Raw genomic sequence first — 144179 nt, 5'->3', positions numbered from 1 at the left:
ACCTATTTATTCGAATCCTAGGTTTAACAGTTACAGTTAGCGTTTAACGTTCGATAACGCTAGAAAAACATATGTTCGACTATGTTCGGCTATGTTCGACTTCGAAATGCAATATACTTGGGAAAAAGGCCGCAAGGTTTCCTACGTTGCAGAAAAAAGTAGAATTTTCGAAGCACGAACTCGTATTTTATTCCCCGGTGTACGAAGTGTAGCGACTTCCCATATTTAAGTAGATAAAATGGAAAATCCTCAAGAGTCTTGGACGCGAAGAGTCTCGAGGTGATGGGTACTTCTTCAAGTTAAGCCTAGTTTGTTTGGATACCGAAGAAGCGAAGCGTTTTAAAGTTCGTGGCAGAAGACTTCAGTGGTTTAGGTGAATATTAAAAGCGCAAAATTGGGCAGACCAGCATTTTTCAACTTTAGAAATGTTCGAAAATCATTCGGCATGTTGAAATGGAATTTTCAGTGCGAAATACTTGCAAGCTCGAAATTGTGAAGTTCAGAGCATCTGACTATTGTATTAAATCGCACAAGTTGTTGTGGCAAAATAAATTTCACGCGATCGTTTTCCAATTTCGGCAAACAATTGGATCCCCGATATTTCCCATGGTCTAGGTTTCGCCAGCCGACAGGGACAGAAATTGTCGAGTTCTCAGGAACGCAGCTTTCCTGTCATCTTTCTTTCGGGCGGCCGCTATAACGTTCACTTGCCTTCTGCCATAAAGGAATTGATGGGGAGGTAGCTTGACCTGGCGACTCGTCAAATATCCAATTCTCTCAGTTTACTCGATTAGAAACTAGTGGTTCCCGTGTTTCTCTGCCCTTTCTGCTGTTCGCAGCCCGCTAGTAAAGCGGCGTTCTTTTTGATATTTCCAGCAATGACGGATAAATGTCCAAAACGAAACTACGTTTTCGACGTAGCTGAGGAAATAGCGTTGTCAGTCGTAGCGCGAGAAGAGAATTAGAACGTTCTTGTTGAGAGACGATTCGAAAGATATTTCACGGTGATATTTAGAAAAAACAATTTGAGGAAATTTTTTATGTCTATGCTAGAGAAACGATGGCGAACGAAATAGATAGAAGAGTTAGGCTATTGTTCTTTTCGAATCGATGAATACTTATCAATGTTTCGTCATGCAGATAGCAGGAACTATATCGATCGATCTCTGGAACGTTTCTTCGGTTAATATACCGATATTTCGTTCGCACTAAAAGATATTGCAAGCTCCACACGGATGAAAGGCTTTGCGCCCCTTTAAACCGTTTTACAGGCGGAACCAAAAGCGCGTATTTACTGTTTCCGACCATCTACAAGCCAGCCACTATTTTTTTTTTTTTTTATTCTCTTTTAAAGGATTTGCATACGCTCTAGTGACGAATGTTCTACCAGTCTTTTGCGCCCGTTCTTCGAAAACACTCTTACGTTTAAGCGATTAGAAACGATTAGAAACGATCGGGAGATCTTGACAGATCTTATAAGAGGGACCGAATAATAACGAATAGAAAATAGCGTCTTGGTCCTCACGATCTCCTGATCTAAACACCAAAACGTAGAATGATTCGACGTAAAAATGTAGAATTGGATGCAGAGAATTTCACATTCCTAAAGTGTTTCGATAATTCTGAACAGGACTGTACATCTCGATGATTCTCGTATATCTTGGACATTAAAAGAGAGGGATTCAGACCGTGGAAATCACGAATACAAATTACCATTCTGCTCGCGATCATATCGGCGACCATTTACGTCGCGTTTATTACGCGGTTTAAACAGCATAATGTAGATTACAGGTTTCGTATAAACAGAGGAGTTGCGGCCAATTTTTGAAAAATACGCTCCACCAGCGTATCCATAAAATACCGGCGCGTATCTCGGACGGCCGTAATATGGCCGCACTCCAACATTATTATTTGAGCCCGAAACGGCGCCGCTGCAGCCACGTAACAAACGTCGAAACGTTCTATAAAGTAGCTCATAAATATTCACGGGAAGCGGCACAGCCGGCTCAATTGTCATTGCTATTCCGCGTAACACATATGCGGTGGCTACTTAAACTCGCGAGGAATCCGAAAAGTTATCGTGTTCGCCAATAATGGCGGGGAAACGTACAAACCGTGGGAGCTTTTCCAGCATCTGCTAGTCCACTTTTCCCCGGGAAAATCCCAGATCAGCTGTAATAGAGACTGGTGGCCGTGGAACGAGAGAGAAAGAACAGCGTGAGGCAGAGTTGCCGCCGCCACAGGCGAAGGCAGCGGAGGCGGCGCTCTCTGGCTGCCTTGATGCAATATCTCGCAACTAGATTTTCTCCCGATACGCCGCCAGCGTATCGGTGAAATTTGTATTACTTCGATGGAGGAGGAAGTACGGATAAAATGGGAGCAGGAAAACCGAATGCATCCGATGGATGTGTTTTACGGTATCTACGAGGATTCGGTACAGCAGGAAGAAGGAAGTTAGTCGAATCGATGTATTTTTAAGATAGAGACGTGAACTGAAAGCAGATCTGTAATTTTTTTGAATAAAAACCATCGTATCTATTATTTTCCTTGCTCTTATTTCCCGCAGCTTGCAACTGAAGATAAACTTGTCGAAATTCGGCGACATTACTGGACCGAAATAAAAGCCAAATTTTATGTCCCAACGCTACCAGATTGTACATTAGAGCGAGTGCAAAGTGTACGAACAATTTGGATGATTCATAAGCTCGATTAAAAATTCAATTGAATCCTACAATTGCGGAAATGATATATAGCAAGCGTAAATGAAAACGATTAACTGACTACTTTTCTTCCACGCGGTGGTTGTAGCTCGGTTCTGCGTGCTTCTAATTAATGCATAAATATTACCGAAGGGAAACGGGAACGTGTTGATACAGAGGATTTGATTAACGAATTATTGATCGAGTTTTACTTAGCAATTCGAAGAGGATCGGTTGTTTTGTTGATTTGAAGAAAATAAATAGAAGCTTCCGATGGTATAATTGCCCGTAAATACACGGTTGCATCGGTAACATCCACATCCACATCGGTTTTCCGCTAATCGATCACAGGATAAATGAAATGGGATGCTATTACGTCAAAAATACCCGTAAATCTCTTTATTCGGAATTTTGCAAACTGATTTGTAGTACGATGACGATCTTCGTTACAAAGTTCTTGGCGAGGAAGTTTCACTTACCTCTCGTCGATCTTTTGTCCAAATAATATTGTAAAAGTTTCGAGGAAGTTCCCGGATATTTTCGAGAAAATGTAACGAGTAACTGTGCCAGAGCTACCGTAGCGTTTTGAACAGCGTCGTATTCAAAGTTTCGATAAAAGGGTCCGCGTCATTGGCAGAGTGTCGACGTGTCAGGATTTCCTGGCTACTGGTCCACGATCTTTCTCTCTTTTCGCTGACGGCCGCGTGGAAAATACAAAATAAACAAACTCACGCGTATGCTACGCTGCATCAATTCAGGATCAAAGGAAGCCACGTATTCGTTGGTTGAAAATGTTTTTCGAATGCGTCGCACCGTATCGATTGGTCGGTACGCGCTCGCCACCGCACTATTGTGCTCATTATCGATGTATCGACACGGGTCACGATTTACATGTGTTAACGCCGACCCCAAAATCGATCAGAGCGCGAGGAACAATCGTCCCATCGCAATTAATCGACGATTGAACGTTCGAATTTCACCATGTCATTTCCACGAGAAGTGACTCATACCGTAACAATTTCTCATTCTGCAAAAACCAACGGTATTGGCGTCCACTTATCTCTATCTTAATACCTAGACATTATTGTACAGATAGTCGTAACAATAAAAAATCTATGAGTCTTTTAGGAACCCTTCTTAAAGAACGTTTATCATCCCACTTTGATACACTAAGAGTTAAATCAACACAGTGGATTTCATCTGTGGCTCACGATGTTAATTAAATTTATATTAGCTCCGGCTGGGAATCACAGGTATTTCGAACCTAGTACTTCGGCCTAAGGAAGGCGACTCGTGGAAACGAGCGATCCATCTCGGCAGACAAGGGGAAGATGGAACACCATTCTCAGTAACGTGGTCGTTAAGTTGATTCGTTTAATTCGCCGTCGTTAATTCTCGGTTAAAATTCGCGAGTACCGGTTTCATGGTTGCATTAAAATTCGCTTGCCGAGGATCGGCCGGGTTGCTCGCCTGAATCAACCTTCTCGTGTTAAGATTATCACGACGACGCGGCGCGACGGTTTGTTTTCATCCGATGGAGCCGTCAAGTTTTCCACGATGTCGTGTCGCCTTCGGTTTAATTAGAGTTTCGCGACTTCGTTCTAGGCAACATCGAGACGTAAACAGTTGACTATGCCGTGCTCGTTAAGGACACGACTATCTGATCTGTCGGATACTCCTGAGCGTTGCAAATTAGGCAAAGTTACATTACTGTGCGACGACTATTGAGTTGACTGATCATTGAACATGTTGTGAACGATCATATCTATATTCTTTCGCTCAAGTGGAGAATTATTAACTCGATGACACACATTTTTGGCGATGAACGGTAATTTTTATGGATGCAGTGGATTTTTATGGATTAATTTCAATTAACTAAGTTTCGATATCATAAAATTCAATCTTCAACTTTGCACAGAATAATCAAACCTGTTGTATGTTAGGAGACATCATTAATTTTTCATGTCATAACGAAAGAACGAGAAATAATAATCTCCTAAATAATCCTGGCCTACCCTGTCACGTCGCATTGCATCGCTGTTTACATGTATATTGGCTTCAATGTAGCTTATTGAAACTGTATTTTGATTTCTACATGCGGCAGTAAATACGTGGTTAATTGCATAAAATATGAGCAGTTCGAGACAATGAAGTGCACTCATAACGCGGTATCCTCTGTTAATTTGCAAAGTCAATAATATGAACTTTGAACTAGGTCGAACGTAGCCCAGGTCGGGCGAAGATGGACTCTAACAGAGTTATCAATTCCAGTAAATTCAGCCGGAGGGCGAATTGCTCAAATCATATTCCGTTGAATGATTTAATTCCCGTAAGGACATTAATATAAATCGGGATTCATAAACAAACTAAAACAACGATTTCTCTATCGTCCATTCGTCTGCCTAATATACATGTGTTCAATCAGAAATTCATTAATCGACCAAGCGTATTCCATTCGGATTCGACGAATTCTATTTCCCTTTCCTTCCAGACGCTTCAGAATAATTGCGGACCAACTTTCATCATTCGCTTTATCTACCGCTCATTTTCTCCACGAACAAGAGGTAATTTTAATTCACGAACAATCATTAAGGAACACTTCATATCTCTGGAGAGAGTTCAAGGAAGCGACGTCGATCGTCGGAAGTTGAATCGATTGGGACTGCGATTAATTAATCAAGGAAATCCGTACGAGATCGTTCAAGAAACGATCAAACTTCCGGATGCTTGTTGTTCGAGAGTGGAAGTGTCTTCGCGTAGCCTGAGTAAATTACGATTTGTCGGCGCGCGGACGCGAACAAGCTGTAATTAAGACGAACGGCCATCTTGCGCCGTAAGAAGATTTCCTCGACGAATTGTTCAAAAAATAACAACAACAACTTACGTAATCCTTCGACGCGCCAAGCTTACCAAAACCTTGATAGATGATTTGCGGTCGAGCCGAAGATTCTTTAAATAAATTCTGGAAAGATGTGAGCCTACTGCGCGGTAACTGGAAGATGGCGTTTCCTCGGTATTTACTTTGAGAACAGCTTGTGCAATCAGCGGTAAATGTAAGTCTTCTATACGCCATTCCAAAGCAACGTAGAATTCAACGACGATAAGAATAGGTTGCAGCTGCCCTTATCGTTCACGGACACTGCTATGAACCGCACATGTATTTGTGTATGCGTTCGTGGTTGTATACGTTCGCAGGCAAAGCGAGCTTTTGTTAAGAATTTGCGGTTTGGGCGTAAGACTCCGCGGGACGTGTGAACGGTCTTCTCCAGAAGAAAACTCTTTTTCCGCGATTCGGTGTGTACGTAGGTAGCGAAATCAAGATTTCTTTTGTGAGAGGGAAAACTCTTTCGAAGTGTCAGCCATGGGGATAGAAATGTAGGTCCCTGCCAGAAGAAACACGCGAACGTATCAAAGAACGTTGACGCCTTGCTTATCTATTCCACTCGCCTCGAGTCGAGCGAATCTATTCCACACGGCTCGACGAGAAAGAATCTTCCGAAAAATGTGTCGTGAAGTTTCACGTAGATGGAAACAAAAATAAAATGGGAGCAACGTATGAGAAGTTCTTGTTCAAGCTGGTCAATTAGGGAACATCGATTCATCTTTCTTGACAGTAGGTTACAAAAGAGTTACTATTAGCTCGGTCTCGGGGAAAAAAGCTGCAGCTACTATTAGCCGTAGAAGGGGATCATACCTCATCCATTTCTGAAATTGATTTTCTCGTTCACCGTGTTTGGTCTCGGTGTTTCGCCCCTTTTTCTCTGGCCCACCCTTCCTCCTTTTATCGTTGGCAAACCCTATCAGCCGCAGCTGATGAGAACTGGCTCGCCTCGCACCATTCGCTTCGTTTCGGGCGAGGGAATGGTCGCACGATGCGATACCACAGTCGATACTTGCTGCGAATACTGTCTCTTTAAAGGGCTTCCTCGTGCTCTTGTTTTCTTCGTGGACTGCCGAAAGTAATCTAGATCGAACGGTTCTGATAAATTTCTAACAAATTGAATATCGAAAAAGTTATCGAAGAATTGCCAAACAACCGAGTTGTTTGGCTTCTGAATTTTCAGCTTCAAACATTTCCTTTTCATCTTTTTCCGATCCCTGTAATTTTCGAATAATTTGACAAGTTGTCTCGTCCCGTAAACTTGTCGTGCGTGGATATTAGTCGCCTGGAAAATGCGGTGGCATTCGATGGGCGAACTGTTTTGTATTCAGTCCACCTGATCAACCAGCCTCTTGTTCGGCGAATTCTGTAACGAAAAGCAGCCGCTATTTACCCGACGCTTCGTTTCCTCGTTTCTCTGCTTTCTCCGAGGTGTGTCCACGCCAGCCGGCGTAAAAATAAAATAAAAAAGCTGACAGCCAACGAGCGCTATTGGCCAGGAAGGAGTCCGCTACAACGAAATTGCTCTTTTTCCAATGCTCCTGCCAAGAGGAAACCAACAGAGAACGAGAGAAAGAGAGAGAGAGAGAGGAAGAAATAGCAAAATAGGGGAATGGAAGAGCAAGTAGAGAAAAAAGGGAGAGAGAGAGAGTACAGAGAAAAACGAGAGAATCAACGATTATAGGACAGTCGGTGCGGATGCGGTAAGACCCGTAGCCGCGGCAACACCGATCGACCAGCTTTTTCCGGTTGATAAACTTTAACCAATTAACGCCCATGGATAACTTAGTTGCCTACTATAAACCGATAGACATCGAGAAACTCGATGTTCGCGTGTGGTCGGATCGGTTCCAATATCGCAAATTGTTTCGAATTTATTGGATTTGATGCGGTGACAAAGGAAAAGGAAAGGTCGCCGTTAAAAATAGCGATCGTTTTTACTCTATTAGCGATGCACATTCAATTTTAACGGATTCTTTTTTATCTGGCAATAAATGGCACGTACTTTCGAGATCTTTTATCGGTGGATTAAAGGATGCTTTTAGAAGAAATTGGTACACCGGTCAGTCAGGATTCCGTGGTCGCTACTGGCCACGATACAACAGACGTTTAGAAATTTGCACGGTGAACGACCTCGCGTGTACGTAGCCATCTATCTCCGTATACTAGAAGGGAAAAGGAAGTTAAGAAGCGGAACGTTTCGCCTGCCATGTCCCGAATTCCCTGACGTTGCCGCGAAATTTGGTGCTGTCACATTTCCAGTCGGACGACCACACGTTCGATTCGCGATTCGATTTACAAAATTCTTGGGAGAAAAGTCGGTTATCGTCGGCCCGGTGACCAACACAATACCCTGACCGACCTAGATTCTCTCGAATTCCTACGGCCACTTCCCGTTTCGGCCGTGTTCACGCGCCCCGGACTCCGGAAACGGGATGCTGTCGAACGTCCAGTCCGAGGAAATTGCTTGCCGCGGCACGAAAATATTTATTCCAGGAATTTTCCTTGAAATAACGCCGTCTTTCATCTTGTCCGCTCGTTTCCCCTTCCGCGCCCGGATACTGCAACAATAAACTTGGCGACAATAAACCGCCAGCTACTCGTTTTACGCCGTTACTCGCGTAATTTGCGAACTAATACTTTATTATCTTTTATTTACGAGCGTTTTCGAGGAGATTTGGATGTTGGCGGACATCTACCAAGAAAAGATTGTGTAAGGTAGCTAACCAAATTTCCATGGTCGGCCAATTTGCCCAGCTAGTCTCCTTGCCTCGTCTCGAAGATCCACAGGTCTCAACGACTTTCCAACGAAGCTGCCTCGCTATGCACTGAGGTTAATCCGGCACGAGCGAAAACAGCGAGGCGGAATGGCGTGGTGTATTGTTCGGAGGATGGAAGAAACATCCCATCGGGATAAGCTACTGTGCTGGAGGGATGAAGCTGCGATACGCAAACCCGTTCGAAGTCTAACTCAATCTTACGTTCGGCGAGCCGAGGGACTCGCATCTCCTTCTCTCTTTTCGCCCGGTAGTTTCAACGCGGTGTTGCCGTTAAGCCTCGTAGTAATTTCGTCGAGCGTATCCTAGATTGGAGCCGGTATTAAGGTAATGAGAGTTCTCGTAGCTGCTCGCGCTTTCGATAGCTGCGGCCGCGAATTAAAGTGTAATTTTCCATCGCGGGCCAATGATTCGAGCCGCGAAATTGCCCAATGGAAAATCTTCATAGCGTTTCACGTGCCGTTTCTTCTCTCTATCTTTCTCTTTCTCCTTCTCTCTCTCTCTCCCTCCCTCTCTTTCTTTCTCTCTCTTTCTCTATTTTCATATCCACCTTCTTTTTCCGTTTTGCACTTCGTTTCGTTCTTTTTACGAGGGCCAGGTGAATATCAATTAGAAAGTTTCCGTGGCACGGTTCCGCTGTTTCAATTCCTCGGTCCCGAGTTTAATCTCCGTGCGATGCAACGCCAGAACTTGCCGTGGAACGATAAAAAGTCGAACTTTCGACGACTTCTTGGTAACGCGGATTGTGTTTCGCTCTTAACGGGGGCCGCCGCCCTGCCCCTCGGTCTCGAGTGCACTCCTGATTGAAAGTTGCCCTTATTTGATCAAGGGGTTTATGAGCCTCTTCGTTGTGCCGGAACTTGTTTTCTACTTTGGCGTGCTAGCCACGCGAGGTTTGCATTGCCTGATTTCTTCTTAACAGGTGAAATTAGGCGATGTGTATGAAAATGCTGGCAGTGAAAATAGAGTTGATCTTAGTACTTTTTCCCCTTTAACACGCAATACCTTGAAATATCTTCTAATTATATATATTATACTACATAGTGATGCGAAGATCTTTATATTTAAAAGAAAGTGTTAAGAATGATAGAACAATACCAAAACGTGTGATGTAAACGCTGTACGTGTTTCTTCAGAAAATTTGTTGCGATTTACAAATTTCTGATCTCGTTCAGCAGTTATGACACCTGTAGAATAAGCAAGCACGATCCATGATTATTAATTGACTTATCCAGGCGAAATTGAACTTTTATACGTCGAGACTTATAAAGGAAGACTCGTAAATAGACTTGAAGAACAACCAAAAGTAGTAGATACGTATTTTTTTATGGCGACCCTTTCTTGTTAGTGGGATCCATAAATAGCGAGTCAAGCGTCAGGCACTGTTCGAAAAGGGTAAGGATCGAGGAAGGGAGAAATTAACGCGATCAATTCACGCGCGTCGTGGCAAAATAAGGGTAAACGAAGCGAATTACATGGAGGTGTGGCTCATTTGATCGCGCGGATGAACGCGACGCGCATAAATTCGTGGCGCTCTATCTTCGCAATCTGGCTGGAAGTGTGTTACCGTCGCGTAATTTTGATGAACGCGTATGTAAATTACAAGCGACGGCGTTAACATAAACGTTTCCCACTACGTTACTTTCCTCCATGCGATTTGTGTATGGAAATTTTCAATCAGCTCCATGGGAAATCATTCCCCGGTCATCGATCAACCTCCTCCGTAAAAACGCGATCATTATTGAAAAGTCTTGCATTAAATCACATTAGCACCAACCACGAGACTGTCCATAAAAACAATCGCTTTCTAATTTAAACTTTTACAAATAGTTGCCGTTTCTACTTTACTTGTTTTCGAATGTTTGGAAATAATACTTCACTAATATACAAGTATTGGAACACTGTTCGCACTTCCACGATCAAAGAGTTAACAAGTCTCAAAGGAATAGACATAACAGTTCGAAAATTTAGAATTCACGACGATCACGAATCGGTGGCTCTTGAATCGCGACCTAACGACTCCAGGAATTCACGTAACTGTTTCGAAGAAAACTATGTTTTCGTTGGACTGCGAAAAACGAGTCAGGCCCCACCTGGATGAAGAGGTCGAACATCGAAAAAGGTGCAAGCCGTGGATACTATGAAAAAATATTCAACGTGTAGATACTTCTGTTCATCGGCGCCACAAAAACAGGAAATCAGAGAGAAATATTTCCCGGGAAAAAATTAAACGGCAGTTACGATCGAGGAACGAGACAGACACGTGTCGTTTTACGTAATCTCACAGCCACCGGGACTCTCTTTGTACCCATGTACAAAGCCGCCACCTCCATTTCATGGAATGCTCGACTTTGCATGTGCCGTCTGCTCTCTCGAATGCGTCGTTACGGAACCGGAAATGTTTGTTCGAGGCTCATTGAATTTCCTGCACCGGCAAAGGTCTATCGTTCAGTACGACGGGACACGGGTATTCCCATTCGTATCGTTCGATTCTGCGTAAATATTCTTTCGATTCCGGTTTCATTTTGAACTGCATCTGTCGCTTGTTTTTTCATAGAATTAATTTTAGAGCTAAGTTACGATACAAATACTGTATAATCTGACTGGCATGGAACGATAGTGCAAGGAAAGTATAGAAAGAGAGGATTTTCTGCATAGATCAATTCGTATTTAGATATTGAAATTTTCGAATTACATATATTGAAATATACAAAAATTTGAATGAGATTTGACAAAATTCATGTACGGCATTTGAAAGTTGTAAAAGCTCACATACGAGAATTATAAAAAGATTTAAATTCAAGTTTAAATGCAAATTCAAATTAAAATTCGAGTTCAAATTCGCGCGTACACGAACTTCAAATTTGCCGCGCAGCCATTGCGCGCGAAAAGGGTATCAGGCCCGTCGCCATGTTGGAAATTTGCGCGGATAGACGTTTGCGCATGGCGTCACTTCCGTAGTGAGCATCGTAGCGTCAGGTTGTAATATTCTGCTTAAGGTATGTAACAAATTAGCTGCGTAATATTTCAGTTGATATTCTATAATCGTTTCTATATCGCATTAAGCTCGTTTAGTTAACATGCTTTTATATAATAATTTGTTAAACATTGTTATATAAAAGTATATTAATTGATTCTATGTTCAAAGGTTATTGTTACCGGTATCTTTCACTCTCAGGTTTTGAAACACCATCTAATTTCGATTATTGTTTCATTTCAGTACAGTTTGCGTTGGTTATGCATATTTGTTTTAGATTTTTGGTTTTCTTTTGTACAGATTAATGGTTGATTACTAGGATGACATGGCAGGAGCAAGCGTTGAAAATGTGAACGCTGCGATGATTAATGGTCCATTCGCTGATTTTTCAAGATATGGTGACGTATAATTTATTGTAACTAAGGTAGGCATATAAATGCTTTTTATAAGATTACTAGTAATGTAGCATACAATTGATATATGAGTATTTCATAATACGTGATTAATATTCAGAGTATTGAGATGGAAGTATAAAAGATTAAAGAAATCACTATAAAGTATCTAAAATTATTTCTTTGTCATAAATAAATTGGGAATAATTGAAAATCGATTCGTCAAAATTCGTTGATTCATTTAGGTTTAAATAAGAAACTGAAATAAATTTCATATTTTGTTATATTTTGATCGTGAATTTCCTGTACCAGTGTTATGATTTTTTTATGTTGGAGCATGTTCAGACACGTTTCGGCGCAAGGATACGCGCGGTTTTTGTGTATGCAGTGTTGCCATGCTCTCATGTTTACTTGCTGTGTTTTGATTTGATGCAAGCATTCTCGAATATTTATGAGACGCGACGTAGTTTATTCCTGAATTCCTGCATCTTTAAATTTGATAATGAATATCCTCAAACGATATTTTGCATTCATATTCTACTTAATATTAATTATAAAGTTTCTATTAATGAAAAATAGATAATAATCATTTGATAACTTTACAAAGACTACAATATTGTTAGAAACAAGCGCTCGATAGGAAAAAGAAGAAAAATACGAACAAAGTATTCTTTTTACTTTTTCCCTACACTCCTCTTCCTCCTTCTCTCTCCCTTACCTCCACTCAACTGATAAAACTTTATTTCCAGGGAACTTTTGTGACCACGCGCAATATGGTCGGTAGAGTCAGTGTTTGCTGCGTAATAATATTTTTAATATTCTTCAGAGCACAATAGCTTCTATTAACTCCAAATATAATGAAAGATTTAATTAAAGAAGTAGAATTTCATTCAGCATTGTTTATTTATTATTATATTTCTTATTTAGTAAAAAAGTTTAATTTATGCAAAAAATTTATACGCGAAACTAGAGTCTGTGTTTGTTAATCAAACGGGTGCTTTAATAGTTCTTTATTTTTATATTTTTTAGGCTACTCTTTGTAAATATTCGTTTTCGGTATTAGAGTCAGTGCGCAAGAGGATTCAGCCTCTTCAGGAATCAAGAATTGTAAGTATCCATGTATGTTACATTTTAATTTATTTTATTTTTATACTTTGCTCGGAATATTATTAATAAAAAAGTAGTGTCTACGCTTTTATTGAAGCAAACTCTTAAAGTTTTAATATTCAGTTATAAAATAAAAATCTCTAACGTGCTTCATAAATTAATAGATTTTTTTTATTTGTAGATTTCAAACTTTTATATTAGAGTCTCAATTTCGCTAATGTTATCGAAGTTGTAAAATTAGTAGAGTTTCATCTTTCGTTCTCTTTATCTCAATTGATTTAAATAATCAATGTTATAATATTTCATGTCTTTTTTAGATGTTTCACGATCTCTATTTGCTGTTGCCCAGGAGGGATCTAGTGGTGTCCCAAAATACAACCATGTAAGTACTATTGCGTATTATGCTTACTTCAATTAATTTTATTGTTTATATCTTGCTGTGATATTTACATCTCTTAACTTTTATATTAGCATCTTAATCTTTATTACTATTAGAATTTTAATTTCTACTATTATTACAATTTTAGTTGAGTAAAGAACCATTATTTATAATCTCAGACTTTTCAAGCAATCCAGAGTGTATTCCTAAGAACAAATTATAATTTTTCATATTTTGTTACAGATTTTACATAACCCCTCTACTTCTGTTGTTTTCTTGGAAGGACTTTAACAATGCTCCAAAAGATAAGAGTATAAGTATCATTGCATATTGTGATATTAACCAACAAATTTTATTTTGCTTTAATTATTATGATTATGTTTCTAAAAATAAAATTTTAATATCTCATGATTTTTTATAGACTTTTTATGGATCCCATTCCCTTCATGGGGTTTGATGGCTTCTGCTTGATGACAGCCATTTGATGACTTCCTCTGGGTCGCAACGGCGTCAATTACAACGTCAACCGCATCTAATCGTGAGTCGCATGCATTTCTGTTCCTCCGATCACTCAATCATGTCGTAGGATGAAAGGTCCGAATCGACACGAGTGATTGGTTGTATTACGTAGAATTTGTTGCGAGCATAGTGACCGCGGGATATTTGTTATACTCGTGAGTAGTAACATTTCTTTGTTGTGTGTTATTTATTAGTTTAGATAGGTCTTCTTGCACATCGCGTTTCTTTATAACATTAATTATTATGATATAATTGGCATAGTAGGATTATAATATTAATAATTAATATATAATTATATATATTATATATATTATACAATATTAATAATAATTTCAATATAGTTATCTATAAAATTAGAATATATTCAATATTTTCGAAGATATGAATAAAGATATGAATAAATAAAGCATGAATTTCATAAAGCATAATTTCACAGTTCAGAAGTTGAATTCCCTCCGACTTCGTTGCTATGAAAAAATAATGCATACTTCTCAGTTCTATTTGTTGTTTGTTCCATCATGTAATATTAAAACTTTCAAAATATTTTCTTTTATGTTACAAATTTTAGTGTTATTTGAAATGCAAAGATATTAAAATGTTATTTTGTGAAAAATGTGCTATATTAAATATCGTATGAAAATGTATGAAACATCACGTGCAAGAAGAAATCTCGCGTATATTTTGGAATCAAAGTAACAAATTTTGAACGCTTTTCGTGTTTTCTAAAGTGTGCTTTGTTGAAGAGGTTGCCTGCGGTTATTTCAATGAATATTTAACTTTCAATTAGAGTCAATTACTCCATCACATTAAATATTAGCCTTCTTTTATTTAAATAAATATATTTCTTGTTCTTCGCCAATTACTTTTTTTGAATATTAGAATTTCAATAATGAAATTGAGTAAATAATTGAGTAAATAAATTAGAGTTATAATTTAAAGTCAAATAAAAAGATGCAAAATCAAATTATAATCATTTTAGATTATTCAATACAAGATATATATACTAATTATCTTTTAGCTCAGGATTTTCAGATTTAACCCCTTCCGTGTTTATCGCCAGGATCTCACTCACGTGCCTAGGTGCTACTTGGGTGAGAGAAAGGCAATGAGTACGATGACCATTGATTTTATAATGATTTGTAAGCGACTGACGATGAATTAGCGTACCGTGCACGACGTAGTTTCCACATAGTGTGTGTGGTTAGGCTGTGGAATTGCGTCGTTCAGTATTTATTCTATTTGCTATAAATCTAAATAATAAAAAATAAATTTATACAAATATCATTTCAATCACAACCTGTAAAAACAAAGATTCGTTATCGAATACAGGGAATCAGAGATATTAGTATCATTAATTTTATTGTTAAATTGTAATAAATGGTACCATATTTGGTACCATCTATAATTTCTTTGAGAAATAGATACATTCCCTGAATTAGGAATATTTCTAATTAAAATTGAGATTTACTTTTATCACGATGTACGCAATGGTCGCTAGCCTTCGTCAGTCGATTTCAGGAAGATGGTACGTAACATTAGAGTGTGCATGTTGTATGTCAAACTCGGGTGTCGGAGGCGTTCCGGGACGTCTCTCTAGTGTAGGCGTTTGCGCCCGGGTTATGTGTGAGAATCGTGGAGTGAATGTGTTGGTGTGCATGTTTGGCTATTTTTTTAATTTTTAATATAGGTTTCCGGGTAGGATAGGTAGCATATTTTCTGGTATGAGTGTTAACTATAAGTAGGTAGGGCCGGGCAGGTTGGCACAGTCTCTCGTCGGGTAGGCGCGTTTTCGCGTGTCCAATCTGTTTCAGGAAATTTCATTCGAAAAATCGACGGTGAAGCTGGCACGAATGGAACATGCTATCGTCTTTGGCTTTGCCCATCGATTTTTTGAATTCCGCGGTCGTGGTCGTGAATAGGGTTCGACACGAACGTTTATTGCTCGAGCATGTACATGCGAACGGACAGCGATCGCTATGATCGTTGTTCATCCATGTGCGCTTGGTTCAGCTTCCACGATTTACATTTTTATTTCACCTTTTTAAGTTATTTTTTAGTTTGCGATTTAGAAAGTCTCGAGCCTAAATGTAAGTTTCAGCGGGCATTGCGCCCGAAGAAAGAAGAGGCTACGAACCGAAGAGGCCCGGCAAACTGCCACTCAAGAGGGCAACTACTAATGGCTTTTCACCCTCTGTATCATTCGGGTCCAAAGTGTAGAAAGTCATTTTCGTTACTACTTTGTCACTGTACTCGCTTTTAGTATTTGTAGACGTAGTTGTAGTCATTTTTTTGGCCGATATACATATCGGTCTACCATCATATTGGGCAAATCGGGAATTTTTTATTAGTGTTGCGTATGATTAATATCGGTTTGAATTCGAGTATACGTAATCGGAATTTCGCGTTTTCAATTAGAGTTTTGATTCTTTCAAAGTAGTAGAGTTTTGATTCTAGAGTCGTTCTTTCTGAACTATAGTTGCGATAATTTGATTATTTCAGTTTGAATTAGAGTTGCAATAAAATGATTTAGCGTCTGCTTTAGTGTTGCGAATTATAAAATATTGCGGTTATTCTTGTGAGTTTTTATTATAAATTGCTATAATTTCTGAAAGAACAATATTAGAATTTGTCGTATACTCTTTTATTTGGAAGTAAATTATAAAATCATTAATTTTTAATTAATTCCATAGTGTTGCGATTAATTATTATCGAATATCTGAAGTAGCTTTTTATTCAATTTATTTAAAATATTAATGTTATTTTCTCTTACCACGGTTGTTCTAATTGATTTTCCAGTTAGTGTTGCGTTCTGGAATGATCGCGTTTTTTAAAGTAGTGTTGCGAATATAAAATGCCCAGAATTATTCCACATGCATTGTGGAAGTGTTCCTGACCCATCTGCTGCAGCTATATACGCTGCACAGAGATGCTCACACATTAGCAACCTCCATCATGGTTGCACTATATCTTTTCGATTATTAGTGTCGCGTATAATTAAATATGAGTGCATTGATTATTATTAGTGTTGCGAAAATAATTGAAATGTCCTATTATGATTAGTTTCGGTAATTTCCTATCATTTTTTTTTGTTTTCTTTATCAATGATAAATTTATTAATATTGCACATAAGATGCAGCACTCCTCGCGATTTATTTTAAGAATATTGAACTTATAAATGAATTTCACGTATTAACGTAGCGGAATATTGTAGAAAGAATACTTCACTCACGGTTTGTTTGGTTTTACCTATATCGAGTGGATGATTATTATTTTCTGTGGCCGTTCTGGTTATCCTCATTTATTTTTCAGCACCCTTTATTACCAGAGCGTTTGTTACTGAAGATATTGAAATATTTATTACGAAAAAATTTATTTATTCTTCGTTGATGAATATTTTTTAGTCCTTGCGATATTGTTTTGAATTATTATTTGTAATATTTTACATAACTTTATTAATTGACTTTATGCATATTGTGCTTAAAAATATTAACATGGAAGTTTTTAATAGTGGATATCAATTATTTTTTTATTCTATTTTACTATTTTTTAATAGTGGATATTAATTAAATATTTGAGTGTTTGCTATGCATAAATTAAAATTCATTCGCGTTACAGAAAAGTCAACAAGATCGTGAGTCGAAATTTTAAATTATCCGAAAATTCCAGCTACTTGTTTATAAAATCAAGTTACAGTGATTTGCAATAAAGAAAAATAAAATAAATCAAGTGATTTCAATTGGTTCTTTTATCAACAATATTTTAAAGATTTGATTTTTTTAATTATAAATCTGTTAAATGAGTCTGTTATAGATTTACTTGCATGTAGGAGATATTAATTATATGTTTGTAAATTTAATATTTAACATGGAATAATATAACTTAAAAGAAAAGATTAATAGAAGAGAGATAAATTTTACGTAATGGTATTACTTACCATTATTTAACTTACCGTTACTTAAAATAAATTACATCTTTCAATTTTAATTTTATGTGTGGAAATCATTCTTCTATTTGAATTTGTTTCAGAAAACATGAAACTAACGGAAGAAGAGACTCGCTTCTTTTTCTTTATTGTATTTAGATTCTCATATATGTAAAGTCTATAATTAAATCATGTGTTATGTAGGTTCTATACATAAATCTTTAAGTTTTTATGTAGATAGGCCCAATGGACCAATTTTTAGGTTTTTATGTAGGGTTTATAAAGAACCATAAAATTCTCGGAATACGTATGGCCTACAACGAAATTACATAATATTTATGTTAGTAGGAACTATACAGAATTTTAAGATTTCATTAAATTGTTTTGAGTCGTTGTTTCAAAAATCTTTATAGTACAAAGAGAGAGGGGAGAGATACATGATATATCAGGAAGTATACGTTGTAAGTACCTTGAAGTATACACTTCATACAAAATCCCCTACTTTCTCGTTTATCATATTTAAATATTTATGTAGGCAGGGCTCTTAAGAGTCTCCAGATTCTTAATAGACAGGTTAAACTAGATTAAAAGTTGGGTAGAATAGTTAAGTTAGATTGATGGTTATGTAGGCTATTTTCAAGATTTTATTCTAGAAATAAGTAGGTATAACAGAAGCACTAATTAACACTAAAAGGTAGTGTTAATCTTTGTCTTTTTGCATAAGTTACATTAGCAGAAAGATGTGGTTATTTATAAAATTAGATTAAAATTTAAATTTCATTTTCAACTTTAGTTCTTTGCACCGAGTTTTCTTATAATTCTTTATGTTGTTTCATCTACACAACGAACATAGGATTAGACTGTGTTGTGCAAAAACTCTCCAAAAGGAGAATTTATTTAAGAATAAGTAAATTCTTGCATAAAAAGAGAGTGGATGGGAAATTGAAACACTGATAGTAAGAATTGAAACAAAATTTCCAATGATCTACCAGAATCCTGAATTTATATATTAGAATTCCTGCATGTTTGCTCATGGTTTACTGTGTCTTTCTCCATTCCTTGAACGGAGCAAGTGTGTTTCTTTTAATTTACCCGTGGAAACGTGATGAAAAGCACAGTCAGAGACCGTCTTTGGCGTAGACCAGGAGTGGCTTAAATTGTCTTTGCCGTGCTGCCTCAGAAGGCAGACTGTTTGCTTTGCGTCTCTTATTTGCCGTCTATTTTCTCGTCGGATTCTGAATTTATCCGCTACCGGTCTTTACTCGGTCTAATCTCTGCAACATACATAGGTACATATGTATGTCTACCTTCTGTCATACTCGATCCCTTTCTTAATGAAATCAGCCCTGTTAGTCGCATAGTCAAACTTTGCAAACAAATTTTCCTAAAATTCATCGAAATGCTTTCGCTCACAATTGGAATAATTGATTACTCTTTTATGATATATCATGGATATTTTATATAGAATTTGCTGTTGATAGATATAAAGTTAGTCGATGGAAAATTAATTTTTGTAAAATGTATTGTGAAATCCGGAACTTGTGATAATTTATAGTAACTTGTTATATTTCTACGTACCATTTTACGCATTTTATTTGTAACATAACTATCGGCGGTTGCAAATACATCTCCACGAAGCGTATAGAGATATCTTTAAGGTGCTAATTTGTCAAATATTACCAGAGGTTCCAAGAAACTGGAAAACTGGGAGATAATCCGAGGGGGCGAGAAGCTGTCTCCTTCCCAGCGAAATTTGTAATATCAGAATATCGCGGGAAAGCGTGTAACATTATCCCGAGAGACCTACCCGGTTCGCAGTTATTCCACGTGTTTACGTTCAATAACATAAACGCCGCGTCTCGGGGAATTCTTTATTCAATCGTAAAGTTGGGAGCTTGGCGCGAGATGAAACGGAACGCGAGTGACCATCGTTTTGCATAGACGAACCGAATGTATTTAAAATGTAAACGGAGCTTAACGTACGTGTTTTAACGGACGAGAAAAAAGAAAACGAGAGAAAGAAGTTGGAAACGTTCGGATCGCGATATTCGGCCGCGGAATTTAGAAAAGCTGCGGAATTCTTAAGATTGATAGGGTGAAAGAAACGAATCCATTAATCGTTTATCACGCGATTCGAGGTTTGTCCTATTCTCTTGTCACGCGAATCGATTCCCATTTACCGCGGAATAGTTTAGAAAATGGTCGAAGCGTTCGAGATTCTGCAAGTCTTACAATCGTATTTCGAGATCTCCGTGAGATTCGTCGGTTAAATTTTACGTTACCGAACGGACACGCCTAGAATCTTAAAGTACCGCGTTTTTGGTGGGGCTCCATGTCCCGAGCTCTTCGTCTATAAGTCTGTAAACTCTTATGTAATAGAAATGAAATTTAATTTATAGAGAATAACAATTGTATTAATCGCGCGGAGTACATGACCTATTAAGTAATATATTTGCCCGAATTGGAAAGCAATTAATTCGAACACCATTAGCCGCAGACTAATCAAATTATAGCAGTGTTACCATGTAATATCGGGATCCGAATGCCATGTTAATCCTGTTAGAGCGTGAGTGACTATTAACCCTTTCGACGTGGACAGTAATTGATGAAAAGTGCTATGGGTGGTTCGGAGTATGGACAGTCTCGCAGAATAGCGAAAATTCCTCACATATTGTCCATTATTTTGCGCAGTAATCAAAGATATTCCTCTCGAATAGATCCCGGTATGTATCCCTATTAATATTTCAAACTTTGCTTTGACTTTCCCTGTTTAAAGTAATTTGAGGAAAAATTGGAAGAAGAATGCATAAAACACGATGGAATTCGAATGAATTGTTTCTACTCGAGGAAGGTCGGGTTTCAGGATATCTTCGAGCAGCAACCTCCCGATGGAGAGATTCATCAATGGATCACGGAAGCATTGTACGTGGTATACTCTCTCTTTCATGCTACTGCAGACACGGCGCGTGACCTAAATCCCAAATACTTCCTCGGGGTTTTGTCATGGGCCTGTACAAGCCTGTGTGCAGGAGATGCTCAATGTCTGGCGAGGAACGCCAACCCCTTGTATTCACCCCTTGCACCTACCCCTTGCACTCACCCCTTGCAAAGCACAACAATGGTAGGGCCACGGAAACGATGTCTGAGAGTTCTCGCGCATAAAAGCTGCCTGGTCTCGTTAAAGTCTGTTGTTCGAGATATTGGCCGTGCATACATTAAGAATAGGCCCTATGATGAACGATCTCCGAGGATCGTGCAACTTTTGAGGACTTCCTGCCTCTTTGATTATTATTATCGGTGTTATCATTGAATAAAATTATCGAGTATGGTAAATATGTATAACTAAATATTATAGCGACGAATGATAGTAAATAGAGGATTGCTACGTGAAATGAAATTTTCACGTTTTATCACGTAACTCAGCCTATTTATGTATTTTCCAAATCAATCTTTATACGCACAAAGTGAATAACTCGGCACAAACAGCCACTCAGTTTACTAGATTTCACGTAATACGAATCTTTCTTTATGAATTCTCTTTTTCGCATTGATTCGAAATTATAAGATTACGTTACTTTCCATTTGATTATTTGTTTAAAAGTGACCCAATTTTCACATGCATATATGGCGGAAACAAATTTGTGGCAGGGCCATGGTTTGTTGTTCCCCTTTTTATGACATGCTGGCCTTGCTAAAAGAGATGGAAATGGGACGAGTGTATTTTTCCTGGCGTCACATCATGGTGGCTACTCTGCGCGTATGTAAATGCAATTCGTGCCGCAGCGTGCTCAATTTTGTTTCCCTCGGTTGACATAGCAGTGTCGTTTGTTACTATTTATGGAATTAAATTAGCGATTAAATAGTTTAAGGGGCCGCGGCTCGCGTATACAAGAATATAAATAACGTTGCTTTGAGTTCTGACATGAGGGTTATGAATATTCAATTGCAAATTTCTTCGTGGAAATTTCTTAAAACAAAAAAGGAAAGAATCGATGACCAAACTCCTTTAAATGGCGCCGACATCATAACATCATAAACAGAAGAAAAACTGCCGCCCAACGAAGAAGATATGGAATTCTAAATACAAGTCTCTCGTTGGGAAATACGAACCGGAACAATTTTCTTTCGCAGACGAGACAAAAGACGACGGGTAATTTCCAGTTGACTTCGTGCGCTGCCAACGACAAACGGGTTCGCATAATTTTCGCGTGCAGCTCGTGGCTTGTTCGTTTTTTAGCCGCCCGCAATTATTGTTCTCCAGCACGGGGCCACAAATTTTCTAGCCGATTACGCGCGATTATGTACTACAAACCCGGCGTTGCTGTATTTTCGCAATCACGCCTACTGTCCACGATTTCCATCTCAATGAAAATCATCGATATTGTTATTGGGCAGTGGGGGGGGGGGGGGAGCGTGTTTTCGCGCTAGCGTTTCTAAAAATGGATTAAGCTCGATGAATCAATACATAGTTTCGTAGGACGTCGATAATTAATGACAAGCATTTATACAAAATCTTCTAAACGTTCAGGAAATAAATTTTCCATCCGAGATAAATACGATAAATCAATCTTTCTTGATTTTTACTTTTTTCCCCGCTAATGGGAAGTATTTTAATACGAAACACTGACCTGTCGCAATTTTCATCTGCGCGATCCTCATACAGTAGTGAAATGCAAATTTACATAGAACCCAAGTTCCATGAGTAATTAAGGAAGTTTTTAATTGGAAGAAAATGGTAAACCGTGGAGTAAATGCTATTGAAACGATTAACAAGCTAGATAATATGATTATCAGGTCGCGGTGCGTGTATCCTCATCGCCGGGTGTCCCTGATACAAGCCCTTCTGCCTGGTGGAAATGAGCTGGAACAACGGCATGTGTATCGGCCACGCATAATAGAGTTATTGTAACGAGTGGTCGCGGCGGGCTACGGTGTTATTCGGCGTTATTCGAGGGCTGGTAAGGGAGGTGCGATCATAACATAACGCATGGGAATGTCAACGGGTTGCATTAATCGTGGCGGACGAGCTGCGCCGGCTCCATTTTATTGAATTATATTAATCCATTATAATACGCCGATGTGGATTTATCGCGTTGCCGCTAGCCATTATTCCGAACGAGAGATCGGGCGCGACCGTAAAATTAGACTATCGAAACGTTGGCGGCAGTTATCGGTTGTAGCACGATTACGTTCCGAAGAGAGCCCGATTAACGTTATCGATGTTTGACGTATTGTAGGGAAGGGGATTACCTGTAGTCAACGAACATTACACCGTTCACCACGTACACTCTCCCCTAACGTTCTCTTTGTTGAATCGCATTCGCAAATCGTTGTTTAGTCGCGGCTTCGTACGAGCGGTGAAACATTCAGCGCGTCACTGCTCGCCATGCCGTGCTTCTTTAGATCGAGGTACCAGAGCTTCGTATAATTTTCATTTTGGATCGCAAATGCGAGTTCTAAGAGCTGTCTCTCCTCGATTTGTTGCGCTACTGGGTGAAATATGAGTTTCATTATTCGATATTAAACAATATTTTATTTGATACAACGGAATTGGGGAATAAAAAGGGATGCGGTGAGTTTGACGAATCATAAATTGTGCTTCGAAATGCGTATTTGATTTTGTAAATGCCACAGCATACTGCGAAACCTGGGTTTATTTCCCAACAGATAGTGAATAAATATTAATTATCTGCTATTGGCCGAGCAAGGTACACGTTACGCTCGTACGGCTGTATGAAAATAACGCGCGCCGCATTAATTTTCACTTCGGTCTTGTGTATCTGCGTAGCATATTGGGTTGTACGTTCAATTTCTCACATGATATATCGTAAATACATTCCTCGAGTTCTGCTTGTCTTTTTCCCTTGCCATACGAATGGTTCCTACATAAACTATTCTACTCGATGTCGAAGTATCTCTACAATGTGGAAACCGAATAACATCATCAATGTGTTTCTGAATAAAGAAAATCATATATACTATGGGCCTTGGTCCATTCGAGATAATCGTAATGATCGTTTTCATTTAGAGTTTCCTACCCACCAAACATACTGGTAAAAACACCATGTATATGAATTTATAAAATGCAGTACTCGGCTAAGGGAAGAAACGCGCAAGAAGAATATACAGGAGATGTTCGCCGTAACGACTCGTAACCAAATAAGACGTGGCATGCATTATTGCATAGGATTCCACGAAGTAATAGAACGCGTAGCAGCGCGCATAACATGATACACACTGCATGTAGAACACAGAAGTCGCGCTATCATTTATGAAAGTTGGAACGAGCGTTGCAAGGAGCAAGCAGAAGACGAGCGCGGTCGCTTCGGAGACGTCGAGGCTCAATAATTCCGTTCACGGAAAATAAATGGTCGCTTAACGTACAACGGACGTATAAGTAATTCTCGAGTTCCATTAACGTTAAATCCAGAAGATCTATTGTCGCTGCTATTTTACCGTTCGCGCGTTTCTGCCGCATAATGAATGCCCTCGCAGAAACGAGACAATAGGGTGTAATTTAGTAAACGGCCGAGGTTCGCGTGACGAGCATGGCCCGGGAGGCCGTTACAGCCAAGCTATACCGACGAAATTGAGACGTATTCCGAATGGATTGCCGACTCCCCGCGCCGAGAAACGAGCGTTTCCCAGGAGCGTCTCCGCTTCCTTTCCAGTATATTTACCCGGTTCCGAGCTATTTTGTTCGCCTTCCCTCCAGAGCGTGGGTCAAGAAAATGGAACCATTCCAAATCAGATTACACCATACGTCGGGCATTTAAAACAGTTTTCATCATCCTCGTGTCCTTTGGCGGAAAACCGAAGATTTTACGAGACAAACAGCTTTAATACAGAGACGTTTCCGATATTCGAGCTTCTGACCATACTCATAGCGAAACCTAAATCGATAAACATACCATATATATGTAGTCAGTTTGCTACAATTAATCGACAATTGAATATTTTTGTAAAGAGTCTTTCATGTTCTAACAATTTCTCCAACATATTTGCGATACTATCTTCGAGTGTTACTATGCTACTTCCTTTCCTTTTGCTTTCTTCAATAACCGACGTATTTATATTAGGTATAGTAGATTTAGTGAATGTGAGAGTAAAAAAAAATACGACCAAAGATCGCACTTGATAAAGAACATCCTTCTTTATTAATAAATTATCAATTAACGAAATCTTCGTACAATTCTATTTCGGAAATTCCGAATAACATCAAAACCTTATGGAATGTCCTTTACGGGACCGTTAGCAGAATGATTACATCGCGTTCAGGAAAATAGAAGGAGAGGGACAGAGAGATAAAAAGACAGAAATGGAGAAAGGAAGAGAGAAAGAAAGAGGGAAAAGAAGAGAGAGAGAGCGTGCGAAATTCCAGTCGGTCGATGCACGTCTCGAGTTTGCTGTTTCTTAACAAGCAAAAAAAATGGTGGGTACAATGGGAGGAACGAAAAGTCGGGGGCAAAAACGCGGAACAGTAGAGGTGGTAGCGGTTAGGCGGAAAAAAGAGTAGGAATGATATCGTCGGTCGGAGAGAGGATGGCGCAGTGGCGAGACTCGGATGCCTGGCTCTCTCTAATACAATTGCTTCTGCAGCAAGTTTCTCGTGTATAGAATGGCGGGCTGAGCTGGCTATAGAGGTCTGGCCTTTTCTCCGCGAACGATGCTCGTTGCATCGTGACTCGAGGTATCTTGCCAGAAGTGCAGTTACACTGCACGGTCTAACGGCGTGCTGCACTCCTTATTAATAGGTGCACTTGGAGAACTGTGCACGCCACCGCCGGACTCCGGTAGCCTAGTCTGCCGAGCGAAAGGTTAACAATGGACCTGTACCAACCGGAATAGAGGAGGGCTCAATGGTTCTCGCCATTATTTATAACACATCGTTTGAGCCGAGAAATGGCCAGAACTCGCAAGTAAATCGTTCTGTCGTTTATTAACGTTATCCATGAATTCATAGCACCCCAGTGTTTGATGAATTTTCGTGCCACTGACGCGTCTCTATTATTTCTCTCGATTCATCGCACAATCCCGTTTATGGAACGCTGCTAGTTTTTGCTCGTGAAGTATTTGTGGAATCATTCTAAATGGAACGTTAATTAAGAAGGAAACAACGGACTCGATTTACTCTTGCTTTCTTGTTCAGATTTTTCGTGGTTCGTCGTATTTACATGACACGCTAATAAAACTCGCGCTACTTGATGTTCAAGACATGCCCAGAGAGGATTGGAATGAAACAGACTCTAGGGATATTGCCTTCAGATATTCATTAATCCTTTTCGTCGCGCAATCTCTCTCGCCGGGGTGCCGTAATACGGTTTACCCCAGCGGTGGTCCAATTTATTTTAACAGACGTACAAACCGCCCGCGCCTGTAGCTGTACTTACTGTCCAGACCGGGTCTCGCAGCGGGGTGGCTTCTTATTAATAGCTGTGCTTAGAATCCGAAGGTCCCTTGTAGCACCTTGTACCTTTGCTGGCGTTAACAATAGGTACCGAATAGAACGGTATAATGAGAGGCCACCAGGGCCAATGGCAGCGTTACCAAGAACTTACGTAACAAAGAGAGCGATTTACAGGTCAATGTTTCAACAGAATTTCACTAGAAAGTCTATTATTGATGGAGACGTGTCAGAAACAGGCTGCTTTGTCTTTATTATTCCAACCAATTTATCAGATTATTCTGACGCTTGTGTAACTTAATGCCACATAATACGCCCCTCTGTATATCAATTTTAATAAATTATTCAAGTTTTCGTTATGCGAATTTGATCATAGCTGATTTCCGTCTACATGAATTTCATTTATTTGAACGCAATTTTAGTCAGAGTTCGATAAGAGATTTCTGCACTATACTTAAACTAATGGTCAATATCGGAAAGTAAAAAATCTTCCCTTTCAAACACCGCTTGAGTTATTTCGATACGACCATTCGTTTCTGAGATATAGCAGTTCCAAGTGAATCATAACTTTTGAAAGTTTACTCAACGCTATTGATCTACTTGAGCTCAATGCCACTGACGTATCTCAAGCACCTGTGTGCTGGTCAGTGACAGACATTGAGTCAGCATTTTTTTTTTATTATTACTACATACGACGCACGCGTTTTCAGGAAAAAATGTGGGTCACGTCGTTCTGGCTCCGATTGATGTGCTTTTTTGCGCGCGCTTTGAACGTTCAGCTTCGAAGCACCATAACTCGAAAATCGTTTAAGATACCGACGCAAAACACACGAAAATTTCGAAAGAAAGTTTTGTTCCACATTTCCTGAGTTTATTTGTTTTAAAATTTTGTTTCTTTGTAGATATACTCGCTCAAAATTGTTCTTTCTTGTTATTACGAATAAATCGGTTCATTCGTAATCTGTAATATTTCATTCGTTTTATTAATGACTTTGTTACCGTTGGATAAGAAAAGCTATTGGTATCGTCTACTTATGTTATGAAATTCAAAAATTAATAAAAAGTGAAATTTATCGATTAGGTTTCTGAGAGACTCATTTTGTGATTTACATTTTATGATATTGCATTTTATATAAATCGATATAAAATGAAAAAAATCTTCTCATTTAAGAAAGTTACTTTTTACTCTTTACTTAAAATAACAATGAAAGACGTTCCCTATATATAGTTTATAGGATATAGGTGGCGTGAGTTGAACGAACTCTCAGAGTTAATTACGCTTGGTAATTGCAACTCGGGTCTCAGGGCACTATTAATGTGCAAGTTTTGCAGGGATATTCTTTCACGAGCTTTGAATCACGCCGCTTTCAGGCTACTTTCATATACCGGCGTCGTACGTTTCATCACCGTGTCGGTTCTTCGTCGTCCGGCTCGACACGTAATTTAATTCGACAGCGTTTGTGACCCGTTCGAAAAATCCAATCAGGAAGTTACTATTTGTTGTTGTCGGATCTTTACTCGCGGTCGCTATCATGAATTTTTGTTAATTAGACGTGGAATTCCAGGTACGCGATTTAGCTCGCGAAACATCGAGTATTATTCCAGTTAATGAGAAACCGTGTTTCATAGCTTTTGCAATTATAGTAAATTTAGCAATTGTGAGGAACAATCACAAGGTTTTGTAACGAATGACTGAATCGTGTAACCCCTTAAAGAGCTCGACACTATTTATACTAGCGATTAAACCTATTTTTTTATCGGAGTAAAATAAAAATGTGATTCCTATTCGTTTTTCGAGATTTTAATAAATGGGACATCTCTGATTTCTCGTTTCATCGTGGTTGGAATTAATTGCTCATAGGTTGAATGATTCAGTATAGACTCGCATTGAAGCGGGTATTATTGAAGCGAGCAATTCGATATATCCCCGAAGCGGATTGTTTTGGTTTCGACGTGCCAGATCGGAACTGATTGACGCTCTGGGATGTACTCGGCCTGACCCGGAGTTAATTACGGAACCTAAGCGAGCCACAAGCTCACTCTAAGCTGCTCCGACCAAGTTCCCATTATAATTAATTAATTAGCCGTATGAGATGTGACTTAATGGATAGTCCACTGTATACCCTTGAAATACCATTTGGTTTGATTGTCGGTCGAATAGGTAATTACCTGTATAATCATGGTATCTCATCATTGAAGCATAAGACGCAAAGAAAATCTTCCGGGATTTATCAGGAAATTTTCCCCAAAGAAATGAAGTTGCTTTAATTTATGTTTTTATAATTTACACTTGGTACTTACCAGAGTAATGGCGTCTTTGATCGATAGGCTAAACGTCTCGAAAGGGCGCTCGATAAAGCTATTAGCATGTAATGGAATTTATTCCACAAACGCTAGCTAGATTATCGTTCGATTGAATCTTGATTGGGCCATGTCTGCAAGGCGATTGAACCAGCTAGTGTAAATTCAGCCTCAGTGTAGCGTATCTTCGTATCTGTCAAGGCAAGCCTCAATAGTCGAAACACCGGATAAGGGCGTTTAACGTTGATGGGCAGTAAGGTGAAGACGATCGATAGCTTTGGTGTATTTTTATTAACCGAAAGCCTATGCTATAATAAAGAATGCTATGTGTATACATATCTTCTATCTATATACAATAAATCCATCTTCCACAATGTCACCGTATAACACAGTTGGCAACTCGAAACCGATTCTCCGTTCTCTCGTTTCTTGGCAGGAGTGACGCGCCACTCGGTCGCGTTTATTCGAGAAAATTCCGTATGCCGGACGATCGACGACACGCGGTGGATACACGAGAGTACAGAGATAAAGGGTTAGAGAGAGGCAGAGGGAGAGAGAGAGACAGACAGAGAGAGGGAGAGAGAGAAAGAGAGAAAGAGAGACAGTGAGGGAGGAAAGTGAGACAGAGCCGCGACAGTTAGGATTTTTCCGATAGCGGTGGAGAAAAAAATACTTTGAACAAACTCGCGTCTTCTAAAAGACCGCCCTCTTAATTAACTTTAGTGCTGATCGTCGGGACTATCGATTAGAGTAAGTGTAATATTGCTTGCGCAGCACTAGAAGGACGAGTATCCTCGCGGTATATTACGAGAGCATCGTCAGTGTGAACATCGTTTCTTCTTTTTAAGTCGCGATATTTTATATGCTATTATTTACAAAAAATCCTCACGTATCGTACACACAATATATAATACGAGCATCGAAATGACGGGAATACTTTTTGGAGGATGGTGTGATTGTGGATGTTTGGAGAAACGGCGTTTAAAAAATCAGTCTTCCTAGGAGAGATTCGAATGTTTCAAAAGGGGTCGTTTACATCGTTGTTCGGTTCATACGAATGGTCGAGAAGGATCGGTAATTTGTTTCCTTTTGTCCGCTTTTGTTTCTTTTGTTCCGCTTGTTGTCTTTTTTGTTTCTCGTTACTGAGCAATACATTCGCAAGTCCTTTGAAAAGAATTGTATCTCTTTTCGACCCGCTTCGAATATCTTTTTGGCACGTGTTCACGGTCTCGTTTCTCATTGTCAGATCCATTCACGCACGCGGATTAACAGACACATCACGACGATCCGCGGAAATCAGCGACCAATCGAGACTCTTTGTTAAAACCTATGCGCGTCAGTTTTGGCACTTTCCTTAATTGAATTGCCTGCATCGATCATTGACGCCCCGCTCGATCTAGTATTTAACGGATTCCTTCTAAAACTGAGCAACCTATATCCGAGTCGTGCCCGCAAACGGGACTAAAAATTAGCGCCATGTTGACTCGTTCTTCGACGCTTCTTTTTCACAGGACTTAGTCGTCGTTTCGATGATCCTGACTAGCCAAAGATACCTACACAGCTGGGTGAGTTCTTCATTTCGATTCCACGGTGCTCAGCCTCTTTTCGAGACTCCTTTGGCTTGTGCTACGAGTTCAACGGAGTGGTGCCGATATTGCTGATGAAACTGGGACACGCGTTGTCCGCTCTGTCTCCGCTTTGCAACGAGAAATGCCTGTAGGACATGTACGCTTGCGGATTGGACGAAAGTGGCTGGTCTCTCTTCTCGGTGGACCTCTGCTTCTTCATCTTCATGTAACCTAACACGGAGATCAACACGATGAACACCACGAAGCCCATACAACTGCCAACTATCAGACCCAGTCTTCTGGTCAATATGTTCGCCAGACTTCCTCGGTCGCTCATTGTTCCGTCGCCGACGATCGAATCAGGCGCGTCTAGGGTTCTAACCTCCGTGCACTGACTGGTGAGCGAGTTCACCATCGCGGGACGGGCCGAGCCCTCGATCACGTCGTCGTGAGAAGCGTTCCATTGCCAAGAGCCAATGTCCTCTGGGATTGACGTGCCCCAGCTGCCCAGTCCCAGCACGCAGATCAGGTACCGGGTGTCCGAGGCTAACTTCGTCAGCCTCACCGAACGTGCTTTAGGATCTAACAGCTTGCCTCGCACCTAGAAGTTGTATCGAATGAGGAAATTTAGTAATTTATTTTGAAATAAAGACTCGGACTACTCACAAGGGATATTTGTGACTGATACACTAATATTTGTCATCGTTTACGATTTAGGAACATTTAGATACAAAGATGAGTCGGATAGAAGGATCGCAAGTGGATTTTTTAAATCAAGAATACATTACACATGGTGCAAGAAATAGTGATTCGATACTAGTCGATGTGAATGTCTTCCTGATAGATTCCATATTAGTAAGTGAAACTCGAATACAGCAGATACAAGGACTATATCAGAGTAAAGCACAACGTACAGACCTCAAAAAGATTTAGAAATTATACGGTGTCGAAATGTGTATAGTAAGGAGGAATTCAAATATCTCTGCATGATTTATCGAGACTTTCATGCAAGCGGAGAATAAAGATGTAAGGTTACCTGGCAATTTATGGGGCATTCACAATAGAACAATGCACAAGGAGAAAACGTACCTCATCGACGTTGTCCAGCGCGTGGTAGGCCACTTGGTAGCCATGAAGGCCGGAGTGGTTTCTGCTTTGCCAGGACACGAGGACGGAGAACGGTTGGATGTCCTGAATCGCGAGCTTGAGAATCAACGGAGCGGAGCAGAACTCGTGGGGGTCGAGATCCAGGAAAACCAGACCTTGCAATTCCGGCGGCTGTTGGCACTTGAGGAGACCGTCCTCTACATCGCCGACCCCGACACCGTTTCTTCCGCGACCGCGACCGCCTCCTACTCCACTAACCAGCTTCTGGTGGTCCCTCAACCATTCCCAAAGCTCTTGAGACTCGCAGCCGCAGACCAGAGGATTCTCTGCGGGAAGCGATGCGAAACTTGAATGTTAAGAATTGCAGTTGATAAAAGAAATACAATAACACCATAGAATAGGGCAAAAATTTATTTCTTTCAGTTTGATAACTTTAGATGAAATACATTGAATATCTGTACTGGATACTTTAGTGAGCAATTGTATGTTGAAGCAAATTGTCTGTGCTGTACTTTTATGTTTTATTCCATTCATAGATGATTATTTTCGTGTTTTTGAAATTTTGTAAATATAAAGAAAGTTTGCTTTGTGAATATAGAATTTATAGTATAGGAATCACATGATAGAGACTTGAACACGATCATAACAGAGCAAGTTTGACGGAGAACTATGAAAGCATTGATTGAAGACAGCACGTGAACAGAACTGTGTTGCACAACTGTGTGCCGATTAAATTTGAAAATCTTTGATAGCCGAAACAGAGCAGGATTAGGGAAGGTAGACGACAGACATTATACCGTAAGGGACCAGTTTGCAGACTTGAGAAGAGAGGATGAGAGAGAATGGTAGAGTGTGTTTGATTGTTCAGATGTTGAGTATCGATTCGAGGCGATTGTACGTGACCAGCGATATGATTGGATTTCTAACACTAGTAACTCTATTTGGATCGATAGCGTATAGAATTATTCTCTCTGCGTTTAGCTGGTCGCTCGTTCAACAGAAGTTATGCGAGTAAATGAAATATTGATACTGCGTTAATTCTTTCTCGGATTCTTTTTCTTTACATTTTTCTCTTATTTTCTTAAGCACAATTTTTGCACAATTTTTTAACCCATGTATAGACGTTAGCTCGAAATGTAATTCAAACTATTGGATGAAATAATCTGAAACGAACCATCTCCGATCATTACATTACCTTCGGCGCGTAGACTCCGAATCTGCGTCTCGAGAGGCCTGAACGCATTCAACGGTAGGTTTTCCAAGTAATTTCTACTGAGATCCAGCAATCGTAGCTTCTTGAGCGGTCTGAACGCCTCGCTGGAGATGGCGTTGATCCAATTACCATAAAGATGCAGCTCCACCAGGCTGACCAAATTCTTGAATGTCACCTTGCCCACAATACTGATCTGATTGTACGAGAGGTCCAATATCTGCAAGGACTTCAAGTCCTCCGGGAATTCGTCCAGCTCTTTCAGTAGATTGTGGGTCAGATTCAGGATCCTTAGATGCTCCATCCCTTGTAGCCTCTCTTTCGGCAAAATGTCCAAGTTGTTGGTTCCCAGATGCAGGGTTAAGAGGTTAGGCAAACTTCTAAATGCCCCTGGTGACACCCTCGATATGCAATTCTGGCTCAAATACAAATGCAATAGAGCAGGGAACGCCTCGAAATCTTGCGACGTTACTATGCTGAGATTCGTGCCTGATATGTGCACTTCTTGAAGAAATGGGTATTTAGCTTCCGAAGGGAGAACATGAATCCTATTCAAGGGATTCCTAGTCAAATTTAACCAAGTTAGCATAGGAAGATTCTGGCCGGATAACGCTACAGCTGGAATTTGTCTGAATTTATTCTCAGAAAGATCCACCTTGCGAAGTGTCGAAGAATGAGCAAAGAAATTTGCAGGAAGAGCATTTAGATGGTTATGACTGAGGTCTACGGAGGTGAGACAGGATAGGTTGGCCGTGGCAAAGCCGGACATTGTCTCGATTCGATTGTGGCTGAGGTCCAATTCCCTCAGGTGTTTGAGGCTGGCGAAACTGGCCACGTCCACGTTCACGATCTCGTTATTGGATAGCGTGAGGATCTCGAGGTTCAAGGCATTGGCCAAGGCCGAATATGGAATGTCCTGGAACCGATTGTGATCCAATTTAATCTCTCTGAGAGACACGAGTCTGTCGAAGATACCCGGAGGTAGATTCCGTAGGTTGTTTTTGTTTAAGTGTAACCGGGCCAGGTTTCGATTTAATACGAAGATGATCTCCGGTAACTGAGAGATCTCTGCTCTATCGACATACAATTCCTGTAGAGATGGCAGGCCGTTCAAGCTGTGTTCTGAGATTTGGCTGAAGTTATTCCCAGATGCGGCTAGAGTTCGAAGGCCTGAGATGTGCAGGTTAAACAAGGCAGGAGCCGTAAGGTGATTGTCGTCGAGATTTAAATCGGATAAGTTATTAAGTCCTCTGAAAGCTCCGCTCTCTATACTTATAATAGAACAGTTCTTCAAATTCAACGTTCTGATCGGTAAATCTTCTTGAAAGATGGCGTCGTGAAGGACAGTTAGATGATTGTTGGCCAGATCTAGGACTTTTAACTTCTTCAAAGCTGTCAGAGCGTACGGATCCAATCGCCTAAGACCGTTGTCCTGAAGATACAATTCTTCCAGTTCATGCAATTCGGAGAACGTTCGTGCTGTAATATGACTGAGTTTGTTCATGCTCAGTTCAAGGAATTTTAAAGCTTGCATGGGCTGAAAGGCACCGTCTTCTATCCTGGATATCGAGTTATTGGTCAAGTAGAGTCTCTCGACCAGCAGCAAATCCCTGAACAGCGGCGCCTGCAGGTGTGTCAATTTGTTATGACCGAGCCACATGATCCTAACCGATGCTTGGCCACGCAAAGAGTCGTTGTGCAACACGGCCAGACCGTTACTATCCAATTGAATGGAGACCAGTGAACTTCCGCCGGACGTGGATTCCGAAGCGGATAACTGGAACACGTCTCCCAGTACGGTGAGCTGATTACCTTGCAGATTGACGTGTTGAAGACTGTGCAAGGTCCTCAACGCGCCTGTTTCCATGTCGGTGATTGCGTTGTTCTGTAAATGGAGCTCGAGTAACGATGGAAGGGGCGAAAAAACACCCCGTTTCACCTCGGTGATGTTATTGTCCTGCAACCGTAACTCCCTCAGTTGATGTAATTTTAAGAAAGTGCCCGGTTGAAGCTCATGGATCTTGTTACCGTCGAGAGACAGCGAGGAAAGGTTCTCGCAGTGTTCGAGGAATTCCAGCGGCACCTTTTCGATGTAGTTGTTGCTCAGATGCAATTGGGCCAATTGGGTCAGACTGGTAAGACCCCTGCCATCGATTCTTCTGATGGCGTTCTGCTGAAGGTAGACAACCGCTAAGCTCACGCTGCCGATAAACGCGTCACCGGGGATTTCTAGAATATTATTCTCCGCTAGGTAAAGCTCACGTAATTCGGGCAACCTGGCGAACACTCCGCCGATGTAGTGGATGTGATTATTGCTCAGCTCGATGTTGCGTAATCTTTCGTTCCCCTTGAACGTCGCCACGTCGAGAAACACAATCTTATTATAGCTCAGGTCAATCGATTCGAGTTCCTTGAGCGAAATAAATGCGTCTTTGTGGATAGTTTCTATGGAATTGTAATAGAAGGATAGAGTGTGTAAAATTGGACACGATCGCAGGCAATCCTCGGACAGTTTCTCGAAGTTGTTGCTACTTAAGTCTAGGATCAACAGCGCGCTTAATAGACTATAGCCGTCGTCTGGTAGCTCGGATATTTCGTTCCAAGCGAGTCTCAGAGAGGCGAGGCTCTCTAACCTTCTTAATGGCGCCATGGGAAACAGCTTTAGCTTGTTTTCCGTTAGATCCAGATCACTGAGACTGTCTTCTAGCCCTGCAAACGCGTATTCCGAGATTTTCGATATTTGATTGCCCTTTAGAGTCAGCTTCATTAGTTTTAATCCGTAAAAGCAATAGGATGACAGGTCTTGTATCAAATTGCCTTCAAGATCCAAGGCTGCTAGTTTACGAAGGTCAGCCAATGATTTCTGCGGCACGTGGAGCAAACGGCTTGAAAGTAGAGCCAAGGATTCTAAACTGTCTTTTAGATTTGTAAATGCACCCTCGCTGATTTCTCGAAGGGACGAATGTGATATTTGTAGATGCCTGATCTGAGAACCAGGCGGGAAGCAGCCGTCCTTCAGTTCCTCTACGGTTTTGTCCAACTCGTAAACGCTCAACGACTGTACCATCGTGCCTGTTCCTGGAAACGGTCGTAAAAGGCACCGCCATTAATTTCATTAAGTCGCGATAACGCGGAATTTAGATTTGACAGCATTGGTCGGCCGAATGTTCGTTCGCAGTTTATAGAGAGAGTAAAGGATAATGACGTCGTTTGAAGATGTTGTTCTTACTACGCTGTTATTATGTTACCTTTTCGCTACGTGCGATCGTACGATAATATTTTACTTCGAAACAAGATACTGGCGCATTAGAATCGGGGCACTGACTGACTTTACAGCGTGATTCAATAGCAGCAATTTAACTGGCTGAGCGTTTGCCTAATTGCTTCTTTTTAGAAACTTTTTCTGATTATTAAATTGTTTTACTATGCAGATAACATGGTAATTTAATAATTAAAATTTCTTGAAATTTTGACATTTTAATAGCCTGATTCGTCTCTGCTTAATGAACTATACGTATATGTACGACAAAAGTTACTAGCTGATTTAATCACGGCACAAGAAACAATTTAATTGCTTCTGCATCATATTTTCCATTGTTATGACCCGCATTAGTTAATGGTTTCAATTTTGCAGTTTAGTAGTAGTTTGTAAAATAATATCGGCTGTGTTGAGAACAAAACAGAATTATTATGAACCATTTACGTCATTATCGTTCGATGACCCGCGGCGATTGCAAATTTCTATCCCTCAGGAAACACGGTGAATTTATAGCAGGTGCTCGACGTATTAACCAGTTAGCTGTTTTTGAGGACTATACTCGTCAATGAAGAGGTGGCAATATTTTGTGTTATGACACATTCATATGAAAACATTCATTCCATTGCAACTTAATTCTATGTGTGTGTGACGAGTATACTCGTCATCGCTTACTTTTTTGCGACATATTTTAGATACACACTTTTCAAAGAGGTCGCAACAGCTAACCGGTTAATGGAGCTAAAAAAATGTAAACATTACGATTCTAAGAAAGAAACATTTGTTGTCTCGATAGCATCGTTATTGAATCAGCCGGTACGTGACCTCGTCAAGAACTCGAAACGTTTACGCGCTGTCGCCGCGGCGTAGTGGCCCATTAAACCCTAATTGATCCGCTATACAGGGCTCGCGCCCGCCCCCGACAAATTGGTTACATTGTTATCTTGATTATAATAACAATCTCTCGCAGCGTGTTGGCGACGTGTTTCGATGCAGCCCGTTTTGTTAACAAATGAAAATTGAACTGCGAGGCGGACAATATCAAAAAAGTTTCTCCGACGGAACTTGTATTACCCTTTTCCATGTTCTTCGGTATAGAGCCTCGTGACGACAGTTCATGGCGTTTGCATTAGGTTCTCAGCCAGTGTACTCACCGGACGCGCTCAGAACGCTTAAGAGAGTGCTCCTCAGGGTCTCCTCGGTGGCTCCGGCGCATTCCAGGAAAAGCCCATCCTCGAAATTGTAACAGGGACAACCAGGAATTGTTTCAGGAGGCGGGCACTCAGCTATCTGGCCGGTAGTTCCCGTTGACGCAAAATTCTGGATCAGTAGAAGCTGGAGAATCAGCCTGAGGACGCCTCGCGTTGGGACGTTGGAAAGTCTTCTTCGTCGCTCTCGAGATCTCGACATCGCGTCGCTGTGAGCTTCTCCGCTGGTGGACGATCTTCCTGAAACGATACAATGCAGAGAAAATTGTTCAGGTTGCTCTCATTCAATTTACTTTTTCATGGTTTCGGTGTTGTGATTAAAATAGCTTTAAAAAGAGTTTAAAATAGGCCTCGGGTTGATTGTGATTGGAAGAAGGTATTCTAAAGTCCTAAAGAATATCTGCGAAAAAGAGAAAATTTCTTTAGAAGCGAGGACCTTTGGAGTAGCCTGTATATCGTCAATTATCGCGATCGATGCAACGTTCCGAACGATAATGAACCAGTCCGATAATAAAAGTACCGTCTCTGCCTCTTTCACGATATTTTTTTTTCCTCTCCGTTCTTATCTGTCTTCGACATCGTCATCAGACTGGAAAATATTAAGAAGAGTCGAGAAGAGGAACTGCCATTACGATGTCTTCGTGTTCTGTCTTTTAATTATTACGAGCCTGAATGTCTCCTGCGCAACGCGGCTGCGATTTAATAATCTTCTTGTTAGCTTAATGATAACGTCACTCCTTATCTACTCTCGTTGACATTTTCGGAAATTGCACATCTTCGCTAGTGGATCGGCGAACCGTACGCACGTCTTTCTTGTTATTTACTTGGCGTTAAAACGATGCTAACAACGAATCCCCGTACTCGTCGTTTCTTGATAATTTGCGAGCTTTTTCGAGGAAGAAATCTCTAGCTTCAACCACGCAGAAGATACAAAAGTTTCGCAAAATATAGGTAGAAAAAAAAAAAGATTTATAAAGCGAAACAGGGTGCCTGTCAGACGACAGGATAAAGGTGAATCAAAAAGCGGATAATTATAGCGGAGCAGGCTAATGATTTTTATCCAGCACGTCGTGTTGCTGCCTCTACTAATTAAACGCTAATTAGCTAATGTAGGGTGGATTGTCAGAATCGAGAGGGGATGGAAGGGAACAGAGAAAGAGAAAGAGAGAGAGAGAGAGAATGAATATAGCTGCGGTATCTTAACACGCGTTTCCGCTGGGCTCGATCCGTTGTTAATAATTTTGCAAGGAAACGTTCTATCAAGAGAATCATTTAAATAGTCACCCGCAGCGATGTTGTCGATGATTTCTAATGAGTTCCCGTCTGTGTGGCGTCCGGCTTTCATATAGCGGAAACACACGATTCATTTATCGTGTTGTTCTCAGTTCTCTTCCTTTCTACACGTATTTACTGCAGGATTAACATTTACTTGAAAGATTTAATACAATAATAAACTACTATGTATTATAAACAAGTAACGTAGCTTACTATAACGATGAACGATCGTACATACAGTTGTACAAATATTATAATTCGAACATGTTAGACAATTCTCAGAATTCAATGATTCCAGGGTAGAAACATTATTCAATTAACGATGGAATCGTTTAGATTTTCTGATATCGATTGGGAATTCCCCGAAACTTTCAAAATTATTAAAAAAGTGCCATTAATAGATGGTTTAGAAGCTCTAGCTCAATCGTGAAAAATGGTGTATCTACCTCCTATCCTCTTTATCTTGTTCGTATGAACGAAATACGAATATAGACGAGGTAATTAATATAACTGTATAAGTATAATTATATAGCAATAATAATAATATAACAGTATAAATGTAATTAATATTTCTTAATTACTATGTTGTTACAAAAGTTCCACTCTCGATTCGGTCGTTCTTAATTCTTGATACTTTTCCATCATCATTCACCATCCGTCACTTTCTCATCGATCATTGTGCTAAGCAAAGTTTGTTCCTATGTGGGCCTCTCTCGATTAAATAATTTCTGTCTTTCGTTGCCCGATTTGCCCGTTATAGATCGCTTGTACGCCGTTAATGTATCACATAAATAGCAATCTTCCGGCGTGCCACGCAGTCGGGATACGCGGGTTTCCGTGCGAGACACATTCTGAATACAGCGATTTCCTGTAATAACAATCGTGGAATTATGCATGCCAACTGCGTAGACCGCGGATCCGAGGCTCATTCCGTCGCATCTGGTGCATGGATCATGTCTGGGACCTGTAAGCGGATGACAGGTGCAATCATGTACCTGAAGATGTCGGGAAATCTTCTGGAATATGGAAAAGAAATGGAAAATGGATGGATCGTATAATAAACCGCGAATTATTCTGTTTACTGGTTTGATCTATTTAAGATTAACGCAATATCTCATTTGTAATTGTTTTTTTAGGTAATCTGTATAATTGAATACAGTATACATGTAACACGTACTTTTATCATTAATATCAATAAAGGACCGCCGTTTACAATTAGAAGTGCAAGGAACGTATTCGTGTTCTCGTTACTGTTACCGTTATTTCGTAGTGGAATTGCAACGAAGGAAATTACAAAATACAGACCGCTTCCCAAACCGCGAAATAAGCGGTTCCCGTTTTTATGCAGCTGCAACTGCGAATGGTTTCCCGCGCTTTTTGTGTTTCGACCGCACGAACCTCGGCGGAACACGGGTAGGCCATTTAACGCGCTGAGTGGTTAGGGGTTAGCACCGTGTCGAAAACTCGGCGTGCATATCGTGAAAAAGAGATCCCGCACCGGCACTTGCCTCTATATTGCCCGGAAATTATGCTTCTTGCGTTATAACGAACATTCAGTTTCCTGACTCTGCAAAAAGACCAGAGAAACTCTGTTTCACGAATTTCCTAATGCGGCGCGGCAGGCAAACTTGATGGAAACAGGGTCCAGATCGAAGAGAAACGAAAGTTCTTAATCACTTGAAGTAATTTAAATGCGATTTAAATTTACTACGAACTGATAGCTAAGTAAACTAACTGGACGGCACTTTAAGATGTAAACTTGTCAGATACCGCATCAGCATTTAACTTATTGCCTCCTTAAACTTCAAACTTATCGGTGGTTTATAAGCTAAACTTGTCAATTTGTAAGTTTATGCGGGTTCAAATTGTTTCGAACTTTCAATTAGAACTCACTGGGAAGGAAAATCTTCACGCGTTAAGTGCAGTGTTGGTCACTGATGGTTCGACAGTAAACTTTTCGCTTAGATAACGGATAATACATGTATACGTCAGAAGACTTTACCCCGCAAATCAGAAACTCAGAAAAGACTTTGATCATTTAAAGGAGAAAAAATGTAGCTTATAAATTCACCAATCATTAGTTGGTAAATTATAGCGAAGATCTGGGAAACTTGTTCGGCGCTTCCCTTTTCCTATTACATTGTTCTCGATATTCAATTTCAAGAACCGGTATACAAATTTTGTCATCCTTTTAGGTTCTTGTAAGTTTCATGCAGGATCTAGACTGAATTTCTGCTCTGATCAAAGCGAGCTGCAGGAAAACGATGATCGATGCACTGGTACGAACCGGATCATAACTCGTCGTGTACTTGGAACATCTGATGGAAGACAGGCGAGTCGTGGGTGATCGTTCATGTCAGCGGACGCCTATTAGCACGGACACGTTACTTCCATTTCCGGTACCGGTAATAACATCGCGAATTCCTGCCTGCCTTGGAGTATTACTTTGTCGGAGAGAAGTTCTTGTTCCACCGTGGGGCGTACTACTACGTCGCGCTTGTAATCCCATAAAAGCCGCGTGACGACGCTCCCTTGCGTAAAGGCCGCGTTTTTACTTGCCACGAGTGGGCCACACCGCCAACCTCGTTCTCTTATAGCATTCTCTGTTCCGACGACCCCGTTTCAACATCATCGGCCGCATTAGTAACGGTGAAAACTTGCCACGAAGGGTAACATGTAATTTTTTACGAGCAACTCGTGCTATTCCCGTCAAAAAGTGCGACCAGGCGTGTGTATTTTCTTGTGAGATCGTAATTTACTGCTGACATAAGGGACTCTAGTTGTAACCGATCTTTCTTAACAGCGTTTAATTTTTCGTCTTTTCGTCTTCTACGTCCTATTCACCGATTGCAATTTATTGGTGAATTTAAAAAATTCTAAGTTTTCCTTATGTTATTGCAACAATTGATACATAGAGATCTAACTTGGACTGATCAATGTAGATGTGCTTTAATAAATAAATAGAATAAGTGATAAAAATTAACGAAGTAAATATATCGTGAATTATAGAGAGGGATTAGAAGAATTTTAGAATTATCTCTGCGATTTAGAAAATTTGTCATTGATACATTAAAAGATTGTATTGAAAGAAGTCCTTGCAGAATATTGGAATAGAAAAGGAGCGGCCTGTTAGGAGATGAAGTAAATTGCGTTCTTCTCACAAGAGATTAGACGGAATTAGAATAAGTTAAAATAGTTATAATTAAGTACATAAACTACGCGATATTTCAAGTTGCAAAATCCTCGAGATAATGGTTTGGAATGTTCTTACGATTCTAAGCATTCTATGTACTAAAGAGATTATAAGTTTGCCCCCTTGTATATAAAATAAAATGCACACAGCTTAACAATCGGAAAATCTAGCTTCCTTTAGTCCAGTCGAAAATACAAAACGAAGCTGCAAACAGAATTTTGAAGCAGCTGTTAAAACAGCTGGTCTCGCGTCGAGCTGTGGCTATGGGAAAAAATGATGCTTTCTGGCCTGGTCCTCTGGAATTCAGATTCTGCGGCGCGTTTTACCGTACAACCGTGATAAAACGGCAGAAACATTCGGGGAGGTCATGAATCTGTAAAAAAGCGGAAGTTAAAACGCGTTCGGCCGAGCAGAGTTCTCGCAAACGGGCAACTTGGTACCGCTGTCTCGACCATTCTAAATAAAAACCGTCTCGTTTTTCACGACGACGCGACGAACACGTCTTCGTCGCGTTCGATTCAACTCCACTTCGTTTGGGTTGCCGTATATTTCTTTTATTTTTTCTTTTCCTCATCTCGTTCTCCGTGTTTTCTTGTTTTTTTCTTTTCCCTCGTCGTTCAACCTCATTCGCGGCGTTGATTGCGACCGCACAAAGCAAATATGAGATAAAAGTATTGTTTTATGGCGCGGTATTGTTCGAGCGGTTCCGACGAGGCACACAACTGTGAAAGCGGAACGAACCGAATTGTTTCGAAACTTCAAACGTTGGATTTCGAATCGGCATGATGCTGAGAAAAAGCCTCAAATTGGTACTGGCGCGAGCGAGAAATTTGGAAACGCTTTCAGCTGTTTAAATATATGCCCGCCACGAGTCGCTCGTCGTTTATGTTCCTCTCGAAAACTCTGCTTCACAAAAAATCATTTGATGTATCTCCAATATTTATGATGTATCTCCATAGATTACAGAAACTCCAAGCAGGAATCAGAGCCACAAAAAGAATTTCTGTAATTTGAAAGAAATATTTTGACGTAATAATAATACAAGATAGTTCAAGTTCTTCGAGTCAAATTGTTCAAATTCCTTTTAGCGCAATATAGTTGAAGTGCAATATAAATTCGATAAAGTTTAGTAATGGAAATTGACTAAAAGAATTGCAAACTTCGGCTCTTAATGGCTTAAATTAAACATGTCGAATGATATCTTAATTGGATCATGAAATAGAATTTCCTTCGAAAATTCTTCCTTCACTATTCTTGCGTGTTATATCAGCCAGTATCAACACGATATTCAGCCACGAACGGAGGAATTGGTGGGACGATCAAAGATGTATTCACGTGGAAGGGACAAGCTTCGGAGTCGATCGAGAGACGCTTAAGAAACGGCGGTAGCTTCGGGGGATTCTCGAGCATCACTCGCCAGCCAATCGTACGAAGATTAATGTTTAAATTGAAAACGTTCCCTGAATCCCAAGTGATATTCTGCCTTAATCGACCACCTCCAAAATAACCGAGAGTTACACTGTGCAACGTTCGATGGTAAATAGAAAATCATCCGACCAGGGTTCGCCGAGGTTGGATCTTCCGCTCATGCGTTCGACTCAACGCGTAATAGCTCATGTATCCGATGACAGGCATTTGTCAACGAGATCCCCTTCGAGATTTTTTATGGGGATCGGCTCGATGAAGTGTCTTTAAGGGAACGTTATGTGGGGTTTTATGTGGTGAATCGGACGAGATGTGTTTTGGGATAAAGTCGAGGGAAAAGGAGGGACGTGTACAATCAATCACAAAGGCCTATGTACATTTCCTAGATTTTATATATCCAATTTATTGGGAGAAAGCAAAAATGCACTTTCTCGTAGAACTTATGCAAGATGACGGTGAATTTATTAAAAATATTAGTGTATCTTCAAGAGGAAATCGTATTTTGTATTCTTTTACTTACTTTTTTGAATATCGTTGAGATATCGTGTTATTTTTTAAATACGTATTCAAGTAAAATTAATACCGCAAATATTGCTAGAGTTAATGTCTTTGTTAGAATAAATTCAAATTCAACGGATGTACGTAGACTGTAGAATAGATAACGTTGGGAAGAAAATACTTTTTTAATGGAGAGTGTATAAACGGAAGGAACGAAGAGAATGATAAAGAAGAGGAAGAGGGAGGGAGCGATAAAGAAAATTGAAAATTTCACTCGGTGAAATTATTTTCTCATTTCCTTTGGATTTGCAAACGTTATTCGTTAACCGTTCTATGGCATACGTTATAACGCATTTCTCATTTATGCAGAGAGCATTTAAATGTAGTCAGAGGTTTTGATTTAAAATCAGTAATTAATAATTAAACAGCGGCGTATTTATCGAACACTTGGAAACGGTAGTTAAACTGGCATGTCAAATCGATCGGACAACGCCAGACGCGCGGCCGTATTTAATTCAAGTAACGATAACTGGTACGCTGCTTGGCGCATTCGTGCCACCGGATTAAATTACAATTCATATTCTTCAGAAAATAAATTGTACAAATAGAACTGTGTAAACATGAAGCCTCGTCGACCAACAATCCGCCTACAAATCTTGCAATACGGAATATCGGCTACCTGTCCAATCATCCTACCGTGATAAATTCTGTTTATACGCTGCTTAAAAGGACGGAAACTTCGTTCGGACGATTCATTCGAGCCGGTGTATATTCCGATATAGCATCAAAAGAAGTTATTCTATCAATAGGTTATCGAGAAAACCACGCGATTTCAAAGAGTGATATTATTTTTTGTCGAAAATTAATTAAATGGTGTAATCGAACGATAACTGAAAAGAAAGCTCACAGTCCGATCTAATTTCGAGAAGTATCACATCAATTCTGACCTGACCTGGGCTGTTTCATTTACTCGCTTCGTCCAGGCTTTCTACTTACCCGCCACGCTTTCCTGGCCGAATCGAAACTTCAAAGATCGTCCGATTCCTGGGAGCAGCTACTCACGATCAGAGAGATCGACTTCTCGCGGATATTGCTCACCGGTGCATCGGCTTTTAACCGGTTTACCTTGTTCCCTGGTGGTAGAAGGGCAAAGGCTAAGTTCAGTCGGCCCCGGGAAGAAGCTTCCAATTTCCGCGTTCTCGCGTCCGCCTATCCCCTTTCAAACGTTTTCACTTCGCCAGAGAGATCTTTCTCGGCAAGTGACTCCCGAAGAATCTCGGAAACTCGAGGTTTAAGTGAATTCGAACCGCGCCTCGGCTAAGATTACCACCTCCCAATTTCGCTTTTCTCGCGATCCCCCCGTTCTAACGGAGATCGTTTCGAATTCCTCGAACGCCACAGATCCTTTTCTCCGTCGTACAGTTTTTCGTCGTTGCCTCGGAATAGCGAGCTGCTTCTTCTAACGAAACTTTTCGTATCTGCGCGAACCATCTATCGAAGCCGGCTGTGTATTCGAACGATCCTCGTAACCGTTGGTTCGAGTCATTCGTATGGAATAGTAGGCTCGATTGGAATAGATCTTGAATCGACAACGGCTGCTGCTTGACCTGAATTGCCGTCAAGATTATGATAGTTAGGAGAACGCCTTTGGAGATCTCTCGATTCACTGGAACGATACTCGAGCAAACAGAGATTAACGATGTTGCTGTACCACTTCTCTCTGATCCTCGGGTTTAGCGACGTCGTGATATCGTACTCCTTTGATTTCGAATCTTAGTTTGAGTTATAGTCGAAAGATCCACACGACCCGAGGGGTTATTTTCGAACAAAGTTTTCTACTGGGTCATTTAGTCGGGTTGTCCGAATTTGATCAAGAAGGACTGCTCGTGTCATTTGTTTGTGGGTTTCCCAAACGCTGCGTAACAAGCTTGGAGTTCGGGCATAATTGCGAGCGAGTGAAATTTTGAAGCTTTGAAGTCGCTGCTATCACTCAGGTCATAAGGTAAGGTAAGGTCTGGAATTCGATTCAAAGTTTCTGACGACGACTGTTTACACGTGCTCCGGATATTACTAGGGCGAAAGATCAACAGACTTGTCTGAGTATCGGATACAAAGCTAAGCATAAAAATAAGAGGATAAAAATATCTCTAGATAAAGAATTAATAGACAAGATAAAGTGTAGAACGGCCTATAAAGAGTGGGGGCACTTGAGGAGTTTTCAAAGCCCCATTAAGCACCACGTGCAAAGGAATCCATGAAATATGTATCTGAGTTTCTTTCCATTTTTCTTTTAATCATAATCTATGATAAATAGGGCTAAACCAGGTTCCCTTGATGTTGAAAACAGATTATTTATCATTTACGGGGAAAATTCATTAAAATAGAAAGTTACACGGAAAGTATATACATTGCTAGTATTAATAACTATACAATTAATGCAAATGAGGCAGCCAATCATTATTGCGAGGCTGAACATGTAAAATATCGTAGTATTTTAACTTCCTCATTGGAACATTGATTTTAAAATTCTCAATAATTCAAGGACAGCCTATTAGACTACTGAAAACTTTCTATGTAAACATGTCATGAAATTGTCTTCTACTTCCTAATATAGGGGGGGGGGGGGAAGATCAAGCAACGTAAACTGATAGTTGCGGCGAGGAATATTAAACGGTTGTTTTAGCACTTAGACGAAAAAAATCTATGTCGCTCTTTTATAATTCGAGCGAAGCGATTATTATCACGTCTGTGTATATAAAACTAATTAACTTCCTCTTGTCCTTTCCTCAACTGTTTTATTTGATTCAGGTTCATTTTAATCTTGGACAATCCGATTTCTCATAGAATCAGGAATTTCCGCGTATCAGCTGCGTTTATATCAATATCGCGGTATTTGAATCGCAGCGATCAAAGCATCTTTTTGAATTTCGACAGACAGCTGTCGAACGAGATGGCCCAGGCGTGGGGGGGATTTCGTTTCTCGAATTAACCGAGTCGCGTTCTCCGTGCTTCTTCTGCCAGGCCACGCAACACTGGCTTGGAATACCTCGATGAGCGAAACCAGGACGAGTGCAAACGTGATTTGAATATTCCCAGTGTCGATAGAGCCCAGGGACGGAATCTAGCGCGCCCTTCCTCTCTTTCCGATTCAAAAATAAGAATTCCCTCTAGTTTCTAATTTTTCGGTAACTTTATTAGACATTAATTGTTACACTAGTACTTTGTATCATTTTGTAATGTCTCGTTGAAATTGGCTCGTTAAATATTATTTCACAAGTTTATTTATTACGGGAGAATATCTTACGTAACCCGAAATACTAAAATAAATTAATAGACGATCATCTTTTTCGGCATTTCAATTTATTTATTTATGGAATTAATCAGAATTGTTTGTGGGCAGCCTAAACACGATATACGCGCTTATTCGAAATTTCTTAGGCCAGTGATGGAATTCATACGCTGCTGCTCAATTTCCATTCAAGCATTCCCTACCCTTGTTGAATGTCCTTCTAATTAACTATTTTCGTTTCCTGCAGGATACCAGGAAAACTTGCGCAAACTTCCATCGAGCGATTCAAGATTCGGTGGTCGTTTCCCCCGACAAACAGGCCGATCCGTGGCGCGTGGCGCGCGTCCCGGAAAAGTGAGCCCTCTTCAAACAGCCCTTGCGACAATTCTCCAGGGCTGAATATTGAATACGTTCGTCAAGCCGGGAGCGTGAGTTCCGGCAGTGGCGGCGATGGGGGAATTGGACGGAAACAAATGCCAGATATTCCGGCGGAAAGTGGGAGCGGTCGATCAACGAAAGTCCTCCCGGACGGTCGAGGCGAGGGTGGAAACGACGGTCCTACGGATTCCGCGGGTATTGCCCACATATGTAACCTCTTTTCGGTCTCGTTTCCGGAAATCGCTGATCTTGGAACAAACGAGCGTTCCATCGAACAGTCCCTTCGCTTAACCAGAAGCGCTACTCTCTAGCTTCCTTACGTGGAATAGTTTTGGTCGCGATAGCTCTCGTGAATTTACTGCTCCTCGTCGCACGTGCAGTAACTTAAGGGTGGTGGCCGCTTGGATAGGGGAAGAGGGGGCAGGACAGGAAGCACAATCGCCGCTTCGACGATTTAAAGTTCGCCTGATTCGAGAGTTACTTCGGACCCTCTTTCGACCATCTTTCTGGATACGTTTGACGATCCACCTTCCATCCCTCTTCCGACTGAGATGAGAAACATGATACGGCGCGATTGTCCGGAACATCAGATATTTCGAGGGTGATTTTCTGTGTGTTCAAAGAAAGTTTAATCGAGGATCTTGTATACTTTTTTCGTCACTATTGTAAACGAAAAGGGAAAAAATCGATTGGTGGAGACGCCGTGTAATTAGATTTTCCAGTCACAGGGGAATATTTCATCGTTCTTCTTTAGTTCTATCATGCTTTACGATTTATTCATATAGACTTTACATAAAGTGTAGCATTTTTACTTCGATAAGGTATTATACAAACATTTCCATAATGATAACATTTAGTATTAGGTCCTTAAGCTGAGCTAAATATTTTAATATTTCGCCACTGTAACGAAATGTAATTGCAAAGGAACAATGTACCAACAAGTTTGCTTTAAAACACACGATCTTCCGTTACAACGTCCTATGCATAAATTCTTACACGTTCCTGTATGATCCACCGCTTTCCGCAAACTAGAGGACTGCGACCACCAAGGCAAACCTGATTGATTCGCGGGCAACGACGCGACAACCGCAATCGATCAAATGCCGATATACGCTGCACGCAGCTGCATGTTATAGCCGAGTGCATTCTGTCCGAAAAATCAGCGCCAGTCGGGCACGAGAGGATTCAAGCTGATTGCCAGGTTTCTGCCGGCGAATACCGATTACTCGATGGTAGTGGAGAACGATTCTACGACTATCGAGCTGCCGCGATAAATCCTCAGAAGTTTAAAGGATGTCGTAATGGATTCGGGCTATATATCTTCATGTGGTACATTGATTCGGGGGGACCGTCCAGAATATTCCGAGTGATCGAAAATTTTTGCGGTCGGCCAGGGATCTCTCGATCCAAATTCCCGATTATCTCCGCTGCCTTTTCGAGTTTACGAGGCCTTGGCCAAGGAGACTACGCGGTTGAGGGCGTTTTCTTTCGTGGGCAAATCACACGGAAATTGCCTGGCCTTGCGTGCATAAAACGGAACGCTGTAACAGGGACGTAATAGCGAGTCGTAAAACACGAATGGGTGGTGGAAAATACATACGCGAATAGCTGACGGTACGTTTTTGTTATATTTATCAGTTTTTCAATTCGTGACGAACAACCGATGTCTGTCAGACGGATGGGCGATGCCACCTCCTGTTTCAAACTGATGTTATTTTGAAGAAACGTTTCATTTCGATTAATAAACGATTCGCGGTAATATATGACGAACAAATAGGAGGAAATACAAATAGCGTGTATTATTAGTAATTGCTAAATGAATAAACAATCTCGCTTATAGAGTATCGAATTGAATTATACCAATTATTTCTTATAAATATTGACACGAAATATTGTAAATATGACGGAGATAGAATGGCCGCAGTTAAAAACTTAATTATAGTTTCCTGCTAGGAGTTCAGCGTTACGCAGGTCAAGCGCGAGAAAACTGTGTTCGTTCTCACAAGACTAGTGGAGTTTTAGATAATAATGTAACTCCCTCGGGTTTCCACTCACGGTAATCCCCTTGCGGTAAGACCCGGAGATCGATATCGCTCGCGATACACAGAAATTCCCCTGTAATCGTGAGCGATGGTGGTCTAATTGGCTATGAACTTAGCGGATTCCTTGGAATACGAGGTCTATAACAGACTGATAGCTCCAGATCTAATGCGTTTACCTATAATGAACGCAATCGAAATGGTACAAGGATCTTTCACGAAAAATAAAATTATCTATTAGGATTCTCATTCTCGTTACTATTAAAAAGAGATCCATTTCGTTCATCCATTTTGTCTTTGAACAGACAGTTCGTCAAGGTACTTACTTCTATTCAAGTCATTTCCCTGTTCGTTACATGGTATTATACAATGCTACAAGAAAAGGGATAATCCCCTGAAATTAACATGGATAGAGATCACGTATATACTGGGCCGGTACAGGTCTCCTACGTAGTTTGACTAATTAATCCATTCAGATAGGTATCTTCGTTCTACTCCATATTCCATACGCAAATCACCTGCAAATCCTTTTCATCCTACGATGACGATCTTCGTTTTGCGTCATACCGAACTTGTGACTTTCTTTTACAACGCACTACAGCTTTTGTCGAGTGGAATCTAAAGACTCTAGTCTTAAGCGTCATTTTAAAAGTTGTGCGCTGATGTATTAAGTTTATGCACATTGTGTACAGTTTTACACGTTCATTGACTTTTGCGTATGATCAGGAGCTCGATTGACAGAATCAAAACTGATATTTTCAGATTTTACACGTCAACGAGCTATCGTACGTATGTTAAAAATAGTAATAGTTAAAACTAAAAATATAAAAAAAAGGGCACAAAATTGGCGAGCCGGAAAATGAATTTCTCTGTTCGAAACGCAACGCTCTACATTTTTCTCGTTTTACTATTTCCTTGTCGATCGATCTGGCCGAGCGGAAGAGCAAGAGCCGGCCGATTAGGTGGATGAAACGAGCGTGCCTAGGCGACACGAGAGCCGTTGGCGTTTATTAGAAACGGAATTCGACTTCATCCGAAGGACAGAGCTTCGAAGGGGTCGAATTCGTTTCACAGTCGCTTGTTCTTCTTCTTCGTGTTCCGGTTCGTTCCGACTTGGAGACGCAATGGAGATGGAATGGCCGAGTCAGGATGGAGAAAAGGGTGGATTGGGAGACGGCTGGAAGGATAAAGAATCCCCGTGGACGGGTTAAAGTATGGCGTAGTACAAAGAGCCGGAGCAGCTCAGCACTTTGAAAAGAAATATCGCTCGGGAGATAGGAAGGGCCGCTTCTTCTTGCTCTGAGGAAGCGTAGCGAGGAAAGGGGACGCCGACCAAGGAGAAACATCGATAGAAGGAGGCAGAGGAAACGCGTGTAGCGGCGACCGGATACGTATAAAAGAATGACTGAATATCGATTCGGGTGCGCGCATCCACGCCTAACCCGTTTTAAGTCTCGCCAGGGTATTGGAGTTGCGCGCACCGTGTGCGTTCCTCGCGCCGATGCAATTCCGACGAACGTTTATCCTCCCGTGGACAGTTTAATCGATTCCCCATGGTTTTAATCGGTGCCACCTCGTTGTTTATCCCAGTGAATCCGGCAACCTTCTGGCTCGGCTCGAAACAGGCTGTGTTGTGTTTCAGTATACAGAGCGAAGGAGCCCTCTGATCGATCTACGAGCTTCGGAACTGACTCGTGAATAGGCACGAGATATTCGAACTACGTATATATGGTTCGAATTACTCGAAGTTTAATCCTCATTTTACTTTCTAGCCGTGGTACGGTGACCGGTGTTTATAGTTGACAGAGTTTCATTTCGTTCCGAGTAGACAGTAGAATGCTAATACGAGGAGTCTGCGATGAGATTTCAAAGCGTGGACGGATTAAAATTCGATCGGATAACGGTGTAAGAAGAAACGGAAAGTTTTATTAAATCAGAGGGAAGCGCGAACCGAGAACAGGTAGGTTAACTCGGGACTAGAGAATTTTATTAAAATTCACCGTTGCGATTGTTGAATCGTAATGCGACGGCAGACAGATGGATTGACACGCTCTCACGATCTGCATACGTTCTCTGTGAAGCTTACGGAGGAAAGAGAGAATGGAGATTGCCGAATTTCTTCGTGATGGCGGGGGACGAAATTTTGCCTGCTCGCGCTGGAAACAATCTTTGACTTCCAACGGAGAATATATAGAACGATCCGAAAGTAACCCGCCGCAAAACTTTGCGGGACAGTATACTCGCACGTAGAACGTTTATGGAATCTTTCTAACTATATTTCTCGTCCCGTTATCTCTAGCCTCGATCACGAAAACTTGGTGTTCCATTACATTTGCATCATCGTGTACAAATCGCGGGAGCAAGTAGATTAAACTTTCCGCGGGATTGGAACGTGTACGTGGTTGAATCCGAAGCAATACTAGCGTTAAACGCCGCAACGGAAGCACGCGGCACGTATAGCCGGCCGCATAAATTAGTAGCTGCTTCGTGAAAGTTGCCGGGCAATCATAATGGACGACGCTTTAAAAGTGGCGCGGCGAAGTTTCCGTATAAATTAGAGGAAGTTCGCCGTAAACAAGATGCAGCGGCCTTTTCCACGCTCCGCTAGAACAATCGGGAAATATTTATCGTCGAGAGCGTACGCCAAATAGTGGCGATCACCGTGCAGTTTTACGGCGTTTCTGTTGCTAACCACCCTGGCAAACGGACGATTCCGCTTAGCTCGAAACTCTTACGTATTGCTGATCAAACAGTCGTATACTTTGTCTTCCAGTCGACCCTTATTCCGATCCATTTGCCACCGAACGACCGTCTGATTTTTGAAAGAAATTCTCCTTCGCCCTTGGACGTTTGTACCTAGCAGTCGCTACGATAAGAATAAATCCAAGTTTTCATTGGAATTACGGAGATTTGTAAGAAGTGACAATAGGTTGGTGGAACCTGAGAATTATAGTGGTGTGTTACTAGTATTTTTTCAAATCATGAAATCGTATCGTGGTAAAAAAATAAAGTTACAGCTTAATTAATTACAAAATTACAAAACGTTTGTTTGTCAAAGTCGAAATACGTGACTAGATTCATATTCTTATGAACTGAACACTACTCGAATCTTCAAAAATCTTGTCTTGTGGAAAATTCGCATAAATGTATATAAATAATAGCATATCGCACAGAATGTTGATTTATTATTCAAAAAATATCCAGGTTACGTTTCCTGGATTCTGAATTTTATTCACTAGCGAGCAAATTAATTATTCAGCGTATTCCTGGGGTTCGGAGCGACTCAGACGGAAGTAGATCGGTGAGGGATCGTTGTTCGAGGACCGCATCGTTAATTTCGCGCCGCTCATTAATCCGAGGCTCGAGGTACGACGCCGCTCTATGGCCTAGGGAGTACAAACACAGTGCGAGAAACCAATTGAAGAAGGAGAAAGGAGAAAGCTGCGGGCGAGAAAGGTTGGAACGGGAAAAAACGAGTTTGCGAGTTTTCCTACGGTTCGAAATAAACTGACAGTATCGGATGTTGTAGAAAAACGAGAAAATATTTCAATTTTTCATCGTTCGAAAGGTATTAGATACACCTGTAAGCTAATTTCTGGCTGGCGTATCGCAACCGATGCTCGTTTTAATTTAGAACGAAAGAACACGGGTCGATGCTGTTTCAGTAAATTAACGAGCCATTTCGTTGCGTCGAGAGGCAAACGGATTACCAAAGGGAATGCAGACGATATGCGAAACCAAGACGAAAGGTTTGCGAATTTATTCGCCGTCTCGCGATCCTCTCGTCTTCTAATTGTACGAAACTCGTCCTGGAATTCCTCGAAGAGTCTCGGAACTTTGTCTGTTCGAGTTGCGCTACCAAAGTTCTATTAGCTGCCGCTTGAAGATTTCGGAAGTTAGCTGAAATCAGAAGTACCTGTAAATCACCGGAGCCCTCCAAAATGAGCCTTGTTTAACTCTAAAACGTTTGAAAACAAAGATATTTCATCGCCGGTAGTTTTGTTTAACCACGCTTAATCAGGCTTATTTTACAAGTTTAAGGACCTTTAGCTATTGAAGTCTTTTTTCAAGATAAATTGTACTCTTCCACGCGATCTGTAGTTACTTCGGTCGACTTTAGATGGGTTCGTGACACGACACTAAGCGGCAGCTGCCACGATTATGTGGCGGCCAATGAACACGCACGCACCAGACGGAGAATATTATTTTTAATTAACCGTCTCTCTGGCTGTTCGCCCGCCACACCGTTTCCATAGCGTCGTTAATCCGTACCACGCGACGCTATCGGGAATCCGCCAGGCATAATGTTATCATCGCCGCTTTTATAATTAGAATTCAAGTCCCTCGATTCGTCCTTTTGCCCTAGACGGTCCTCCGCCTCCGACAATTTCTTCTATGGCCATTCGAAGCCGCCAGGCCAGACCGTTTAATTTCTTTCACCTTCGACTTCGTTCTTCTCACGATCAGCCCTTCGTTTTCTTTTCTCCGACGCTGCTTTGTGAGGAAAATTCAGCTCTGCAAAGGCGTAGAGAACGTTTGAGAACGTTTATGTGAACATAGAGGCAGCTATGTTTTGCGAAAACACGGAGAAATACTCGAGAAAAGGGATTAAAGGTCTTTTAACGTTTATAACAGTTTTATTTCAGTATAGACAGTTAAGGGTGGTTTTCTACCGGCTTCTTGTTTTATGTTCTGTAGCTGAGGGAAGAGGGAATGTTTGGTTGACAAAGGAATCGTGCGGATAGAGTCTCGTGATATCTTGGATCGATCGGCGGATAGAGCGGATTATTTCGACAGTTGCTCGAAAAATGGAAATTACACGAATTCCCGGAATGTCACGGAAGCCTTCAACGTCTTGAAAGTATTAAGGCGCCCGAGGGATCCCAATTACAATAGTCGAAAATGTGCCCGAGGTCCAAAAGTGCAGTGTCTGAGAATCGAGAGATAATTGTCGACGTTCGTCGTTTCTTCATTCTCGATGATAGCCAGATGTTATTAAAAATGTATAACATAAATTCCTCCAATTTTTTGGAAAAATTACGAGCGATAAAACTCAACGATGAGACAGACGCGTCTAGGCGGATGGACGTTAATTTTACAAGGGTTAATGAAATTACCAGGTGAAATTTACGTTCGTGGAACGATGTTCTCGTGCCAACGCGTCGAACGCCACTCACGAAGAATTTAATAAATGAATTGAACACATTCGTGGCCGATCTGATAAATTGAACGAACGCGTGGGAAATGCCCGAACCGGTGTTAACGGTAAATTGTGGCTCGACGAAGCACATATTCTCATGAAATTCGTCAAAGCTCGTCTACCCGTTACATTCGACGTTGAATCTCCTCTCTTTCCGTCCATTCATTTACGTAAAATGGTGTAATTTCTTTTGTCGTCCCTGTGATTTATCGTCCTTCCGATTCGTCCGCGCTGCAGTCACATAAATTTTCACGACTGTCAACCAAGATATTCGAAGATCATTCCGTAACAAGCTTTTAATCCCACCCCCATTGATATCTTTTACCAAGTATCACAGCGAAAGAATGGATTTGAGAAGAAAAGATGCTGCGATAAAAAGACGACAAAACGACAATGGGATTGGATAATTCATTTCTCCCGCGAGAGTGTACGTTTCAGTTCGATTTCCTAAAATGACTCTGCTTTTCCTCGATCCGTCGTCGATCGTAGAACAATTTTTGCGTTTTCTGGCGTTCGTGGAAATGCCCCCTAGCCCCATAATATTGATCTATCCGAAGACGTGGCTCCATAAAAACTACGGAACGCCAACGAAATCGTGAAAATACAGCATACAACGCGTTTCGTTATGGCCATAATCCTGCGTTCGATTTTCACGCCACATGCTCGAAGATATTTATTTCTTATATTTATGGGATTTGCGGACAGTGTCCGTGTAGGACAGCGATAATGCGATGCGAATGGTAGACGACATCACAGCGCTCGAATCGAATTTCAAGCGTCTGAGAAAATGTATCGTCATGAGGATATGTAATGATATTTCTGCTTTTTCCTTATTTCGTTCTCTATTCCGTCGTCGTATCATTAGAATTGTGCGATTTTCATTGCATCGTAAGTATATAAATGCACAGATTATTCGATATTGTTAGAAAATATCATATGTGGCACCCCATGGAAAGAAAAATTTGTTTCTGAGACGAAACAGAAAGATTCACATGCAACACATTCAATGTTTCAACTCTCTCAATGCAATCAACGCACTCAATTCACTTAATGAACGTGATGCACTTGTGCTAATCCAATCTACTTGATCTTACCTTCACTGTTCGCACGACTATATTTCACATGGTACAATCTTTCACTTAAATAGCTCTTGATCAATTCTCCAAGATGTATTCAACGATTCACCATCTTCTCAACAATGTACTAAAGACCAATTAAAAAGAAATTTGCAATCAGAGGTTCAAGGAATAAATATCAAACGGAGAAAATATTTAAGAGGTATTATCGACAAGAATTTTCGGACAAGAAACGGTTCGATGTTTCGCATAGATAACTCTAAACCAATTTTCCAAGGTATATCCAACGATTCAATGTCTATTTTTTCCAAAAATAATTAACTAAAGATTACTTTTCTGCAAGAAATTGCACATCGAAGATTTAGGGAAAAAATATCAAACACGAAGAAAGTGCTGAAGACATCGTGCTTGGAACGACAAACGACTCGAAGAAGCTCTAATCTTTATCGAATGCATGATTACGCGAAAAATACGGAGAATAGAAAAATATTTCGGTTAAAAAATTCATAAGCACATCAAGAACGAGTTCCGGCGTGGAAAGGCGGGGCAGACACGACAAAAGGGCGACACCTTGCCGCAAAAACGTTGCACGAGACTTCCTGACCCCTCCTTTCGTTTTTCCTGAAATCTCCTCCCCTGTTTTCACTCGGGCGCCGCCGTGTCTACGAATAACAGATGCAATTACCGCGAGCGCTGCTAGCGATTGCTTGTATTGTTAGCGAGAAATCGCCGCTTAGACACCGTCGGCGCTTTCGCTAAACGCTATTCATTATGAAATTCGTGGATTTCGCTTTTGAAAGGAGATTGGAGCTTTCTTATTGAGGTTCGTGGTTCGGAAGCTGGCGGAAATTTTCAGAGGGGAGAAAGACTCGTACAGAGAAAGGAGAATTGATATTTAGAATGTAGAAAAGAGAAGTTTTTGCTAGCCGCGAGGCAAAAGGTATTCAGGCCTGCGAAAAGTGACAGTCCCTTAACAAAGGCGTTTAACAAGCGAGCGCGCCGCGCTCACGAGGAAAAAGACGGGGCTCGTTCTCGTGGAATTTATTCATGAGACTCGTCTTGTTTCGATGTTAATGACGCGTCGGATCCTTTGTGGATTCCTCGGTAATGAAGGAATGGAAAGAATGGACCAGCACGCTATCGATTACAATGCGCTATCGCCCCGGGCCGAGATCGGTTGCTCCATTACCGTCGTCGAACGGTCAAAGTCCGTGAATTACGCGGAATAAAAGTACCCCACGAGGCGCCGAATCGATTTCGTCCCGCCGAAACTCCGGCCATTGAGCTTTAATTCGACCATAGGAAACGACCGGCGAATTTTAGCCGACTTTTTTCAATTTTTCGATCGCACGCCGATCAAGAGTGGATGCATGATTCAGTACACGTTAACGAAGTCGTCTCGAATAAATTGAACGCGTATCTTTGTGTAATGTTTAGATAGAGGTAAATTGTTTTACCTCTTTGCTTCTACAGTTCCTACAGTTCGAATACTCTAGAAATTTCAATTTATCGCTGGAGTAATTTAGCTCGAAGACTCGGCGAAATTTCGTTTCGTTTTGATAACGGTCGAGAATTTGAAAGTTATTTGACGATTCGCTGATCATCGACGCTGACGCGCACGCAGAAGTGTTGGAAACGTTTCCGGCTGGCACTGTACATTTTAAACGGGAAAACTATTTTACTGGAAGCTATTTGGTTTAAAAAGGCCCAGGGCACAACAGTCGAGCAGCGTAGGTGGCTCGTAAACAGAGCACGGTATCGATTCGCGAATCCGGTATCATGAAACATCCGACTGCGAAGAGATACTGCATATGAGACTTGAATATTTAACACCCGCCGGTGTTCTCTTTCAAGACCCATCCCACCGGCTAGATTATCGAAAGATAAGCGTTTCGAACAGTGGAACGAGGCGACAAAAGACTCTAGACGGGACCTGTTCTCCAAACATGCCTTTATCTTCTTATTTTCCATTTACAAGAAATTTTCTTCCCTACGGAGGCCTGTGCCAAACTGTAATTTGTGACGAATTTTATCAGAAGAAGATATAAAAATTGAAAGAGTAATATCGTTATTAATATAATAATAATAATAATAATAATAATAATAATAATAATAATAATAATAATAATAATAATAATAATAATAATAATAATAATAATAATGGTGTTTTTATAATTAATACTTGGAAGACTTTAGATGGTAAACTTTGAGGTAGACTCTGACAAGCTGAGACACGCTGTTATCTATGTAAAATTGCTATACGGAATGAGAATATAATACTGCGATACGGAACTTCGACCTACAAATCATCCCTGGTAATTTTTCCATTAATTATATTCAGTTTCTGGAGCCACGGGTTGCGGTTACTGCTACACAGCAGAACTTCGGAACTGGGTAGACCACTTCGGCAACTATAACTTCCACATGGTTTGGATATCGGTAACTTCGCTACAACTTATAACGTTCAAATTAAGATTGAAGCCCGGATAATAACGAAATTACGCGGGTCTAAAGCATTTTATCTCATACCGCGAAGGCTTGTGCATTTATTCTAAATTGACGGAAGAAAAGGATAGGGCAAGTAGGGGAAAGAAGAAAGGAGACGAAATAGAATGAGAATAAAACAAAGAAGGGAAATGAGTGGACAGAGGAGGAAAAGAAGAGGAAAAACGAAGAAACAGAGAGAAGAAAGAAAAAAAGCAAAGGAAGAAAAGGAAATGGAAGAGAATTGAAAAGCAAAGATACAATTGGGAGTGCTATCTACCATTGCCCCTACTCTCTACTCTTGCCGAAGTTTAAAGAATGGCCTGTCTGATGTAGAATTTCTGTATCCACTTTCTTGCCATTCACCTCTAACTTTACTTTGTAGTTAACTTAAGCAAGATTCTTGACCATAAGTAGTCTGTAGTTCATCTACCAGACTATGGTATCTTAATGGGATTGGAAAGCTTTATCAGAACCTGTTAAACGAATCAAAATGGATTGGTTTTCCTTAACTTACATACACTGATTAACACAGATAGACTGATTATACAAGGAAATCACGTCGACGATGCGTTTCAGTCAAAATAAGCAGTCCGTTTATCAGTTAATACTCGAACAGTCGGACCATAATCATCGAGTGGAAACAGTTGGACGATCTCCCGAAGCAATCAGCCTTCCAGCGATCAATTAATGCTCAGTCAGGCTCAATTTACGTAGAACCTCAGACAACAAGTAGGTCACGAGATACCTACCAATTATTTGCGTGATCCTTCGACCTTCTCTCCAGACGACAGAACTCTGGTTTAACGTCTCGCCGAAGGCGCTTTCGGTCTAGAACCATTTGGATTTAATCGATGATTGTGTAGAAGTCCCAATGCCATTGTATCGATAACAGATTCAACAAACGTTACAAATACAATGAATTCCGAGCGAAATAACCTGTACAACTTTGTAAATACAGTTAAAGAAGCCAAGCAAAAATTTGTTTCGCCCATTAAATACTAAATATCATATCGGACATTTTATATTATTTTGCATATTACGTCTATCTTTCCCCATCTTTCATTTCCATTTACGTCATATTAAAATCCACCTCTTCAGTCAAAAAGTCACATGGAAATGAAAAAATCAAGAAAAACGTACCTATCAAATTCTTCTCCTGAGATTTCCTTGTAATACAATCGCCCGGTGTAACCGGCAAAATGACGAGCGCGATATTATTGGTCTGTTCAAACACAGATGCGATTAACTGCGCCTGTCAGGCTACTTCGCTTGCAGTGTTTGCGTGTAAACGCAGGAGTTAATCCAGCAGCATGGATCGTGCGATACGCACAATCCATATAAATTGCATTTGCAAGTTTCTTGGGGGTAACGACGTTAACGCCGGCGTTGGATCGGTGCGAGATTCACACGTAGACACGCCAGATTCTCCGTGGTTGTCGGGCCAAACGGCCACGCACCCAGGCACGGGGAATTAACCTGGCTAAAATACAATCTGAAATTAGAGGCAACACCGTAAATGATGCGTCACGTCGCAAACTTGCCGCCGCAGAACATCGACCGCCGTACTTGAGCGTTACGCCTGGCAACGGCTTAGCAATTTCCATCCCCGGCCGCCGTTAGCTGGGGTTGTTCGCCAGTCGTCACGCGCGATGCGAGTATTCGCGAGCAGCGACACTTTTTCACCGTGGAACCAGACTACACAGCCGGGATGGTAAATTGTTCCGGATAATTGCTTCTTCTGTTGTCGCTCGCGATCTCGCCGTTTGGTGGGTTTCGGGATCGAGGTTGGGGGGGAGGGGGGCGGGAGCGGGTGGTAGAAACGAGACGTCGAGAACGCGCAAACTGGAATTGTTGAGATATTTTGTCAGCGCTCGCGTACTATGATTGGAAGTTTGGAATTTGACGAAGAAACTGGTAAAGAGAAAGCTTAAGGGAGGGATGTAAGGTCGCGCAGGAGTGTTGGCTTGCGAGCTAGCTTTTACGCATTAAATATGAAGCAAAATGAGCGATATTACGTTTAAATGTAACAAAGAAATGAATCGAGGGACTGTCTGAATTATTTTACGATTTTCTCCAGATTCTATTGCTTCTTAATTAGAATGCATTCTTAGAAGCACTTTTACAGTAGAATATTAATTTCTATTCTTTTTAATAGAGTCTTTTCGAAACGTCAATATTGGTTTTGTCATTTTTACATCACTTTACAGTCGCTAATGCATAATTAGAGATTCCATTACTTTCATAAAGTATCGTAAATATATTTTTCTACCTTCGTCGTTGGGTTAATACTAAAGTCATTTACGCTTGCTACTTCAGTGATTGCTCCTGTTATTAGATGTTACACTTCCTTATAGTCAAAGGAGTTACCGTTAAGCGTTAACAGCATCATTAGCAGATATTAATCTTCTCTCAGATATTTTTTTTTTTTTTACTCAAACAGTGACAAGCGTCCGTTTTCGTACTCCAACTGGCACGCCAGGGACTGTAATTATCGACGTAGTGTAGCGTCTTATTAATTTTGCTTCGTTATTCCAAACGAGATTGCCGGAGTAACTACTAAGCCAAGTTTCGCGAGAATAAGTTTCCACGGATAACGATAATGAATAACGAAAAGGAAGGAAATCTGGTCCTGACTACAAATGCACCACGGAGCGGCCGAAACTCGCGCAATAATTTGTTTCCATTCCGTTAGAAACGCAAGAAATTAACAAGAATAAATGTAGAAGGATACGTGTCGTCATCTCTATTTCCAGTGACTTCCCAAGACAATCTTCCTCTAGAGAGAAGCATCTTGAAAAGATCATCGAGGCGCAACAAAAGCCTGCTGCTCGATGCAATCGGCCTGAAATGTCTCCATGAAACATGCACCACGAAGCATATCCATCTTCGTCGATGTTTTCGATAACTTCCATTATTCAATATTCCCCATACAACACAACGCCCATATCTCTGACGTGGAATGCTCGAACGAGCGCGAGAAACTCGAGACGTTCTTCGCACGTTGATACAAATTTCGAGACACCCTTCGTCGTCGACGAGTTGCGCCTATCGTTGCAACGAAACGGCCGATGAAACGCACTCAGGCATCGAAGTACACGTGTCGTTCGGTTTCCGACGTGTGCGCGCGCGGTATAGAGAGACCTGGATCGGAGATACGTGACCCGGCATTCCACTTATCCGTATCACATACTCGCGTAGACGTATCGACGACAAGAGACTTTTGGTTCTTTTTCGCCGCGCGTCGTCTATTTGCTTCGCCTTCCTTGGAGCTACCGAATAAGACGGCTGAACGTCTTTTCAATCGGATCCCTTACGAACAGGCAAATGCACGCAGTCTCGCGTTGCATAGTGCACAGCCCTGACCGCGTTTCCGCTCGAAACGTTATTGCCAGCTGAGATCCGGCAGGAAGTGAATCGCGCGCTCGCCGAGAGACATCTAATCCGGCGAAACCGCAGATACCTCCGGAGCTCCTTCACGCTGCGTCGAGCCCCGATCGAAATGGAATTTCCAAGCGGAAATGAATGTTTTCGTATCGCAGTATAATTGAACCTTACCGGGTACCTTACTCGATCGGCTGAATTCATGGAAACTAATCTTGGACTTTCGGGAATTTCACCGATGCTCCCTCGAATCTGGAAATCTTCATTTCAGATAAGCTTATCTGTGCGACGGTAGTTGGTTGCGTTTCATCAGTTCGACGACCGCGATCGAAGCTACTGGAATTTGTTGAACGAGTCTCTGCAAGAAGTTTGTAAATTTCAAGTGTCTTTGCCATGCTAGAAATCGAATCCTGGAACATTATAACAACACGCGCTTTGTAATACTTTACGCGTATTTATCTTCTCAATGGCATTTTAGCTGTGTGTTATGCGCGGCTTTCAACCCGAAAACTGATACAGAACGCTGCAAAATCTGGCAAAATTGAACTGAAAACGCGGCGCTCTCGAAGTTTGTTTCCTGTGTTTGTAACAATGCGCTCGCCATTTTACAAATATTAGACATTGTTTGCGTGTACACGTGCATGGTTTTATTGGCTTCATACCAATAGAGAAGAGCAGCTACGAAAGCAAAAATAGCAGAAGAGAGCTGTCGTATTATGTTACAGAAATTCAGGTATTTTGTAAACGCTGGACCAGCGAGAGCAACATCCGTTCGTTGTTTTTCGGGGAACATGGATTTTCGAGGATAGTTGAGAAAAATTTGAGCGTAACAGACCGGACAAACGGATATTTGCAATCGTGTCGTCTGTTCACGGATTGTCTCGTATGCACTGCGAAACAAAACGTGATAAATGTTTTTAATAGTTGTGTGGACACGGACTACAAGAACCGACTGCATGTCGAGAGTTTCCCGTTCCGCCTCCCTCGATCCTCTATCGTTCGACAAAGCCTAGCAATCGTAGTTTTCGCGATCTTGTTAACGAAAATGTAAATAGACAATTTAAAAAAAGGAGATCAAGAACTATATCCATCGAAAGTATAAAGAACACAACTGGAACGATTAAAGATTCAGAATCACGTTCTAATCCGATCAATTTAGTGTACCATTGGTCGATTTTTCCTATTCCAACGAATTTATCTTCGACGGAGTCACGGAATGAAAAATGCAGCAGCTTGTTGCTGAACGAAATATATCCGAGGAGAAGGGGTTTCAGTCTGGAAGTTTCATTACGTGGCAGTTGAAGGAGGGAATTTTTTAAGAGATATGGAAGGGGGCCTCTCTCTTTCTCTCTCTCTCTCTCTCATGGAAAATCTAATACGATGGTAATCAGGGCCAGGACTCCTTCGATTCTTCGGTTTACCAGCTCCATCCACTAGCCAAAGAACCCAGCTTGAGCATTGAAATTTATTGGCTCTGCCTGCTGTCTGTCTAGCATTCTTTGCCACTGCTGTCGCGCATCTTTCCAAGACAAGCCTCTCGATATCATAATAATCCCGGCCTACTCGACGTCGAATCTCGTAAGCGTCTTTTCAGTTTCCCAATTGTGTTCCGCGATTTTATTCTTGGTCCGAATGATTTTACCAAGTATTCAAGTTGGAGTGTTGTAGAAAGCTGGTGTTGAACATTAAGGACATGTATTCAGATGTCGTTAGTTTCGAATTTATAAGACGTTATACATCCTGTTTTAGTTCGTTCTCGGTTCGAAGGATAAAAAACAATGTAGGTGATTAAGTATAATGATCCGAGCGTACGAAGGGAACGTGGAATTACGTTGCCCCGGTTCTTTCCACCCACACGAACTAGTTCCCCAAGCAGTTAGCGAAGGAACAAATACCATTACGCCCACCGATACGAAGCATACGCCGCTTGACGAATCGCCGCCACGCCTGTCTGCCGGACTGTTCACTGATCAGGAAGCCTATTCGCCGGCGGACAAATTGTTTCGACTGGCCGAATCGATCTCTTCCGTAGCAATCTGTCCGTAACACTGACGAAATTGATGTCAAGGCCAGCCACGAGGCAACGTTTCAAATCACCAAACCAAAATCCTTCTATTTCGAATCCGTCAATCTCGAACGGACAAATTGCTTCGAAGACTCGACCGATCCAAATATTAATCTATTTCGAAACATCGGAACTGACGATTGCTTGAAAGACTAGACCGATCGAAATATTAATCCATTTCGAAGGATCGAACGTGTTCTCTGCATTTCTATCCAACTATGCGTCGCATTATAGTTTCCCATTGTTAGAAAGTCAGATGCCGAGAGTCACAGATGCTCGATGCAACCAACCATAGATACAAGGAAGAAGCGAGCTTGCGAATCTCACCATTTTCGTCGATCTATGGATAAACTAATATCCCATGCAGCGATAGCGACGCTCTATCGCTCTGGTATTCCATTGTGCCTCGACGTTTTCCGCCAACAATGGCCATATCCAACGTTTGCAACGACGCGAACGCTGGTTGAGGCTGGGTCTGGCGCGCACGGTTATAGACTACTGTGAACAACGAGGACACTTAAGATTTTCGAGAATGCAGTCCGCCAGGTACGTTATAAAACAGCGTTTCAGACAGCAGGTGTTATTAAAAGAACGATATCGAGCGTTTGGAATACCTTCCCTTTACGTAATCGTCGGTCTATTAGCTGTTTTCCCCCGTTTCGGTGGAATGCCGCCGGAATCCGCGTTTCCTGGTCATAACGATGTTGATTATAATTCTGCAGGAAGCTTTTTATTTCGTTTTCCTGTTCCTTTTTTTTCCCGGAAGAATTCGTTTTATCGGTTTCGTAAGATATTAATAGGAGGCTCGTCTTGCCTGTTCCATTCTTCGACGGCACTTTTCCTCCTCGCGGAGAAAACCTCTCGAACGAAGTTGGATTTAAAAATACTTCCCCTGTTCCTAGTAGCCATTCATTATTTAAAGCGAATCAAAAGAGTTTTAAGCAGGTAAAACTCGATTTAAAGGTACTTAGGTGCTTAAGCAGTGGCGCCTTAGGCGAGGAAGTTGGAAGGAAATTCGACGGGGAGATTCTTAAGTTGTTCGGAGTAGTTGGAGAACGTAGACTTGTTCCTACAAATCTGCTTTGTCAGTCGGCTAAAGAAATTAACTTGTTTAACGAAAATATTGTAAAATATTGGCAACGTTCGTGATCAGTCGGACGATAGAGAATTTCATGGAAATTCAAAAACGCAAAAATTTGATACTTCACGGTAGAAACGTGACATAGGGAAATTTATCGTACAATTTTCAATGTCCTTTGACAAGCTACCTCGATACACCATAAAACGTCGACGTTAAAAACCCGTGGGCGTTCCATTTTCCGGCGACACTAATGGGACTAAGCGATTGGAACGGTAAAAATTCCATGGTGACCTCGACGAAGCGCCGATAAAGTATCGCGATATACATCCGTTGCGACTTGCTGCAATTGCCGACGCCAGTGGAATCGTAATGAGGATGCTCGGCGATTCGCGTGACTGGGGTGGTAATTTTTATTTTAGCGTCGAAGTACGGGCGAATTGTAGAGAAAATAGGCTAGAGAATTTATGGTTATCCCGAGCAATCTAGCTACTGTGACGTTTGTCCAATTTAAGCGCGTCGACAGATAGTGAGGATGTTTAAACTTTCAATGCCTTCGATTCAGTGTTTCTGAGAAAGACATGTTCCTCCATTTCAGCGATCCAAGAAAGCTTTGTAGTGGCGAAATAGCTGTGCTTCTTTGGGATAGCTGGCTATTTCGAGAAGAGTGTCCAATAGCGTAAAGCGACGTAAAAGTAACGTAACACGTTCACAGTTTGAGATGAAACCGTATATCCTTGTTTTCAAATATTCAAGAAAACCATACACGCCTTTCATACGATAAAATGTCGAATGGGTAATATTAATCCTTCGATGATGAAAATTTCTTGCAAATGCTTCACCTTTATACAATACGTTATGCATTTACACGATGTTAGTTTCTCCAAAAGTTTTCATTTATCCATAACTATCACGAACTCTGAGAACACCGATACCTTAATTCCATAATTTGCATACGATGATTTTTTCTTGATAGCAACGCGCAAAACAGAAACTCCAGAGCGACCAAGAAACGCTTCGGACACGATGCAGGCGGCGCGTCGGAGTACGCGGTCTCGCAACATCGTGAACGGTTGAAAATTCTATTATGACTCGGTTTTCGTGCATTTTAAACGGGCTAGAGCTCGGTTCGTTTCTCTACATCGTTATCATGAAAACGGTAAGCGTCGCGACGCCCCGGGGTCGTCATTAGAGGCGAGCAAGTCGCGATTTCATTACCGACGCTCAACCTTAGGCGCCGCAGTCAGCTATTGCACATTGTATTCCACGCGTTATGCAGATGCAGCTCCGCATTACGCCATTCTAAACGGCACGCAGATCTGTATTACCTGCGAGAATTTTGGGGAACAGGCTTGCTCGCTGTTATCTCTGATCGCTTTTTAACTTTGGTTTACCTGTGTTGGTTTATCAAATCGTTTTCCATTCGATGCTCAGCGCGAAAAACAAACTTAACACAATATGGGATTGCCTGATTCAGTGTGATGTTTGAATTAAACTCAAATCAAGCAACTAAGAATCCTTAAGGAAACGTTATGTTGGAATTATGTGGCGAGTCAAGATGTGATTTGGGACAAAGTCCAGAGAGAAGCACAAATCAGTCTACACACACTTGCTGAATTTTATGCTGTGAATTTATTGAGAGAAAGTAGGAACACATTTTATCACGGAATTGTGTATTCTGCATTTACGTACATTTAACTTCAACAAACTGCAATTATTAAGTATATTAAATTTTGTACCATCTAATAGCACTCTCGTATGTCTACAAAAATTTGCTGCTACGAAAATGAGATGTATATAGAATGTGACAAAAGGAGGTTTCATCGGAAACAAAGGTATAGGTATTTAGAAATATTTTTTGTAGTCACTGTACAAGTTTGATCATTCTTAGCCAGGGTGAAGTCATGTTTGAAGTTTAAATACTAGAACAGCAACTCTATCTTAACCTAATTCCTTGCCAAGGGAGGAAATGATAAGAGACGCACAAAGAGGTACACTTGTTTCTGATTCGCCAGATCCAAGTCCCGGTGGCACAAAGGAATCATTCTCCATCCACCTGGAGAAAAGCAGCTCGAGTTCCCCTGGAAGTTGGAAGAACAACACCGTTAAGAGATCGCGCTGAACGATCTAGAAAGGTGGCTGTAACGTCGATACGCAAACGAGCTGAAGTCGGTGGGTATGTGGGAAAGTCGGTATCTGGAAGTTGGAAACGCGATGCACAGTCGTCTCGTAACCCTTGGAATGAATTTCAGGACTTGTCGTGGAAGTTGGACGCGATGATTTTGAGAACTCGTTACACTATCGAACTAGTCCGTGACTGGCGACCCGGAATTTTGATATTTCTCGCGGGGGCGAAACGGAACCACCCTGTGAAAAGCACGCGGCACGACCGCTTTATGAGAAAAGTCCTGATAGTGCTGCGAAAAAGAAAGGAGTTAAGTCCTTGAGAAAGGAACGTGGAAAGAAGCGTACAAAAGGTAAACCACGCGGAGGAAGAGCGTACGAGAGGCAGCGTGAGATGGGAAAAGAGAAAGAGCAGAAAGGAGCCAAGAATGGAATGACCCGCAATCTGCGATGATGTGTATGGCTTCCAGCTATGTATTTTACATACGCCTGGCGCATGTGAAAATGGACAGAGTGAATGGTAAAGGCCCCCGACTGACAAACTCCTCGGGGAAAATAGCTTTTTCCTATCGACCTGGAATGCTCGTTCTTAACCGTCCACATCACGGTGCGGCTCTTCTTAGTGGAACTTTCGGAGGTGGAAATTGTCGAAGAAACTCGCTGGTTTTTGGTAGAAGCAGAGCTGAGTAATAAAGCTGCATGAGTAGGTTCTCTGGTTGGCTGAATAATTGGTGAACTTGCGTGGCACATTTGGCCCACAAAAGATGCCAGGCAACTTGCTGGCAGAAATCTCTGTTTAACACTGGTGTATAGATGTCAAGGAACCTGAGGAAATTTGATATTTTCACGGAATTTGACCACCGAGCGAGAAAATTTAGCGAACTAATGCGAAGGATTTTTCTTGGAAATAATTGGATCGTGAGTTGAATTCATTTGCGAATCGGCTATTCGACTCGACCCGACGAATTTCAAAACGTACGGTGCGCATAGCAGGGGCTTTCAGTATTTCAAACGTGCCACCGGATTTCCTATGCTTCGCTGAATATTAATTTATCTTTTGCCTCGAAAATTAAGCTGGTCGCGAGCGCGGCTTTCGCCCAGGCACAACGAGGAATAAGGCGAAATACAGTATCACGATTCTGCATAAGATAATAAGGACATCCGGGAACCAGGGACTTTTATGGCTGATCCATACAATTCATTACAGCCAGCAGGTATCTCTTACGAGCTTGCAGCTTTGCATGCGAGCCCTGGCTGTATTCACGGGAACGTAAGCACCGTGTAGTTTCTGCCTGCGCGGCGTGACGAGCGATCCTGTAGGATAAGCTTCGAACCATAGAGCGAAATCGCTTGAAAATTTAACGTTCTACGTGCTCTAATAATCGCCGAAGCTTCGTGAAACGCGCGACACAGCTGACTTCTGCTCACTGTCGTTGTATCCCTTGCCTTGATGAGCGACTATTATCGAACTCTCTTGCTTAATTAAATTTCCTATCTTACGAGAAGCCACGTGATAGTAAATTTCTGTTTTTCCATCTTTCTTCCCTCGAAGAAATTCAACATTCAACAAGATTTCATTTAACAATCGTATTACCGATACGTTCTGCGTTCAAAACTCTGGGATTTAATAGTAAGTTTTTGAAACACATTTTTAGTATATCCTTGTTCGCTAGGAATTAGAATACTTTTCTCTTACGTGGTCTCTGCATATTACCGATATCTGAGGAAAGAGATTGGTAACGATTTCATATAGATTTTTACGTGTGGCTGTCCACCGAATAAATAAATTAAAGACAAAATAGAAAGCGGTGAAATTTTCGTTAGAACAGCAAGAGAATCGGATGTTTTGTCAGAAAATATACGAAAGAGAAAAAGGAGGAGTAAAAGAAGGGCGATGAAAGTGTTTCGGAAAGTTTGATCTTATCGAAGCGCGGCAAATCGGCTGCGATACACGAGCGAAAGTTTGGCGAATCGACGTGACCTATTTTACGAACGATCATGTACTTGGCGAAACGTAACAGCCGGTTGCATATTGAAATTTGATTCTACGTTGCCAAACAGCGGCCGCACAGCTCCCCGATGCTGAAAACTTCCCGCAAACATTCGATCTTAAGTAGAACGTAAAAACGGCTCCATACGTAGGAGGGGATACTTTATGAACGTTATTTTCAGCGCATTTGTCCTACTTGCAGCCACCCTTCGTTCCAGGTCGCTTATAAAAGTCCAACTTCGATGGTTCGCGTTCCATTAGAACGCGCTTTAATTTATAATTTACGGAAACCACAGGCTTAACTTTGTAGTAGGAGCAAACTACCCGCGTTTTTCGAAAGTTGCTACCTTGGATGAGATGTCGAAGCTTTCGCAACTTTATGAATCCTCCACTCACCACGAGGATCCTAGCGAGGTCTTTTTTGTTGATAATTATCTCCCCGTGATGCAGTTACAATTCAACGCGATTTTAACAGTTATAATTTTTTCTTCTATTATGTCATGTGATAAAGAAACTTTTGAAAGCTTCTCTAGTCGAATGACTACGTAATCAGATTATTTCGTTCTCGTGCACACGCGATAATTAATCGACAATTAAAACGGATACAACTTCTATGTACTATACAAGCTTCCTGAAACTTTGTTAGAGGATAGAGGAGAAATTGATTTGCAACGAAACGGAAAAGGGAAACTGCGTCGGGGTAAATAACGGTGGTGAAGCGCGATATCAGTCGGATTAATGATACTCGGACCAACAACGAGCCGTGGCGGGCTAATAACGCTGGCAACAACAGGCTAGAACTCTCAGGAATTGGTTTATTCCCCGACGCTCGCCGAATGTTAAAGTGTATTACATAGATTTCCGCGCTGACGGCCACGGCTCGCTCCACCCTACACCCTCTACCTTCCACTCTCAGGGAGAGGCAAGTTAATATTGTCGGTGGTGCTATCGAATTTACGCGGAGAATAAAAATACCGATAATCATCCCCGCTGTTTTTCAACGTGGAAACTATCAAGCTGCAACTTTCGATCGCATTCCCAGTATTTTTGATAGTTTCTATTCTTTGCAAAAATAATTTCTAACGGTGGGGCGTGGTAAAAAAATTTAAGCGAATACGGACAAATATGGAATGGTTTGTTTAACAAGTATAGGGGAGAGCACGACTCGCGAAAGAATTGCGAATTGAATCGGCTCAAAAGATGGCTGTTAACCGATTAAATTTTATATTTTTTGTGCGATGTGGTTTAAAGCCCGAGCAGCGATGAAAGTTTTTGTATCTCGATGGGAACACCGATGTGGAAATTGATCAGTCACAGAAATTGATTAAAAACGAAATTGGATAAGAGGGAAAAGTTACTCGACTGGGTGGTAAATGATTCAGGATTAATCTATTTAAACTCCTTGGACAGGTAGTAATTAATTTTCTATTCTGTTGTAACTTAATGTTCGAAGGTTAATTTCACTTCTACGTTCGGGGCATTGTCTCGTTGAAACGTTTAAAACCAGTGAATTTCATTCACGTAGCTGATACCGCTTTCGAAAAATAGTTTCCATTTGCGACCACGAGCGTCGAATTTTTTGCTAATTGAACAAAACAATACCTTGTGCGCACTTTGAATTTACAAGTACCAAAGAGATTCGTTACTCTCCTTCACAAAAGCTCGTGATGTTACCGACACGAACTACGCAAAATATTGCACGATTGTTCGGCAATCTGTGGAAAATAAACCGATCCTCGATTTGTTATCGAATAACAATCAAATGTATTGTGTCGCTAAATTATCGACGAACAATGTATCAAAATTTCTCCACCGCTTATATTGCACACAAAGACATATAATCTGACTCAAACAAGAGGAGTACACGATGAATCATATTTTCTATTCTTTTTTACAGAAAAGCAATTTTAAAATTCAGTACCTCTAAGCAGTGAATTCTATTTTATCAAAATTGTCTCCTTATTTCGTTCCGGAACGAAACGCGTTTTCTTTACACTTTCCTTATATTATCCATTTATTTCTTGTTTATTTTAACTTATTTTCATTTGCAGTTATATCATGATAAAATTCTTCTGCTTAGCCATAAAGTAGCATGACAAAGATGTACTCATCATATTTTTCTCCTGTGAGCTTTTGCATATTCTAACCACCAAGAAAGCTTAAAGCAAAAATCAAATTTGCAACATTTGTCAGATATTGTCGAAAAAAGCTGTGCGAAAGAGATAAAAACGCTCGACGAATAATTGTTTCGATCATGATCAACTTCTATTACGGCGCGTTTCCCCCTAATCCCACGGGGGAAAGCAGTTGTTTTTGGAAGGAATTGTGGACCGTATCTTTCCCCCGATTCGCGAAACCGTAATTGTCTGGGAGCAGCGGCGAGGCCGTAGCGATGGCGTGTCCCAAAACAACCACGCCGAAACCATCCCTCGAACTGCCGCCCCGAAATAACCTGGTGGCTGAAGTGGCTTCGTCGAATCATCCTATTTTCGTTACAGGCCAAGCCGGCTTACGTTGTCTGCTCCGCTCCCGATTCCTGTGAAAAACACGTTCTTCCTTCCTGGGACGCACGCGAAATTAACGACGCTAATGATCGTCGCTACCAGGGCGACGCGAAGCCGAGTTAGAAAAATAATTACTCGGCTCGATGTCCCGTGAATATTAAGTTGCCGAGGTTTTACAGCTGTGTTCTATCTCTGTGGATTAATGTCGGCGAAATAATGAAATTAATCGGTGTATCTCGAATTGCAGAGTGTAATTGAACAGCCATTCGAAAACATAGCTATATGCTAAATATATATTCTTCATAGATAGATGTGCGTCGAAATATATTATAATAATAATATATTTATATAATATAATATGCTCGTATTATGTTACTTTGAAATTTCATAAGTACTGTAATGAGGAACTTTAGAAATTTCATTAGTGCTGTAAATTATCACAAGCATACTGGCAGTTTGGAAACAAATCTGACAATATATGCAGAAACTTAGAGATGTTTGTACAGTCTTAAATCTTTACCTTTTAGAAATGCAAAGCTTTGACCGAGTAATCGTTTCATGGAATCAACTGTCGCGTCTTATACGCAATCACAAGATATCTTAATACTCGTGAACAAGTGCTCGTAATATTTTAAGAACGTCATTTGTTAATTAGTTCATTTGAAGTTTCATACGAGCGAACGTTTCATTGCGGAATGCTATTTAGAAGACGTAAGGTAGGATTTCGCGAGTTTGCGCGTTATGTTCAACATCCGTATGAACGTTGTAGTTCCCAAATGCGTCGAAAAAGATGGCGTACCACGATCTTCGTTATCGTTGCTTCTAACAGAAGATTCAAAGCGCTGGCGAAATTCATAGCTCCCCGTCTTTCGTAGGCAGTTTCGTAAATTTTGAACGGTGTGTACGGAGCGGTAACAATGGGCTCGATAATGATAACGCAAAGTTATCGCAGTGAACGGGTAAGGGGAAGATGAAAACGGAGATGGAAGTCTTAGGGCGGAGATTGTTTCACCGCTGGGCAAAGTATCGCGTGTACGGATCCGTTGCAAGTTTCACTGACTTCTGCGGCGAGAGTTTGTTCACTATCGCGTACCGCTATTTCATTTTCCAAAGATTTCCTCTCTTCGTAGAATGCCAGTCGTGAATCGTCTTTTCGCTACGTTCTCGCAGTTTCACGAATCATCCTTGATCTCGGATGAAGATTGTTTCTCCGGGAAACTGACGAAACGCTGAACATTTCTTCGAAATCCATTATTGTGAGAAAATGTAGTCTTTGGATAAACTCTACTCGTTGAATCTTTCAGTGTCTTTTTTTTTTTAAATTGACAAGCTTCCTGGGAAACGATACAGAACCGAGTCTTTCAGAAACCAATTGACTTCACTTTTTCTTGCTTTCTTAATTTAATCACACAAATGTGCATTAAATTTTTAAGAAATAAATTACTTCCTCCAGTTCGTTTATCGCAAGAAGATTGAATAATATCATAATAGCAAATTCTAAGATAAAGTTAAAAAATATTGTTCGTAACTTCGTTACTTTCCTGTATCGTTCAATTTAGGAAGTTGATCATTGCGACTTCTGAATGGCTTAATTACGAGCCGCATAAATTACATCAGAAGTTTCAGCCGTAGTTTTAATTGTATCGTAGTTACATTTCAGTCGATAATTTTATTAGAAAACACACTTGGAGGTTTACCTCAGTTTCTGCAAGTGTCCCAATACTTATGTACTTATGGTGTGTATATCTAAAACGTTGTAAGAAGATTTCTAGTTCATTAAATTCCCTGGCGACAAACCGTGTTCGTGTCATTTGGCTGGAAACGAGTGCTCCGGAGAAGCGGTAAATTCAGTGGAATCGCGTCGAGATTTTTCCCGAGGCGCAGTCACTTCGAAATTTCCCGGAGACAGAGAAAAATAATGCGCGATACGACATTCCCCGGGAGCATCGGATTATCCGTCACGCTTGGCTCGTACCGTTTGCATTTAAAGGCAACAAAACTGTTCCCATCTTGCTCCGGTTGTATTATATCGCAGAACAACGGCCTCTGCTGTTATTCCGCGTTTATCTCGCCCCTATACGCCAAGATTACGGTCACCTCTTTCGTTCGCGATCAGCTCTATCTTTTTCTTCGTTCACTTTGAGAAACGACAGTCGACCGAGTCGGTCGCGTACTCTCCGGGATTAAAAGATGAGTGTCGAGGAAATTGCTGCTGTTGGATGCTGAATCACGGAGAATCGTTATGGAATTGGAAAGAGTCGCTTCGGATTTTGTTCGACAGAATGGACAAGTTAATTCAGAATTTTCCTTTGTCATTATGCGTTTTTATTTGTATATAGAGACGAACTGTTCCTAGTAAAAGTCGTTGTTGGGTTATAGAACTTTAAATAAATTATAATAATAAATTTGCTCCAAAATACTTATATTTAGAAGTTGACAAGACAGAGCAGTAGGAAACAGTGAGTTTTAGTATATTACTTACTTTCTGGTGATACAGATTTGGTAATAAAATCATTACTAATTTCTTCCTGATCCTTGTAGTTCGGTACAGTTTTTGTCATGACAATATGAGTATTATAAAACAGATAGGCCCCAGTTCACTAGCAGAGAAGATTTTCTGACATACTTTTATTGTAAAGTTAAACAATGATACAAGCAAGCGAGATAAATTAAAATTCACGAAAACGCCTGCAACTTTATGTAACGATATCTTCTCAAACATGGTCCTAACTGAAGACCCACTAATTTCCCCGCTGTCCAAGATCAATGACAGCCGATTTACTCTACACGAGCATAACTTGTCTATAGTTGTAAGTAGAATACAGTGTTCTGTATCTTACCGATCGACCCTCTAAGAGAGACCTTCGTTCCAATCGATGATTAGTATTCCTGTGCTCGCATCATAAACTGTGATCGTCCTGGATACAGCGACGTCGTCCGCCCCTCCCATTTGCTTGCTTGGGTCTGAAACTGGTATTCATCGCCCTGCTGGATGAAGGAACAAAAGAATCGTCTCCTTTCGTTTTCGTTTTCGTTTTGTATTATCGAGGTAAAGGACTCAGCCGTGGCAAAGACAATTACGAGCGCGTTGATCGAAGACACTTCGCCCTTCCATTTAGACCAGTTTCCTTTCGGCGACAAAGTCTGCCTCGTTTTCCGCGCTCAACGAATCCCCGTACTAGGTGCACGTGATGTCATTAAGTGGTTGTAAAACGGGATTGAACAGGAATTGAGTTTGCCTGGTTGCCTGCGCCGCGAAGTCTCCTGCAGTTCGGCCTGTTTCGTGTGACGTTTCGCTATAGAAGGAAATGGCTTCGATTTTCTACCGTTTACTATGATATTAATGCGGTTTCGTTCTAAGAAATCGTTACTTTCAAATATGTAGCCTCGTTGTTCATACATATTAGGATATCTATTGACTTTGTTATAAATCATCGTGATTAACCCAAATTGTTAGAATTTTGTATTTGTACAAGGTAACGATCCAAAGTACGTGGCAACAAATCGTGAAATTATTTGCAAGAATTTTAGAACGAAATAGACACCGTTGATGTAAAGATTAAGATGTAAAGATGAAAAAAATTGAAGATGGATGAAACAGTTCAACGTTATAAATCAGACTTGTGAAATCATTTACAGCATGTCTTAATATTTACGAACGGAAGTGTACGTTCTTTGCTTCGAGCAGGTTTCCATTATTTACAGTTGGCTTCGTAGTTCTGGACTGCCATTCTCGGATTTTTCACCGTGCACCGGAAGTTATCGTATAAGAGAAAATAGAAAACGTTGAAATAATCGTCTGCTCATGTTTTCTTCTTTGAGGCAGGTTTCAAAGACGAACGAGGGTGAAATCTCAGTCATGTTGATCGAGGACACCTCATTCTTCCACTCGTTTGTTCCTCTAGCTGGTATCGGAGGAAAGTCTGAATTATTACATCGGTCCTCTGTCGACGTCAAGCAGGACGCTATGGGGTTTGAAACAATATCCCCTGCATCAGTTTGAAAGTCAGGTACAAAGTGCTCTCTTTCTATCTTTTCCTATGTTGAAGCTTCTTTTCCCCCGCATTATTATGGCCAGACACTGTGACTTGCAGAAACTTTGGCCCAAGTTCGGCACCGCAATATGGTCTTTTATCCTTCGCTCCTCTGTTCAAGTCTTTAACTTTCTCCTGAAAGACGACCCGAAGTTACGCGGAACGACACCCAAAGGCATTCTTTCAGAACACGTCCACCATCGGTCTCAGAATCTTGGCGAACTTCGCCCTTGTTGCATTTCTCCCCGTACAACTACCGAACGTGTTTGTTTCTTTTATAACTTCCTATTACTGTTTTGTTTTTCCGATTACCCTCATCAATCTTCGCCTTTTTTAGCCAACATTTTCAGAGTCACTAATACCAATAACATTAGGTTGTTACTCCCCATCGATGTGTAAGTGACGTTCACTCACCTTCAGCTGGTACGCGTGTTTTTTCTACAATTTTTATGCACAACTACTACATTCCGTTTAGCGTACAGTTTTTCTCCTCTCGAGTACGAAGAAAACTTCCGCTCGAAAATTTTGTAACCTCTGAGAGGTAAATTTCGAGCATGGCAAAGAAAATAGAAGAAAACGTGAAACCTGACTAACTGGGGATTTGAGTTGAAGACTCTTAAGTTGAAAACTCCATCGTTTATGCGAAAGGCACGTTGAACTTTTTTTTAAAGTTAAAGCCTTTTATAATTTGTCACGCTGGATGCCTGTTAACCGATATACTTTCATTAAATTTAACGCAATCTCGACAAATTATTAATTTCTATTAAGCAAAATGTCAATTATCAAACTTATTATATTTGATCATTTTCAAAATCTCTCGGATTCTTCTGCTTTTTTATTTCCGTGTTCTAAATCATCCTACAAAACCCTCACCAGTGCAGCGGTTTCCGCGTTTTGAAATTCACAACTCGCGTGTTTTTATTCGACGCTGTACTCGCGTATCGTGAATGCGATACGAGAATCCCCCGAACGTTCCCAAACGCGATTACAAATAGCAAACGTTTGAATAACACACAAGTCTAGCGACGTAAGGCTGGATGAAATACGTACACGCGTGTGCCTCCTATCTCGCCGAAGACAGAAAGAAAGAAGTGGAAAGGGGGATGCGCGCGGTTATAAAGCTCGGGTAATATTTTAACACGCGGCATTGTACTGACGGAATTGTAAAGGAAATAAATTATCGCGCCCAGGGGACCGGCCTCCCGCCGGTGTTTCCTCGTGGTCAGAACAATTCCGCGCAGAATCCACCTCGTCTCCCTCCCTTCCTCTCTCTCTCTCTCTCTCGTTCACCGTTTTCCTTGTTTTATCTCCCTGCCCGTTGTTTTCCAAGGTAGAAAAGTTGCAAAAGAAAAGGGGGGTGCACTCGTAAAATCGTGTTTTCAAGAACCGCCGCGTTATTCATCGCCGAAATATCGCGAGACGCTTTTTTATCGTTCGTGCTAGTAGTAAAACTCCTTTAAAGCGCGACGTGACGCTGAAATTGTTATTTATGGAAAGACACGCGCAGTTAGAGAGTGTATATGGATGAGATACTAAAACGAATATTCTCGCTTCTTCTTCTGAAACGTTGTGACGAGGAACGGAAACCTGTTCCTCTTGGATTATGCTTTTGTTATATCAGTCGGTTCTTACAGAAATTCATTGTCAGTTTTTCGTTGCAAATTTCTGTTGTTGCTCTCATGTCATATACATATGTATGAACGTATATATGATCGTATAGTACGGATGTTAGTTCAATACCTGGAAATCCTTGCATCACGCAGTTCGAGACAAACATCCCCAAAAATAACTCTATTCTGCGTGGCAATATTCTCGAATTTCATCAAGTCCATTCTAATTTTTCATTTCTCCTATAAGTTTACTTTTTTAAAACATGTGCTCGATATTATGAATGTAGTTGGGGAACAAACGAGGCAAACACTAGGCGGAAAGTGGCGTGCCGAATTTCCAATTCTCTGTGTATTATCCCAGATTACCATAGGGAACATGGCATTTTTTTGAGATATCCGCTGATACCATGAAGCGGTATCGGAAGAGGATTAATTCGAGCACCCTAACCGTATGATGCGTCCGTCACATTTGGGAGCCGCTACTAAGCTGCGCACCACCTGTGCCGTTTGAAATTGGATAAATAGCGTGGACAGCTCTCTTTGGCATGTCCGTGAGATTTTCCGCCACTCCTCATCGGGAATATCTCGCCTAACCGTGACGACAGTCTCGCCACCCACTATTTTTTCGCCCTTCGAGTCCTTTTTTGTTTTATCTCATCGCACTCGTCGACCGTAAAATTTTCGCAATTTTATGCTTCGACAAAATGACGTTACACGTTGGCTATCAAATTCCCAAAATTGCTATTCCATTATAAATGATACGCTAAGCACTTGAGACATTTTTTGACAGACTGTCTAAGACGAACGAAAAGATGATTTATCAGATTCCGAAAATCGTGACTGCAAGTACGTGAAACTGGCGGAAGCTCTTTCTCTTTGTAGATTCGCACAACTTGGCGAATTGCTCGTTGTTAAAACCGCGCTCGTTTCTCTGGCATTTTCTACGACGTTTCGTGTTACGAAACGTGATTCAGGACGGAAAAATTGCAAACCGATCAGCATTCTTCTCGCGTATATTGAACAGTCAGAATTCAAAATTTCTCTTTATTCAAGGAAAATTTCAACGATATTATCGCATTGCCAAATGCAGTTTGACCAAATTATTTAAAACGTGCTGTTTCAATTCAGAATATTTACCAAGTTTAAATTGTAAACCAAGGAGACCTGTTTATTTGAAAAATATCTGGAAGACCTGTCCCTGACAGGAGTTTTCTGGCGTGCAATCAGACTACGTCGAGCTTTCCCACGTGAGAATTTCCGCCCCGTACGCTCCGAATACGAGAGTCAAAGGTTCCCTTTTCCGTAAGAGAAACGTTTGTCGCGCATATTTACCGTGGATTTTGAAGCGTGTGTGCCCGTCTCTCACGGCTGCGCCGCTTTCTTCGCGGCGATAAGTTGGGCGAACCCCCTCTCAAAGCTCTCTTTCATCGCGCTCACATATCTATCCACGTATAGAAATCGCGAATGGTTATGACAGTCGATTCAATGCTTTCCGCGCCTTTGGATGAGGCCAGGCGAAAACGCGAACGCCTTCAGGCTGTCGTTAATGCCATCGCGGTTGTCGACTGATCAGCGACACGGCCTGCCAGCTGCCATTGTGCCATTTTCGTGTCTTCGTACACCCATTCTAACACCCATTCTTATACGACGAAGAAAGCGTTCTTTGCAAGTAAATGTGAATCATACGAAAAAGACACGTTATGTGACAGTTTTCTGTTTTTCATTTTAAAATCCAATGCCTTGTCAACCAGTCACATATTACCAAAATTGGATTTTTATCGAATTTTGTTGTGGAGTACTTTTCGAAACGTATGTACATCAAAAATATTGATTTCTTAGCTCTTTCGAAAGGTATTGATTCTCATACGATGGCTCTTACATAACACTATGTGAAATAGTTTTTAGTATTTGTGGGTTGAGAATAGGTCGTTCCTCTTTTTAAGGGAAGCGATAACTACTCCCTTTTTGACTATTAAATAACATGAAAGTTAAAGAAATCAACAAAATTGTGCTTTTCATACTTCTCCACTGCAATTTTCAAATCGTCTCAAGCATAGCGCAGTGACACGATGAATGAAAGGAAATTTGTAACTTCGTTCTGTATAAACGTTCTCGCAAAGACAAACGACGACAGCGCCGAAATTTTATAGTTCATGATGGTGGTGCGATATAATAGAACAATTACCAACAAAGCTTCTCCGCTCGGCCATTTTTCCACTGGCTAAAAATTTATCGAAGCGGGCCGATTGTTGCCGGCGTTCCTGACAAAACGTCCGAGAAATCGGCGCTCTTTAATTTCTCCACGGAAATAATGACGAGGGAGAGAGGGAGAAAGAGAGAGAGAAAGAGAGAGAGAGAGAGAGATAGGGAGCGAGTGAAATTAATTAGTGCAGTGCAACCGGTTTTTCCTAGCGTCCAAACAACGGGAAAACTTCTGTACGAAGTTTCTCATTGTACATGATATTTTATAATTAATAAGCGCCATGGGAATTTGCGTTTTTTTTTGTTTATCGTTTCTGAACGCCATTACGACGTACACCAGTTCGCCTGCCAGATGGAAATAATTCCAGGATCAAAGAAAGAAAACCCATTTGTTTGGTAATCAAGCGTCAAGAACGTTTCCTTCGCTTTTCTGCTGAAATAACGTTCGATTTCAATTGAACGTTTTAATCACGTTGTGACTTTCGCGAAATGTATGAAAAGTCGCGTATCCTTTCGAACCTCTCAGCAGAATTTCATTCTTCGTCGATGACTTGGAGATTTTTTTTCAATAAACTTCTTCTCTCTTTCCTTTTTCTTCGTTTTTTTCTTCTTTTTTTCGTTTGGAGCCTGCAAGATTTCTCTTCATCGATTTACATTCATGCAACACCCGTAGCTCCCTTCGTTGTATTTTTACTTCATTGTGTCCTCTCGCGTGGAATTCAGTAATGAAGCAGAAACGCGGCCCTTAACGTCGACAGGCTGAAAAGCTCGGTTTCCATTCGCCATCGTTCGTCGCGATTAACCAACTGAACACGCTCCGATCGCACGTTCGACGCCTTTCGGGGAAAAGCCACGGTGGGAGGAACACGTAACGCGAACGTGTTCCTATAAAATAACACACAATACCGGATGATTGCAGTGTTCAGCGTATCGAAACCCGTTGCGAGAACTTGCTGCCTTTATCCCGAGAGTAACGGTTCGATCAGAAGCATGCAGATTTATGTAATGCCTCGGAGGGCGAACCGTTTTCCCACGGCGATTGTTATCGCGGTAAGTATAATAACGGTCACGTCTCTCGTTTTCGATAGCGTTTTCAATTCTCGTTAAAACGAACGGTTTAAGTAACGTATACCGTCGTTAGTAAGTATTAGGGCACTTACTGATTCCGTATAGAACGTGCGAATTGAGTCGAACTATATATTTGCCTAAAACAATGTTTCAGAATACGTAAAGGAAAATTTACGAAAACTGTGATAATTAGTGAAACTTTTTATGACATTCTTTATATGACGAGGTTCTAAACGAAATATAATAATTGCAGATGTTTTAACGAGTTTCGAGAATTTTTTGTGGTTTATTTTATTTCCTGTAAGTGTCCTAACGTTTTTGATCGGGGTGTAAATATGAAACACGAAGATTTTTATTTTTTATATATTTCTGATTGTCTGAAAAGCGGTTATAAACTTTCTGGAAGGTTTAACGAATTCTGAAAACTTTGATGGAAGCTGCTAAAGTCACTGCGTTCGAATTTAAGAGCGGAGAGCAACAAAAAGAAACTGCAGATTCTTTTATCGACTAAATAAGAAAGGATTCCGGCTTCATTATTCTAGCATTGTTCGACGGATGCCTTTCAAGGAGAAGCAGAAAGAAATCGTTTCAATAACGATCGCGAGACAATAAAAAATATCTTTACCTTGGAATAAAAGCGATCGATGTCGAAGAACACGAACGCGATGTCGTTTCATTTCACGCGCAAGAAAGGAAACGGACGTTAAAAGCTTGGCTCGACGACGTGAACCGGTCCGCGAATCGCGGTGTTAACTTAATTAAACGCAATTTTAAATTGGCGTCGCAGAGAGAAAGGTGAATGGCGTGCCTTCTGCCATCGATTAATTTGCTAATTTATAACGAGGAAATTTTCCGATGCAGACTAATTGAAACGTTGCCGCGTCACTGAGAATAATGTCCGCACTTGTTCCGTTTATTTCGTTGTGGCATACCACGAGTTCTCTCTCTCCCTCTCTCTCTCTCTCTCCCATTTGTAACACGGTAAAGCAACTTTTGCATAATTCCGAGTTTGCTGAATATTATATTTTATGTACACCACATGCGTCCCGTTTTTTTCATTCGATTTACGTCGGCAGACAGTTCTCTGCGACGAATAGAGCGCGTAATCAACCTTTTTAAACACGGATCAGAATCAACAAAATCATACGATAAATTATTATTTAAAGAGGAGTGGTCACACCTGTCTACGTTGCGAATATTTATATTTTTTTATTTGCGGGGTAAACTTGTCATATTGTTACACATGGAGTTCGAAGGAAATTAGTATAATTAAACTGCGGATGTTTATTGTACGTTTGTTGAAAATTTAAATAAGGGAAAATGTGAAAATGTGAAAATGTACATAATGTGCAAAAAAGCATACAAAGTATCCAAAGTAAAATATGTACTCGTAATAATATTTCGAGGGTGAAAGAAATTTCTATTCATGTTCCAGTGGTTTAGCGTTATGATCGTGTGAGTATGAATTTCTATAAAAATTCACAGTCCAACCATAGTACACGCCACAGAGAGTGTTTCCAAGATGATAAGGATTAACTAAATAGATCATTTTCTGACGAACGAAGTTGGTACGATTAATCATTCAACAGCTGTATACAATATATTTGAATGTTTCTTCAAGTATATGATAAGTACAATATGTAAGCAAAATACTAGAATGTAAATTGAAGAATATACAACTTGAAACATGTTCTTGAAATTGAAATGTCAGGCAAATGTAACCGATGTGACCGAGAGTGCTAAAAATTCTCACTTTTATTCATTTTCCATTTCTTTAATATACCTCGAAGAAGGATTTTTCTATGAAATACCATTACCACGGGATAACATAGATATATCCTGGAAAGATTATCGAAGAATTTCTATGGTCCCTTTTGTTCGAAGATAAAAATGTCGTGTATGATGAACGGCTGTGCTGATACGTGCAAGTTTTATTTCGTTGACGTTTTGTCTCACAGACATAGAACAAGCAAACCAATTTTGCATAAAATTTATGGGTGGAGGAACATCCTCTCTAGAGAAATTCCCGTCTGCATTTCCGGCGAGTGCTCGTAGAGATAGATTTTACAAGGGAATAAGGTTGTCTTCTTAAAAACTGCTGCGTTTACAGCGAAGTAAAAGCAGGTCGCTTTTACGATAGAGCGAAGGAAACGAAAGATGATTTGCGTTTCCTCTAATCATCGATTCGTTCGTAAAAATGTTAAGATTCTTAGTTAGAACAGAATAACTCGGATAATTACGTCTCATGACATGTTCATCCGTGTTCTCGCGTTTCTCCTCTCTTTTTTCCCGCCCCATTATTTCTCGCTGAAACAAGGAGAAATAATACATTTTGCGAAGAGCAGGATGGAAATATCGTCAAAATTGTCTCCGTAGCGTCGCAACACAGGAAATTCGTGCAAGATCAAGAAACAAATTTCACAGAAATTGCTCGTGACACGGATTGCGAAAAAATCGAATCAGGTCAAAGGAGTAGTTGCTTCTAAGGCGCTGTTTGACTGGTGCTACTAAAAATCGAACGACGCGAGAGGAAAAAGTTTCTTACGGTTTATTTTTCTATCGAGGCGCCGAACTATTCAGCTCCGACTTTCTTTGACGCTCGTTCCTCTTCCATCTCCTCTTCGTAATAATGCAGAGAAGTAATCAAACGATACAAAAACCCGAGTATACGTAAAGTCTATTATAGAATGCCTGTGTGATGTTCGATTTTTCGATTGGTCGATGGTCTGATTTTTTGCCAAGTGACATTAAAACGCATTGACCAGCCCCTCGCATTAAAATAATTCCTCAGTATGCGCCATGTGCGTGTGCTCGGCCCCCAGCCTATAAACCAGTATCCCGTCCGATGGTGGACGATAATTTATATCCGGGAATAGAGGATCCCCGATAGAATCCAAAGAGAGAGAGAGAGAGAGAAGAAAAGAGAAGAGGAGGAGAGAAAGAGAGGGGAAATTTACACAGCAGTCGTAGTAGATCGACGCGCTTCAGATCTCCCCTGCTCGCGCTCGAGAATTTGTGCAATCTGATTTCGGGCTGAGAGAGGGTTATTCCTCTCCATTATTTCATTAAAAGGCTGAATCATGCCTGGTACGACCATACAGCCGATTTCCACAATTGAAATTTTCCACTAAACGTTAACTACGATCCACTGACTCGTATGGAAATTTTTTTCGGACATGCGGTGACCTTTGTCGACTTTAAGATCACCGAACAAGAAAATGATAATTCTCGTTCATTTCGCAGATGGCAAAAAGATAGCGCGCGAGACCTTTCAGCGGTCGATTCGCATGGAAAATCACGCTTAATCGTGGCGCGATAATGTGATGTATCACGAAATATCTTCGCGGATGACGTTCCTAGAGACGATATTTCAAACCGGCTCGTTTATCAAACTTTTTTGCAATAAGACAATGCCGCATCTTAACGGCTCCTTGACTAATATTTTCACCGTGATTAATGTCTTCCGAGATATTATTCCTCTGTGCGCTGGCTACGATGCTTTCCGTTTTTCCCCTCCTTTTTCACTATCGTAAGTACTTGCAATCCCTCACGTAATCATTTTAAGTTACGTTAAAATGGAATGGCTTATTTAATTCGAATGAAATGTTAAACTTTTCGGACAGAGTGGAACTTTATTTACACGGACGAAATGTTACTTGTAATTAGTGCCTGATTAATTGAAGTTTATGATTCACAATCTTCCTTGTTATCTCAAAATATATATTTTGTGTCAGAGTTAGTTAAACTTTGCAGGTTGCCTGCTTCCACTATGAGTCTGTTTGTCTCCCGCAGATTTATATAAACGGAGTTCTACTGTATCTCGCTAGAGAAAGGTGCCAAGAGTATAATTAAAAATATTTCATGGAAAAAATACTTTAAAAGAGCAAGAATTGGAAAATAAGGGAGGGGAAGAAAAAAGCACTTCGAGTAAGTGACAAGCGAGGTAGAAATACGCTTTTTCCAATCACAAGTTCATCAAAAAGCGCTTTGAAAATCGCGGTAGCTGGCAGGGAAAACGTGTGACGAGCCTCGGGACGTTGCGGCTAGCGTTCGCCGCGTCAACCAAAATTGAAGAAAAAGCGTGACGAAACGGTGAAAATGCAAATGACAATGGTTGCTCTCTCTCTTTCCCTAAGTCTTTACCGAATAATAGCGTATTTTTCAATTAAACACTACCTATTTTTGTTTCCGCGCGACGCAGCCCAACACAAAGGGTATTCCATTAATTCGAGATCACTTTGTCCTCTCTTCTAGAGCGAACGCACGATGAAACGAGGCGACGAGAAGAGAAAAGGTCGATCAGGTCCGTACAGTTAGAAAAACTGCGACGACCAAGCAGGAAGCTCGCGAGCATTAAGTTTTTGTATCGTTGGAGATTGGCGATGGCATGAAGCTCGCGCTGCGAAGTACAAAGAGCCCTCTCTTTCTCTATCCATTCGGGCTTCTTCGTTTCGTTCTGCCTCTGTAGCTATCCAGTGGGCTGAATGACGGGCTATGAGCTCTCTTGCAAGGCATATGTTAATAGAACACGCGTGATATCTGATGAGTGCGAGAGTTAAGTACTTCAGCAGCCAATTTCCACGGAAATCACGGTAGCATCGAAATCAGAAATAATTAGTTCCTCGAGACGATCGGTTCGTGAACAGCTTCGGACCAATAACCCGTTTATATCGCTTCGGAGGAAGAGATGATGGACGTTCAGCCTTTTTTCCTTCGAATATTTCGAGTGATACTCGAGCGCTATTAATGGAAGTGCTGTAACGAAGTATTGATATGATTTTATTCACTAATCCACACGCGCCGTTGAACGGTTTGCGATAACGTTATTTCTGATATTATATCGTCGTTTTTCATTACACGCACGTACGACTTTCCAAACACGGGATACCGTTCCATTCGATCGAGCACGAGAGAACGTTGCAATGTTGTTGGTGAAATTCTGATGATTTTGCGCCAGATGTAGTTTCAACCAGCATGTCCTGCGTACATACACACGCGAAGCATCGTCAGCTTTGATTCGCATTTACGAGCTGACGCGCTGAGCTGCTTTCGCCACTTCATTACGATATTTGATCATGCAAAGCCAACGTATCGACGAATCTGCAAATTCCGGACGGAGGAGCGCAGTGTCTGCGAGTCTGAGCAGACTTTTCGCGGTTTCCAGTTACCAAGCTAACGATGCCGTCCCGGGATTTCCAGTGTCTCTGCTCGTTTTGATCGAGCTCGTCGATATTCATGTTTAGCTGCATCTAGATATCTGGAACAACGCGTTAATTAAAAAATAGGTAAAGAAGGGAGTTATTTTGAGGAGACGTGTTCGTCGCGCAACAATACCAGCTATTTTATCAACAATTCCTACGATTCCGCTACCATTTTCGTTGCCGACGACCAAGTTAAATTAGATTCGAGAACTTCAGAATTCAATTAAGAAACAACAACAAAGTTTTCTCCGCTGAATCCAGGTGGAAATTGAAGGAAAATATGTATTTTTTCGCATTCGAATCATCAGTTGCACTTGAAATTGCAGAAGACAAATCAAGAGCGCGTGCAAAACTACGAGAGAGTGATAAAATCGCGAGTGGATATACGAGACACGGGAACAAATTTTTCGCAATGAAAACATCTTTTCGCATCGTCGTCGTTTCTTTCGTGAAAAAGAGAGCTAGCTTCGGCTAATTTAATTCCGATAAAGTGGCAGACGACTTAATGCGATCGCCTCTGGAGCGTCTTAAAGTTTCGAGAAATAGTTAGTTTCGCGACAAGGACGGGTAGTATCTTTCCCCTTCGTTCGTAACTCTTTGTCGAAGTAAGATAAATAAAAAGAAGAAAGAAATAATGATTTCTCAGCTTTTTAATTGAATTTATTTCTCTCGCTCCGTTGATTCGTGTCGCCATTGACACGATTTTCCTCGACGAAACACGCGTTCGTTGATGCGTTCGTTTAATATCGCACGGAGATATTTTACAATATCGTAACGTTAAACGATCTTACATTGGAAATTTCTCGGAAACTGAACGCAGTAGTAGTAGAATAATAATAATCAACGGAGGCTTCAACATCCACTCTGTAAAAAGGAACATTTAATTTGCTCTATAAAAGACAGCTATTCCGAATGAAAATTATACGAGAGAAAAGTTTGAAAAGTTATTAACGTCGTAACACAGAGGTATGTGTTCGACAAATTCTTTTGTCAGAATTGATAATAGCAGCTGTAACAAATTTCCACGCAGTTGAAAAATTACCACCCAATCTCGTTTCGTCAGTATCGATGGATTTTTAGAACAAAGTAATCCGTCAAGCGTTTTCGAAAATGAATTCCAAGATGAGGCAAATAGGATAGGAATTGGTGAGTATGGACAAAAGCCAGGTTCTTCGAACAAAGGGGTTACAAGTGACACGAGGGACGGCGTTTCACAATGGCCTGCGGCCACGAACGGCACCATTGGCGATCGTATGTCGAAGCATAACCAAGATACGAGGGAAAGGGGAAACACGACGGGTAAATACGAGTAATAGTTACCTAACTCGGGACCGACAGATATGGGGGACACTTATGAAACAAAGTAACGTCGCATTAAGTCCCCTCTAGCTTCGCGGCCAGCTTTGTCTGGGGCAAACCCTCCGGTTCCCTTTCATCTGTTCATCGACCACTCCCGCATTATCTCGCGAGGAAATGCCTCTCGGAGATCGTTTGCGCGTGGTACACGCGATAAGCGGCCAGGAGGACTCTGGAAAGTATGGAAAAGCTTTTGTTGCGTGTACGTTTATCGAACCTTCCCTACTACTGATTCCAAGCTTTTCATCGATTCTCCAGACTTTCGCATTATGTATCAGGGAAACGTTAAGAGCGTTCGGGACACCGAAGATACCAAGTTCGATACACGCCATTCTTCTCATAAGATCCAAGTCTCTGTTCGATAACGAAGCTTATTTCCAAGGGGATATCGGCGGTCAATGCCTTTGTAAGAATAATGAATCTTTAATAATCCGATGCCGCTAACGAGGAGAGTAAGGAACGAGTCTTTTCTCGCTGTGATGTCGCCCCGAGGTGTCGCGTCGCTTCGACCTAAATACGACGCGGCGAGGCTCGACATACCGCGCGTGCATACACCTCTCCTTTTTCTGCTTATCATCGGGAGGCGAGACATCAAAAGGGCGGACTTAGCGATGTCGCGCGAATCACGCGCTTGATACGCCTGAAACACCGAGGCCAGGTATTAACGAGTCTCCTCGCGAGACCGAGCGACAAAAAGTCGGATGCGACCTCGCTTCCGGCCTTTTCACGATGGGGACAGGGGCACGTTTTCTTCTCTTCCAAGCCAACCCGTTGGAATCGGACTCTGCTCCCTTTCACCGGACTCTGTTCCCTTTCACCGGACTTTATTGTGACGTCTCTTTTCAAGGGGAGTGTCTTGACACTCGCCGACCCGTCGCCTGACTTCTGAGTGGCATTTCGTGTCGCCGCCAATCCGGATTCACCTCGTTCCGTGTCTCTGTCTCTCTCTGACCGCTCTCCCAATTTTGATGCCGAGCCCGTCGATTATTCTGCTCCGTGAATCTTAACACAGTTCATGATAATATATAGGAACGAACGACGATGTTGCATGGTATGTCGTTTGTTAGTTGTAGCTAATTTCACGGCACTATGAACAAGCGTGGCTCTCTCGTCGGAAATTCAAGAAACGTTTCGAATTTCACAATTTCATAATTCGAAGACAGCGACCGAGCATAGCGCATGTGTCACGCGACGACACTATTTCAACGCCCGAATTTTGCCCGGCTTAATCCCATGATCTTAGGATTCCTCGTTTAATACCGCATCAGAATAATTCCTGACCCCGGCGATATTTCCCGTTGGCAAGGAATTTCGGGCACGATTCAAAGTTGGGGTATAGAGATTGCGCCCCCGTTCTCTTACCATTCTGGTTCTCGTGCGCGCGCTGCCCCATTCTTCTCTTGCTCTGCTCCCTGTGTCAATTATGGAGAAATTTCGTTCCGCTCGTGAGAAGTAAATGAATCGAGATGACGCCAAACATTAAAGCGGTCTGTGATAATGAACGATAGATGATACGAAATAGGATATGGGTTAATTATCAAAGGAAACATCGCGAGCAACATCGAGGCTGATCGAATCGAAACGAATTAAAATGACAGTAATTAACAGATGAAAATATAAGCTGACTGGACGAAGGGCTAACGTCGAGGGTATGTTAATTGCAAGAGCAAATTATTGTAATTTAGTATTGTGAAGTATTGTTTGGAAACGCGAAATAATAACGCACTTGAATGAGTTGACTGATAAATCGATACGATCGTCAATTGGATATTTACATGATAATTATTAATTACAGCCGGTAACCATTAAAATAACGAAAATCACGCTGCGATATTGAACATTGTGTAATTATTATGTAATTATTATGTAATTATGATCTGCGACAGTGGTTGCGCGCTTGTCACTTTATTTCGCGTCATGCTCACGTTGATCGGGTATAAAGAGCGTGCTCGGGTTTCGACACCGTTTCTAACGAGTTTAACAGACTCGTAAACTCCCTCGATATCCTCTTGAGAAGCGCTCGAACAGATGCTTCACGTTTTTCTCACGTTTTAAGCCCTCCGTTTAAAGTCGTTCGAGGAAACGCTGGACGCGGGACTCTTCCCCTCGAAACGTTCGGTAACGATAAGCGAGAACGCGTCTTCGCTATAACTTAAATCTTAATTGCCCTCGAGAACAATGAACGAGTTCCCTTTCCCGCGAATAGACAGAAAAGCGCGGTGACAGTGACGGAGGGACGAAGACGAGCAGAGAGTTTAGCCGAGGGAGTTGATTAGTAAGGAGACTGGAAGAAGTCACGGCACTTTCAGCCGGTCCTGTGAAACAGAGCTGAAGGAGGCCGAACTCGCGACAGAGTTACAGTTAGCTTTTCATAAAGTTGCCTCGTTATATAAACGTCTGCTTTTCAGTCGTCTGACGCATCACGTTGAGAGCCAGAGGTGTAGACGCCGGACGTGTATACGACGGGCCAGCCTGTCTCCTAACTGTGTGCGGCTAACAGGTCGAATTCGTGGTTTGCTAACGCAATATATTCCACACAGACTCTGTGATATAGCCTCTCGTAAGGTTTACGGCCACGTTGAATCCACGACGTACAACAACTCACGAAATTGTTCGAACACTTGTTGATACGTTTTATGAATATATGAAACGTGTTATACAAAACTTGGTCGCGATAGAACAAAATTCTTTTGCCATTTACTAGTGTCGTTCAGTTTATATTAATTCTATTTGCAATCGTTTTAGTTGCTTTTAGTAGCCACAATTTGATTTTATTTTATAATCAGAACTCCATACTGCAAAGTAAAAAACGACGTTACTTACAGAACGATATTACGATACATACTGCATCGATTCGTAAAATGAAGCAGGAGGATATTTGGAAATAAAAATTCCCGGATTACAACCATAAATAGCTTCGTTTAATCATTCAAAATTAAAAAGCCGATTTGCACGCGTACACGGTATTCTGCCTTCATTATTATTTTCATTCCAACCGAAATGCTTTATAGATCGAAAAGCATCCTTTAATTTTTCTCTCGATTTGTGTTACACGTTCATTCGCGAATCGAATTATCCGATGGAAGCAGCGAGTAGTCACACGACGACATTCATATCGCGTTAATGCGCACGAATAAAATATAGGATTTCAAAGCGTGGCGCATTAATTCAAGCCAGTAATAAAAGAAACATGTCATTGCAATCAATTAGAGCGGCGTTACAACTCGATAATGAAAATGATTAGATCTGCGTGCATTGACACGGCCGACGTTAGCCGTGATACCAACAGAGAAGCATTGTGCGCTTTTGCGAACGCACTGGACAATCCCCGAGCGTGACAAGCGTGTTATTTTGCGTGTCATTATTCCTGTACACCGTTGGTTTATTCGAATTACAATTTTCATCGAGCGACGGGTCATTTATTTTCCCCGGAGTGACGGTCTTTCTTTATTACAGGCATTATTTTTTCGCGGTAATAATTGTCAAAAAGTTTGATTTTTTATCAACACTGTGACAAACTACGTCGTCGCTCAATCATCGAAATTAATATAGCTATTCTATTACGCCGTTCAATGTTTCTCTCGTTCTGTCATAAAATCTGAATCAGTTACACTCCAAATTTTGTTGACGCTTTTAGAAGTGGACTAACGTACTGTTTTTAACGTATACGAAACACGAGTAACTTAAGAAGATATTGGATCATTTGTAGCAACATTTCGTACAAGAGATTTATCACAGTCGCCTAATCTTTATGAATTTTTGTATACACAACATTTTATGAATTTGTGTAAATACAAATGAAACCTAAATGGATATTTGTTTCACATTCTAGAAATAAATATTATATCACTATCAGAAGTTTACTTTTGGACATTTTGTATGTGTTTGCACATTATGTATCCCCTAAACGCTTTCCACGTATTCAAATTCTTCATAAGTGCATAACAAGTCTCGGTCTACCCATAAAAAACATATTGTACCCATAATAGTTATCCACGTGGTAAATGTGCAAATATTTTCTTGAATCACAAATCTAAAAAACACGAATCTAACCCAGAAGTGAATGTAACTACTTGTTTTAACGTCTAAGAATTTCTATGAATTTACCACACCACAAATCACAAATTAAACGAGGCAAGAAGTTAAAAGTTGATGGATCCACTCGAAGTCGTGTCATTGATGATGACAGATGAACAGGGAACTCTGTGAGGTAAGGAAGTTGTGATAAAGCCACGGAAAATCCGGAGCGTGTCACAATATTGGTCGAAAGACGGTGGAGTGCAGTGCCCTCGGGCACGTCACCGAGTCTGCGGCAGGGCTGCTGCACTTTCTCTCTTTCGCCCTCTCTGTTTCCCCGTTTCCTTCTCTCTCTCTCTCTCTCTTTCTTCCTCTGTTCCTCTCTGTGCAAGCATATCGCGTTGTCTCGCCCGGAGAGATATTCATAGAAGAGAGGTCTCGAGCGAACTTACGAGCTATTCGTGGTTTCCCATAAAGGACGATAGACGACGGAAGGGAGAGGAGATCGTCACTGACGGTGGAAGCGACGTTTTATTTTTGACGCGCGAAACCAGAGAACGACCGATCAGAATGAACCGCTTCGTTTAGTCCGCCTGGACTACTCTTTGGAACTTTACGGTGTGTCGTTGATAGAATGGAGATCGCACACAGGTCGTTAGAACGATCGATCGTTGGCCGGTTGGTGATTTGCAATTGACGATTCGTTTTTTCTCCGGACAGATTTATGTATTATTTATTTGTTTATTGACTACCCACTAGAGATCAACGTTGTGTCACCGAAACGTTTCATTTGCAATTTTTTTTTAAATTATCTTGTATTATCGAATTTTGCTTCTCTAATATTGTGACTGTGATATGAAATTTTACAGATTCGTTTAATATTTCTCTTATCATTATTTGTTTCGTATAGATGGTATTAGAATTTTATGAAATTTACAGAAATTAAAATGATTATAACATAACGACGAAGCGCTATCCGGTCCTTGACGGATCAATGAAAAAATGAACGTTAATGAAATAGGACTATGCTTTGAAGATTATATCAAAGCTTATGTCTAAGATTGACAAATGATCCGTGACTTATGGTTGAGGGTGTAAATTGAATCACTGGACTCGTTCTACTCTGGATATGTCAGATGTTGTTCGCTTTGAACGCGTCAGGTCGGAGTTCTGCGAACTCGACAGGATGGAAGTGCGATGAATGACTGAGTAATTAGCGGTTAATTGCTTAAACGTCAGCCGAACGTTGCGCATCTCGATACTGCTTTTAAGAAGTTTCCGCAGGGAAACTGGAAGTTTCGACGGCTGAACGTACACACAAGAAGGTATCCTGTCTGTCTGCGAGGGCTTTATGGGCGCAAAATACCGAAAGCAATTAACCTTCTGCGGCAGCACGCGGTTCGATACCGATTTTGCTCTGTAATTACTTGAATACTTCGCCGAGTTTTAATCGTTTCACTGCCGAACACTCGGGCAACTCTTCTGGGTTGCGCAAAGTCTCTAAGAAATGCATTAACCGTAGTAAATTCAATTTTCCAATCACGATAGTTCGGTCTCTTTTACGTGTACCGCCAGTAATTTATGTGATGCACAAAGGAGAAGATCAATTAATTCGCACGCGTAACGTACACCAAATATTCTATATGTATATTAAATCATATAACTTTCGAAATATCTGTGAAACTTTGACGACACACACTTGTGTCTTTATCCTTGTTAATTACCAGAGGCACACGAATCGTCCATTAAAACGAGAGATAGGTGGGAAAGCGTGTAAAAGCGCCTGCAAGCGCGGTGAACATTTTAATTCCTTGGATACGAAGATATAACGTCGGCCACAATGGAGAATTTGAGTCACGTATATCCCCTTATCACCGAGCACGATGCTCGTCGCAAGGAAACGAGGGCTAATCGTCAGTGGGTATTTCATTAACTCGATAGGTTAATTGACTTTATCGGTATACGCCGGGCGTTGCTAATTGCGCGAGGAGTTTCGCTCTCTTTAGCCTCGACGTCGGCTGTCTTTGCTGCGGTCGAGCAAGAAATTTGGCTTCGCCGTCTTCCAGACTTTTTGCCAGCTGGTCTCTTAACTCCTTTTCCACAGCCTCATCTCGTCCATTTGCGCGATCTACGCTTCACCATCGTTTGCGGCTACTTGCCCCCTTACAAATGTCTTTCTTTCTGCGAGAAACCCTCTTGATATTGTTGCGTTCGGAGAACGTGCCTTGATTTACAAACGATGATAAAGATCAAAACGGATTAGCGAGTATTTCAATGAAATTGAAAGGAGTACCATGTTCGTGTTTTATTAAAATAATCCTTTATTAATTCAAGTAGCAACTTCTTCGTGTAATCTGAATGAATGATTTTCGAATATCGCGGTACTTTATATATCACAGCCTAATAAAAGAGGAATGAAAGTATCAGGTCGTAATAAATTTGTTTCCGATTGTTAATCCGCGTAAGAAAACGTGTACGATGAACAACCAGCTACAGGATTATCGAAGTTTCGCGAGTTCAGCGAATAGTGCAGTTAGAATTAATTAGCGATGCAAACCAGCCGATTTCCCAATTTCACTCCGGCACACTCTATCTTGGAATGCAAAATTGCTTTCCTACTTAGCATCCCTACGCTAGGGATTGCTTTCTCGTGGTTCAACCGTTTCGTGAACCAATTTCGAATCACCGTCAGGGTCTTAACAAATCCGTTTAAGAAGCCGCGATACAGTCAAAACTCGGTTAACAACGAGGGGCGATGATAAATTTGATAAAAGTCTCATTTCAACGACAGATCCAGTCTCCATAACAAAATTGGCCATTTGCAACCCCTAAATTGAAGTCGCGACGATTCCATATTAACCAATTTTTCTTTTGCAGGAATGGCTGATAGGATCCGCGTTACATCTGTACAAATAGCGTTCGAAACTCCTAGAAGCAGATACAGAACAGAAAGTGGATTGGATAGGGATTTGTTTGCCGGACAACTACCCCAATCAATTGAGCCTTTCCAGACCGCCAACAAATAGCCTCTGCCTAAGCCTACTATCTATACCACAAATCCTGAGCAGAAGTTGCTTTGATCCACTAGGTGTTTACCTACGGACACTCTCTATTTGTCTTACTTCCTTGCAGAAAGTCCTTATTCAATTCATAAGCATAAAAACCTCGACAAATCATCTATCCGTAAGAAAAGAACAAACGTCTTGAAACTCTCTGCTAAAGGAACTAATTTCAAAGATAAAGTAAATGTCTCTCATGAAATATTCGAACGGTGGTAGAAACAGTTCATGAATATATCATGTAAGTTATATGAAACGTTTTGAAATGTAATGGTATCATTACGGGACTCGATAAATTTATATATCGCTAAATATCTTGTAGCTTCTATACACATTTTCAGATTGCTTTCAAATTACAGTATCAAACCTTCAATCACAGTGGCAATGAAATTTAGAAACGTCTCATGTAACGCACACGATACATCTGAAAGTTTTCTATGATAAATGTCGAAATATTTTCCGGAGCTCACGGCTTTTCACGGCTCGTCGCAACCCTGACGTCTACAGATTCAGGATTTGATTAGCTCCGCCGTTTCTAAAGCCGTCTTCGTGAGCTCGCCACACAGGCAAGTCTTATTGTATCGAGAATTCTCGAGTATCGAAGGATGCGCGTAGCTAAACGTCGCATTCACCGTTACTCGGCGAATCAATTTCCGTCAGAGTCCCATTAACGATCAGCCGGGGTGGCGACGAAGGGCAAAGGGCCTCCTCCGCTTTTCCCCGAGAGATCTCCGGCGACCCTTCGTGAATTTATTCGCACGAACGATCGCTACGTCGCCGAGGAATTCCATTAATCGACGCGCAGGCACTTCGAGGCGACAGAGCAACCGCTTTATAAATGGCGGTGAGCGTCGTTTAAGCTCGGATTTATGCCCCGCTGCAAATCCGAGCTTTCTCATCGATACGAACGACTAGAAGGGCGGAGAGACAGAGTCGAACCTTCGATCGATTCTCTTTCTCATCGTTGAAAACTTGTTGCACAATCCGATCGATGCGCCTGCAAAATTGAACCGCCCTCCATGAGCCTGGACTCACTGTAATTGCTCGTTAGCACCGTGACGCCAATGGAAACGAGTCGTCTGCGACCTTGTGGACGATTACACGCGATTCAAATCATCCTTGAATTTCATCCGTGCATGGCTTGGTCGGCTTCTGTCGAGGACGGGCGATGTGGGTAGCTTGGAAAAGATATTTCGTCGACTTGGTTGACGGATGGATTAACTACGCTCTATTTCGGGTTTCATTGTGTGAGAATACGAGAAAGTTTGGCTAGCTGTATCTAACAGTCTTAGTATGCCAACGCATGATATTTATTGTTATTATTATTACTATTATTATTACTATTACATTTATCTTTTACTTTATCTTACTTTATCATTTGACAGATGAGCTGCTATTCCGTATTACAAGCTTGCATAATTCAAGGATTCAGCGATTATTATTATTATGTCTTGCTCTGATGTTTCCAGTAGAGAAAATATAGTATTTCTTCTAGTACGTAACTCTAGTATCTTGGGACATAAGTATCAATCTTGTTTGATAAAGTTATTTGATCTATATTACTCCCAATAATTTTAAAGTAATATTACTGAGCTGTTTCGATGGACGTAGATATTTTTTGAGAATTTTTTGGTCGGTCATTTAGCGTGCGCAAGTTGAACGAGACCTATCGTGTTTACATTCGTCATTATTACAGTTGTTCTCTTTTTAAAGTTACATTAATTGTAAGAGTTTTATAATCCGTGTCTTAGTATTATACGTTACATATTTTCTATTTAATTGTTTACGAAACGGAACTGTTAGTCTATACACGATTAGAATCCAATATTGGTCGTTTAGCAGGGAAACGTCAGAGGTTATTTGACGCCATTCGCTCGAGAAATCTTCCGTCGAAGCCCGACGACGCGGATCATTGTGTGCATAATTCGATGCGACACCGCGAACTTTTCTAATAAAAGTTACCGTGACGGATTCGCTCCCTTTCGTCAGCCTACCTTCCTTTCCGATTCCGTGTCATCGTTGCGTCACCATCAGTCGTTCAACACCGCCATTGGAAAAGATTCCGCTAACACGTCCATGAAAGGAACGCGTTAACGATCAATTTCTCGAATCTAAAGAACCCTGGCGCTCCCTCGATTTCCTCTCCGAAATGAACGTCTCGATTCAGCAACGCAGATGCAGAAGTAGAAGTTTTCGACGCGACGAAGTCGCTTTTAGAATGGGGATCGCCGTCCCCCCTGGGAGTGTACGACAGCAAGAAAAAGCACGAGGAGCGCGATAACCATTCAGAGCATGTAAACAAGCGTGAAAATTGCAAGGAATCGAATGGCGGGCGTGCCAAGAGAAAAGGCATTCGGCAGCGTTGAAAGCGTTCGTGGGAACGACACGAATCCTCACGGCTGTGCAAATGTTTAATGTGTAATTAAAAACTAACATCGTCTATTATGACGTATCTTCTTGTTCTCGACGAACGGACCGGGCGTTACACCACAGGCTCCGGCTAATAACCCGACCACTTTTGCCACGCGACGCCAGAGAGAGAACCTCTGTTTCGACTTGGCGAGAAATTACTACCACTGGGACAAGTTTGTATAACCGGTGGAACTCGGAATACTCGAACGCCCGAGGGGCCAACCGCCAATGTCTCTGAATTATTAACGGAAAATTAACGTTTGTGTTTCTTCACGAGGCGGAGGCAGACCGTGGGGCGCGCAAGGGGTTGCCTGGGCTTTCTATCTGGAGCCCGGGAATAACCGGTTCGACTTGGTCTCGACTTCTTGCCCGCGAAACACGGAATCAGTGAAACGATTCGAAAGCGTATCGAGGCGTTCTTTTGTGGTCGACCTCGTCGTACACCCTCAGGGAATTTTTCTTTCAGTTCGCGCACATCTCGTCCTCTCGCACTAGCACACGCCAGAGAAATCGAGAGGCATTGTGCGATCGTTTCAGGTGGAAGGAACCACGCTACAAAATTTCACGATCAATTTTTGAGAGACGACTGTAACCTCGTACGCATTATCGATGGAAAATCGGGGATTACCTATCTTCTTTGGAAGCCGGTGGTTCGGTGATGAGCAGCTTTGTTGTTCGAGAGTGGAGCCTCGTTAGACTCGCTTTATGGTCCATTTATGCAGTGACCAATAAAAAAAAAAAAAAAAGAAAAAAGAAAAAAGATAGAAAGAAGCAACTGGTCTATTTATATCGAGAATCCATTCGAACAGAAAGCGATCAATATCTCTCATCGCTGAGCGTCCTACATTTCGTTGAACCTCCACCGCTTATAACGATTTAACGCGTTGTTATACTGCCTAATTACATGCTTCGGCTCGCGTTATTCAAATAGAGTCACGATCGCGTTGACACAATTGCGTTTATACAGGCTGTTTAACAGCGAAGCTTGGCCGTTATATTCCGTGGTCATAATCAAACAACAAAAATATATAAATATTGCTGATTTGAAATGCTCTATAATAAATATAATGTCGTCTCAATATTTCTCGTAGACACTGTAATAATTTTTGCTCGATTATACCCATAGGATATCGCGACAAATATATCCTGTTAATCCCTGGGCGATACTCTGCATACGCACACGCAACTCTTTTGTCCGTGAAGATGTGTTCTCGCCACGACATCATAAATTCTTGACCTTTGTTTCATCGGATGAGAACAATATGAGATGCAAGACGCAATGAGGCGTGGACGAAATCTAGCCGCTCCTAGGCGCTCCTTTTCTCCAGACACTGGACGCCACAGTAATGTACATGCTCACGAGTAATTACCATGATTGCCCTAGTACCGTAGCTGATTTCGCTTCTTCCCTCCTCTGTCTCTTCTTCCCGCGCACAATATAACGCGTTCTCTTCCTCTGTACTTTCACCAGGGCAATTACTGCTCTAATTACAGCGTTTTGTCTGACGGCGCTACTTTCGACGACTGACGCAGTTAACCGAAATTTCGTCGACGGCGAATCCGCGTACCCGCCACGTGCCAAATTGCTCACGCGTTCGTATGATTCGCGGACATCAGGTCGCGATATTCGGTTTGCCAATATTGCACATATAGTAGCTCATGTAAATATTCGAGAACTTACTGTTAGGTGTGCAACATATTCGTTATTGCTTTGGTACTAATGCCAAAACGCAAATGTTGTTTAGTATTCGATATTAAACATGTAATTAATACTAAAGATCATCCCACTAAATATCAGCATATTAACGTAATCAATAACTAAATGTAAATAATATATAAGCAGTAACTAATATAATCAGTAAAGAGAGACCTTCATATTTTGCCAATATAATCACGATGGCCCTGTCTTATTACGCTACCAATGAAATTCCAAATTCTATTTCGTATCACGCTTATAGTATATTGACGAAAGGTTTCTATGAGATTTCGTAAAACACATTAAATTAATTTAATGTAGTAAATTTCGTTTCTGAATTCTCTAAAAATCGTACCTTCTCTGTTTTATACCGTTGAACATATTATAAAGAATCGATACAATGCACTTATTTATGCATCGAAATCTTCTTATGACAGTATTTCACGCGTGGACAAGATCCTCGAGCAGAACTATGACAAACCACACCGAACCGACTCCACAATAAATTATTCGAGTGCGCCTCGATTGCGAACGACCAGATTGCACGGCCGAGCACGCGTGAAATTTCATTTTAATCCGATTTAAAAGGTAGCCGCTGTGACTGACATCGTCCACTTGTCAGTTAATTTAATAGAGACATCTGTTTTTCCACTGTTAATCAGCAGAAATTTCAATTTCCCGACTAAACAACTAAATAAATGAAATTCATGTTTCCGCCACATTGTTACCTTCTAAATCGTTCAAAATAACACTGTAATGGCAGAACAATTCAGGCGGTTTAACTCGCTTCCCAAAATGTACAGACTCCCGCAAACTTGAAGCTATCATAAATTTAAAAATAAGACTTCATCGATTAGCAGCATTAACGAACACGCATAACGAAAAAACGCATGTGTTGGTTATACAAAAAAAGAAAAAAGAAAAAAACATCAATCGAACATGCAACGAAGGTGGTTAACACGTATCATTTACTCTGGTTTATTGAAATATTCTGTATTGAATTATTTTAGAGTCGTAACCTCGCCCAGTTGCTTCAGACTTTCCGCATCAATTCTCCTTCGCAACTATAAATTTTCAATTACATCACAGTTATAAATCTTCAATTACTTTGCGCCGCTCAAATTATAATATAAATTTTCAAGCAACGGTGTGCATAATCGAATACGGAATAGTTCCACCCCAATGGAGAATGCAACTGGCCGCGACAGCAGAGCCGCATGGTGGGGTCAAAGGTCCCGAAGGGATGAAAATCCATCTTTAGAAGACGGACGTGCCGAGATCAGCCAAAACTCGCAGCCTCTGGAACCTGTTGGCTACGTTCCAGGATTTCTTTGGCCATTCGAGCCGGCCGATAGTCTGCAAAACACACGGCGGATCTTGCGATATCTCTGGACAGGCAGTCGCGGCTCGTAAAAATTTCACTTCGGGCCATTTAATCGCGTCCACGAGACGGAACGATGGATGTATCGGATCTCTCGCACGAGTTTGTTTTACGTTGGTGATACAGGGCCCGATTTGACGGTATTCCAGGATTTATAAAAGCCCCCCCCCAGGCCAATTTAAATGCATGAATGTAGTCGGATTGAAAAATGCACAACGATCGTGGATCGTGAGCGAGGAACGCGTCAAGTCTATGGAACGACAGCAGCTGCGGTGGTTGGTAAAGTTTTCAGCATTTTTCGCCACTTTGACGGCTAGTCCGCGTGGCGAGCACACTGTTGCTGTCTGAAAGGGATCTTAATCCAACGTGATCTCAGCTTTTTTGGCACTCACTGCTGGCTGCTCGTTTCGCAGGCGTCGATCAAGTCGTCTACGCGAGAAAAGAAGGTCCTATAGGAAATTTGATAAGCGAAGATATGCAGAGATTCAAGAACTTGGTTTGAGTTTAATTCGCCAGTGCTACGCTGCAGAAGTAATGCTCTTCGTAGGAAGTTTGAAACTTTGCGATCCCCGAGTTTCATACTATACTATAACACGATGAAAAGAAGCGTCTCTGATATGCCTATCATCGATTTATCTCGGAGCAATTTGCGCAGCTAGTCTCAGTCGTTCTTTGATCACAACCGCGGCGGGTTTAAAGACTTTCAGCGCCCCGGATAGTGAATCCATAAAAGCGGATTCCCCGCTGAATATAACCTTCATTATAATATTACCCTTTGTAATGTGTTGGTCATTCCCAGCGGGGTTTCCGCGGTAATACAGAGGTGTGTATATACATCTATACATATGTATACATATATGCGCGCACTATATGAACATATACACGAGTAGTCACAGAAAAGCTATGCGTACAGTTGCCGTGAAACGATATAACCCCAACGTTCCACTCGTGCCAATGAGCCTTTCCGCTTTTTGTTCCTTTTCGTCCAGGCGAAACCGTGGTGTATCTATTTTTCACTCGTTATTGATATTCCTCGCTGGCCCCCTTTCCATTGTTCGCATTCCTCAATTTATGATTCTGCCGAGGGGTAATTTTTACGATAACAGCGCATCAGCAACAATACTAACTATTCGCGCTCTCTTCTCCTCGTTTACCCTCTCCTCTCTTATTTAATTCTCTCTCTCTCTCTCTTCTCCTCTTTCATGCTTTCTTTTGGCCTTCGTCATACTATATTTTCGTTTTTTATATCTTTTTTGGGAAATCGTGACTGGACTTGTGTCAAATCGAATGAGAAGGCTTTTGTATCCCAGACGATATTCCGTGTCCGTGCGCTCGCACCAGCCACAGCCACGAGCGCATACAGCGCGATGACTGAAAGGGATGACACGACGTGTACCGGATAACGGTAGGTGAAAATTCGTGACAACGAAAGAATATCCGATAGATAGCGCCGGGTTCACGTCATGCGTGAAAGCGTATCGCGCGGAAACAGCTGTTCCGACACAGGCACACACTCACTCTTTCTCTCGTCACACCCTCGCCAACACGGGGCTTTCGGTCTCGTTCTGGCTGACGTACTCGTTAGCACGTTCCAGCTGGGTCAAAGGTGGCCGATAGTGGCCAGGTCGTACGGTTGCGTGGCTCACGATGCGCCATTGCTGCGAGGTAACCGGTGTTGTAGCCTGTCGTGGCTCACGATGTTTCGTGCATTCGGATAATATAGAGGAGTCGTGGGTCACGGTTCTTAACTATGGCGGAATTGCTACGATCACGGCGGTAGGTTGTAACTGGCCAGGGTAATCCACGGTTAGGCTGTTCACATGGACCACAGATGAATTAAGGGTGGGTCGTATGGTGACGTAGATCACGGTGTTACGTTGTAACTGGACGTTTACACAAATCAAAATCTAGGATAACGTAGGGTTGTTCGAGGCGAAGGGACATTTGAGTGTAATTAAGTAGTTTGTCATGTAAATCGATAAATTTCGCTATGACCAACTTTCAAGCTATCATGTACGTTTGAAAACGAACTATTTGAATTATTAGTGACGCGATAAGCTCGATGTATATTGAGTACTTACATTGACAGCTCATCTTGCTAATTTATATAGCTCTACCATCATTTGATATTGTTTTTAAATATCATTTTCTTGCTGGAAATAAAGTACACGATATATTCTCAATTTTCTCTTCAACAAATTTGATTATTTTCCCTAAAGTTCAAGATTGGATTTAAAAACGTTAAATTTTAGGTGACTAAAATAATCACATGTTACGATAAGTTTCTATAGATACAATCTGAACTACTCACACTGCGGTATCATGTGCAATTGTATTTGCTATTGAACGCAATTAATTAAAACGATATCAACATCGTGTTTGTCACGGTGGAAATTGTTCGAAAGCTGTTCGATTTGTTGTTCGACACCGATTTGCCATCGAAATAATTGCAATCAATCTCGATTTTCAATTCGTGTCAGTCTTATCCCCCGCAGGAAGAACCAGTAAATGATGTAAAAGTATCGTCTCTTGAATTTGGTTTAACCATTCGAGCCGCTTAACGATTTCGCGTCCATCATTGTCATCGAGGACATTTGCTTAGCGCTAGCATTAGACGGCTAATAAAACGAGGAAAGAAGTGGCTCGAAGGAAGGCAGGTTGAAAGATCGTCGCGAGCAGAGTGTGATCCATCAAAATCAAAAAAGTGCTGCCACGACGAAGACGCGTTTTACTCTCTCGCGGCACTCCACAGGTACTTCGTTATTTTTTGAGATCACCCGTTGCTTTTTTTCTTTGTTCGCGTCTGGCGATAAAGTTTGCTTCATTAACTTTGTATATATAAATTCTTTTAGAGAACGTTAAGAAGAGACATCGAGAGACGCAGGAAATGAAGAGAAATACGAACAAACGAAGGAAGAGACGCTGATAATGAAAAAAGGAGCGAAGGACACAAAAGACGGATTTTGCAAGTTTACGATCGTTGAAAATGTCCTAACATACCCTGTTTGCGCAAACACGCCTCTCAGCTTTCCTTGAATACATATCTGACGAAGAGGAGCAGGTTACGCGCTAAGATTAATACCTAAATAGCATTTTCCGCGGCGACATATACGAAACGTAAAGAGATTAGGATCGTTCGTCTCACACAATACAGCGTTCCCGTTTTTACCATTTTTCTGCTAGTAAGTTAATAGTAGGCTGACAATAGAACGCTTTAAACGTATAACTTGATCGCGGCGAATAGTTACAATAGCAGAAAGATTATTAGAATCTCGTCTTTTTATTTCGCCCTTAATTGCATTTTATGCGCACACAGGCGGGCCTTCAGCTTTTGCGCGAGGCAGTTCGCGGAAAGCGATGAATGAGCAGATTTATGATAACATCGGTAGTCCGCTTATTTCTTTCGCAGTCGTTAAATGAGCCATTCGTCAAAGGACGCGAAAGGATTCAAAGACAGCTGTTGGTTATTTCGCTGGAAACTCGAGCAAAACCATTTAGAAAAAAACCGACCGATATTGTGAGTTCTGATCTTCCACCGCGAACACGAACCACTGTCAAACTTATTACTTCTCTCAACGAGATAACGACAAAGCGAAAAATATTTGAGGCGCGTACACTGAGCGATCCTCGTTCCCTGTTCACAGCGAACCGTAAAAATTTTCGTCCAACGACGACGATGAAACTTATTCTGAAGAACGACGCGTACTCTTGAGAAACGAATTGCAGAACGCGACATGGACAGAGAACGCCGGGATTATTTCGTTGCACGTTAGAAAGAGCGTTTCGCGAACATGAGTATTGCTCGAACGACAAAGCGTTCCTCATTAAATTACTTCTCTATTTGCGGAATGTCGTTCTCAAATATTAATTACGCTATTCGGCCGTTGAAAGTTCTCGACAAAGGACGGCCTAGTAATCGGAGAGACGTTTTAGCAAATGAAACCGAGGGGTTTGGGCGAGAGAGTGGAGAAAACTGACAGTTAAAGCGGCGACGAGTTCGCTGTCTCGATTAGTACCAGCCATTATAAACGGGACATCCGGGAACGTTGAAAGGAAGAAAGAGAAGCGCGGGCGACGGGAGTACCGGTGAAAATCAGTTTAAGCCGGCGAAGAGAATGCGAGGGCCGCGCCGCGCGAAGAGAGGACAGAATAATGGATGGTAGGCCCGTAGTGTCACGTGCAGCATGCCGAAACCGCGCCGTCCACACACTCTCCATGGTGTTAATCAAACGGCGTATGAGGTAACCTGCTGGAAAGGCATTTACGTTGCTGGAAGCTGACTCGTTGAAAAGCCAGCGTTTGCAAAGGAACATGTATAGAAGGTACTTTGCTTAACTCGTTTTGCTATTTCGGCTTCCTGTGAATGAGCCTCGTTCGTTCGTTTGGTTGGTAATGATATTCTGTAGCGCTAGAAATAGTCGAGACTGAAAATTCCTATGATATGATTTTTCTATCGATATAAAAATATCGAAAATCTTTCAAAGTCCTGTTTATATTTTCGTCGTACTACTACGAGTACATGAGCATCTTCTCTATCGTCTCGCATCGAAACGATTCGATAGATAACACGTTTCAATATCCACGAACAGAGATTGAGTCAGCACTTAAGGGAAAAAATGCCATTCAGGATCAGCCACGCATCCATTCCCTTTTCTCGGTGGCTCATTCATCATTACAGTACATCTTGTTCGCATTTCACAGTGAAAGCGTCTTTGTGCTAGCTTTCCACGATACCTGATCGATATTTTTCAATAAATCCACGCATTGCATCGCATCAGCCACGTTTCAGACGACTCACGTTTCAATCATGTTCTGGACACTGATGTCTCGACTGTAAAGGATGCTACAGCTTCGACAGCGAGTTTCGGCACACGTGGCACATTGTATTTCCTTCAACAGACCGTCCATCAAAGCGTTAAGAGACGGCATACGTGCGGCGAACACGATGGGAATCATTTTCCATACACGAGAGAACAGTCTACTAGTAGCGAGGCGAGAGAGCTCCCGATTCTGTAATTCGGAGGCCCGATCATCTGTAATCCTCGACCATCGTTCTCCCGAATTCGAGACTCGATTATCACACGCGAGATATTATGCTAGTCTCTGCTGACAGGTCTCCGTTGGCACTCAATCAAACCGCGAAACGGATTGATGGAGTTCTCGTTGCCCGACCATTCCGCGTCCCTACCCCTCTATTACGGCCAATATGGCACGCGGTTTAAAGATACCCCGATGGAATTCCATTATCGATTCGATCAACCTAGACGGTTGTAAGGCCGATTATCGAATCGTTGTGTCTGCACAATTAGAAACGTGCATTGATATTTGCATCGATTGGATCCATGTCCATTAAGGCACTCTCATTTCCTTCGACGAACTACATGCTTTACGTGCTTGTAAAGTTTGCCATCACCTTTACGAGACATTCTCTGTTTAATGTATGTCGTGTTTCACCCATCATTTTCGTGATTTTCAAATTGCAGAGTATTCGTGCGAATTTTATTATCGAGGCAGTTGTATCTCGATAAAACTTTTTACGCCATCCAGCGAATTTATTCCAACCTAGAAGAGACGTGATCGTGAGTCTGAAAACGTGTTTGTTGGCTCCGACCGCCTGTAAAAAGGCAGCCGAACGAACAAGACGAATGTATAAATAAAAACACAAGGAGAAGAATAAGCGCAGGTGGAAGAGTTAGGAGTTCCCGGAGCGACACGACGAATACGCCGACGTCGTCGATGAGAGACCAATCGACGATGAAACGCGAACGCCGAGACGCGACGTCTCAGAAAATTTCCACGGCACCGGTTTCCCGTTTATCTCCACGAGTGGCATTTTATCAGGATATTTTGTAGAAAACGGCGCAGAAAGAGGTAAAAAGAAGGACTCGTACACAAGGCGGACTCTTTTGCTCCATTTTCTATGCGCCATAGTCGAGATAAAGCCAAGAATACGATTACTTAGGTTCCATAGAAAAAAGAGAAAATTTTGTTCTCAGCCATGACTCTAATTTGAAAACATCATTTTATTCGTCTCTTGAGTGTGGAACGCGATTCGTAGACAGTTCAGAGAAAGAACTTATTGCTTTTACCACCCGTGCACCCGTGGCTCCGTATTTTCCCTGAAATTAATGGTCGATGTAGCTTCGAGCGTAACTCGTGTATAGCCGCGCCAACCGGGCAATTACCTCGAAGTAACCCGCGTAACGCTTCTAATTAATTAGCCCAGCCCGTTCTCGCGAGAAGGAATATACTTCCGCGTTTCAGAGATTATTTTGTTCATGAGTGCTATCGGCTACGGAGGAAGCGCACTCGGCAAAGATTCCTCCACAGAGCAGCGCAAAATTAAGGAACCGAGACAAAGAAAGTTCAAAGCTTTCCACTAGTTTTACTATCGAGGATGAATATTATTTTCGGGAATATTTCGTGCTCGTGAGTAGCTTATATCCATCGGTACTTTAGAGTGCGCGAGCTATTTCGAAATTAACATTAAACCACTCGTAACAACGGATAGAAACCCGAGAACGTATGATTAAATGAACTCGTAAATTCAGCAATGAAATATTGAAAGCATCGCACAGCTGTTTCTTTACAAAGTATTTACAGTGAGTATTTACAGTATTTTGGCATATATCGTGGAATAAAAGAAGCAACGTTTCACGTAAAATCATTGTTCCGTCGTGATTATGAACGAGACCGTAGCGAACACATCGTATCGCTAGAGAGGGATATAATTTTCATTTGTTTTGTTTTACGTGGAAAATAAGTGCATACTTGTTAACTGACGTAAATGGTGAAATTCTGCTCTGTCTGCACGAGCAACTCTCGTCGGCTGTTTAGCTGTTCTTGGGGTTCCCCTTTGTTCCCGACTAATAACCACTCGTACCAAAATAATTTTCGAAACTCGATACTGCGGATTGAGAACTACCGGCTTCCGGAACAATTCCAATCATGGCTACTTCTAATGACCTGATTATTGTTTCACGTGTATTGGTTTTTAATCACAACGGGCTGGGATGCATCTCTGGGTTTATCCAGAAATAATCCAGCAACGTAGGACAGGCATCGATTCGTCGTTTATTTTCCGCTTGCCTTTCCAGAAATAATCCTTAACTCTGACTGAGCTTTTCGCGCGAAACATCGAACCGATGTACTGTTTGTACGATTGCCAGATGAAAAGCGCATCGCTGAAAGAAAATGCGGTTATGCCCAAGTTTGTTCGTTATCGATCAACGAATTGGACCAGCATATAAGTCTAGCTTTCGCGTTGTATTTGTCGTGGTAAAATAAACATTGTTGCGTTTCAAATTGTTTTAGTTGCTGGAATGATTCGTTGTAGCGTTCCTCATGATACGTCAATATTTGCTCGATTGTCGGATGAAGTATGGATCAAACACTTAATGCTTGATAAACGTTCGACTAACCGTTCCTGCAACGTTCCGCTATTGGAGTATTTTAGCTGAAAGTAAAACAATTTCAGCTGCAATTTTTACCATCTCCAATTTATTGCCGTACTTTGTTCTCTTGTTTCGGATGATATCGTCATTGGTGGAGATTACGAAGCTATTTCTATCGAAATCATTAAAAATACCGGAGAAAGAATTATGCGTCGATAACTAGATTGGTCACAACATCCATCGTGCGCATTATCGGGATGGCGGAACCGAACGATCCCAGATAACAGCGGCGTAGAGCGATTATAAAAATCCGTAGCCGCTTTATCGAGACCGCGTGGATGGATCGTGGAGTCGTTTCGGGCAGGAATCGCGGCGATCTGACCCCATTGTCGCGCGATAATGAAGCCGCGACGAGTACTCGCTTATCGGTGGGAGCGGTCAGGTTATCTGGCCAACGCCGAAGCGCGGCTTCGACGACCCCGCGATCGCTATTTCCGCGAGCCGTCCCAATGTAGCAACCCAGTCGGACCAGACCTAATTTGTTACACGACCGCTCAGCTCCACCTACCACTTAATCGGTCTCTGACGACCGAGACAGCTGTCGCGAATTAATTTGCCTTGCAGGTGTCAGACGCAGGTCTGCCATCGCGTTGTCGAGCTAATCTCGACGATTCAACGACTTCCGGCATAGGCTGTAAATTACATTCGCTTTATTTTCTCTGGAATCTTTTTAGCTTTCGAGAAAAATTCAGAGGGATTTGTACCAGCGGTGGTCAGACTGTGTCTCGTAAATCCTATACGACCTTTCCATACAATTGCTTTCTATAAATTTAACGCGTATTATATAAATACATCATAAAATATATCATATTCATGTCATATAAATATATCATAACCTTTATCGACGAATTCCAAAGACTTCTAAAGACGAAGCAGTGAAATAGTTCAATAGCTTATCGTTATATCAAGGTTAGAAGATATATTAGAATATATTATAGAAGTTCATTGCACAAATCAGGAACGCAAGGGAAGGATTCCATAATTGCCAAAATAAGTGCCGTCATTGTACCATAAGTATTTCCTCAACATGGTTAAATCGTAGATGTATTGTAGGAAATCGTAGGCGAAGAAAAATTAGCGTGTGATAGAATATAAAGCAAATGACAGTCCTAATTTACAAAACTTGATAATAAGAATTCATCAAAAACTAATAACAGCCGATATTTTTTAGTGCGCGAGGAATTTGCGACACGAGCTCTATTTCGAAGTTAAGTTTGTTTTATATAACAGGGAATAGTTTGATCCGGAGAGGAGTAACCCGAGAAATCGGATATGACGATAGAAGGTCCCGCCGGTGCTCGAAGAGTAATCAGTCGATGCTCGTACACCGCTAAACGTTTCACGAACAATATCTGAACTGTTAATAATCGAACAATGAGCCAAAGAGCTACAGGCAATCATGGAGGGTCGTTAATTTCAAACTGAGCGCGATACTCTAACGAGCTCGTCAAGATCGCTTTGTTAAAGCATAACTTATATTCGTTAGAAGTTGAGTAATTAATATTATATAGTATCGGGAACAATGGCTCGTTGAAAGTTCGAAATTCCTGTCACTTTGATATTGTTTGTCGGCTTGCATACCAATCACCGGAAACTGTGTCATCCGTATCGCTATATTCTGCCACGTTTTCTCTGCATATTCAACGGATAATTATTATAATTGATGTTGCCCGAGAGCTTTTCCATCGTGTGCCACCTCAAAGGTATTTGAATTGTGACTTGCCTTTGATTAAATTGCTTTTATTTTAATTGGCTGCTCCCGAAACATAATTTCCTAATTCAGATCATTGGTATTGTTCTTTCGTATAGAAAATAACGATTGCACATTAAAAGGTGTTGGACTCGTTGAAATTCGGCAAATAGCTTGTTTGGAAGGGCGATACGCGCGTAAATTTCGACCTTGGCAAGCTGAGATTCGGGTGGGATGGTAATGCTTGTGGTCGTGGAGGAATGCACCGAGAAACCCTTAGAACGCCGTTTACAACGATCTCGTGCAATTACCATCGCGTTGGCCCCTGCTCTCTCGAGGAGATCAGTCGACTGACAGGCGTTTCGCTTTGGTAATTCGCCCGAACCGTTTCGTATGCCAAAGAATGTCATTAAAGGCGTTGCTAAAGGCTTCGAGCCAGCGTTAACATCCTGGGAATTTTCTTGACCAGCCTCTACGATAAAGGCATTTCCCATTGGAGAACGGGAAAAAAGTATTAAAAGCTTCCGTCGTTAACGTTCGTCAGTAACGACGCGCTCTCAAACAAACCGGAAATCCCTTTGAGCTCCGCGGACCTTTTACATCGCGTATCTTTGTTTCGAACGAAAGGCGAATATCGTCGACTGTCAATATTAATTCGGGGCCGCTCTCGGTCCGTTGCACTTCGGCGATATAACACAGGAAGTGCACAATGTAAACTCATATTTCGTAACGCACGATGCAACGTACATAAATCTTTGCCATCCGTAGATAAATTATACGCTAATGCATCGGAATAGTCGGACGTCTTACGGCCGGACGTCTCTTTGGCCGAGTACCAAAAGTGCGCTGCACTTTCGAGTGGCCGGCAAATACCGCGTTACCAACCGCAATTCAAATGTCACCAGGCAATTCTTCGACCGATGCCAGCAATTGGATTAATTAATTACAGTTCCGCGTCTCACTCTCATCATGCGAGACACACGAGAGAACATCTTTCTCTTGAAAGTATCGAAAACGCATCTTTGACCGATGGTTTGAGTTTCTTAGTATTTTGTATATACACAGGTTCACGAAAGTGTACCAAGACTTGTGAAAACGTTTCTAGCATTTATACGAAACATTTGGACACTTCATTGGCACTCTTACGAGACTATGATTATATTGGAAAAGTTATATCGTAAAGTTATATCGACAGATTTATATGTTGTTAAATATCGCGTAGTTTCTATGTACATTCTCAGATCGCCTTCAGATTCCAGCGATGTAATCGTGACAGTCGTGTCTCATTATAGCGCTAATGAAATTTGAAGGCGTTTTATACGATACATACAATGTGGACGTAAATGTTTGCCATAGAAAATGTTCACGGACTTTCGTGAGCCAGTATGTCTCTCGGTGAAATTTCACGAATTCTCTTCCACTAACTTTATCAACACTACACGTCGTTGTTTCGACTCGAGACAATTTCCATAGGTCGGAACAAAATAAATGCAGACTCGTGTCCAAATATTGACAGAAGTCAATTATTTGCACGAAGGGGAGCAGCTTCCCATAACTTATTCGTATTCGGCGCCTATTTGTCCAATTAGGAAAAGGAGTATTTATCGGGACGCGAAATTGCCAGACAGCTAAAAAACGTTAGACCACTCGGCGATTTTCTAATTGTTCTATGTACATTCACCTCGGCGAGCTTTTACGATTCTAGTTGAAACGAGCGAAGAATCTGTAGTTTATGAATCGTTTGGCTATCGAAATTCAACCTAGTATAAAAATATTTAATTAGCTGTTTCGTTTTTGACTGGAAATACGACCGTTATCTCGACTCCGGTATCAACGCGATTCGGTAAAATAAGCAAATTCTCTCTGTTGTTCGCGGAATTCGAGCCGAGCAATTTTCGCGCTGCCGATCGTTTCTGCTTGAACCGGATCATTTAACGATGTAATCAGGGACAATTAATTACTTGAAGGATTTTCAACTATCGGGTAATTCGTTTTGTAAATTTGACGAGGATGCTATCGATAGACGCGATGAAATACTCGTTTCCTTCTCTAATTGCCATTGCTTCTGCGAATTTCGGCCAATCATTGTCATTTCAAGCATACACGTTACGTAACGATATATTGCGTTCTCTCTACATTTTCCCTTCTTTCGCCCCTTCGTGGATATATGAAAAGATTTATCAAAATAGACAAAATGTCGAATTCCTAATTTTTCACAGAAACTGTATGGATTTAAGACGACGCATTTTTTGTTGATTTGAGTGGTTTCGCGTAAAATATATCGATAGAAAGCTTGTCGCCCTTCTTGTACTTTATATTTTTCAATATACGTATCTTTCATTTCGATCTTTTTAGTACACGCCTTATGTCGTTGTCATAGCAGGTAAACAAACAGATAAACAATAATTGCAATTTCATATTATTTCATCGTATTCGGTGTGGTAACGTTGGCATGCTGGAAAGGGGAACGAATGGTTTAGGAGAAGAGAAGCGTGAAAGAAGTTGGCGCATTCCCATACACTCGCCGAGACTACGACAAAGTTTGAAGACAAATAGCGTTTGTCACGCGTGTAAAGTGTGATTACGTGCTCCCGATCGGCTGAACGGGGGCCGTGTGATCCGCGAACAAGTAAAATGTAAAACAATTTCCGACACTTTGATGCATGTGCGTACACTTTCCTCGTGAATATCATCGGATGTTACGTTTTCCTTTGAGACGGCTCGATTATGTTCCTCTCTCCGCTGGCTGTGTAAATATTTAAGATCTTCTTTATTCGAATTTTCGTTCATATCTTACATCCGCGTGAATTTCAACGACACGTTCTACAGTTACATTGAACTGTTTCAAAATTAGGGAAAAGTCAGGCGATTCAAGTTTGGTGTTTCTTTTTCTAAGTACGGTCGAACGTGGACAGCGGAACTTTTTTGATGCGATTTACATTTTCCCCGATGAGCCGCCGCGTCAAACGCATTTAGTCGCGGTGGTTTGCAAAGAAAAAAACACGGACGATGGAAAAACAAGTAAACGCAAAGAGATTTTAGCCTTATTCCGGCTGACGGGAACGCGCGGGAAATTCGAGCTCGAATTCGCAAACAAAGGGAAAACAAGTTATCCGGCAAATGGACGAGCGATCCGTTGATTGAAAATTTCCAGCCGCCTCCCTTTCGGTAGCTAGCCTCCGACCTCGCGGATATAAACGGATTAAGCTCTATCAAAGCAAAATACGTCGAGAAAACAGAGGAGAATCATTGGACCATAGGCGTGGCCGTGTTCGAGAACGAGTCCCGCGATGATTCCATACATGTCCGAGCTCCCGATCTTTTGATACTCGACACGACATTCGACGCGACACTCTGCAGGATCAAATCGGCGCAACAGTATCATCCTGTCCGAATACGATGACAGTTTACAACGTTTTGTAACTTTGTTGGTGTCGACTCGTTTCGCAACTGATTCTATTCCTAAATCCTTTTTAAAACAATCGACGAATGTGTTAATTCAACATGAAACTTTGCATTAGCCACGATTCTTTATGCTAACGAATAATTTTCACACAATGCCTATCTTTATTACGAAGCTTTGCATACGTAATGGGCACGAATTATTGAAAATAATTGGGTACAGGATGCGCTAATATTAAATTGTACATGATATTGAAATAATCCAATATTTGCGTCCAGATTGATTGGCGAGTCAGTCGTCGCAAAAGAAAAATTGCAAGCGCAAATAAAATGACACTTACCCTTAGAAGCAGGCAGAGAAGAGGGCGAGAAGCGCGAAGCGCGCCGCAGAGACGTCGCGATGCACACTAGCATAATTCCACTTTGACACTGGCAAGTCACTAGCACGCGCGATCACCAAGATCAATCGTCCCCGGATCGGCAGCACGACGAGCCATCGCCGTTACCGCTCTAGTAACGATTGGCCAGTTCGATCGGCATGATTGCTACGCGACAATCGCGCGCGATAACCCGGCCGGGTTTGCCGGATCGATTCAACGAGCCAGTCGAACGTCAGTCACGGTGCTGCTCCGAGCAGAAACACTCGATGGAAGAGCGTCAAGCATCGTCTACTTTCGCCAAACTATGCAGAGATTAAACGTTGGCGCGCCTTTGCCCACGATTTTCATCGTATCGCGCGATCCACAGCGATCTCTGTTGAATCTACCTTGGTACAGCCTTTCGTTTATCAGATTTCGGTCCACCGTGCGACTGGATTTCAGCCGAGCCAGTCGAAGGTCACGGATCTTCGACGCATCTGTTGGTCTTCGCTGCTTGAATTGGCAGAAGACTGCTTAACCCAGATATTTCCTTTTTCCCTTGGTCTTTCCGGTAGATTCGTCGAATTCCTGGGATGATTGCCGCGGATATGTCGTGGTTGTTCCCGGCATCCGCCTGTGGGATAAAGAATTTGGTGATTTTGGCAAACTACCGATCCTAACGATTAATTGCGCCAGAACGGAAAAATTGCTCGGCAGACTGGGTCACACGGGATGGATGTTCCTTGTGAACTTTTTGAGATGGGGATGTATATAGGCTCGTGAAAGTACTTGAACGTGTAACATAGAAAATGTTGATATTATACGCGTTACGATACATTTCGAAATATTATACGTTGACACTAGGACAAGACGCGTTAAATCGGTAAAGTTTGAAACAAATCTGTACATAGAGAATGTATTATAGAAATTGAGAGATATTTTCATCGCGAACAGATATTTAGCAGAGAATTAGTATATAGCATGAATAGCCATCCTAAGCATACAATGAGTGTTAAGTATTGTTCTACCGAATATTTAGGTTTATTAATATAATATTGTCCGTTTAAATAATTTTCTTTCAAACTTTATCGGTATAATCTTGATAGCGGAGTCTCATAACAGTGCAGCAGAAATTTCAAAATGTTTCGTGTAACATACACGTTATTGACAGGATTGATTAAAGTAATATGATTTTACTTATCGAGAGAGGGGAAAAGAGTGGTGGAGGAGCAGGGGTGGAAAATATTGAATGAAATTCGTTGTTTTCCATTGCGAGGTTCCCGAAATTGTTCCACGAAGGGAAAAATGCGGGAAGATAAATCGGCGACATGTACATGGCACAGAGGGGTGGGGAAAAATGGAGGTGATAGGGGCGGTTCGATCGGTTTAATCGTTAATTCGCGGCGTATCCGCTGTTCCTCCGAATTTTCGGCCACGGCGAACGAGTACCGTGTACATTGTTAATTGCCAGCGACCGCTAATTGAAGTTCGCGCGCGTGCGCCAACGCGTCGAGGGATTTCTGGCATCGAAGTTCGTAGATACGTTTGTCGGGAAAGAACGGTGAATTATTGAAACATTCCGTTGCTACGTTAATCAAAATCTCGTATATACGTAAATCGGAAGGATCAGCAGAACCTATCGTAATTCCGCTCTAAACATAGCCAATTTCTCGTTGAACGAGCAGCTACTTCATTGTACCACTAAAGTAGGCTAATGCATTTCTAAAGCCACAAGCGGTTTATTTTATTTGCCCTCGTTTCTTCGAGCATCGATCCATCGAGGAAGCGATCTCGTGCTGAGAATTCCATCGGTCCCACCATTATCTCGGCTTTTCGAATTTGCGCGGTAATCTCGCCAGATACGAGGACCATCCTGCCATCCCAGAAATGATTAGCAACGATCGTTAAGGTTCTCACGGTATTCATAAATCGGCGCGGTTTATCGCTGCGCCGCGTTCAGCTCACTTTGTTCAGCCTCTGGTATCCACCTCGTAACGGCAACTTAATGAAGCCGTAAAACGCTGGTGAAGTACGCAACCCCCCGCCCCGACTGCCACGGTTTTATGGTTTTGATCGCTGATCGTTTGAAGAGCGATGCTTCGACCGGTATCGCTTCAGAACTAGGAAACTGGAGACGTTGTAAGGGTCGTCCCAGAAGTTTAATGGTCCTTGGTGGGCTTTGCAAGCACCACGTTGTCGGATTTACCTGGACAAATGATTGACTTAGCCTGGTTTTCTTTTCTAATACGCGATAACAAAGCTTCCTCGTACTCCTAAGGTACCTAATATCCTTCTCTACGAAGAAAATTCGACTTCTAAGAGCTGATGTTAGAAGTAACTCGAAAGATATTGATTTTTCGAAAGGAATTTTCACACGCTATCGTAGACAGAAAAAGAAGATATCTAAGCTTCTTCCCGATATCTCTCACTATTCTCGGGATACATAACAAAGAAAGAGAAAATTCTGCGTCTTCTTCAAAGCATGATTTCGATCCCTAAAATCATCAATAAAAGATACGTATACGTTACAGATCACCTATTTCACTTGCATGCGAGATTCGTAATTTTTTCAAATTTCTGGCTTCTTTGTGAAATTCTTCTTTAGCGAGATCGAGATGGATCAGACACGAAGGCGAAACGAAATCGACGCTGTCCATCTTCGAGAACCGTGGAAGTAGGTGGTTCCCAAGGGTGCAAATCGAAGGAGGAACAGCGGGTGAGAGATATGTCGGAGGAATGCACGCGCGTGCACCGCGCACGGTCGATGCCCAGCCGTGTATGGCTGCGCATTAAAATGTGACAGAAGAGAATCAAAATTCAGGCTGCAGCGAAATACCGGTGGCCTGCTAGGGTTCTTTCGTTCGCAGAATTCAATCTTGTGACGTCAGAGTGATCGGTAGCGATCCTCGGCGATCATCACGATATCGGTAACAAAGATCGTCACTGCGTTTGCCATGCAAATAACGCGTATACATATTTATGCCGCGATGCCGTTGATATTCCTTTGATAGCGGTTCCATCGACTCGTCTCGTCTTTTTTCCAATTACGACCTCTTTATCTTATCCATTTCCAAGACTGATTCTGTAGGTCACGGATGTGCTTTCTAAATAGGGATTCACAGCAATTTTCTTCTCAGCTTCTTCCGACGCAGGTTTTGAATTAGTCGGCGAATTTGGCGGCGAAGTGCATAGCGTGTGTTTCTAGGGATAAAATCAGGATATCGTGTCGCTTGATTTGTCATGATGCGTCACTTGCACGCGAGAAAACCCGTGTGACGACTTTGATGGTCGAGCTCCGAAAACGAATGTATCCAAGTATCGATCGAAACGCTTATCTCGTGATCTCTTTTTACGAATTGCGGCTGAACGTCGGCGAAAAATCGCGTGGACGTTTGTCATAGGTGACGTCTCGCGCCCACGCGTTTCAAGCGACGAAAATCAGTTTCCTGGGCGAAGTCGATAATCGAACGACACTGCTCTCGCGGATGATCGTCGTTGATGATGCGAAGCTCGCGTTAAAACGTGAAACGAATCGCAGTGAGTACGGTGTTCCTCGCTCGGAACAACGCGTATTATGTCTGACGTCGACCATCGATTTTCTCTCGATTTCAACAATCGAGGCCTTGATACTGACGTGGGGTACAACGTTACGGAAGATGAAAAGTCGAAGTGTCTATAGCGAGTAGCTTGGCTGTGATTGTCATACTTTTATTCTTTATCCGTGTTCCTATTTCGCGAATTGCAGCCGAGTGCATTCTTCTTCTAGAAGCGAAAGCTTGGAATGAATAGTAATAGGAATAGAATTGCTACAATTGGAGCTTCCGCTACTCGTTAATGTTTCTGACACTTACGTTCGTTTCCTTGACGAAAACACGAGTCACCATGAATCACTTACTCCGAGGACGGCTCTTCATCAACTTCTCATCCTCCAATCACTCCACTTTACACAAAGTGCTGTTCATAATCAACGACGTAATTGCACCATACATTCACTTGTTTATCGATATAATATACATGAAAAAGGAGCACAGCTTCGTGATCGTCTAAACAATGTTATATTTTAGCGAAACAACATTCTTCTTTTTGAAAGGAATATCCTTCACATCGTAAATGGAAATATTTTTCGATCTTTACCAGAGATTGAAAGGAATAAAGAGACTCATCCGCGGAAATTTTTCCATAAATATAAAGTCTGCCGGGTATAGAGATATTTTGTTCGTGGCCGAGACGATTTAATTAGGCCGCGTGTACGTCGGTCTCGCAGCTGGCGAAGGGTTAACGCACGAAACTCACCCCTGGCTGCCGCGAGGGTTGCGCGTTTTCACGTAACACGGAGGACGGTGCGAGCCGAAACGACGCGTCCTCTCTCGTTTCGTCTCTGTCCCTCGGCACTCGAGATTGATACGGGCCGACGGATCACGAGATTAAAAGTCCTCGGCAAGAAAGTTGGACTCGTTGCGAACTACCCTCTACCCGACTGCCTTTATTAAACTTGCTCGCCCGTACTTCGGGAGGTAAACGAGGTTCAAACGTTTTTGAAACGTGACTACCGTAGCTTAAATTTAGATTGAACAAGCGGTTTCGCTTTGTCTTCGCACGACCAGAATCTTTCACTGGTCCACCGATCTCTTTCCACCCCTTTTCGACAATGTTCAGCGATCTTTGAATCGGTTTCTCTCACTGACTCGTTGATGGCTGGCTCTTTAATTAGCTTCCTATTAACGCAGACGAAGAAATATTTAGAGATAAATTTCCCTTGCAACTCGTTCAGCTTTTTTCAATAACGTTCACGTTTTACCGTTTGCACGAGTGTTTATGTAAAGAAAAACGAGAGAAAGATTGCAGGTATGAAGCGTCCCTAACAATTATTCTATCAAAAGAAAGCATAAAGTCAAAACTCCGGAAAAATGATCGCAACGTGCTCCGGTATTCCTACCTCGAACGATGCAACCACAAACTTGCCGAGATTTTCCGGTGAAGCATAGTGCAACCGCGAAAGATACTTCACCCTACGTTTCCCTACCGCAACACCAACAAACCCATCCAACCTCACACCCACGGTTCGTCATCAATCAATCAATCCTTCTCTTCACTACCTATCGCTACGAATTCTCTGTTTGCCCAGCCGCGTCGCCGAAATCCCCCTTCAAACCGATCAAACAACCCATCCACAAACACGGAACAATAACTGCGTACCGATAGTACTGGAGTCTTCGTGGTAGAATTTCTGGATCGGATGATCGATATTCTGAAAAGCGTAGATGGTAGCAGACAACGCTTGCAGTTGCCTTTTTGTGACTGACAGCCGCGTGTAATAGGAAGCGATCGTGGTTCAGAAGCGACGAGGCGCGGCGTTGGAAAAATTGCCACGGACCGGCACACAACGAGAGTGGAATTTCTCGTGGACGATTCTCCCGAACGATCCTAGGGACGGGACGACGTAGGGCGCGAGCAGGGACACGCACTTCGGCACACGCATTTATTTCCGTCGACGGAAACGTGACACCCGGTGGAAACGCTCGCCCAGCCACGGAACCGTCGTCGTTCTCATTGAAGAGTCGCCGGCGGACTGCGAGCCTCCGACTGGATGGGAGCGGTGGAGCCGGCGCGAGACGCGAGGGGCGGCGAGACACGGAGAGAGAGAAAGGGAGAAAGAGAGAGCGCACGTCGAGAGAGAGGGAAGAGGCTCGATTGAACGCTGGACGAGAAGCGGGGGCGGCGTGGGAGGGCGTTTGGATGAACAGAACGTCGACGATGGGTCCGAACCCGAGAGACGGAGAGAGTCGAGAACCGAGACGACGAAGGGACGGGATGAGTAGTGATGGGCATTCGATCCTCTGTGTCGCGAGTTTTCGAGCGATTTAGTCGTACAGAGGTTACAGTCGCTTCGAATTTAAGGGTGTCGAACGCCGAGAGCTTGTGAAGTTTGAACTCTATCGTCGAGTTGCGGAGAAAACCCTTTCTCACCAGATAAAGGCACGTTCTGACAAATGTTGTGACTAGGAGATCGCTTGCAAGTCGAACGTCTCATTGTTTTTGGCAAATGGAAACGAAAAATTGTTCTACCGCATCTGCTGTGTCACTTTTTTACAGGTTATGTTATGTTACATTTTGACGATGCTCGTTGACTTTTCTCCGTTGCTGGAAGTTCTTTGACATTTCTAATAAGTCGCCAGAGACTTGTATTATCCAGACGGATACGTCTCGGCTATGAAATAACTCAAAGCGCTCTTGAGTCCATCGCTAGCAAGATGGCAGAGGGAGAGTCGAGAAAAGAAGAAGCGCGATATAGAAAGGAAGCAGAAGAGGACGGATACAAATAACATTCGAAGACGGAAAGAGAGACTCACTGAGAGGGTTCCACCTCGCTTTTCCTCCGTTTTCGATGCGTCCTCTCTTCCTGTTGCCTTCTACTTTCCTCTCTCGGCACATCGTACTCCTTTCCAACGCTCGCGCACACGTCCGACCCCACTTCTTTGCCCTTTAATGCGTTTCCTTTCTTGACCATCCTCCTCCCTTCGTCGCGTTTCCCCGACCACTGGCAGCAGTTTGTCGGTACAGTTTCATACGATATACGGAAACCGTTACCAGTCTGCGGTTCCACCGACGTTGCAGGCGAGATACTTTGATTATCGAAGGAAAACGAAGTCGATGTAATAGAGGTGGAACATCCTGTTCTCTAGGGGATGATCTGGATTTCAAATGCTGGACAAGCGTGTTTAGCTGCTCGCAGGAAGCTTTTGCGCTTTTCGAGAGGAGCTGCCCTCGAGATATACGGAAATCGTAAAATCGGTCAAGGGTCAAAGTTTAAATATTCCAGTTACTCAGCACAAACGAGTTAGCGAAACTATGAAAAGATAAGGTTTAAGAGTTTACTTAGGAAGGAAAATTGGCGACTGGTACTTGCCAATTTTAATGAAACTTTGCACAATTGCCCATTAGGCTAACCCAAGGTTTTTGTCGTATTTGGTCCGTTTTCATTTCAAAGGGTACTTGCATAAAAAACAATGTAATTGTATAAGGAATTTCACCGTTTATTACGTCACCAATAACCAATCACACAATCATTTTGTCACAAATGAACCTATCTTACTTGACAGTGTTAATCGATGGACTGAAAATCGTAGTGGTGTAAATCAAGATTTTAAGAGTTGGAATTTAATCGTGTATTCCAGCTTTCAGAAGCACCATCCATTTATGTTTCCTTCAAGTTTGACAACTACCTCCATTTGAATTCAGCGACAGAAGCCAACGTACGTTCCAATGTATACGTACTCTTGCAAGCATAAAGACCAAACGCTTGAACGAAAAAGAAAGAGCCTGCCCTGATAATCCTAGGCAGCATACAAGTCTTCATAAAGTGCTATGATTTAATAGGGATCTCGTGGTCGGAGTTCTCGATGGTGTTTAGCCGTCTTATCGTGCTCCTGAAACGTGACGGTCGACGGGTGATGGTATCCGGAAATTTTATGGTCGCGGACTAAACGTGTCTTCAAAGCAAATTCGCGTGCACACGTGCTTCTTCCGCTCGTCGATAACCGATATTCCGCGAGAATTCCTCGAAACGTCGTGTAATTTCCGGCTTAGATTGCTCCTGGATGTCAGCCCGATGCAAATTGTCTGTCTCTAAAGTATATCCCCGTTCGCAAGCCATCGTTGATCCTCTTCTCGCCTAACTTCTCACTAATTGCCGAAAATGTCGATGTTAACAGCTTTCGTTCTCGTCTCTGGACTAGAACAGGGTTTGTACGATAGAAAATTCTCACGCGCAGCCATACTAGTGAACACGCCTCGTTCGAGCCGAGGGCTTTCCCGTTGCCGGCAAAGTTATCGCGTTAATTCGACCGTGAATATCCCGCGATTTGCACGACTATAGCTTTGAAAATGCGTTAAAGCGATTCACCAAAGGCACTTGCGCTTTTACACGCCGTTGGAGATACATTTCTGGTGTTCGCAGTTTGATCGTGTCGACTAATTTAGAATGTTTATAAAAGACTTTGGGATATTATCAGCATTCTTTCATTCGACATAACTGACTGTTTGATGTTTAAAGTCAAGAGGATAAAATATCCACTGATCTGTTTATTACCTAAATGTCCGCGTTTATTAATAATTCGTTGTAAAGGATAGAACATTCGCATTTCAACCGGTCTTTATAACAGAATCGCGCAAAGTTTTTCAAACACAGTTTCCATGTGCCTGCATACGTCATTTCGTGTATTTTTATTTTACACGTTTTACGGAATTACGTATCGTTTGCATCTACTGAGATCGATCCTTGGAGTTGATTATTGTCGAGACTGGAGTTATAACACGAACACACAGTAGTTATCAGAAGACAGTTGCATTCTCTGGAGGACTTTTGAGAAAGAATTCAAATGCAGCCGGACAAAGTCACATGCATTCGCAGCATGTCCAAGCCAAACTGGCATGCACTGGGCAGCAGTCCCGCTCGATGATCCAAATCGAGAACGAACTCCGATGCAAACATATACATGGAATTAATGAAACGATCCTGCTCGAGGCAAAGGGGAGTGTTCGTGAGTTTTCTAGAAAGGCTGAATCCCGGTTCTTGTCCCGAAGAAGACACACCTATCGCACATCGATTGACGTGGAAGCTTTTAGAAAGCAGCGCGGAAAGGTGTTCAACGGTGTGTGTGCCTCGACGACACGCACACCGAGAAACCTGAAAGACAAGAACTTCAACATGAGCCACAAGCTTCGAATTTTCCATGGGCTGCTCGAAAAGCTGCGCCAAGATTAGGTCAGCCGGCAATTTCCGCGCCAGTCTTTCAAACTGCCGCCTCCGCGACGCCTGGGGCGATACCAAATTTTCTGGCTTTAAGTTTGCGCAGGATCCCTACGCCGAATAACGGCAGTTACCACGATATCCTTTAAAGGCAGTCAGTAAGACAGAATTTCTATAGAGTTCCTCTTTGAATATGGAATAAATTGGAGATTAACCGAGTGTGATGAAACTAGTGGTTAATCTAACATTAACCTGCAGGGTAGATCCATTGTGTATGTACAGCGTATCGTAAAAGAAGCGTTATCTTTTTTCTTCTGTCATCTTGTTATAGCAATTTTGTGGCAACTTGTGGTGATTACTTGACTTATCCAGTTTTCCTAATTGTCGATTCATGCAATTTTGTCGTGATACGTTTGACGCCTCAACAACGTATTATCGTAATAGAAGATTCTTGTCAAAACAGATTATCCGAATTATGTCAACGGATAATGACATTGATTGATTAAAATTGTAATATGGCAGAGGTGTATTTTATCACCATTTATTATGATACTCCAAGTTAAGAGAAGTCCCATAATAACGCGTGCACGAGCTTTTTACCATGCAAGGTGTCTGTGGTGAACAACAATATTTTCCGTCTATCTGCGAAACTTGGCACAAAGGCATCGTGTTTCAGCGAGACGTGTTTATGACGCGTCGAACGGAGCATCGGGACGTTGGACATTGGACAGCCGGCGATTATGCAGACGTCGTCCGCTGGGATTCGCCGATATAAAATCGCACCCGTTTTACCCCTGTCGTCGTCGTCGCGTACGTGACGCTCGGACAAAAAGTCGTCTGCTGGCCCTGCGAGCTTCGCTGGATCGGAAGTGGCGGACATCGGGTGAAATACGATTGCACGCTGTCGAATGTGTGGCCGGCGAGAAAACGAGAAAGTGCCTCGACGAAGAGAGAACTGGCGTCGAATGCCAGCTGATTCAAACTTCGACAGTGTGCAAATTCCTCATGCTTCGCAGTAATTCTTAATTCCTAACTTCAAAAGTTGGAACTTGGCAGTGCTCGGAGAAAACTTAAGAATATTTCAAGGTGCAATTAAGGCGTAACATTTCATTTGGAATTTTTTTCGATCGATTGCACTGATTTCTGAGAATTCACCTAATATTTTTTTTTTGCCACCTGGATTTCATAATTTTTTTAAAGGAATTGTATTTGTGATATTATGATAAATCAATTGCTCGATCTGCTGGTTGGCGAAAGGGAAAGTTACGAATCTTTTGGAAAAGAAAATGGAAAATTAAGGTATGGAAGAGGGGATTGCAAATTTTTTAGGCAAAAATTAAGAAACCAGGATTATCAACTACTCCTAGAACATTTAGAGAGGTGTTGCATTGAAAAGAGGCACATGGATCGCTCACTAGTTTGATTAATTCCTGATCGATTAGGAAGGATTGAAACGGGATTGCTAGGAGAAGAAAGCCGCAGCAATGATTTGCATGAATATTCCAGTAGGCGCCTGTCTTCCTTTTCTAGCTTTGTTTAACGAGTCTCTGCTGTTTTGTTATTTACGTCCATCAATGAATAACAATGAACGAGTCGCGTGTACATATAGAACGCGTCTATAAATCCGCGCATGGCGTGACAAATCTCGAACGAGGTTGGTTGCAGGGCCGACTGTTACCGGTTGCTGCGGAGGACGCATTAAAAGTGGCGGAGCGATGCGAAAACCGCGCGATCTCGTGCATACGACCGCGATTCATGGAGATTGCCCTCCACCAGGTCAGGTTTTTCTTCGCGAGCCGTGTTTTTTACGTCCCGAAGGAATTACCTCGTAACCAGGCAAAAGCGCTTGATAAGCAACCACTCGAATGCAGAATCCTGCCTGTATCTCCGTGAAAGGATTTGAAGTTGTTTGATACCGGGGTGCTTTATAAAATCTTGATACATAATGGTCACGATAGAACTCTGCGAAATATCGGTAAAGATGAGAATATACAATAGAATTTTGTAGAATTAGTTCATCTAGTAGAAGCTCTTTTTTTAATATTGATAGTTTAAAATGAATACTTATTAATATTATTAATCTTATATACTTCTTAATATTAGTAATTCTTGTGTCAGGCACGTCTTACTATGTTGGTAACATTCATTTTTCCCAGACTATATAAGTACTATGTGTCCATGTCTTGCTTTTGACAAACATAATTGCGTCTTACAAAGTTGTAATAATTTTATACATGCATGGATATCGCTTATATTTTAAATCTTTTACCTTCCGCCATTCTAACAATAAATCGATTTAATCCACATGATATTATAGCCCTCGTACAGTATTGGAGTTCTAGTATGAACCAGGTTACCTCATTACCACCAGAACCATCTCGATCGCGGGGGTAAAATTCCGGTTCGTTACAGTGGTTAGGATGGATGAATGCGAATCGTTGGTAGCTGCGTTTACACGTCTTCGACCAGTTGATATGTACCATTGCCGGCCACTTCACGGATGAGTTTCGATGGGGATATTCCACGGATTGGCCACGGCCCGGCGCGGTCGCGAACGCAAACAAACCAGTCCATCGAATATCGGCGTAACATTGTTTCACACCGGGACGAAAGCCCACGGGAGAGGAGTGGCGTCACAACGCGTGACAATGTTTTGCAATTCATGCACGTAGGGAGGCGAGCCCGGTTCCGGCGCACGATCGAATAACCATTGAAATTTTACTCGGGGATACGGGGATACATACCTTGGGCGCGACAGCTCGCGGAAAAACAACCGATCTAACCCGCAGGGAACTATTACGGAATGAGCGGACCGATTTTCAGCTCTGGACTAGCCAGAGTAATTGAACCAATACATACGTTTACGCGAATGCTCGGAAACTGTTTGGGATTGTTCACACTTTGATAATGCAGTGGCGCGGTGAAGAAGGAAAGAAAGTGGTGGAATGGTCGATAAAGCGACCCAGCACACCTGTGAATTGGAAATTTCCTCCTTTTTTTTTTAATGTTCAATTGATATCATCGATTATAAATGTTTGGATCGGAGGATCAGATATTTCCTAATTTTATTCTGCATTACATTTAATCACCAAAGTACAGGGTGAGAATTGAAACGAAATACTTTAAAATTAAATAACGTAATTTAGATTCTTGCGGATTGGCTACCAAACGCTGTTGTCCACCTTCTCAGCGTAAGTTCGACGGATAGCGAGCATAGAAGGACCACTACAATACCCGTCTGTATACCGAGAAACTGCATTTCATACGAATTTGATTAATTTTACGAAACTTCGTGTTTTCTGGTTCGTCTTTCGCATTCAACTTGATACTGCGTATGTACCAAACAAATACATACGACTCAGATGCACATTCAGTACACAGTGCTAATTTAGCGGACCAGAGACATGAAGCAACCCTCATAGTCAGCATATTAAGACCGTCTCCATCGATAGTAACGCGTTACAACAAATTTAATCGAGTCACACAGCAAAGGAATGGTAAGCTGATCGATCCACATCGGTTCCATTGATCCGCAACAGTAGAGCTCGCGTAGGTGAAACGCGGTCCGGAAGAGGTTGGCGGTTCCTTTCCGTTTTGAAGCTACGGCTGTACTCTGTGTGCACGCTAGGAGCCGAATAATAAGCAGCGGAGCGGAGGAAGCTTCGGCCCTGGTAATATTACGTCGGATCGAGGCTGGTAGATAGTGCGCTGGCTCCTCGTCTGGCAAGTTCCTTTGCTTCCAGAGCAACGGGTCGTCTCGCCCGGAGGGCGGCTTATCGTGGCCGAGTACAACCGCTGTTCGAAATTTCCTGGAACGCCTACGACTTCGCGAGCGAACGAGAGTTCAACATTCACCTTGGAGAGCAAACGAGAGAAAGAGAGAGGAAGAGAGAAAGGGACGAAGAGAAGTTTACCGGAAACGTGGCAGGCACAAAGCTCGCTTTCGGGCGAATTGCGATTGAGCGTTCCGGCCCGCTACTCCCTCGCAAACACGCCGCGACGATATCGTCGGGATTTAATTCCGATTCTGAACCATGCGAGCACCTCTTGAACCATACATCGTCCTCGTTTCCTTTTCACGTACGGAGAAGGAATGCGCGTTATTTCGACGTGGGACGATCGCCAAGACACGGGGACACAAGGAAGATGCAGAGAGCAAAGGGTAGTTTGTTGGAGCAATTGATAAATTCAATCGCATCAGTGGAGAATTTGTGGTATTTCTAAGTAACAGAGGCTTTAAAATGGATAGTGCTGGGATACGTCGATATATCGGCTGAGATACACGCCGATTATAAGAGTTCGTTAAAAACAATAACTGTTTTTTTTTATCTGTGGATTAATCGAGGCTGATGCGCAAAGGTACTGTTTATTCTCAACAATGAAGATTTTTCTGTACATTGGAAAAATCGCGCACCAACGTCATAGTTACACTTTCTGTAGTGATTACTTCATAAAGATAAATTAGCATTAAGTGTCTCATATAGAGACCATACGATAGAGTGAAAAATACGATAAGCACATTTTTGTGGATTTTCGATGTTTGTATCAATTCTTGGATAAAAAGGAATACGGGAGAAGAGAACAAAAAATCAGATAGATTCAAAGATATAATCCTTTTAAGAATAGGTGATAGATGTACAATGTTGTGTCATAGTTTGAGTTAATTAATATCAATCTACGTAAATGATATTATTAATGTTAAAAAATATGTTTGCTCACGGAGGGTTGACCGTTTAAACGGTTGTGTCTTTATGTTTCGTTCGAAGAATCGTGAAGAACCAGGAAACTGGAACTGATACCAGGAGAACAGGAGCGTTAAGCACAGACAATACCAGCAGAGGAAGAATTTCAAATTAGTGGTGAACGAAGCATTTATTGCCTGGTAGTGATAGCCGCATAGATATTTCGTAGCGAGTGAGTTGATGGTTTTCTATTAGCGATTATTACCAGGAAATTTTCTACGAGTAATTGTTGTATAACTTGAAATTCACATTAATTTTCCGGAGCCCGATCTGTTCATTTCATAACCGGAAGTTTGTTATTCGATGCATGAATAAAACCGATAACGAGGGGTACTCAACCTCGCGTAATGCAATTCAAGTAGGATCTTCGAGATTATCATAAATTAAGGCGGCAACTTTGCCGGATACAACATAGTTCAGGTTGCCACGGCAAAAAGTATGCATGCCGTGGAATTAATATAATAGAAAGATTTCTAGCCTGGTCTCGAGGCTAGACGATGTCAAGTCTGTGTCGAGCTGTATATTAATTATACTTAACACTTCTAAAGTTCTTCTTCTCATCGAACTAAGCACAACTTTTAAGAACTAAAGAGCTTTCTGGTAAAAAGGTCTTAGACATCTATAATAAATAAATATATATATATAGGTATGGAGTGAATTTTCTAGTCAAACAGTTGAAATACTATCTTGGTTACATTTTTTTTAATCAAGTACTATAGATAGCCTAATTACACCCTCATTTTTATGTATAACGAAACTTTCAATAGAATTTACCCAATGCACCATTTCCTCGTATGTTTTATCTCCTTAATTGCACATTTAATCAAGAGCTATTCAACAAAGTATTAATTTTGCTATGTATTCTTCTGTCAATACGATTTCATGTATATTTTGATTTCCGTATAAAATCGTAATTGGAAACGTGGCATAAATTATATTGTCGCTTTTTCGAGGCTCTCCTTTTAATGCTCCTAGCATGGTGATATTTTCAACGCGGTAAACAGCAGGAGGCGGGGAAGGGTAGCACCGCATTCGATATTATAACATCGAAATAACGCGTCGCCAGCAGCATCCGTCATACGAACAGCTTATTAATATTTATACGAGCTGCTGTAGGATATTAATACATTTCGGACAAACAGATTGTTCCGTTCACGTGGCGCAGCCTCAGAAGCTCATAATGCTATGAACTTAGTGTATCTCTGTAAATATTCACGAGACTAAACGGCACGTATGCGGGATTCGCTTGAGTCCCTTTGGCACACGTCATATTCAAAGAGGGCCGTTTTTCTCTGTTCTAGCGTTAGATTATTCGTTGCCAGTTACGAATATTTTGAAAATTACTATGAAAATTACCTAGTTTATACTAATATTATAGAATATCCATATGGAATTTCTGGAAATTACTGAAACATTTCCAGGATTAAAGTAACAAGGTTGCAAGAATGGAAACATATAAATGGAAACATATAAAGACGGAGAATAATTTCTTTAGCATATTTACTTTTACGTAGGAATTCTGTGAATGACTTTGCAAGAAAGGGAGGAAATAAATAACATTCAAGTGTAGTTTGTTTAATACGTATGATTTCGTATGAAAGTTTCGCAGAGGAACGCGAAGTTACTGCGTGAAGAGCTACTCGGTGAGGAATATCGCAGAAATAGCTTACCGTGAACGAAATTTAGTTAAATGCATGCAAATTCTGGAAACGTTGCTTCATATGAAAGAATTAACGCAAGATTATTATAATAAGTATACAATTCGCGTACAAAACGTTTAATATATTATAACGTGCGGTATATTTACTGGTAGAAACAAGATGGTCGCTCATTTGCACCCTCTAATGTATTTTAAAATCAAGAATTAAAGTAGAATATTAATAATTGTTGCAAATAATTGTTCATAATATTAATACATACTGTGTTAATAACAGCCATATTATCAATATTAACTGCAATCCTTGATAATAACCAAAAATGACTAAAATTATAATTAATATAATAGAGTGAATTATAAAAAGCAATATGATCAAAATATCTTCCCAGTACTACCGAAAATATATACTACCTTGTGAGTTTCCCTTGTGTCTCGTCGTATTTCGACATTAGTTCGATCGCGATGCTCGTATCGATCAGACGTAACACAGTTCCGTGTTCGAATACGAATACATACATCAGTATTTCAGTATACGTGTGCACGTGGATGTTGGTTTTCAAACAGGTTCTCAACTTTATATTTTATTTTTCATTTAGTATCTTCCTCTAGCGTGCAAGATGAATCTCGATCAAAAGAATATTTCTTCAATTCGTTTTGGCGAGGCAGTGGAAGTATAGTTGCGCGGTCTACAAACGATGAGTCACATGCTTTTTATTCGTCCGGTTCGCTGTCATAGCTTACGGTACATGATGGTAGTATTTTTTCTGTGTAATACGAAGCGTAGTAACTACGAGTATTATTCTTATAGTGTAAAGTATTGGATTTCGAAGAATTTGAAATTATAAATTATTTAGTGTCAATTTGTTGGTTCGTTGTATATTTGAAACTTACTAGCGCCTGTCACGATTACTTGTATATTTTTAATTTATAGATCATACAGCTTAACTTTTTCTTGGCTACGGTCTGTAATTATTTGACGTTTATCGTAATTATTTAAGCTCTTCTCGATTGCAATTTCTAACTACTCAAAGTCTAGAGTCGGATAATTTAAGGATACTTCAGATTCTTTCGATCGAAATTACGAATTTCTCCGTGACAGTCCTATGGTGAAAGTCAAAGACTTTCTCAATTATAATTGCGAATTGTTCAGCGTCTATATTGCTTAGGATTCTTTTAATTAAAACCGCGAATCCTCCTTCGCGTGCGATTTGTTCTTGGTATAATAAAGAAGATTGTAATTGTCAATCGTCTTCTCGAAATAATACATAATCGTTCGCAGAACTTCGATTATTGTCATCGTGTTCGCAAACGAGAAGTAAAATAAACCAGGTCTGTATACTTTAATTAGTTTTCGTTTTGCGGTTCACACTTTTCACTTTCGGAAGAATTTCGTTAATAACAAAGTGACCGCGGATTGGTTGACCATTTTGGTAACGATGTTTATACTGACCTGGATAATCCACATCGTTTCTCAAAAAATAGTTACCGTAAAACGATATCGAGCTAATAACATAACGCATTATTCTACATTATATTTTTCTTATTATTTTATTAGTATTTAATCATCATTCATCACGACTTATTTCAATTGTTCTGACATAAACTACCAGTGATTCGATATTTCGTTCCTTCGTTATATCAAATCAATATCTTATCTCACAGTAAAATGAATTCCTCTTTGCTCGTTTATACTCCGGTTCTATTTAATGTACCATCGAACAACCATTTATCAGTTTACACACGAAAGACAGATTCACATTATTACTCGCTAGCGATCATGCACAATACTGAGGGACAATGCCGCATAATACGATGCTCTCCCTTTTCAACTCTAGCGCGCACTGCTCTCCCTTTCTGTTCGTTTCGAGCGTGACTGCGTAGTGTTGCGACCGCAAACAATGAACTCGATAGGTGCTACACACGCGAGGTTAAACGTCCTCCTATAAAGGTCCATTGTGAAAATCAGTTAATTTATGCCAAACTGTTGCCGCTTGACATCTGCATTTCGGACATCCCTTCTTTGTTCTTTGATCGCGACTCAGATTCTTTCGATTAATTGGAAACTCGCTAATGTTGCTCGTGAATTATGCACGGTAAGAGACTACCGACAATGATTTCACTGCTCGTCGATAAACCAATTCTCTAAAATGTACTCGATAATAGAACCGCTCGAAATTAACTTTATTAATGTCGTATTAACTTTATTAACACGATATTTGATAATTAGATTGAAGGAAACTTTTCGGAGCGGCTACGCTAAAAAGCTATCTTTTAATTTTCCGGATATTCGTAACACAGCAGCAGTTACTTTTTATGCAAATCGGGTCGCAATTACGTTCGCGTGAAAGATGGTCTCGCAACAAGACCAATTAAAGGATCCGTGGTGCGCTCGGTTCTCCTAAGCTGCATTCTATTCGCAACCATTCCGGAGGATAACGGTGTATGATCATTAATGGACTTCGATTATCGATTCCGTGGCGCCTGGAACACGGAGACACTCGGCAATGAGCGCAACCCAGGAATAGGAAACAAGCTGTATAATCTTGTCAAGCGACGTTTGCGTTCCGATCGTTCCAACGATGCATTCTTAAACGGTTCAATGAAATGTTATCGAATCCAGTGGCGGGATTTCTGACGGTTCGATTATAAGCCACGTTGCAGTTCAATTGATAATCGAAACGCGACCACGAGTAATCGCTGAAGATTTTCTCGATCCGATGAAACGCAGTATTCCGTCTGTTACGTAGATACACGAAACATGAACTCGAATCGTGACAGGTACATTCAGTAGTTAGAGTTTCCCTATACAGAATAAACTTATTAACGTTCCATTGTTTCTTGCCACTCTCTCTCTCTCTCTCTTTCTCTCTCTAAGAGACAAATCAGATTGCTAAAAAGCGGATTTCGATTTAACGATAATCAACTCTGAATATTTCTGCGTTTTAGAATTTCATCGAACAACCGAGAACTTGACAGCATTCGTTACCACTCCCTCTCTTCCTGAAACAATACACATTCACTCTTGGTCGTACAAAACAAGTTACTCTGTTGTAGAATTCATAGCTTTACCACGCTGTACGGAACCAAGGGAACAGTGGCCAGGTCTGTTTTGTCGTGATTCCGTCCGGTTCACAAGAGGTCTCGGTAGGATCGGCGGAAACGCGCGGAGAGTGCCGGGCTTCGGTTCGCGTCGTCGTTGCAACGACGGAACGCTTAAACGACGACGCCTGGACGTAGCAGAGCCACGGTCCTCGAAGCTCCATCCGCTTTTCGTGCGGCCATGCGTGACCGTATGCGGAGCTCGGTCAAACGGCCGCTTTGTAAACCTGTATTTGGCTCTGTACGACCATTGGTTGACATGGTTCCGGTGGCTTCTGCCATGGTTACGCGTTTCCGTTCCGCGTTGCGACCTGAAATCGACGTATCGCGCACTGCGCCGACCACCGGGGAACCCAGTGATGCAATCGGCAATGCAAAGAACCGATGTTTCCGCATTGCAAACGAGTCCTTTAAATAGAAATTCTACCTAAAAGATTTCCGATCGAGGTTTGCGCTAAAATGAATATTTCAGTGGGATAATTGGAGGCTTGTATAATGAAATGAAGAAATTAACAAAAAGTTATATATATATATAGCATCCGATCGAATCTCGACAAAAGGATTCTTCGTTTTCTTTTCGTAAGATAATTAGCGCGAAGTTCGATGGAATGGTACAGCAGAGATTCGAAGAGGAGTAGAAACGCTTGCTAGCAAATTTGTGTGGAATTCCTTTCGGTTAGGACGTACGAACAGATCCAAGCGATATATCACGGCGTTGATTTTGGCCAACTAGATGGCAGCGAAAGCTGCTCTGGGTTTCCAACGTGCGCAATATTTTTACGTTAATTCGTTGATTCTCCCCGCCGAGTACGGAGATTTATAATGAAAGTTTATTGGCGTTGCCCACCAGTGGCTACGTGGACAAACGAACTTTCCAGTCTGTGGATCTCCTCGTCTTCTTTCTTTTCTCTCCTTCTTCAAAATATAATTCTTCAAAACTTGGAGCTTTGGAAGCATATACAGCTTTGTCAACCGTTTTCCCAATTTTTCTTAGATATTTCATGCAGTTCTATACGTTTAAACCGCTTGTAAACTCTAATGACTGGGCAAACGTGTTGCATAGAGGATCGTTGGATTCCCATCGATATTTGTCTGTGGCGCAAATAAAATTACCAGGTGGAACGTGTTTGTAATTCGCAGCTGATACGTAATCAGAGGCGCAGCGTTTCGGGCGGCCTCATCAACCGCGGCTTTCCGATCAAATCATTTCTTCGTTAGACGCTAAACACATTCCCGGCTGTCTATCCATTATGCGCATAATGCAATCAAAATTGCACGTCGAACGAGGTGCAATCGTTGCCCGGTAACGCACATATCGCCCTTTGCGTGGCACATTGTATTACAACGCGTGTTGTTCGCGAAAAGTTGTTTGCTTTTTCCTGTTACATATGTCGGAATCGTCTGCCATGGTTCCTCTATATTAGGTCATGCTGTTGCTGCTTAAAAGCCTTCGATTACTTCGATGAATCACCGAATTTATCGGAATTCAGGTCGTGAAGAAATAACGCTCGTTACGATTGACGAATGATTTATTGAAACTATACTATGCGATTCTGTGAATATCGATTTTATACTCTGTGTGCTTCTACCGTCTTAAAAATCTGACTAGTAATTCAAAACTCTTCGTTTTTCTATGCTTGTCAAAACTCCGTTGAATTTTTGTAATTATATAATAAAGCGAATTGTGTGCTCGAAAACTGTAAAGGATCTCTATTAGTATGATCGTTGAAAATTACGAAATTTGTGACAAAGGTACTTGCTGTCGATATATGCGAATGTGAAACCTAAAACCGTATATCGTCTAAATCTATTCTACTAAAATATTTCAAGTCACGTATTATCTGAGTGTTGGTATACAGGCGGCCAAACAGTTAAAATCTGCTTTTCCAAAATAACTATCGTCTCTAGCCATATATTAAACCTCTAACATGCAACTCCAACAAACTAGGATCGATGGTATCGGATACTCGCGCGGTATTTTCGGGAATCTTGGTGGAAAGCAGAGCTCTTGGAGTAGCGATTAATCGCGTGAACAATTACCGGAGAAACGTCGCAGAGGCGCAGCGGACAGTGAATTGAAAGTAAATCGAACGCGGCTACGGAATTCCGCCGCCTCGTTGCCCGGCTCTATTGTAATCGATATTGAATCCGCTCGGACACACCGCCGCTACGCTAACGACGTAACGAACGAAAGAGCTGCAATTCGGGAATCGATGGAGTTTGGTCAGCCCTCGGTCGGAACTATTTTATTTCGTGGGGACGCGGTCGCCTCTTTTCTTTTTCTTCCATTACCATCCGGCAATTGCTTGCATGCGCGCTATCCTGCTTCTTTGGTCGCTATCATGGATTTTTTTCATGCGAGTAGAAACGATTGCGATGGGATATTTAAAAATTCGAGAGATGCGATTTTGAAGCTTTGGTTCGAAGAGCTTCGTAGATTTTTCAGACCTTAGGAATGATTGTCGAGACTTTGAAGTTTTCTGTAGATGTTGAAACACATAGAAACTTGGATATTCGATAAATAAATCACTCAGAACTTATATCGCTCGCCTCCGTAAACCGAAGAACAGGGAAAGGTGATGACGTTGCGGGTATCTTTCTATTTATTTTTTATTAATTTTATAAAATTCTTGTATTGGACGAACTAATGAATGTAAAAGATATCACTGAAAAATTAATTCATACAGGATGAATCCAGTTGACGAAACGTGTTGTTGTTACCCGAGCGGAATGCCGGAAAATTGAGGAACCGATGAAAGTCAGCTGCCTTTGTAATTTCTCTTTTGCCGGGTACAATTAGTGGTTAACGTCGGTCACCTTGCATGCCTCGCACGTCTGAAAATGCTTCATAAAGCGTTCCACCCGTTACACGCTGGCTCTGTCTGCCTTCTGTATCTTCCTCCTCTCCCTTTATTCTCGCGAGCTTATCCACTCGGACGTTACACAGCGCTCGAAACTTTCGGTCGTGCTAATGAGAAAGAAACTCGTCGCTCGAAGATTTACGGTGTTCGAGGAACAATTTTTAAAACGTTCCTCCAATGGAATCTGGATCTGTGCTTTCTGTTTCCACCTCGGAAAGTTTCGAGAGCTTCGCTGGTGCTTCTATTCGCGCTAGTAATCTTGACAAACGTCGTTTCGATTTTGAAGCACGTTTCCTGATGTCTTCATCCAATTTGTCACAGGGGTAACACAGCAGGGTTGGAAACACAACGGGTGGATTTCTGTTTCTCTTGATCTCCTTCTGTTGATTTTCTTTGCCGCGACAACGATAGATGTCGCGTAATCTTAGAATCATTCCGAGCCCGACGAAAAGGTCAATAGAATTCACACGGCAAGAAGGGAAGCAGAAATGGATCGATTACGCGGAATACACGTTTCGTTACGACTAAGCTCTTTCCAAGGAACAAAAATAACCGCACATTTCACGCTACATTACCCGTAGATACGTGTTCCTGGTATGTATCCAAACTTTTGATTGATAGTATATGCAACGCCTCTTTTCAGCGTTGCCTTACCCTCAGTTCCCTCGCGCAATCAGCTATTTATTCGCTCACCCTCTCGCTTCTCCCTTTCGTTCCGACGGCAAAACTCGAACTACCGACGTCTGACGTGGCGGACGATGGTATAAAAACTGGCAGGCAAAGATCGTGGATAGATTATATCGCGAGAAGATTGGCAGTTAGCGAAACCAAAGATAAGTACGAAGAGTTTTGTTTTCGTTGAAGCAGGTCTTTCGGTTTGGAATCTTCTTTCCAAGATTGGAGAATGAAAGGAAGACTTACACTCGAAACGTGAGGTTGCATTCGAAGGGTTTATCGGAATAAGCTTCGAGTAATCGATGGAAGCAGCAAATTTGAGGTCATCGAGATCGAACACAATAATCACCAGACTGCGAATGTTTATTCAAATTCATATTTTTATGAACCAAAGAAGCGAAATGAAAATAGAGATGTGCATATATCAAATGTGTACTCCTTTGAATATTTTATAGAATTTTGCATATTACGTTCATTGCGCTCATTTTTGCTCTCTTAAATTTCACATAAACGCATAAATATTCGCAATTTAATATTAACATTCCTAGGAAATAACCAGGGAGAAAGTGAATTATACGGCAATAGCAGCTTACAGTTTTCAATTTCCAATTATTCGACATACATAGCAGAAAGAATCCAAGTACCGAATCAGCAGAAATGAAAACTACGTAACGCCACTTACTTAAATTGCCAAAGCAAACCAACAACTTCCCGATTACGAAGCTGCCCTTCTAATCCTCGCAGCCGACTAGAATCAGCGATTAAACTATTTGCAGCAATCGAAGGAAACTTACGGCGGTTTAAAAGTTGCCCCATGCTCGATTTAACTTCTGCTTCATAACTTGGGCTATTTCTCACGGACGAAGACCGAAAAGAATAGCCGTGAGGATTCGCGGTTACGGCTTTATTCACGTTTTACTTTAATTCGCTGTTGTTTTTTGGCAAATGCGCGAGCATCTCGCATGAATTACGATCGCATCGGAGATACGGAGGTTGAACTGATACTTAATAACAATTACCGCGAAAATTACGACAAGTCGAGGTGCGCCATTTTTATACCCCTTTTCCGCGTCCTTCGCCAACTATTACCTTCTCTCTCCTCTTTCTCTTCCTCTGTTTACTTTATTTGCTTTCGCGTGGCAACAGTAGCCACGAAATTCCTTTCTCTTTCTCCGCAAATCCTTCGTTTCTTTCGTTTTTAATTGTGATTTATCACCGACTCGTGCTCGGTCGTAAAATCTTCCCGGTAACTCCGTTTCGCGGGTCGCGAGGTGTTCCGTAGCTTTTCATGTAATTAGAGCAACTAATTAAAACAATTTTGCCCCGCAGACATCAAAACGATGATGTTTGGTAGTAGTGCGATGAGTCCCCAGGCGATCCCCTTTGTTCAAGAATTTTTCTCCTCGCGGAGACGAAGGCGGGAGATTAACAATGTTATCGATAAATGAATAATTCATGGATGGAAAGCTTTCAAAGATACGTTTTGCCGTGATGGTAATAAAAGATCCTCCGATTCGAGGGATCGTTAAAGCGGTCGGGTTCCTTCGCTGTCCATTTAGACACGAATAAATTATTTTAAAGTTAAGAGCGTCGTGACAGTAAAAAAAAAAAAAGAACGGCTCGTTCATTTTTCACAGGGCTCACTGGAAGACCGGAAGCTACTCCGTGTCGAGCCACTAATATCCGCCATCCTTTAATTTCCTTAGGGAAATCGTTGGTAAAGGAGTAACAAATTAGAGAACGCTAAATATCCAATTTTCAGGATCTTGTATTTCATCATTAGTTTCGCGAGAAGGCGAAATGCGAAAACAAATGTGCAATAGATTCTACCTACAACTGAAGGTTAAAGGATAAGAATCATCCTTTCCTTTGGCTATACGCGAATTCGATAGACAGAAGGGTCTCCCAACTTCCATTATTAAAGCGTATTCCGCGATATAATTTACAGAATCGATGTCGATGTTCGACAACAAGAACAGGTGGAATCGACGACGCTCAATGGCTATCATTTGGGCTCATCCTCGCTCCGAGTCCACTTATCTTCCGTTGAATACGGCGTTTCAATTAGTCCCTCTCGCAGGGTACTTGTTTGCAGAGATTCAGTGCACCCTGCCGCTTCGAAAAGAAGATAAATTCGAAAGAGGATTTCGTTTCTAGTAAGTCCCGAGTATATTCTTCATCGTGACCGCTCTTCCTCCCTTTTTTTCTACTCAGCTTCGTTATACCTTCTGGGGATCGCTTCTCCCCATTCTCTTTCCCTTTTTTCCCCGTTTCAGCCACGGGTTCCCTTGGAATACAGTGGCCGCGAGATTTATCGCGGTTATTAAAAATTCGCGGACAAGAGTCACCAACCTCGGTGTTCTTGATTTCAGAACCGGGATTGACCCAGCTACAGAAGGGGATCGCCACGATTTATCGGTGGATCGACGTATCGAGCTTCGGCCTCGCGGATTTATCGCGTCCGTGATTGCACGACACGGTCGACCCTATTTTCTTTGTCCGGAACCCTTGCGTTTTCTGGCAGATTTAGTCCGCGCGGTTCATGAACCGAGGGAAAAATAATGAGTCTGCGGGTTCGAGGGGGAGAAAAGAATCTTTTCGCCGCACCTTGCTCGCAAGAGCCGCGCTCTCGTGAAAGGGGAAGTCATGGCGGGAAACCGTTTGCGCGGACCGAACATTAATCCTGCCCCTCTCAGTCCATGTTTCGATTCTGGTTCGGCTAATGGCGGCCTGGTATGTTTCCAGGCTCTTGACAATTAATGAAACATCTCCAACGAATTAGTTTTACATCTTTGTTTCTCTCATATACCCTTTATTTAGCCCTCGGATCCATGGTCTTTTTTTGCCAGAGATTTGGTATTTCGCATCCACCACTCTGACATTGTTAATTCATCGATGTGCTGTATGCAATTAGTTGAATTCTTCAGTTTTTACCTTTATTTTCCAAGTATACTAGTCTCTTGTACGTTAATTATGACGTTTTTTGCCTGACCTGCAACTTTATTTCAACTTGTCTAATTAGCGTGTTGCTACTCACTCAAATGCTTCTTTTCTACCAACTACTCCTTGTTTCTACGCATTAACGCAGAGCTGCCTGTGTAGCCCACTAATTATGCAGCTTTTCTCGTGAACCTTTGTTACAGCTACTTTTACATGCATCTCTGCTCCTACTTTAGCGTTAATTACTCTGTCTTGTGTAAGTTCTTTCGTAGCGTTTAACTACTGCATTTCTACTAGCTTGATTCCCTTCTCTCTCTTTCTCTTTTTCTCTTTCTCTTCCCATTTGCTATACTATCTTCATTTTACGATCGCTCTATTTCTGCTTGCCTGACTACTTCGTATCACAAGGTTTGGTTTCGCTTCTAGTCAACCTACTTCGGTTTGACTTCGCGTCCGGCCAGATAGCGTCCAATTCTACTTACAACGAGTTACTCCTGGTAACGCTCTCCGCTCCTTGATTTCCTTCGTCGACTTTACACCGATATCACTGCTTCTCATAGTTTAAATAGATTACATTGAATCGTATTGAATAGCAGTGAATCGAAAATTCAGCAAAATCACAGCTATAGGAATGATTTCATGTCAAATCGGTCGCATTCTGATCACAACGCCAAGGATTGTGATTAAGACGAAGTATTATATAGTCCACGTGAAGTTAAAGGGAGTTAAAGTCACCATTTGTGTTGGTTTCCAATATGTTTAATAAATACGAATTATTTAGCTTTGCAATGTTTTCCCACTCTGACCATTTTTTCCTAATTTTTTCCCAATCAAACTACATTTCGGAATTTTTATCTTAGAAACTATTTTGTTGTTTTTTTTTTTATCTTAATGTAGGGGGTTTGAAGTATTGGAATAAATATTATTATATTGTAAAATTTATTTTGCAACATTGAAGATTACAAATAGATTCTTATTTTGCAAATTTTCACTGAGAGATCTGAAGCCAAAAAAGACATGTGACAGTGTTCGTATATGTTGATTTATCAGTAATTTCATAAACAAAATACATATTGTCAAAAGTAATGAAGCATTTGAACACTTTTGTTTAATGTACGTCGTTGCAACACATAGATTGTATAGATGCTAATGAGAAGTGTACTTAGGTGTATGATATCCAGTTGAATGTGAGAGGTGTGATCGAAAAATCACGAAATTTTAAATTAAATTAAGTACAAGATGAATTCATCAATCACTTTACCAGTTGGTAGTAATATTCAGATGAAATAGCTTTTCCTATAGTTGTGGCGAGAATTTCATCGTCGTTGGATGAAAGAAAAATCGCCGACAAATGTTGTTGAATTGCGTTTGTTCGCCAATTTACGAGCGTCGGTTTGTCAAGGAAACTATCCCTGACGTCAACCTCAGAATCTGGAAAGTTTCTCGCGACGAATCGTATGGCGTTTGTGGGAGGTGGCGAAGAACCGGCGGAACAGGTGTAGCTTGGCTCGCGGCGAGATATTTCCGCGAATTCATGCCTGTTCCCTGTGGTATTTTCACGGCTCGCTGGTCTCCCTTTTTATCTGTACCCGGAGGAAAATCGGTAAAAGCGAGAATGCGAGGCGATCGCGCCCCATAAGATATTGGCCCCCGTCGCTTTTCATGCCAAAGATGAGAGAAGCTGGTTCTATTTTTGCGGCCATGGAATCGCTTATAGAACCATGGAAGAATTCGTTTGCACACGGGAACGTATCGAGAGACAGAAAGAGAGAGTGAGAGAAGAAGAGAGGGGCATATTCCGGGCATTTCGTGTTACTCTGAGCGGAAATGGTAACGTTATGGTAAGAATCGTTGAGGATTTTCACGGTAAATTCGGAGCTGGTTATAGGACGCGTTGTAGAAGTATTGGTGGAGCAACGACATTTTACGGGAGGGTTCTGCCAGTGTAATATTCTGGAAGGGAAATTCCATTGTGTTCTCGTAAAGTCGAGGCCTAAAGATAAAACATCAGCTTGAAAACGTGATATTCCCACCAGCCGCGTTTTACAAATATTCGATTTCATTGTACTAAAAAACACGACTAGATCATTTGGAAATAATGAGGAAATTTTCAGTGGAACTAATTATCGTGTTTATAATTTATTAAATGCAATGGTGATTGCATGAATCGCAGTCGCAGATCTCAGTGTTTCCAGATGATTTTACGTCGATACGCGGCGAAATCGCGGCGATTTTATTCCGAAGGAAAAGCTATAGCGTGTAACGGATATTTCTACATGCATGTTGCACCAGTATTCACGCGGCCGCTGCGTAAACAATAAAGAGCTTTCCGAAATGGTCGGAAATATCGTTCATCGGAATGACGAAGGTTTTTGAGAATAATTGGCTATTTTATTTTATTTGTTATTATCATTATTTATTTATTATATGCCGATAGATTAAACGTTTTCGCATAAAAGAACAAAACACGGATTAACATTTATGAGTCACGTTACAGCAGCAATAAGTGTAGATTGTTTAAAACAATTTAAAGGATTACGTAAAAACTTGATTCTGCCTGAAGAATGGTTCGCTTTAAGGTAAAGACACGAACCGAAACACAATACGAGGTTTATAATACGGAAAGGAATTTCGTCCAATCGATCGTACACGACTCGATAGAACGTCAACGATATTCCAGTGTTCGAAAGTAAATTTCAATATAAACGATCATGAGAAACAAGCTCGATCAATTTGCCGTGGAAATCGCGTAATGTATTCAATCAACCGGTAATTAAGCTTCTCCGCGCTTAAAGCAAACGGTGATTCCGAAAAAGGGCTTGTCAATTTCCAGACATGGAGCGAGACTTAATTACGAAAATCGAGGCGAGCCGCGGCGGCGCTGGTCTTCGTTTAATTAACCGGGCATTATCGTTCCAGAGGATCGATTTGTTAAGCCGCGGTCGAACTTCGTCCTGTCTTTGATCTTCTCGCATAAATGAGACGGGATACCCGCCCAAAGTAGGAAAGTTTATTCCCCGTGATCTTCTCGCTCGTTAGAGTGGAAGTTTGTTAGAGTTTAAGCTAGAGTTTAAATTAAATTAAAAGGCTGACAATATGGCTGCCGTCGACCGCTATCTGTGATTTTTCGAGAATCCAAAAGCTCTCTCTCTCTCTCTCTTCCTTTCTCTTTCACTCTCCGCTTTGCCAAAAGAAAAACAGCTTTCCTTATGATTTTAAGATTACTTCGGAGAGTTTCTTAGTCAAGAAAATACAGACATACCGTTCCTCGAATGCGCTGAACAGTATTGTCCGAACAAACAACTCTGGACTTCCTGATTACTTGTTTCACGCGCTTTTTGGGATCATCCCCGCTTTTGATCAACTTTTACGTCGAGTAAACGAGCTTTTCGAGTATATACTCGTGTACATACGATCGCACAATTAGCATCTTCGTAGCATCTGTAATATCTTCTCTGCCGAACGATGCTTAGATTTAGATTTTCTGGAAGGTGCAGCGGCAAGCTGGCTAATTTTTATAAACGACGTCGCCGAGCATCCTTTTTAGTGATATCGTGTTGCCCGACAAGTCACCGGTTCGCTTCACTTTTTCCAGCGGCCACTCCGTAAACATGCAGACGTCGGATCTGGACTGAAAGCACCTAACTTCGGGAAATGTGTGCGTTTTTACGGCGCTGGTACGTGACATATGAAACCACGGGAAATTTCCACGAGCTTCTTGGTTAACGAACGCTGGCAAGGAAGATGGAGACGATGGTTGGTTCCTTGTCGCCAGAGATAAGCTGCAATTTCAGGAAACCTGGGAGTTTGCGACGCAATTTTCGCCAAGGGGGAACGGCGGATAGAACGTAGTGTTGACCCAGAATTGAATTATTGAAGAGCCTATGTTGTTTATCTATTTAACCAACGAGAACGTGTATCGAAAGGGTGAGCCTGCTCTGCAAATCGTTTCGAGTCGACGATCGATCGACGAGTGCAATGGAATTGTAATTTTTATGGTTTCGGCTAACTGGTTTTCAATCCCCCGAAACAAAGTTCCGTCTGACCAACTTCTCATTTCCTTGAACGAGAAACCTACACTGTTCTACGTTGTACAGAAAAATTCATATTTTCATCTGGATGGCGTGTTCTTCTCAGCCGCCACTTGCAATAACCGCGCATCGGATCGCACATTCGTGACGATTGATTTCAGAACTCATTACTTCGTCCATTCTGATCGCACGCCCCCTTCTCGTTTCCCCGTTATCGAAAATGAAACTTATTTCGAGCCAATGGATGCTGGGCTGCTTCGTTTCTTTCCTCCCCCTCCATCTCCTACTCTTCACTGTTCCGTGAAGCAGCCGATCGGTCCTCGACGAGGGCAAATTTCAATTTTCACCCGGTTGTCGCCGCGATAATCGTCCTCCTGGCCTCGCTCGCTTGCTCGCCGGGCGCTTGGATGTCTGCTCTATCTCTCGACTCTCTGCTTGGAAAGAAGAGAAGATACTGTCGTTGCCAGCCGGTCGGCCAACGAAATGAACTTTATCGCACAGCTGGGATCTTCATTGGAAAACGTGCGCGCTGCAGAGCGCGACAAAACTTGCTTGACATTGCGGCCAGAATTCATGGTTTTCGTTTCCGTCGGGTCACTACTCACCTTTCTACACCTTCTTTCTCCGTCTTTCATACACGTATGCCTTCTACTGATTTTAACTATGCATTTGTCACCATTTTTCAGAACTGTTTTATTCGTCGTTTTCAATGGATCAACATGTACAATCGAGGCTTGTTGAATGTTTTATTTTTCGTTATCGGATTTTTGAAATTGTTTTTCGCCCCTTCCTTTGTCTTGTTCTTTTTTTGCAGTTTCTTTTATGTGTCTTTGTCGGAATTGTCTCTAATTCCTGTCGCCAAATTCCATTCCTTTCTGTTCTCTTTTCTTTTCTTTTGTTTTTTGAGCCGTTTGCTCGTGTATTTTGGTGCATTTCGTATTTGGGTATAATAGCTGAATTGTTCACCGAATGGTCAGTTTCGTTCACCAGAGGTAGTTCGTGCAGCCAATTGTGGCCACTAGTGGTCATCGAATTTATCCGACAACGGAAAAGGACTTGGAGAAGCTCTTGAATTCCAGATAATGATTCTAATTTGGTTCAAATATTTGTCATCCTTTTTTCTTAAAGTTGTTCCACATAATCCTTTTCTTATTGCGAAATGAACTTCCAAAATGATTGATTGAAATAGACAAAAATATAGAAACGAAGAGTCAAGGAACTGAACGTTGGTCAAAGTTTCGAAATCAAATCTACTCGCTTTACCAGTTAATCTTGCTGGATTATTTTCTTCGTTTACGATTACTATTATCGAATGATTGCTTGTTAATTTCAGTACTAACAAATAAACTAAGTTATTAATTTAAAACATTCATGAAACACGACAGTTCTTTATTATCTTTTCTCTCTATCTTAGTTACACGTTTATTATGTAAGCTTTCATCGCAGTGTTCATATTACGTCAGTTACGCTCTTCTTGACCCTACGTTGCACTCCCTGTCAGTTGCACTTGCGTTAACCCCTCCTACCTGCAGAAGTAGCTCGACAACTTTTTACTTTTATTACAGACGTTCCATTTTCGTCGTTGCCTTAGTTTATTCCACGTGTTCGCATCATCCTATGATAAAATACGAAGAACGTATATTGTATACGATTTATGAACGTCCCTCTTCTTTCGTATTATAGACAAATTTTATTTTTCTCCTCGATCGCACAATTCACGATTTGATCTTTCTTTCCTGGGGTAGGGAAAGACACGAAACGACGAAAGTTTGAGCACATCGAGCCAAAGAGGCTTAGTTCGACGTCAAGAAGATCTCAAAGCGACTTCTCCCCTTTACCGAGCCATTTTTTTTTCTCACCGACCGAGAAATCTATTTCTCACCGGCGAAACTTCTCTACTTTTGCGTAAACGGCCCGCTATAAAAATCTGCATGCCATCATTCCAACGATGGTTATCCCCTGGATTCGATTCGCGACTCGATCAGCGAAAACCATGCGAGATTCTTTCTCCTTTCTTTGCCGAGTCGCTGAATATCCTACGAAACGTTTCTCGGCAGACGCAGTTTGGAAACTTTGCAATTTATTCGACCTTCGATTTAATAGATTAGCGTTGAACGATCTTTGTACGATCCATTAGATCGCTGAAGATTATTTAAGGCGTATCTTACAAGCTCGTGAAATAATTTCTGCTTCTATCATATTCGAAGTAAATGGAATAAAAAAGATTATATTTTCAGGATAAATGTGATTTTCATTTTAGCTGCATGCTAGCAATTTATAATTCGTCGGTTGCATTATGCATCGTACTTCTACAATTTACGGAAAATAATCTCCTTCGGTAATTTAAAATTGTGTTCCGCGCCGCGAATGTAAAAGCTTCTGTATTATGTGGTATACAACGAGTAATCTGATTTCCCGCATCCGGAGATTTAAAAAAATTCTTCGAATGGCTGCTCTCCAGAAAATTTCGTTCTCTTTGAAAATATTTCACCCTTGGATCCGCCAACGAATGGAAACGTTTTCGAGCCACGATTTTTACTCGGCGTGTACGAGCGCAAACCGAATCTGCGAAAGATTGTTCCAAGGCAATTAGTTTCGGCACAGGTCTTCCTATCCAATCTCGGCAAACTTTGTTTCAAGAATATTCCTCAGTGTTTTGCATTCGAAATGTGAAGTATATTTTTTAACGAAAATCGCTCTTCAACGCGCCAGCACATCGATACCTTGAAACTGGCGAATTATTTCACAATCGGACAATGGGAATAAATTGTTCGGCTATATTCTTTACTGGTATCAATCAAGCCAACTCGTTGTCGTTTCCAGCGGCTTTCCGGTGAACAGACAATTCCGTATCAACTGTTTAATAACGCAAATTGATTTTGTTTTAGGTTCGATTCATTCCCGCCCGGAATCGTCCAATAAAAAGTTTGTATCTCTAGACGCCTGGACAATTTCAATCTCCGCGATTTTATTATTGATAACAAAGTGAGAGGATCTTGTTACCGATGCAGAACCAAATTAATAAAAGTTACACAGCTCGACCAGTTAGGCAACGGAAAAGAACAGGCGGAGAAGGAGCGGAGGGAAGTCGAATAATTATTTATATTCATCGTACGATAAATCGAATACCATTTAATTTTTTTTAATTAAATTTTGGAATTAAATTTCGTGGTCAATCAGCCAAGGTAAATATATGAAATGGAACATCGTTTATTTACCGATACATATCTATACGTTAAATTAGGTCGTTTCGTGAATAAAAATTTTACGGTATTTATCGATATATGATATATTTTTTACTGATTTCTGAAATTATAGTTCACCTCTTTGATGAATTTTTAATTTCCCATTTTAAAAATTATCAAGGTTTTGATTTACAATATTCGATTGCTGGTTTTAGATTCGGTTAAATTTCGCTCCGTTGAATCCTGTAAAGGATTTTTTTAACGATCGAGATAACTAACAATATCTTCGCGCTGAGCTTAGAGAACAGAGTGAACGACGTACCAATATTCAGCTACATGTACACTTTCATTCCACCTTTTATCCTATCTGCCCTACAATCATGATAAAACAGAAATCCTCCCTCCATTCCAAGTGGCAACGATATTTTTCCAAAATGCGCGACCATTCTACCTTTCCCTATCCCAACTCTGCTAAAAAATCTTCGACCGTTGAACTCTGGACGTTGTGGAGGTTGCAGAGAAAGGGAGAGAGGAGAAGCTCCCGTCGCCGGAGAAATTTTCCAGCGCGTCGAGAGGCGGTTAAGTCGCAA

At 41.6% G+C, this 144179-nt stretch overlaps 1 protein-coding gene across 1 annotated transcript; it reads right to left on the bottom strand.

The window, feature by feature from the left end:
* Nucleotides 1–26626: 26626 nt before the first annotated feature.
* On the bottom strand, nucleotides 26627–117207 carry LOC117160299 (uncharacterized). The gene is made up of 6 exons (XM_033340974.2): nucleotides 116847–117207; nucleotides 111633–112284; nucleotides 36654–36947; nucleotides 32229–35321; nucleotides 31016–31359; nucleotides 26627–30527 (listed from the first exon to the last, which is right to left on the bottom strand). The coding sequence occupies exons 2-6, from the start codon at nucleotides 111703–111705 to the stop codon at nucleotides 29985–29987; spliced, it is 4347 nt and encodes a 1448-aa protein (XP_033196865.1). The 5' UTR covers nucleotides 111706–112284; nucleotides 116847–117207; the 3' UTR covers nucleotides 26627–29984.
* Between the last annotated feature and the right edge of the window lie 26972 nt (nucleotides 117208–144179).

Source organism: Bombus vancouverensis, chromosome 13 (assembly GCF_051014615.1).
Source record: "Bombus vancouverensis nearcticus chromosome 13, iyBomVanc1_principal, whole genome shotgun sequence".
In the NCBI taxonomy this organism is placed as follows: Eukaryota; Metazoa; Arthropoda; class Insecta; order Hymenoptera; family Apidae; genus Bombus; species Bombus vancouverensis.
The sequence above is the reverse complement of the archived record's forward strand: the minus strand, read 5'-3'. Positions and strand labels throughout refer to the sequence as shown.

What these genes read in the sequence shown, in the direction of transcription:
- LOC117160299 (XM_033340974.2), bottom strand. Translation starts at nt 111,705, where the DNA reads ATGCTAGTGTGCATCGCGACGTCTCTGCGGCGCGCTTCGCGCTTCTCG. An exon ending in TTCTCTGCCTGCTTCTAAGG is followed by an intron (nt 36,948 to 111,632) that starts GTAAGTGTCATT and finishes GTATCGTTTCAG; the next exon opens with GAAGATCGTCCACCAGCGGA. An exon ending in TCGGAGTCTACGCGCCGAAG is followed by an intron (nt 31,360 to 32,228) that starts GTAATGTAATGA and finishes CGCTTCCCGCAG; the next exon opens with AGAATCCTCTGGTCTGCGGC.